Raw genomic sequence first — 144,179 nt, 5'->3', positions numbered from 1 at the left:
TTTTATGCATATCCAGATTTCTTGCCAAACACAAATTTCTTTTACGAAAACCAGTAAGAGAGAAAGTGAAGAGTGAAAGCAAAACATTTCTCACTACTTTGTCTCCAAATTTGTTCAGCAGTTTTCCCTTGGCAACTAGATATTATTGAGTTCTCTTGATGATAAGCAAGAAAAAGTGCTGCGATCAATTTGAAAGCAATTAAAAGAGTAAAATTGTGATACTGTCTCTTTTTTATACCCGTTACTCGTAGAGTAAAAGGGTATACTAGATTCGTCGGAAAGTATGTAACAGGCAGAAGGAAGCGTTTCCGACCCCATAAAGTACATATATTCTTGTCCGTCTGTCTGTCCGGATAAACGCTGAGATCTCGGAAACTATGAGAGCTAGACTATTGAGATTTGGCGTGCAGATTCCTGAGCTTCTTACGCAGCGCAAGTTTGTCAGTAGAGTGCCACGCCCACTCTAACGCCCACAAACCGCCCAAAACTGTGGCTCCTACAGTTTTGATGCTAGAGTAAAAATTTAAACTGAAATGAATTTTTCTTATCAATACGTATCGATTGACATAAAAAAAAGGAAGAAGGTAGAACGCTATGGTCGAGTGCCTCGACTATCAGATACCCGTTACTCAGCTAAAGGGACCAAAGGGAAATGGAGATATGCAAGCAGCAAAGCGAGATTGAAATGCGCCACCTACCGGCGGTAGACAGATTGAAGCGTTATGGGCGTTAGAGTGGGCGTAGCAATTTTTTTTTAAGTCAATCGATAGGTATTGACGAGACCAATACATTTCAGTTAACATTTTTTATCTAGCATGCAAATTGTGGGTGCCACAGGTTTGGGCGGATTGTGGGCGTTAGAGTGGGCGTGGCATATTCGCGTGACAAATTTGCGCTACGTACAAGGATACGAAACCTAAATCTGAGATCCTAATTCTCTATATTTGATAGTTTCCAAGATATTCACGTTCATACTTACGATTTTTTGAAGTTTGTGGGCGGTTTGTGGGCGTTAAAGTGGGCGTGGCAAATTTTTTGTTGGGTCAATCGATAGGTATTAATGAGAACAATACATTTCAGTTAAAAGCCACAGTTTTGGGTGGTTTGTGGGCGTTAGAGTATGCAGACTCCTGAAACAAACTTGCGCTGCGCACGAATCTTAGGAATCTGTATGCCTAATCCCAGTACTGTAGCTCTTATAGTTTCCGAGACCTCAGCGTTCATACGGACAGACGGACATGGCTAGATCGAATCGGCTAGTGATCCTGATCAAAAATACATATACTTTATGGGGTCGGAAACCCTTCCTTCTGCCTGTTACATACTTTCCGACGAATCTAGTACTCTACGAGTAACGGGTATAATTAAGTTTATATTTGGTTAGTAGATGGAAAAGACGACCTCTGGGACAATTTGCATATTAATGGCCCCCCTTACAAATTAGCATATCAATGGCCCCGCCCCTCACTAATTTGCCATTAATACCCCCGCCTCCTCATTAATGTATGCGGGTTCTAGGACAATGAATTTAATCTATAATTTAACGGATTTTAATGGGCTTAGATGTCATAAAAGTGTCCTATCATGGCCATAAAAAGTATACTTAATTGCCCCCATCGCCCCCACAACCCCATAAAACAAAATTGATCAATTAATATTCAACAGGTGTTGTTGTGTAAGTGAGAAAGGTCGCACAATTTCCCCACATCCCCATGTGACAATACTTCTCACGTGCTAATTTCCTCATTACGAGCAATTAAAAGTCAACAGGTGTTGGTGTGCACGTTAGAAAGGTCGCACACTTTCCCCAAATTCCCATGTGACAATACTGATCACGTGATCTTTTCCTCATTACGGGCAATTAACATTCAACAGGTTTTGTTATGTGAAAAACTCTTTTTTTCCTAAAGTGAGTCATAAACATGTCACCAATAATATAGACGCGCAGTGGAACTACCCTCGTTAACTTCACTTACCAAAACCCGACTTGCCGTGACCTATCATTACCTGACCGTCATAAAAGCCACATACCCAAGACCCAAGCCTCAGGAACACTAATAAGAGCATACATCTCTCTCAAGTAGCCGACATACCTTAATCAAGAAAACCAATCAAAAACAAAACAAAGTTTAGCAAGCCGGCCCGGCCACACAGACCGGATTAGATCGCTACATCCATATCAAGCGTAAGCTTAGCTTAGGAAGAGCTACGTAAACTGCTAAGAAAACCACACGACAAACTACAGGGGCTGTCCGATCTACAAGGGGATGAAGACACAAACTTGAAGTAACACAGTTTCTGAATGAAAATCATATCGACATTATGCTACTGGTAGAGACGCACCTCACAAGTAAATACAACTTCCAAATAAGAGGCTACACTTTCTACCACACAGATCATCCAGATGGTAAAGCCCACTGCCGAACCGGTATTTTAATCAGGGAACGCACGAAGCACCACGTTCACCAAAGGTTTGCAACTAATTACTTGCAGGCCACGTCTATCAAAGTGCAGTCAGGTAACGGAAACCTCTCCATAGCCGTAGTCTACTGTCTAAAAGACAATTCATGTACTTTTACAACTTACTTTGAGATCGCTTTATAGCTGCAAGGGACTATAATGCCAAACACACGCACTGGGGTCACGGATCGTGACTCCCAAAAGAAGGCAATTTTATAATGCAATCATAAAGCCGAGCAACAAATTAGACTATGTTTCCCCTGGTAGCCCCACATACTGGCCAACAGACACCAGGAAAGTTCCAGACTTAATAGACTGTGCGGTAACAAAAAAACATTCCACGCAATATAAAAAGCGCCAAGGCGCATTCGGACCCTTCATCAGACCATTCACCCGTGCTAATAACTTTTCTTTAAATCCCAAAAACTTCAGATCACCCCCACAGGCTGACGCCGCACAGAACCAACTGGTTGAAACATGAACAGTATGTAAGTTTACACGTCAATTAACCTCTCTGTTCAACATCGAAGCGGACATCGACTGCTCTACCGAGTCTCTTAAAGATGTACTCGTGGAGGCAGCCACTATCTCAACACTACAAGGAAGGGACGTGCAAGCCAACCACTTCTGAACTAATCTGAAAATTGAACAGCTTGTCGCCGTCATCTAAACAACAATGTCTTAAGGAAGCCACTCGCACACTAAACCGAGCTCTAAAGCATGAAGCAGAAATGCACAACAGCGGTACATTGAAAAACTTTCGTCAACCAGTACAAAACATCCTCTGTGGAGGGCTCACACAAATCTGAGCTCTCCAATAGAACCAGTCACTCCGATAAGAAATTCATCAGGCAGCTGGGTTCGCAGCGACGAAGATAAAGCCATAACTTTTGCTTCACATCTCCGAAGCGTCATCCAGCCTAACCCCGGCACTGGGTTTTTTTCCTACCACAAATCGAGTCTGAAACTATTTCCCTACCAACATTGTTTCAGCCAAAGGAGATTGCGAGTGTCATCGGGAAACTGAAACCGCAAAAGGCCCCGGGCGATGACCTAATAACCCCAAAAATGATAATTGAACTTCCAAACTCTGCCATTGAGGTTATTTGTAAGCTCTACAATGGGATCATTAGTCTTGGCTACTATCCGAGAAATTAAAAAAAAATGATACCGATACCCGGAAAAGACCATACAATTCCGTCATCTTACAGACTAATTTGTTTATTTTCGTGTCTGTCTAAGTTGTTCGAAAAATGCCTTCTAATTCGCATAATACCATATCTAGGAGCACACAATGTTATCCCTGCTCATCAATTTGGCTTCCGTCAAATCCATGGAACAATCGAACAAGTTAACAGAATAACATCAGATATACGCACAGCCTTTGAGCATCGGGAAAAGTGCAGCGCAATAATCCTCGATGTATCTCAAGCCTTCGATCGAGTATGGCCTTATGCCCAAAATCAAAACACACTTGCCTGATTACACTCACAAGCTACTTGAGTCGTATCTCTACAACAGAGTCTTCACAGTACGGTGCGACTACATTATTGAAGCTAGAGTCCCGCAAGAAAGCGCACTAGGGCATACTCTGTTCCTCCTAAACACAGCGGAAATCCTTACGAACGAGCAGCTAACAACATCTACGATCGCTGACGACACTGCAATCCTAAGTCTCTCGAGGTGCCCAGGCCGAGCACCAACACAGCTAGCCAATCTCCTCCTCGTTGTAGAGAGGTGGCTATCTAACTGGTGTATTAAAATAAATGAACAAAAATGTAAACTCATAACGTTTACATACATAATGTCCCAACAGGTCTACATAGTCCCCCAAGTCAACGAAGTAACGTATCTCGGCGTCCACCTTGACAGACGACTAACCTGGAGAAGACACATCGAACTAAAAGCAAGCAGCTTCTACTGAAATACTCTCTGTGCACCCAAATCGTCTCGCAAGAAGCTTGACTTGAGTTTCCAGCAGATCCCGCCTACAACGCAAAGACCTCCCAACCCAGCAATAACTTTCGGGCCCTTACCTCAATATCAGTCATATCACTGTTAGTTAGGTTAATAGTATACGATTTTATACACTTATTGTTAGTATCCAAAGGGAAAAGATTCAATAAATAAATAGCGAAACTGTTATTAACAGTTATGAGCTGTTATAGTCTTTTGTTAAGAATGATCTAAAATTCTTGTCCTCTAGACGGTGTGAAGTTAAAATTTACACTCTGTATTTCAACGTGAGTAGTATGAAAATACAGATTCTGACACAATTAGCATATTAATGGCCCCGCCCCTTACTAATTAGCATATGAATGGCCCCCGCCCCTCACAAATTAGCATATTAATGGCCCCCGCCACCCTCATTATCGTAAGCGGGTTCTAGGACAATTAGCATACTCCATAAGTTAACTGATTTTAAAAGGCTTTGATGTCATAAAAATGTCACAATCATGTCCATAAAGATTATACTTAATTGTCCCACACCCACATGTGACAATACTAATCATAGACGAGATATTGAGGAGACTAATACATATCCGTTAACATTTTTTTCTAACATGAAAATTGTGGGCGCCACAGGGTTAGACGGCTTGTGGGGGCTAGCGTGGGCGTGGCATATTCGCGTAACAAACTTGCGCTGCGTACAAGACTAAGGAGTCTAAATCTAAAATCCAAAATCTCTATATTTGATAGTTTCCGAGATACACACGTTCATACTTACGATTTTTTGAAGTTTGTGGACGGCTTGTGGGCGTTGAACTGGGCGTGGCAAGCTTAGTTTTGGGTCAATCGATAGGTATTGATGAGAACAATACATTTCAGTTAAAATATTTATTCTAGCATCAAAACTGTAGGAGCTCGGAGTTAGAGTGGGCGTGGCACCCTGCTGAAACAAACTTGCGCTGCGCAAGAAGCTCTGGAATCTGCATTCCAAGTCCCAATAGCCCAGCTCTTATAGTTTCCGTAATCTCAGCGTTCATACGGACAGACGGACAGGCGGTCATGGCTAGATCGACTCGGCTAGTGATCCTGATCAAGAACATATGGGGTCGGAAACGCTTCCTTCTGCCTGTAAAATACTATCCGACGAATCTAGTATACCCTTTTACTCTACGAGTAACGGGTATAAAAAAACCTAATCTGGCACAATAAGTAAAGGATAGGTGTTAGTACTTAAGAATTTAAAGCATATTCTTCAAAAGGGGCTAATGGGTTAGGCATCCTTATCTAAGATAGCCGCGCATTTTGAATAAGCTTATAAACTCTTTAATAACGATACTCATCTGCTTTTCCTGATTCATGATGGGGGTTGAACTGCATGGACTATGGTTACAAGCTGTTATTAACTGTTATGAGCACTTACAAGATGGTTACTATCTGCTCAGTAGCTGTTTACTAGTTTTTTACTAATTAGATGGGTACTATCTGTTTAGTAGATATTTACTAGTTGTTTGCTGGTTACTACCTGTTATAAACTGTTATGATTTGTTGGTTATTATACTACTATAATACAATTAGGGTATTCAATTGCGTTGCAAAAGTGTAAACTTTGTAAGTTTGCCAGACGAGAATTGTGAACGCCCTCTATTTTAAAACATCGTTGCAGGAAATTGACGTACAAAAGAAAGATAACTATTAAATTTTTGTATTGCTCCAACATATAATCTAGGACTTTATTAACTTCGCTCTCAGACCATCGCTTAGTTTTTCTTCCATTGAAATTGTTATTCAATGATTTTGTTTTATAGAAGACAAATTTTTTTTTTTTGCATTTAAAATTCAAATTTGTTTCTTTCCTTTCACTGTCATTACCATGGATTTAAACCCAACTTTTCAGTATATTTTTAGTATTTTAGATAAAATTCGTACCCATTATTAACCCCCTATTTCTACACAAGTACAACAGATTTGTATACATAGGCTGGGGTGTTGTAGGCCTTGAAAACTATTTTGTATGGAAATTGTTGTTGGAACTGCTTACACTTTTACACTTTTCAAACGTTTGCAACGCAATTGAATACCCTAAATATGTTTAGTAGCTGTTTACTAGCTGTGTACTTCAACGAGCTATTATAGACTTCTGTTAAGTGTTTACGTCAAAAGGGCGTTTAATTCCAGGAGGCAGTGTCGAGCGGCAGTTTTATCCAGATGTCTACATCTCGCGCGCTCGCTCTGCCTTCCGCTCTACCTCTCCATCTCTCCCCTAAGTCTCCGCTCCGCTCTGGAGCGCTTAAGTTAAGTTAGGCTTAACTAGTTCTTTTTTCCATGTGTACCAATAAACATCTATGCACGTCGCGTAAAAAACCCCAAATTACCCCCGTGTTTTTTGCGTTCCCTTCGTTCTTGGGACTTCAGCTATTTCAGCGATCAAGCCACCCCGCCCCAAAATTTTGGTCCAGTCGAAGCCGGATTTCAAAATCTTTGGATTTTCCTCTCCTGTAGTTTTCTTTGATTTTTCCCAGCAGGCTTGAACCAGATAAATCCAGATATATTCCACTTACTATAATTTGCCGGTCATGCAGTCAGTTTTTCGAACCCTATCTCGACTTACTTTCTGTATGATATATTGTGTAAATCCAAAAGTGAATAGTCCGACGAAACGGCAATGAATATATGCATTTTAGTTCTGTTATTGTGCCCGACAATATTCCAGTTTCCTTTGCCCACAATTGTACACTTAAAACAAAATTCAGTAAATATTTCCGTGCTACTATTCAGCTAAAATATTTCTCAAATATATTTTCAAATCCAATTGTGTGTAAAATATAACTCAGCCACAATAAAATATTCAAGACCATAAAATTTTTCCTTGAGACTTGCACTTTTTATTATACCCGTTACTCGTAGAGTAAAAGGGTAAACTGTGGCTCCTACAGTTTTGATGCTAGAATGAAAATTTTAACTGAAATGTATTGTTCTCATCAATACCTATCGATTGACTCAAAAAAACTTTGCCACGCCCACTGTAACGCCCACAAACCGCCCACAAACTTCAAAAAATCGTAAATATGAAAAATATATCTCGGAAAATATCAAAGATAGAGAAATAGGATTTCAGATTTAGATTCCGTAGGCTTGAGCGCAGCGCAAATTTGTTACGCAAATATGCCACGCCCACTCTAACGCCCACAAACCGTCCAAGCCTGTGGCGCTCACAATTTTCATGCTAGATAAAAAATTTTAACTGAAATGTATTGGTCTTGTCAATACCTATCGATTGATCATTTCGACTGCATTGCGGCTGCAGGCGAGAGCGCCGCAGACAGGAAATCCATACTAAAATCCAAGTATTACCAAACGTACTCCGCTTATGAAATGTTTGCCGAGCAGCTCATGGAACAAATCAAAAAAAAACTCCTCCCAAATACCGCAAGCTCCAGTAACTCCGACCCAAAAATCCACGTCTTATGTCTGTCGGCTCCCTCCTATCGACAAAGAGGTTTTCTCTGGCGATTACCTTCGCTGGCCGACTTTCCGGGACCTTTTTACGGCAATATACCAAGACAATCCGAGTGTAACGCCCGTTGAAAAATTATTCCACTTAAGTTCAAAAACAAGTGGCGAAGCTCATTCCATAGTTCCCATTGATCCCCACTCGCCATTGATGGCTTTGGCTCAGCCTGGAAAAACCTAACTGAGCATTTCGAAAATAAGCGATTGCAGGTGAACAGTCACCTGGAAACACTTTTCAATGTGCAGTCCATAGCACAGGAATCAGGCGCAGCCTTAAAGGAACATCAACGCACTTTTCAAGGTTGCTTAAATTGTTAAAATTTTCTGGTGTTAATATTGAGAATTGGGACCCTGTCCGGGTTTATATGTGCTCGACAAAACTACCAAAGCTCACGGTCTCATTATGGGAGCAATCCATCCAAAATAAAGCCGAAATTCCAAAGTGGCTTGAGCTTGATTCCTATTTGACCAAGCACCATCGAACTCTTAAGGCCGTCGATAGCTTCCGATCTGCCAACTTAGTCCACCTCCAGTCCAAAGACACAAATCGAGTGGCAGAGTTTCCAAAAATAAATTCCTTCAACACAAAGGTAGTTCCGATACCCATAGGCTGCGATCTGTGTTTGAAGAAGAACCACCCCGTGCGTATATGTCCACGCAAAAAGTCCCTCCTAGAATACTCCATCTGAATATTGGGTTCCATACCCCGCCTTGGATGGCGGAGGTACTCGAGGTATTAAATCCTACCAATGCCGTCTGCCAAAATATCCATCCTCTTCGGAAGTGCCACGACTTTCTACGGCTAAGCCCCCAGAATCGGCTCCAGGAAGTAGATATCCAGAAGTACTGCTCCAATTGCTTGGCTTACAATCATTCCAAGGACTCCTGCCGCAGTGGTCACCACTGCCACAAATGTGGAAAGGGCCACCACACTCTCCTACATAAGGACGACCGATCTTCACTTCCAACATATTTCTGAGCCTACTATCCTGAGGTTCTTGCTACGGGTGTCCTCGCAAGTGGGGGAGAATCTTTACGTCAAAAGGGCGTTTAATTTCAGGAGGCAGTGTCGAGCGGCAGTTTTATCCAGATGTTTACATCTCGCACGCTCGCACTGCCGTCCGCTCTTCCTCTTCATCTCTCTCCTAAGTCTCCGCTCTGCTCTGGAGCGCTTAAGTTAAGTTAGGCTTAACTAGTTCTTATTTCCAAGTGTACCAATAAACATCTATGCACGTCGCGTAAAAAACCCCAAATTACCCCGTGTGTTTTTTGCGTACCCTTCGTTCTTACTACTTCACCTATTTCAGCGATCAAGCCACCCCGCCCCAACATCTTGTCCCCTAGACGACTTTCGATGTAAAGTAAGAACTTACACTCTGACTTTCAATGTATTTGCTGTTAAAAAGATTGCACACTCAAAATATCTGAAGATTAATATCTTAGAGGAACATGTCCGATTATTATATAAAACTAATTAAGAAATCAAAAAAACCATTAGTTGTTCACGAGCTTTCTTAAAGCTGTCTAAAAGCTGGTTTGATAAACAATTTCGATTTATTTGAAAGATCTTAAGAACATAGAATAATTTCATCCACTTAAACTAGTATAGGTATATAGTAGGTATCGATTGTTTCTAGGGTCCTCTAATAAATTTATCCTTAACTTCGATAGCTAGCCTTACATCCCATAACTATAGTTATTAGCTACAATAAAACGACTAGAAAGAAACAAAAATATGATTGTCAAAAAGAAACGATTTGGAACTTCCTATATTGGGGAAAGTAGTTCATATCGCTACGACGTAAAAAGCACTGTGATTATACTAAATTCTATTACCAAAACATATGTATGTACCCATACATTCCCTTGTCAAACAATGTCTGCGAGTTTTAGTTATAATTTTATCACCCATAATTTAAGTCTCATTAAACAAGTAACTTATTGCTAATCATACCATAATCCCAGAGTCAAGTTTGTTACCTATAAAACACAAGGTGGATGTGTAAAGAATTGCTAAAATGCCTCGACGCAGGCGTAAAGGTCAAGGCAATGTAAAAAATTTATGGAATATTACCCCTTCATAAAAAAAAACATAAAAAAACTATAATGGGGGACGCATTTTATAATCTTTCCGGCGTATAAGATAAAAAAAAGTAAAAACAATAAGCTTATCCAGAAATCTATCACCAAAACAGCTGTGTGTAGCCACACTTTAATGATCCATTCTATCCTTTGTAAGGATGCTCTCTGCCCGGGATACAACTCTTAGTCGGATACAGATCACTGAGACAATGGGCTAGAGAGTAATGTCCGCGGGCTGGACATTCTGGCGAGGCCGCAGCCGGATCTTCTCGTGGATGGTCGAGATGCAAGGCGAGCGTCGTCGGGTCTGAAAATCCTGCGGGCTGGACCTTCGGGCGAGGCCGCAGCCAAGAAATTAAAAATGGCAAAACCCAAATCGCTTGCAGGTGGTCAGTGCAGATGAGAAAGGACGTCTAATCCAAACCTTATTCAAGTTGCCCATTATTGTGGGACTTGACCCACAGGAAGAAATAAGGAGTATGTACGCAGTTACGAGTTACGGCCTAATGCCAAGATCAAGGGTGCCAACTTGCTCGCGGCAAATTCATAAAACCCCTTAACACCCAGAAGAGGTGCTATAGAATTTCGTAAGCTACCTGTGTCGATGTTAGCTACGAACAGCTGGTGATTCCGATTGAAGATCTTCACATTCCTCGTAAGGATTCTTTTCCCAACTATCTTTCTCGGTCTGGAAATCCGTTAAAGCTGGCTCCTCTGGATCGTTCGGCTCGGGGTTGTCTTCGTCTTCGGTAGACTGCTTTGATTGTGGTAAACGACTATGAAGTTGATCCTGATGCCTTCTGATAACGCGATTAACTTCCAATCGCACGGTATACGAGATCTGTCCTGTTTGGACTCCAATTTGACTGGTGATCCACTTCGGCCCCGTGGCGTAGTTTCGTACCCAAACCGAATAGTCTGCAATGAAATGTTTGGAATTCGTGGAACTATTATCCATACCAAACCGTTTCTCTTGTTGTTGCAGTCTGTCGAATTAAGTCTTAAGGTGCCGGTTCATTAGCAATTCTGCAGGAGTGCGATTAGTAATAGAATGTGGTATGGTGTGCTGATTAATAAGTATCTGGCCAAAGTCAAGTCGATGTTTCTGTTCTGGCCAGCCTTCCGTGAATAGTTTTTTGTGAACTGCACCATTAGAAGCCGGATGGAACGTGGCCGAGCGAATGTGTCTGATGAGATTATTGTCCGCGAATTCTTTAAATTCGGCGGATGTGAACACTGTACCGTTATCCGAAACAATATCGTCGGGTAACCCATGGGTGGCTGATAGTTGCCTGAAGAACTTGACAGCCGGTCCCGCCGCTGTTGAAGGAACCACTGCGACCTCTAGACATTTAGAAAATGAGTCGACGACTAAGAAATATGTTCTCCCTTGAAATGGACCGGCATGATCTATATGCAGGCGAGGCCATGGTCCTGTTGCTGGTTTCCAGTGGTGACTTTCGGTTTTTGTTCTTCATTACGGGTTTGCTAGCAAACTCCGCATTTTTTAGCAACGACTTCGATTTCGTCATCCATGTTGGGCCACCATACGTAGCTGCGCGCTATTGACTTCATCTTTACAATGCCGGGATGAGGGGCATGAAGTCCTTGCAGAATGGTTTCCCGAAGTTTGGGTGGGATCACAGCTCTATTCCCCCATACCAGAACTCCTCTTATGCCAGAGAGTTCATTCCGTCGAATGTAGAACTGATGCAATTGTTTTCCTTTATCCGATTGTTGGCCTGACCATCCCTTTAACACCCAGTTCAAAACTTTGGATAGTAAGGGGTCCTTGGCCGTTTAGGATTCGATTTGTTGTGCGCTGACCAACGGTTTTGCCGAAATTTCCAACATCAAAATGTCCTAGGTTCCTTTTTGCCGAAAATGGTTCTTCTACCGAACAACGGCTTAAGAAGTCTGCATTGCCCTTTTTCTTTCCTTATCTTCCGTTCGATCAATGGTACCACCTGATAGATCGATGTCCGCGGATGATGGTACCTTTCCGTCGGAACAAAACTTGAGTTCTCTACTGGAGATTATGATCCAGCTGATCGGCGTCACGCTCGCACTATGTGTCCCTTGCGGCCACAACCGTGACAAACTGCATCTCTGTATGGACACTGCGCGCGGCTGTGCTGAGCCCCACAGCCGCCACATTTAGGTCAGTTTCCCGGGCCTGGGTTCGTGAAGCCTACGGGCACTGCTTCTGAAGTTGGACGACGGCAATGACTTAATGGGTTGGACAGCCCCGTTGGGGTGTCGGCTTCACTGGTCGTAGCGCGGTCCGCAACACACTGTACGGAAAGTTCCGTCTCCACAGGGAAAGCTCGCTGCAGTCCCTCGACTTTCATGCCGCACACGAATCGGTCCCTTAGCATGCGATCCAATTCCGCTCCGATTTGACAGTCTACGGCTAACGCGCGTAGCGCTGCAATGTAACTGCTGACTGTTTCGCCTGGTTGCTGATCTGTCTTGTGAAATTGATAAAATGCGGCAATAACGGAGGGTCTGGGCGACAAATGGCTGGTTAATATACCGTAGATGTCTTTCAGCTTAAGTTCATTTATCTGTTTTGGTGAGGCCAAGAAAGTCAACAGATCGAAAAGTCTGGGGCCAGCCAATGTGAGGGAAGCCGTCTTTTCCCTAGTTTCATATGTTACTCCGTTGGCCAAAACGTAGAGCTTGAAACGTTTCATGTACGTTGTCCATTTTTGTGGTTGCTCCACGTCGATTGGTTCCAAGCTTCCAACGCAATGGCAAGGCGAAATGCAGCGTGTTGATTTGTTCTTTTATAAGAGGGGGTTGGTCGGTGGTGGAGATTTTAGCTTCTTAATCGCCAGATTGATCCATTTACTCGCAGCGCACAGGGCCGTCGGTAGCAGATATAGTCGCGGGTGTGGCACGTGCGGCGTGCCGTATCTGCGGAGTCTACCGTTGGTTCGCGACCACGTAGTGCCAGCGATTGCTACGCAATTTTCTTAGACTTGCGCAAATGCTGTAACTAACGCACGACTGTGTATCCCATCCTCGTCGCCAGTTTAATAAATTTGGGAGCGTGCGTCGATAGATATATATATAGTTTATTAACCACGAGTTAATGAAAAAGTTAATGTTGGGTACTCCTGGAAAGCTTATGGCTTAACGCGAGTAGGAGTATGTACGCAGTTACGAGTTACGGCCTAATGCCAAGATCAGGGCTGCCAACTTGCTCGCGGCAAATACATAACAAAAACCGTGCCCATTCGGCTCCCACTCAGTCGAGGCCCATGTTGGCATATTGCGAATCAGAGCTGGACTGCAGATGGCGCAGAGAAGGAAGCCTTAAACCAGCGGTCGGCAGCGGCCTATTAAGTGAGCATAGGGAATGGTTCTGCCCATCCACTGCTCGCCCACGTATAACGTAGATCAGTGGTCGGCACACACATACCATCACAAGTTTGCCTTGCATTAGTGTGAGGGTAAAAAACACGAAGTTGGCGCGCAGCGCGCTGAAGCCTGACGTTTCTCTGTTTTGCACTGAAATTCCCTGCCGCATCAGCAAAATAGCGCGCCGAAGCTGAGAAAAAAAGACTTGAAGACCTATGCCGTAGTCATACGAACATCTACGTTATACGTGAGCGAGCAGAGGATGGGCAGAAAATATGCTCACTAGATAGGCCGCTGCCGACCGCTGACGTAGATGTTCGTGTGACTTCGGCATGGGTCTTCGGCGCACAGTTCTACTGCTGCGGCAAAGGTTCTCAATGCAAAGCAGAGAAACGTCAAGCTTCAGCACGCTACGCGCCATCTTCGTGTTTTTTACACTTACATTAATGCAAGGCAAACTTGTGATGCTATGTGTGTGCCGACCGCTGCCTTTAACTATTAATAAAAGTAAATATAAAAATCCTCAGCACTGATCTAAGTTAAAAACAAGAAAGGAAGTTAGCTTCGGCAAGCCGAAGCTTATATACCCTTGCAGCTATAATTATTAAATTTAAAAACACAAAAAATGATATTCCCAATAGTATAAGATAATATGTCAAAAAACACCGAAGCTATAATTTGTTTCATATTATTTTCCTACCAATTTTCCGATCGTTCCTATGGCAGCTATATGATATAGTCGTCCGATTTTGATAAAATTAAATTCGAAACTCAGAACTAATTAAAAAATGTTATTTCCAAGCGTAGGAGGTTATATGTTAAAAAACACCGAAGCTATAATTTGTTTCATATTATTTTCCTACCAATTTTGCGATCGTTCCTATGGCAGCTATATGACATAGTCGTCCGATTTTGATAAAATTTAATTCGAAATTCAGAACTAATTAAAAAATGTTATTTCCAAGCGTTGGAGGTTATATGTTGAAAAACACCGAAGCTAAAATTTTTTTCATATTATTTTTCCACAAATTTTCCGATCGTTCCTATGGCAGCTATATGATATAGTCGTCCGATTTCGATAAAATTTAATTCAAAATTCAAAATTATTTAAAAATTGTTATTTCCAAGCTTAGGAGTTTATATGCTAAAAAACACCAAAGATATAATTTTTTTTCATTTTTTTGTCCGATTATTCCTATGGGAGCTATAAGATATAGTTGTCCGATCCGGCTGGTTCCGACTTATATACTACCTGCAAAAGATATAAGACTTTTGGGAAAGTTTCAGCCCGATAGCTTTAAAACTGAGAGACTAGTTTGCGTAGAAACGGACGGACAGACGGACAGACGGACAGACGGACAGACGGACATGGCTAGATCGACTCGTCTAGTCATGCTGATCAAGAATATATATACTTTATGGGGTCGGAAACGTCTCCTTCACTGCGTTGCAAACTTCTGACTGAAATCAATATACCCTCTGCAAGGGTATAAAAACACCGAAGCTATAATTTGTTTCATATTATTTTCCTACAAATTTTGCGATCGTTCCTATGGCAGCTATATGACAAAGTCGTCCGATTTTGATAAAATTTAATTCGAAATTCAGAACTAATTAAAAAATGTTATTTCCAAGCGTTGGAGGTTATATGTTGAAAAACACCGAAGCTAAAATTTTTTTCATATTATTTTTCCACAAATTTTCCGATCGTTCCTATGACAGCTATATGATATAGTCGTCCGATTTCGATAAAATTTAATTCAAAATTCAAAATTATTTAAAAATTGTTATTTCCAAGCTTAGGAGTTTATATGCTAAAAAACACCAAAGATATAATTTTTTTTCATTTTTTTGTCCGATTATTCCTATGGGAGCTATAAGATATAGTTGTCCGATCCGGCTGGTTCCGACTTATATACTACCTGCAAAAGATATAAGACTTTTGGGAAAGTTTCAGCCCGATAGCTTTAAAACTGAGAGACTAGTTTGCGTAGAAACGGACGGACAGACGGACAGACGGACAGACGGACATGGCTAGATCGACTCGTCTAGTCATGCTGATCAAGAATATATATACTTTATGGGGTCGGAAACGTCTCCTTCACTGCGTTGCAAACTTCTGACTGAAATCAATATACCCTCTGCAAGGGTATAAAAACACCGAAGCTATAATTTGTTTCATATTATTTTCCTACCAATTTTCCGATCGTTCCTATGGCAGCTATATGATATAGTCGTCCGATTTTGATAAAATTAAATTCGAAACTCAGAACTAATTAAAAAATGTTATTTCCAAGCGTAGGAGGTTATATGTTAAAAAACACCGAAGCTATAATTTGTTTCATATTATTTTCCTACCAATTTTGCGATCGTTCCTATGGCAGCTATATGACATAGTCGTCCGATTTTGATAAAATTTAATTCGAAATTCAGAACTAATTAAAAAATGTTATTTCCAAGCGTTGGAGGTTATATGTTGAAAAACACCGAAGCTAAAATTTTTTTCATATTATTTTTCCACAAATTTTCCGATCGTTCCTATGGCAGCTATATGATATAGTCGTCCGATTTCGATAAAATTTAATTCAAAATTCAAAATTATTTAAAAATTGTTATTTCCAAGCTTAGGAGTTTATATGCTAAAAAACACCAAAGATATAATTTTTTTTCATTTTTTTGTCCGATTATTCCTATGGGAGCTATAAGATATAGTTGTCCGATCCGGCTGGTTCCGACTTATATACTACCTGCAAAAGATATAAGACTTTTGGGAAAGTTTCAGCCCGATAGCTTTAAAACTGAGAGACTAGTTTGCGTAGAAACGGACGGACAGACGGACAGACGGACAGACGGACATGGCTAGATCGACTCGTCTAGTCATGCTGATCAAGAATATATATACTTTATGGGGTCGGAAACGTCTCCTTCACTGCGTTGCAAACTTCTGACTGAAATCAATATACCCTCTGCAAGGGTATAATAAGAAAGTCTTTGGCAAGGATATTTACCCAGTAGCCTTTCGAAAGGCCATGTCAAGTGCTAAGTATAAGTTTTAATACCCTTGCAGAGGGTATAATGATTTCAGTCAGAAGTCTACAACGCAGTGAAGGAGACGTTTCCGACCCCATAAAGTAAATACATTCTTGATCAGCATCAATAGACGACTCGATCTAGCCATGTCCGTCTGTCCGTCCGTTTCTACGCAAACTAGTCTATTAAGTTTTAAAGCTATCAGGCTGAAACTTTCACAAAAGTCGGAACCAGCCGGACCGCAAAACACTTTTCTTATAGCTCCCATGGGAATAATCGGAAAACAAAATTTACAAAAATTATTTCTTTGGTGTTTTTTAACATCCTCCTACGCTTGGAAATAACATTTTTTAATTATATCTGAATTTCTAATTTAATTTTATCAAAATCGGACGACTATATCATGGCAAATTTTACTTGTGACTCGTTCCATTTATTTGTATACCCTTGCAGATGGTATTATGATTTCAGTCAGAAGTTTGCAACGCAGTGTAGGAGACGTTTCCGACCCCATAAAGTACAGGGTTGCCCATATTCGACGGACCCATGTTTATACCCGTTACTCGTAGAGTAAAAGGGTATACTAGATTCGTCGGAAAGTATGTAACAGGCAGAAGGAAGCGTTTCCGACCCCATAAAGTATATATATTCTTGATCAGGATCACTAGCCGAGTCGATCTAGCCATGTCCGTCTGTCCGTCTGTCCGTCTGTCCGGATGAACGCTGAGATCTCGGAAACTATGAGAGCTAGGCTATTGAGATTTGGCGTGCAGATTCCTGAGCTTCTTACGCAGCGCAAATTTGTTTCAGTAGACTGCCACGCCCACTCTAACGCCCACAAACCGCCCAAAACTGTGGCTCCTACAGTTTTGATGTTAGATAGAAAATTTTAACTGAAATGTATTAGTCTTGTCCATACCTATCGATTGACCCAAAAAAAAATTTTCTACGCCCACTCTAACGCCCACAAACCTCCCAAGAAAAAAAGCTATGACGTCAGAGCCAGACAATGCGAAATAATTTACGCGTGTATGTGTGTGTATGTAAATACCCTTCAGTTCTGCAGTAGGGACGCGGTGACATGGCTCAAGGCAAAAAGCTTTTTTTGTTTTTTTTTTTGTGCCTAAAACGCTGTGCCGCTGTTGACGTCAGCAGAGCAGTCGGCGCAGCGTAGAAGACTGCCCACGAAAACGATCGTGCAACAAAGAGAGGCAGATATTCGGATATTTCCCTCTCTTTCTTGTCTTATAATCTGCCTGGACTCCGCGCTCGCAGAGACAAATTTCGGCTGGTCCGTTATTTTTTTTTTCGTCTCTCCGTTATGTTCGGCTAGCGACTAATATTTCGGCGGAAAAATTTTCGTGGAGAAGCCACATGTGAATGCCCTAATATTTTAGGAGCATTATTGTGTATCGAAAAAAACAACTAATATTGTTTTATAAAAGTAAACTATTTGATTATAGTAAAATTTAGTAAATTGAATTTACTTATAATGTTATATTTACTTATTATACATTTTTATTACAATATAATTTTTTAGTTAAGTTATAGAAATTTAGTCCGTTAAAATTGATTTAAGTATTTAAAACATTTAAAAAAAAATCGTTATGTATTTTTTACTCAAGAAGTAAAAACTATATAGTCGGATATATTTCACTTTAGAAAGGGTATAGGTGCAGTGGCACGCGCCAACAGCGAAGAGAAAACAAAAGAAATCTAGTAAAGGGGTGAGAAGACTTGGTGCATTCTGTTTGAGTGATTGAAAGGGAAGCATCCATTTTAATGGTGCGCAGCAGAGCTACTTTAATCGTTTAGTTAATATAATAAAGTCAGGTAAGTGCTACATTAAGTTTAAGATGTTGTGCATTGATCTTAGTTTAAAGTACGTAAATTTTGAAGGTATTCAATGGGTTCCGTTAGCCGAAAGTGGATGACGAAATGTTTTGTGCCAATAAAAATTCTGCAACAAGCTATAAAAGGTAAATATACAATTAAACAAATAAAACGCATTTTTTAAACATACAAATGTTTTTTCAGGAGCGTTGGCCAAGGATTCAGAGGACCCGGACAAAGGTTTAAGAACGGCGATGTCTAACGTTAAAAATAAGCTTACGAAGCAAAAAAACAGAAACAATAATTGTACAATTTTTGAAAATTTAAATAGTACCATATAATTAAAATGAATTAAAATGAAATGAATTAAATTCTATATTTTTTTTATTGAAAACTCAAGGAAAAATTCTGATTTTCACAAGTGATTCACTTGGGACGTGTCCCTTGCAAGTGATTTCACAAGTGAAAACTCAAGGAAAAATTCTGATTTTCCCAAGTGTTTCACTTGGGACGTGTCCCTTGCAAGTGATTTCACAAGTGAAAACTCAAGGAAAAATTCTGATTTTCCCAAGTGATTCACTTGGGACGAGTCACCGGCACGTGACAGGCCATACGAAAAATGAGTATAAGGAACAAGTGAAATCCCGTAGGACTTCGAAAAATTTTCATTTGAATTTTCACTTGTGAAAATGCGGACATCCCATACAATTTTCTATATGGAGCGTCACTTGTTCTTCACTTGTGCACGAGGACATGTCCCAGGTGATTCCCAAGGTGATTCACAAGTGAAACTTTTTTTTTGGAACTGAAGGGTAGTTGCCGGCCGAACTTAGCGGCAAAGAGAAAAGCACTGCCGGCGCTCAGAGAGAGCAAAGTGCGCGGCTAACTTATTCTATTGAATAATGAATTTGTCACGCCTACCCTAACGCACACAACGCTTAAATCTGTCTTCCGCCGGTAGGTGGCGCATTTAAATCTCGCTTTGCTGCTTGCATATCTCCATTTCCCTTTGGTCCCTTAAGCTGAGTAACGGGTATCTGATAGTCGAGGTACTCGACTATAGCGTTCTCCCTTGTTTTTTTTAAAAAATCAAAGAAAAAAATAAAAATTTGGCGGCTGGCAATCTTAATCATTTAATTTGTTCCAAGTAGACTTGTTTACATCAATTTTTGAATATGATATCTTTCAAATGGCCGCCTCTGGCGTTGATGGCGTATTGTGCCCTTTTTGCAGCATTTTCCATCGTTTTCGCCAACATTTCGGCCGGAATAGCGGCTATTTCTTCACGAATGTTGTCCTTGAGCTCTTCTAGGGTCCTTGGCTTGTTAACGTAAACCTTTGACTTCAAATATCCCCACAAGAAGAAGTCAGGCGGCGTCAAATCGGGCGAACGCGGTGGCCAGTCCAAATCACCACTTTTCGACATCAAACGGCCCGGAAACAATTTCTTCAGAAAATCGATTGTTATGCGACTTGTGTGCGGTGGAGCGCCGTCTTGTTGAAACCAGAACTGCCTCATACGCTTTCGACGAATAATTGGCATCACAAAATTGGTCATCATGTCGCGATAACGCTCCTGGTTGATGGTAACAGCATGGCCATTTTCATTTTGGAAGAAAAACGGCCCAATGACCGTTTTCGAACTAACGCCGCACCAAACTGTGACTTTTTCGTCGTGAAGAGGCACTTCTTGAATCTTCTCAGGATTTTCAGTGGCGTAAATACGGCAATTTTGCTTATTTACGGTCCCATTCAATGTGAAATGGGCTTCATCGGACATGATAATTTTGTTCCAAAATTGATCGTCATCTTCGGCCATTTCGATGACTCTTTGGGCCCATTCCAATCGACGAGGCTTGTCCGTAAGCAACAATCTTTGCGTCAATTGAATTTTGTACGGGAACAAATGCAAATCAACGCGAATAATCCGTTGTAAAGTGGACTTAGCCATGCCCAACTGCTGAGAACGGCGTTTTTGGGATGTTCTTGGGGACATCTCAACACTGGCTCGTACGGCAGCGATATTCTCGTCCGATCGCCTTGGTCGACTTTTATTTGGCCTCTTCGGATTAGAAAGAGCCTCACCAGTCGTAAATTTTTCGTATAAACGCTTAAAGGTGTTCTTAGAAGGCGCACTTTTCACATTTTTTAATTTTTCAAAAGCACGTTGAGTTTTCACAATTGACTTGTTCTGTTGAATGTAAATTTCAACTATTTCAGAGCGCTCGCGTGGCGTGTATTGTTCCATGGTAAAAATCTGCTTGGACTGACGCTTCAAACGCGGTATGTCATTAAGCGATCTGGCATCTCTGTCAAAAGTTATGGCGTCGTCAGATGGGTCCGTCGAATATGGGCAACCCTGTATATATATTCTTTATCAGCATCACTATACGAGTTGATCTAACCATGTCCGTCTGTCCGTCCGTTTCTACGCAAGCTAGTCTCTCTGTTTTAAAGCTATCGGGCTGAAAATTTTCCTAAAGTCTTATTTCTTTTGCAGGTAGTATGTAAGTATATAGCTCCCATAGGAATAATCGGAAAAAAATATTTAAAAAAATTATATCATTGGTGTTTCGTAACATATAACCTTCAAAGCTTGGAAATACCATTTTTAAATTAGTTTTAAATTTCAAATTAAATTTTATCAAAATCGGACGACTATATCATATAGCTGCCATAGGAACGATCGGAAAATTGGTGGGAAAATAATATGAAACAAATTATAGCTTCGGTGTTTTTTACCATATTATCTTATAATATTGGGAATATAATTTTTTGTATTTTTAAATTTAATAATTATATCTGCAAGGGTATACTAACTTCGGCTTGCCGAAGTTAACTTCTTTTCTTGTTTGGAGCTAGAACAAACCAACTGATAATAAAGGTCAATAATATTACCATTTATGGATCGAATAACAGTATCTAAGTATCCGAAATGGCTTCTGGGTCCTTTTAATCTTCTCATGAGACATTATAACCATTTCAAGTGGCTAAAGGATTCGGTAATTTAACCTAAGAAATCAATAGTTTTTTCTAGCTGGAAAAATTTGTACTTAGCACTTGACATGGCCTGATCTGAGGGTTGTCATTATCCTTTTATGTGATCCTTACGCCTCCCTGGCCACTCGAAGCATTGTTTCGCCCTGTGCGCCTTGCATTTAAGCATGGTTAGAGTCCTTTAGAACGCCATAAAAGGCTCCCAACGACAAAAACGGCTTAAGGGCAACCATTCACAAATGTTAGTATACAACTGACCCTGATCCTGAAAATAAAATATTGTTTTTCGATTTATAATGAGTAATTTAAGCATTATTGTTTAGCATTATACCACTTAAGATACAGCGACGGAGCAGATTTGGCAAACAAAAGCAACCAAATCGGTTTAGTTTTAACGAAATAGTTATTAAAAACACAAATGTTCCAGACTTTTGTTGAGCAAAATCTGATTATTTTTTGTTTTTAATTTTAAAAATGTAGTTTTAAGAGATAACTCAATGAAACAAAATTAATTTGATTGTTAAATATTCCCTTTATCAAGAACAACATTGTTGAATTTTTTTGACACATTTATAGAGGTAGCATAGCACACACTCAAAAATGCTTCAAAATGCTAGGTGTGCCAACACTTAAATTCGTCACTGTATGTACAGAACTTTCCGATTTATAGAAAACTAAAAACTAATTATACAAATTTTAAGATAATGTTTTATTTAAATTTACTACCGTGTATGTATTTTCCCTAAAACGAAATATAATGGTCTATGTATTATTTTGACAATAATTATCGGATAGTTCCTATGGGAGCTACATATATGATGTAGTCGTCCGATTTGATTTAAATTTTATTAGAAATTCTGAAATATTATAAGAATGATATTCGAAACTATAATCGGCTCGTGCGGACATATATACTACCTTTTACGCCCACAAACCGTACAAAACTGTGGCTCCTACAGTTTTGATGCTAGAATAAAAATTTTAACATAAATGTATTGTTCTCATCAATACCTATTGATTGACCCAAAAAAAGTTTGCCACGCCCACTTTATCGCCCACAATCCGCCCCCAAACTTCAAAAAATCGTAAATATGAACGTGGATATCTCGGAAAATATCAAAGATACACTGGAAGAAAAAACGCGAAGTGAAATCAAATATATTTTTATTTGATTTTTTTTACTCCCATGCATAGTCATGTTAAATATTAAAACCTTTCATTTAAATAAAAAACATATTTAAGCCGTATGTCAAATACTACTTACGTATTTTACGTATTCAATTCAAAGTGATTTTTATTTAAAAACAAGTTAGTCACATTCAAATCCAATGTGGCCATATTGGTTTTATTTTTTTATTTGTTGAACGTTGATGCACTAAGAGCAGTACAAACAAGTGGCCCAAACGACACCAAGCACGTGCTTGTTACGCGCGGGCCCATTTTTATTTCGGGCAAATACGGTTCGCGAGGAAGGTACATAGAACAAACAAGGACAGGACAAAACATAGATCAACAAGACTAAAGCAAATGAGCTAAGATTTTAGTTTTTAATACAGGGATAGAGGTTGAGGAACAAATTAAATGATATAGGTTGTTATAATTATTACAAAGAACGCGAAAAGGCTCATGCTGACTAAAATTAGATGAACATCGTGGCAAGTTTATAGGATAGTAGTTTCGCATTAGTCTAACAGGAACATTGAAAGTAAGGCGGCTTACCAAATCTACAGAATCAATATCGCCTCTGATAAGATTATTCATAAAAATAGTACCAAGCATAGTTCTACGGCTTACTAGACTAGGCAAATTAATTAAAAGCAATCTACTCGAGTAAGAAGGCAACCTGACGTTTTGATCCCAGTTCAAACCACGTAAGGCAAAAAGAAGAAATTGTTTCTGTACGGACTCTATACGGTCAATGTGCACTTGATACTGAGGACTCCAAACGGAAGAACAGTATTCCAAATTAGGACGGACAAGGGAGGTAAATAATAATTTGGTAGTGTATGGATCATCAAATTCCTTAGACCAACGCTTTATAAACCCAAGAACACTCATAGCTTTATTTACAGTAGAGGTTATGTGGTAGTCAAATTTAAGTTTAGGATCTAGGAGAACACCTAAATCGTTTACTGAGTATATTCGGTCCAGGGACATGTCTGAAGAGAGTAACTTATGAACGTTGGCGTACCCCTATAAAAAGTCATAACGTTGCATTTAAGATAGTTTAAATTCAAAAGGTTGTACTGACACCATTCCTGGAATCTATTAATGCAAGCAGAAACCAGACTCAATATTATTATATGAAAAACAAAGCTTAACATCATCAGCATACATTAGTACACGAGAGTGAGTTACTATAGAGGGAAGATCATTTACAAACAGAGTAAACAGCAAAGGGCCCAAATGACTGCCCTGAGGCACTCCAGATGTCACGTTGATCATCTTGGAAACAGCGTTTTTGAATAAAACCCTCTGAGATCTACCATTCAAATAACTTGAAATCCAAGTTAACAGATTATTCGGAAACCCGAGCTGATCTAATTTGAATAAAAGAAGAGAGTGGTTTACAGAGTCAAAGGCTTTACTAAAATCTGTATATATAACGTCAGTCTGCAATTTTTCGTAAAACCCATCTAATACAAAAGATGTCAATTCGAGCAGGTTAGTGGTGGTCGATCTTCGCTTAACAAAACCATGTTGACACGGCGATAATAAAGAGGAGCACATATGTTGCAACTGAGAGGTAATAATGCGTTCAAATATTTTAGGAATTGCAGACAATTTGGAGATTCCTCTATAGTTCTGAACATTAACCTTCGCACCCTTTTTGTGGAGTGGAATAATAAAAGAATCTTTCCAGATAGTAGGAAAAACAGATGATGAGATAGACAAATTAAAAAGTTTAAGAATGGGTTTACAAATAGTTCGGGCACAAAACTTAAGAACACACCCAGGGAGTCCATCTGGCCCCGGAGAATAGGTTGGCGTTATAGTTTCTAAATCACTTAAGAGAGAACTTTCGGTGATTACAGGAGAAAAAATACAATTTGCCCTGTTTAAGTGATTAGGGTAGCTAGAATTAGACCAAGAAACAGAACTATAAGTAGATTGGAAGAATTCAGCAAATAAATCTGCAATTTCGGGATCCGTAGATGCCTCAATAGAGTTTAATCGTACAGATGATGGCAAGGCTGAAGACTTTCGCTTAGCATTGACAAAGGTATAAAACTGCCTTGGATCCTTTTAAATTTACATCGGTTCAAATACATGGAATAGCAATGACTGTTAAGTACATCAAAAAAGATCGATTTAGCGTCGCTTGTGAACAGATGTGTTTACTTTTGTGCTCTGAGTTTTTGTCCTTTTCGGTGATTTTTTGCGAGTTTCTTGTGTTTGTTTTTTTAACAAAGCTTAGCCTAATAGTTGTGTTAGTGTTTTTGACTTGATTCCCCATTAAACGGGTATGTGGTTATAGATATTTTAACATTTCTATTAGATTTGTTTAATCTCCTAGCTTTGTTAGTGTAATTTTACACTCACTAATCTTGCTAAAACTCTTTTTATCTCCACTCTCTCTCCCGCTCTATGTTACAACTGTAGTTTAAACTCTCTTGGAACCTGCCGATTTTCTGGTAGATTTTTGGAGTGCTTTTCTCTTACTCTCTCTCTCTTGCTTGCTTTACATTGTAACTGTTCGTGCGTAAAGTTGTCAGTGTCCCCACAAGCAACGCTCAGTCGATAGAAGATTTATTCTCTCGTGCTCTCTTACATTTAAACTAAAACGCGATCTCGCGCTCTTATTTTTTTTCGTGTTTTGTGCCTTTGTGGTTTTGGAATTTGATCCCAGTGCCAAATTTACTTAAGGTATTTTTCATATTTTTTTCATATTTTATTTTATTTTTATTTCATCTCCTAAAATGGCTCTTGTCTGCTGTAAGAAAAATTGTACTCTTTCGGCTTCAACTAAAGACCCTTTTATTTTCTGCTGGCTCTGCGAATCGATGATGCACGTTAAATGCGCAGGATTTACTGGCAGAGTCAAAGACTTCATTGATCTGAATTCTGGTCTCAAGTGGTCATGTGGATCCTGAAAGGAAATGGTAGTTGAGATTAGCGGCTTTATGAAGAAGACTCGAGACAGCCTTTTGAATCTCTCAGGTGCTTTTAAACAGCTCAATGAGGGGTTCAATTCCGTTTGTGCCCAATTTAATAATAAAAAATTACTAACTGAGTCGCCTAAACGCAAAAAAGCCAGCTTAGCGGCAGTTAACACGGTCACGGTATCCTCCCCTAATCCGAACTTGGTAGCTGCAGCAGTTTCTGTCGACACTGGGGTAAGCGAACCAACTGCGCCTAGGGATACAGCTGATTCAGGTGGAGTCACTGTTTCTCGAAGTCTGGTGGTAAAAAAATCTTCAGTGCCGGCTACGGTGCCGACCGTACCTATAGGTACAGTAGGAACCGATTCTGGCTCTCAGCTTAGTGTGGTTCAATCTGCTGCTGGGGGACGTAAGAAACTGTCAGTTGTTCCTCATAGGAAGCAATTATTTGTTTCTAGGTTCACCCCAGATACTACATCTGAGGATGTTTTGGAATTTATACGTGAAAAATTCCCATCCGAGAACATTTCAGTTGAACAATTTCGATTTTCATACGCTCGTAGTATATCCTCTTTTAAAATATTTGCACCGCCTGATGTGTTTAAGGTACTACTTTCTGAAAGCTTTTGGCTTAATGATGATTTAGTAATAAAAGAATTTGTTCCCAATAAACCGAGAACAAATAACAGACCCTCCACTGCGCCAAAAAACTAAAAAGTTTATTTTTGGCTTATCAAAATGTTAGGGGACTAAATATGAAGCTACCCAAGCTTTATGCTGACTCCTCTGCATTTACTGCAGATATTTTGGCTTTTACGGAAACTTGGCTGAAACCAGAGATATCTGACTCTGAAGTTCTGTCTAATAACTTTAATGCCTATAGGACCGATCGCTCCTCACGTAGGGGAGGCGGTGTGCTGATTGCCGTTACCACTAGCCTCACATCTGAAAAAATTTACTTTGATACCCATAACGAAATTGAATTTGTTAGTGTGAAAGTTTCCTTGCAATCCATATCTATTTTTGTAACATGTTCCTATATTCCACCTGGCTCTGATTTAATAATTTATGAGCAGCATCTGTCTGCCATAAAATCTGTTCTATCCCTTCTTTCTAACAGAGACCTTTTGATTGTTTTGGGTGACTTTAATCTCCCTGATATCTCTTGGTCTTCTCCTACTGACTCACTTGTCGCTATACCTCTATCCGCCCATGATTTTGTAGATGGTCTTCTAGAATTATCGTTACAGCAAGTAAGCTTTATACGGAATTCATTAAATAGACAACTAGATCTCGTGTTTGTTTCAGACCCGTCTGAAGTCACGGTATCTAGAATTGACGCTCTTGTTGTACCTGAAGACCGATATCATCCAACAATGGAATTGACAATCTGCCTCCCATGCGTTGATACCCTCTCTCCTTTAGTTCCTCAAACTAAAATGAGATGTTTTCGAAAATGTGACTATAAAAAACTTAACGATATGATTTCTCAATATAATTGGACAGACTTGTACAATTGTATGGATATTGAAAGTGCCACTGAACTATTCTATATAGTGTTAAATACTTTTTTTAATGAATGCGTTCCTGATAGGCTTCCTTCAAAGCTAAACAGGCCTCCTTGGTTTACCAATGCGCTTCAAAGACTTAAAAACCTTAAAACAAACACCTATAAAAAGTATAAAAAATCGGGTAAGCCATCTGATTTTTCGAAATATGTGGTGGCTCGATCGGACTTTAATGTTCTCAATAGTCATTGCTATTCTATGTATTTAAGTCGATGTAAATTCGAATTTTCAAATGATCCGAAGCAGTTTTATAACTTTGTTAATGCCAAGCGTAAGTCGTCGGCATTGCCTTTATCTGTACGTTTTAACTCAATGGAGGCATCGACGGATTCTGAAATTGCTGATTTATTTGCCGAGTTTTTCCAAACTACTAATAGTTCGGTTGCTTGGTCAAATTCTAACTACCCTAATCCCTTATATAGGGCAAACTGTATTTTTACCCCTGAAATTACGGAAAGTTCTCTCATAAGAGACTTAGCAACAACAACGCCAACTTATTCTCCCGGTCCAGATGGACTCCCCGGGTGTGTGCTTAAGTTTTGTGCGTCAACCATATGTAAACCGATTCTTAAACTTTTTAATTTGTCTATTTCATCATCAGTTTTTCCTACTATCTGGAAGGACTCTTTTATCATTCCACTTCACAAAAAGGGTGCGAAGGCGGATGCCCAGAATTATAGAGGTATTTCCAAATTGTCGGCAATTCCTAAAGCATTTGAACGTATTATTACTTCTCATTTGCAACATTTATGTTCCTCGCTAATATCACCGTGTCAGCATGGTTTTGTTAAGCGAAGATCGACCACCACCAACCTTCTTGAATTGTCATCTATTGTAATAAATGGATTTAAGAAAAAAATGCAGACTGACGTTATATATACAGATTTTAGTAAGGCCTTTGACTCTGTCAACCATTCTCTTCTATTATTCAAATTAAATCAGCTTGGGTTTCCATGTAAGCTATTAACTTGGATTTCAAGTTATTTGAATGGTAGGACTCAGAGGGTTATATTCAAGAACGCTGTTTCAAAATTGATCTACGTGACATCTGGAGTGCCTCAGGGTAGTCATTTGGGTCCTTTGCTGTTTACTTTGTTTATTAACGATCTTCCCTCTACCATAAAACATTCTCGTGTACTAATGTATGCTGATGATGTTAAGCTTTGTTTATCATATAACGATATAGCGTCGGGGTCCAACTTACAGTCAGATATTGATTGTTTTCAGGGATGGTGTGAGTATAACCTTTTAAATTTGAACTGCCTTAAATGCAACGTTATGACTTTTTATAGGGGTACTCCTACTTTTGTGAGTTACTCTCTTCAAAATACGTCACTCGACCGTATATATTCCGTTAATGACTTAGGCGTTCTTCTGGACCCAAAACTTAAATTTGACTGCCACATAATGTCCACTGTCAACAAGGCCATTAGTGTTCTTGGGTTTATAAAGCGTTGGTCAAAAGAATTCGATGACCCTTATACAACCAAATTATTATTTACCTCCCTTGTCCGCCCTATTTTGGAATATTGTTCTTCGGTTTGGAGTCCACAATATCAAGTGCACATTGACCGTATTGAGTCGGTACAAAAAAAATTTCTTCTTTTTGCCCTTCGTAGTTTGAACTGGGATCAAAACGTAAGGCTACCTTCCTATCAGAGTAGATTACTATTGCTTAATTTACCTACACTTGTAAATCGTAGAACAATGCTTGGTACTATTTTTATGCAAAATCTTATTAGAGGTGATATTGATTCTGTAGAACTTGTAAACCGCCTAACTTTCAATGTCCCTGCTAGACTAACACGAAATTATTATCCCCTAAATTTTCCACGATGTACATCAAATTTTTGTCTGCACGAGCCCTTTCGCGTTCTATGTAATAATTATAACAATCTTTACCATTTAATTTGCACATCATCTTCTATCCCGGTATTAAAAACTAATATTTTAACTCATTTGCTTCATTCTTAGTTGCTTCTTTTATTTTCATTTGTGTCCCGTCTCTATTTGTTTTTTTGTATCTTCCTCGCGAACTCGCATTTTTGCCCAAATTTATAGAAGGGCCCCGCGCGTAACAAGCACGTGCTTGGTGTCGTTGGGCCACTTGTTTGTACTGCTCGTAGTGCATCAACGTCCATCATATAAAATTAGTACGAGCCACCACATATCTTGAAAAATCGGATGGCCTACCCGACTTTTTGTACGTTTTATAGAAGTTTGCTTTTAGGTTTCTAAGTCTTTGCAACTGATTGGTAAACCAAGGAGGCCTGTCTAACTTAGGATCAAAACTATCAGGAACACATTCACAGAAAAAAGAGTTTAAGACACTATAAAATAGTTCCGTAGCACTTTCAATATCCAAGCAATTATATAAATTTGTCCAGTTATATTGTGAAATCAAGGTATTGCGTTTACTAAAGTCACATTTACGAAAGCATCTACTTTTAGTTGGTGAAAGAGAAGGAGAGAGGGTGTCAACGCAGGGAAGACAAATTGTAAGTTCTAATGTGGGATGATACCGGTCTTCTGGCATAACTAGTGGGTCAATTCTAGATACCGTGACTTCAGACGGATCTAAAGCAAATACAAGATCTAATTGTCTGTTTAGAGAATTACGTATAAAGCTAACTTGCTGTAATGATAATTCTAACAGACCGTCAACGAATTCATGGTCAGATAAGGGGGTAGAGACAAGTGAGTCAGTGGAAAGGGACCAAGAAATGTCAGGGAGATTGAAATCACCCAAAACAATCTAAAGATCCCTTTCGAAAAGATGAGATAAAACAGTTTTTATTGCAGACAAATGTTGCTTATAAATTGTTAAGTCGGATCCAGGTGGAATATAAGAACAAGTTACATAAATAGAAACAGATTTCAAAGAAACTTTAACACCAACGAATTCTATTTCATTGGAATTAAGAAAGTATATCCTTTCCGATGTTAAAGTAGAGGTAACGGCAACCAGCACCCCACCCCCCCTACGAGGAGAGCGATCAGTTCTATACGTACTAAAATTTTTGGACAGAACTTCATTGTCTGATATCTCCGGTTTCAGCCAAGTCTCAGTAAAGGCCAGAATGTCTTCCGAAAAGGCAGAGGAGTCAGCATAAAGCTTAGGTAGCTTCATATTAAGTCCACTAACTATTATAAAAAGTAGTTCAATTCATAGTATATTTGATGGTTTTTTATATTTCGAGTAAATACTTTTTCCATTTGTTCGGAATATGAACTCTTTTATTTTGAATATAGAACGTTCTTACAATTTGTATTTGACCAAATAATAGTAAATTAGAAATCAAATTACATATATGTACATATGTTTTTAATTTGTGACCCATATACACAACATAATTTAAATTATGAATAATTTACAAAAGAAGAACAGCTTTAATATTTAAAGAATAGGGTTTTGGTTACGGTTGCCCAACCATCGGCAGCCTCTTTCTATTTCCATGACAATTATCATAAGATTTGGCTTTGTAATTTAAGCCTAGTACTCAGATCGGCTAAGAGTTTCACTAGTCGAAAAATCTTATTCTTTGTAGTGTGACCGAACTTTTCAAAGTTCACCCGCCATGCAGGTGGCATGGTCTTACTGTCAAGCAGCTGGGTTTGTTGACAAACGGAAAACAAATCAATTGGAGCAATTTAAAAAAGAAGAGTCTGCTGGTGCACAAAGAAACTAAAATAAAAATAAATAAAATTTTCAACGAATGTATTTATTTATGTAAATTAGAAGCTTAAGGCTTCCTTCTCGTCCCACGGATGCTTCGCCATCTTTCCCGCGCCATCTGTAGTCCAGCTCCAAGCTGGCCAATAATGGCTGGTAATGGCTCCTCCAGCTGTCCCTTAGGGGGCGACCTTATTTCCTCCTCCCTATAGAAGCCGGCGCATCCTCTATCTCCGCTCCATCACCAGCTGCCAAGTAGCTGGTGAAGGAGGAGTCCTCAATGGAGAGCTCGTCTGAGATCGAGAGATGTCCCATGTTCCTTCCCACTGGGATTCTCTAGTGGATCTCCACCAGCGCTGCAACTATTCTGCGGATTTGCCCCTGTTGTGGTATTGCTTCCTGTCGGTCAAGTCCCACAACAATGGGCAACAGCTTGGATTAGGCGTCCTTTTTCATCTGCACTGACCTTCTTTAGCAGTTTTGGGTGTTTTTCTTTCATTTATAATTTTTAAATTCCCCACCGCTTCTGCACGAACACCGCCTAAGATTAAATTTCTTATTCTTTGGGCCGCGGCTAACGGCGTTCATCGAAAATTCACTCGCGAAATCTGGTATTTTTCTGGTATTTTTTTAGCTCATCTGAGTACCGCGCTGAAAAACAGACCCGACGAAAAGCTTTAGCCGCCTGTCTGCCTCTCGCTCACTCCTATGGTTAGCTCGCGGTTTTCGTCGATGTTAGTACTAGGCTTAACTATTAAAAGTACAAAAACATGCTTAGCCAAAGAAAAAATGTGCGTGCATTGTAAACGCTGGGCCGTAACCAAAAACTAAAACCAACGGCACAATGTGCATACTTATATACCCTTCAGTTCCAAATAAAAAGTTTCACTTGTGAATCACCTTGGGAATCACCTGGGACATGTCCTCGTGCACAAGTGAAGAACAAGTGACGCTCCATATAGAAAATTGTATGGGATGTCCGCATTTTCACAAGTGAAAATTCAAATGAAAATTTTTCGAAGTCCTACGGGATTTCACTTGTTCCTTATACTCATTTTTCGTATGGCCTGTCACGTGCCGGTGACTCGTCCCAAGTGAATCACTTGGGAAAATCAGAATTTTTCATTGAGGTTTCACTTGTGAAATCACTTGCAAGGGACACGTCCCAAGTGAATCACTTGGGAAAATCAGAATTTTTCCTTGAGTTTTCACTTGTGAAATCACTTGCAAGGGACACGTCCCAAGTAAATCACTTGTGAAAATCGGTACCCATTGAATACCTTCAAAATATACGTACTTTAAACTAAGATCAATGCACAGCATCTTAAACTTTATGTAGCACTTACCTGACTTTATAATATTAACTAAACTATTAAAGTAACTCTGCTGCGCACAATTAAAATGCATGCTTCCCTTTCAATCACTCAAACAGAATGCACCAAGTCTTCTCACCCCTTTACTTGATTTCTTTTGTTTTCTTTTCGCTGTTGGCGCGTGCCACTGCTCCTATACCCTTTCTAAAGCGAAATGTATCCGACTATATAATGTGTTTTTCTTAAGTTAAAAATACAATACGAATTTTTTAAAAATGTTAATACTAATACTACTAATGTTGTAAATATTGAAATCAATTTTAACGGACTAATTTTCTTTAATTACACTAAAAAAATATATTGTAATAAAAATGTATAATAAGTAAACATAACATTATAAGTAAATCCAAATTACTTAATTTTACTATAATCAAATAATTTACTTTTATAAAACAATATCAGTTGTATATTTTCGATATAGAATAAGGCTCCTAAAATATTAGGGCATTCACATGTCGCTGCTCCACGAACATTTTTCCGCCGAAATATTAGTCGCTAGCCGAACATAACGGAGAGACGCAAAAAAAAACAAGGAAAAACGCTATAGTCGAGTACCTCGACTATCAGATACCCGTTACTCAGCTAAAGGGACCAAAGGGAAATGGAGATATGCAAGCAGCAAAGCGAGATTAAAATGCGCCACCTACTGGCGGTAGACAGATTTAAGCGTTGAGGGCGTTAGAGTGGGCTTGGCAACATTTTTTTTAGATCAATCGATAGGTATTGACGAGACCAATACATTTCAGTTAAAATTTTTTATCTAGCATAAAAATTGTGGGCGCCAAGGGCTTGGGCGGATTGTGGGCGTTAGAGTGGGCGTGGCATATTCGCATAACAAACTTGCGCTGCGTACAAGGCTACGGAATCTAAATCTGAAATCCCAATACTCTATCTTTGATAGTTTCCGAGATATCCGCGTTCATATTTACGATTTTTTGAAGTTTGTGGGCGGTTTGTGGGCGTTAAAGTGGGCGTGGTAAACTTTTTTTTGGGTCAATCGATAGGTATTGATGAGAACAATTCATTTCAGTTTAAATTTTTACTCTAGCATCAAAATTGTAGAAGCCACAGTTTTGGGCGGTTTGTGGGCGTTAGAGTGGGCGTGGCACTCTACTGAAACAAACTTGCTCTACGTAAGAAGCTCAGGAATCTGCTCGCCAAATCTCAATAGCCTAGCTCTCATAGTTTCAAAGATCTCAGCGTTCATCCGGACAGACAGACAGACGGACAGACGGACAGACGGACATGGATAGATCGACTCGGCTAGTGATCCTGATCAAGAATATATATACTTTATGGAAACGCTTCCTTCTGCCTGTTACATACTTTCCGACGAATCTAGTATACCCTTTTACTCTACGAGTAACGGGTATAATAACGGACCGGCCGAAATTTGTCTTTGCGAGCGCGGAGTGCAGGCAGATTATAAGACAAGAAAGAGAGGGAAATATCCGAATATCTGCCTCTCTTTGTTGCACGATCGTTTTCGTGGGCAGTCTTCTACGGCTGCTCCGACTGCTCTGCTGACGTCAACAGCGGCACAGCGTTTTAGGCACAAAAAAAGCTTTTTGCCTTGAGCCATGTCACCGCGTCCCTACTGCAGAACTGAAGGGTACATTCAGACAATTTAGAGATAAATATGAACAAGCAAAACGGCAAACGCAAGAGCGTCTTCTTATTCCATTCGCTTTTGTACATTGGTGGTCAAGAAAATATGTATGTGCATAAGAACATTAATATTTCTTGTGTACCGATGTTTTGACAATAAGATATGGTCTTATAATATATAAATATATAATATATAAAAATAAAATTAATATTACTAAATTGACATATACAAGTTATTAAACTTAAGGACTTATTTGTACATATTTTCTTATTTTCTTCCCCATTACTTTGACCTCTATTGTAAAGTAACGGCACACGACAGAATTTGTCCGTCCTTTTTGCACACATGCATATGTATGTATGTATACACGAAATATTTTGACACTCCGCTTTGTAGCGAATACCTTGATCACTTCGAAGCAAGCGGTTCTCCTGATCGGATGTAAAAGTGATTAATAGAGTTTGAGTTTTTAGGGAGAGAGTTTGAGAGTTTTAGAGACAAGTGTTCATTTAGGTGAAGTAAAAAAGTGAAAAGTACAGCAAAAAGGTGAGTCAAAAAAAAAAAATAATTACTTAATATTAAGGCATGTTCATGTCCACGTTTTTTTTTGTCGCATTTTTCCATTATGAGTTTCTTCTTTGTTGTGCGCGTTATTATTTCGTGATAATTTAGATAATACATTTGAAGAAATTAAAGCTTAAAAGAGCATTACATTTAAAACAAAAAAAGAAATACGGTTGTGTAATAAACGTGAAGTGGATAAAAAATACGCGAAAGAAATGAAGAATATGGAAGGAAATTAAGTGAAAACCCGCGCAAACTAAATAAAAGGAGTAGAATGCACGAGAAGGAAAACACTAAAAAGGCGCTAAAAAGACGCTTTGCTGCCGTTGCATTCTGCTCTGTGGCGTCGCAGTCGTTTCACCTACATCTTTATTATATTTTTTTGTTCTTTCATGTGATTTTTCTCTTTGAGTTAATTTACTGATCCAACATTCTTTTAAGAGCGAATTCGGTTTATATTCGGAATTCGCAAAAAATAATTTTTCGCATTTTCGATTTTGTTAAAAGTTTTTTTTACGAATACTTCGGAAAGTGGTAAACACGTGTTTCAGTAATTGGCCGATGTTACACTTATCTAATTTTTAATTTTTTAAAAATAAAAACCAATTATATTAACAAAATATTTTGGTCTTATTTAAATCCCTATATATAAAACAATCTACTCGAAACTTAATATAAAACTACTTAACTTTTTCTTTATAGATACAAATTGATTTCAACATATTGTACCCTGAGAAAGAAGCAAGGAAAAGGTTTTTTGGTTTTATGAAGAGCAAATACAAAACAAAGAGTGTCATAAACTATTAAAGACAGCTCAAAAAACTGTATTAATCGGTAATATATAATTTTTTATAAATTTAAACTAAACTTTTTGCAGGTTAAATTTAATCTTCTTATAATAAGCTTGACCTTTTCTAAATTATGCCATTACCAAAAATCTAATAACATATTCTTATTCACAGATTCCAAGGACTACATTTACTCTATATTGTCTGTACTGTCGGCCGTCATTAAGGGAACCAACAAGCGAAAGAATTTCTCACTACTGGACTCGGAAAGTTTTGAACGCACATGCAGGCGTACGAATGTTGCAAACTTTACTAGCTGCCCTATGCATATGTATTATATAAATTCTAAGAGTTACGTTAAGTACAAATGTATTTAAAACAAAAATAATGATAACGTGTTAGCATGGTAAAAAAAAAAATGTATGCAGAACAATTGTTTGGATGATATGTTTAAGTTTATTTTCAATAAAAGCACATTGCATACTTATTTGTGGCTTTTTTACATATAAATCACCATAATAGTATGGCTTAAATACTATATTTAAATAAAAAATAAAGTACAGTTCTTTTAACGGGGATTATATTTAATTTAAAGTAAAGTAAAGTAAATAAAATATTAAAGTTCATCCCAGTCTGTTTTAAATATGAGAATTATTTAATCCAAATAAAAATATGCTTAGTTTTAAGGCGGGCTATTATTATTTTAACTATAAAAACCATTCACATGAAATATTCTATTTACTAGAACTAAATATGAAAATACTTAAAAGAAATATAAAAATATAATACTTTTTACTATGGAACATATTTAATTTAATTATTTTGTACTATTATAACATATTTGATCGAAATTAAAAAATCGTTGGATTTACTACGATATTATTCAAAAAATAATTAACTATTTAACGTTTTCGTTTTTACGATTTTCATGTTAGGTTCTAAACCGCTGGGAAAAATAGTTGAAACGTTGGCGGAATAGTGACATTTACGATGTTTTTTCTACCAGAGCACAGTGGGCCAGAAAGTTTATTTTTTGGCCAAAAATCTGTAATTTCTTTCCTGGGATAGTTAGAAGGATGCAGTTTTTTGCATTTATCTCTTAAAAGATTGAACTTTTCAACGAACTAAAAGTAAAATTTATTGGAATTTTATATGGTATAGATAATCCAAACCAAAATCGGAAAATTATACATACTTTTCGGTTTTTTATTTTTTAAAAAATAACTAGAAGACGCACTCAATCCATTTTCATACACGATTAAGTATGAGAGAAAACAAATTAAAAAAAATTAACACCACTATAAAATATAATGTCGTTTGTGATTTATGAACCGTTAAAAAATTGCTACTTTCGGAGGCTCCCACTTAAACGTCTATTTAATAATCGACCTAACAAAATTTTCTATTTTTTTCTTCTTGTTATCTGTTTAGATTCTTATAATCAAATTATTAGAAAAAAATTGTTTGTAAAATTTTGTTTTTTAATTTGTTTAATGTTAATTTGACATTTTCTGAAGTCATCACAAAAGTATGCTTCATTTATTTATTAATTTGAGATTCTAGTAAAGTTTAAAAAACTAATACTAACATAGGGGGTAGTGCTAGCTACGAGGCCTTCGACTACGTATTTATGTAAGCTACATTTATATTTTTATACCCGTTACTCGTAGAGTAAAAGGGTATACTAGATTCGTCGGAAAGTGTGTAACAGGCAGAAGGAAGCGTTTCCGACCCCATAAAGTATATTTATTCTTGATCAGGATCACTAGCCGAGTCGATCTAGCCATGTCCGTCTGTCCGTCTGTCCGTCTGTCCGTATGAACGCTGAGATCTTGGAAACTATAAGAGCTACAATACTGGGATTAGGCATGCAGATTCCTGAGATTCCTGCGCAGCGCAAGTTTGTTTCAAAAGAGTGCCACGCCCACTCTAACGCCCACAAACCGCCCAAAACTGTGGCTCCTACAGTTTTGATGCTAGAACAAAAATTTTAACTGGAATGTATTGTTCTCATCAATACCTACCGACTGACCTAAAAAAAAGTTTGCCACGCCAACTTTAACGCCCACAAACTTCAAAAAATCGTAAATATGAACGCGGATATCTCGGAAAATATCAAAGATAGAGAAACGAGATTTCAGATTTAGATTCCGTAGGCTTGAGCGCAGCGCAAGCTTATTACGCGAATATGCCACGCCCACTCCAACGCCCACAAACCGCCCAAGTCTGTGGCGCCCACAATTTTCATGGTAGATAAAAAATTTAAACTGAAATGTATTAATCTCGTCAATACCTATCGATTGATTTAAAAAAAAGTTTGCCACGCCCACTCTAACGCCCACAAACCGCCCAAGCCTGTGGCGCCCACAATTTTCGTGCTAGATAAAAAATTTTAACTTAAATGTATTGGTCTCGTCAATACCTATCGATTGATTTAAAAAAAACTTTGCCACGCCCACTCTAATGCCCACAACGCTTAAATCTGTCTACCGCCGGTAGGTGGCGCATTTGCTGCTTGCATATCTCCATTTTCCTTTGGTCCCTTTAGCTGAGTAACGGGTATCTGATAGTCGAGGTACTCGACTATAGCGTTCTTCCTTGTTATAATATATTTTAGTTCTTCCCCGACGAAAGTACAAGAAATGCAGCATACCTTTAGGCCATGGTGTGTTCGCTTCGAGTTTCGAGCACCAAATGACAGAAATTGTGAACATTTTTTTGAGAAGAGCCAACAAAGTTGATATTTCTCTTTTCGATATATCGATATAACATTCGATTGTTGGGTTTCAGAAATAAAAGAAGCGGGAATGAATGAAAAAAGTAGATTTTAGATGTTAGGCAGACTAAAATCAAATTTTGGCGCGCAAAACGTACAAAATGTATTAAAACTAAAAGTACTGAAAACTAAGGCAAAACCGCATCGAGTCGGCGATGAGCGATTTTAGTAAATTAATTAAAGAATTTATTTTTGATGTAATGACTTCATTCGGGGATGGCACTCAAAAGCATTCGAAAAGCAAAGTACTCATTTGCTAAAAAAAGCAGTAAAAATCAACGAAAAAGTTTCTTTTAGGAAACAAGTAAGTCATAAGAGCTATTTAATATTTTTTACTTGTTGAAAATAATAACTTCTAAAAGTTTTGTGAAGAAGTCGAACAGCTACATTAGCATCTTTGACTTCTAGATTTTTTTTAATTTCCATTAATATTTGATAAATTTTTAACTTTAAAAATACGGTAAAAAAAACTACTTGCCCGAATTCTTTGAAACTTTGGCATAAATTAGTTTAATGTATTATAAAAAGGACTCCAACTCGGTCTTGTCATTTTCTTAAAAAAAAAAACGTATTTTTGGCCAAAAATCGGATCGGCTGGCCCAATGTGCAGTGTAGAGAATCGGGATCTCAGATTTAGATTCCGTAGCTTTGTACGCAGCGAAATTTTGTTACGCGAATATGCCACGCCCAATAAAACGCCCACAAACCGCCCAAGCCTGTGGCGCCCACAATTTTCATGCTAGATAAAAATTTTTAACTGAAATATATTGGTCTCGTCAATACCTATCGATTGATCAAAAAAAAAAAAATTGCCACGCCTACCCTAACGCCCACAAATCTTAAATCTGTCTTCCGCCGGTAGGTGGTGTTCGCGTAATTTGTTCGTGAGATATTTATACCCCTTAATCGTAGAGTAAAAGGGAATACTAGATTCGTCGGAAAGTATGTAACAGGGAGAAGGTAAAATGTGTTCTATCGTTTTTCCATTTTCCATAAGTTACTTCTGGACGATAGGCGATAGAACAATCGCCCTTTTGCTTGCAGGGCAATACATTTAGCTGAGTATCGAGTATCTGATAGTCGATGGCCTCGACTACAGCGTTCTCTCTTGCTTTGACCAAAAAGGTGACACACAAGTTAAAAACCCTATTCAATTTATTTGTGTTTCAGAAGTGTCACAAAGATTTTTGGAAAACCAAGGCAGATAAATACATATATACATACAAGTATTAATAAGATCAAACAAAAACACATCTTAACGATGTAAAAAGTAGTGGCGATCGCGCCTTTAACAAAAATTTCTGATATCAACAATTGTGACGAAAAATGATATTACATTCGATAAAATAAATAAACCTTATTAAATGTATGATTTCGGCCCGCAACAGTAAATATTTATTTACCTACACGTAAATTTTCTGTTGTAGCGTGCCGAATACATAAATTTAATTTTTTGTTTGTCATAATTCTAAATCTATTACATTCAGACATTTTTACTATATGAAGAGTATTTAGCAAATTAAATTATCTTTTCAGAAATATATAGCACGTTTCTGTAGCATTAGTTGTTTAGATACTATAAGTATTTTAAATCTCGGTATTTTTTTCCGCTAAACTAGCGGACTAGAAACTAGAACAAACGTTTTCTACTTCAAGCTACTTTATACACCCATAGAGTTTCAAAAACCCTAAAACTAAGATGGGATGCATACAAACCCACAAACATTTTCATTTTGGGAAGGAGAAGAAAATCTTGTTTTTTGAATTACTTTTGAAGGGGACATCGGATTTCGGTGTCATTCGACGCGTAATCTCAGTAAAAATAAAACAAGGAAGAACGCTATAGTCGAGTACCTCGACTATCAGATACCCGTTACTCAGCTAAAGGGACCAAAGGAAAATGGAGATATGCAAGCAGCAAATGCGCCACCTACCGGCGGTAGACAGATTTAAGCGTTGTGGGCATTAGAGTGGGCGTGGCAAAGTTTTTTTTAAATCAATCGATAGGTATTGACGAGACCAATACATTTAAGTTAAAATTTTTTATCTAGCACGAAAATTGTGGGCGCCACAGGCTTTGGCGGTTTGTGGGCGTTAGAGTGGGCGTGGCAAACTTTTTTTTAAATCAATCGATAGGTATTGACGAGACCAATACATTTAAGTTAAAATTTTTTATCTAGCACGAAAATTGTGGGCGCCACAGGCTTGGGCGGTTTGTGGGCGTTGGAGTGGGCGTGGCATATTCGCGTAATAAGCTTGCGCTGCGCTCAAGCCTACGGAATCTAAATCTGAAATCTCGTTTCTCTATCTTTGATATTTTCCGAGATATCCGCGTTCATATTTACGATTTTTTGAAGTTTGTGGGCGGTTTGTGGGCGTTAAAGTTGGCGTGGCAAACTTTTTTTTAGGTCAGTCGGTAGGTATTGATGAGAACAATACATTCCAGTTAAAATTTTTGTTCTAGCATCAAAACTGTAGGAGCCACAGTTTTGGGCGGTTTGTGGGCGTTAGAGTGGGCGTGGCACTCTTTTGAAACAAACTTGCGCTGCGCAGGAATCTCAGGAATCTGCATGCCTAATCCCAGTATTGTAGCTCTTATAGTTTCCAAGATCTCAGCGTTCATACGGACAGACGGACAGACGGACAGACGGACAGACGGACAGACGGACATGGCTAGATCGACTCGGCTAGTGATCCTGATCAAGAATATATATACTTTATGGGGTCGGAAACGCTTCCTTCTGCCTGTTACATACTTTCCGACGAATCTAGTATACCCTTTTACTCTACGAGTAACGGGTATAACTAGCTAAACAGTCGCTGGCTTTTATCCCCACCTTATCCAGCAGCTCCAATTTTCTAAATTTTTACTTTTACACTTTTACCGTTTTTTCTCCCAAACAAATCTATATTTCAAAAGTCTTGGTATGCAATCTTCTTAGTTTTTGCGATACCTTTCGATTGGTGTATCACTTGTTACGATCAGGCCATAATGGAAGATTTTCAATTCTGCGGCTATATATAGTAGTTGTCTTCGCACGCTCTCCTCCGCGCTTCGCCACAACGTGTACTGCCGTCCACAGTGATCTTTAGCAACAGTTCTTAGTGATATTTTTATTTGCGCCTTATGAAAGTGGCACCAACAGTAGTATATGAAGATTTAATTTTTTTTGGTATTTGTTGACATCATATCGTTTATTGTTTTTTTTTACAGAACTAAAATAGATTTTTTTTTTAAATTTTACAGTTTATTTTGTTTTCCACTATTGTACAATTTCAACTTTTCTTGAAGAAAAAATAAATATTTTCACATCTGCATAGAGTTTTAGTGTGTATTTATTAACTTTTAAAAGTGAAAGAAATATTGGTTTACGCCAGTTTTGGAATTGTACCATCGAACTTTTACTGAAAAATTCAACTTTCTACACTTAAACCTTTTTAAAAATTATTTAGTTTTGAAAAAGGGACATTAAAAAAACGAATATTTTGTCTCTGTATCATACCTTTGCCTACCCTTTACTCAGCTAAAAAAAAAATATTTTGAAAATGCCCCAAGAAAGCTCATGAAAGTTCCTGGAAGAGTTGATACCCTAGATCACAAAAATGAAGACACAAATTTTTTTAAGTTTAAGTTTTTGTTAAAGATTTTGGGAGAACTTCCGTTTAGCTCCAACGCCCGATTTCGTCCAAACTTTCAATATCCACGTTATTTGGGGTCCTGATTACGGAAAAAATAGTCAAAGTTGGCGGAAATAACGGGATCATGGGAAATAACGGTAAAAACTGTTTTTTGTAAAAATTTTAATATATATACTTAATCAACAAGATTGCCAGGGAGAAATGAAAGCTATTAAAGAAATGAGTAATTTATGTAAATAATTTTTTCTGTAAAACTAATAGTTTTCGTTAAAAACGTTAAGTAAGAGAACATTTTTACAAGGTTTGAAAATAAACAAGGAAGTACGCTATAGTCGAGTACCTCGACTATCAGATACCCGTTACTCAGCTAAAGGGACCAAAGGAAAATGGAGATATGCCGGTAGACAGATTTAAGCGTTGTGGGCGTTAGAGTGGGCGTGGCAAAGTTTTTTTTTTGATCAATCGATAGGCATTGACAAGACCAATACATTTCAGTTAAAATTTTTTATCTAGCATGAAAATTGTGAGCGCCACAGGCTTGGGCGGTTTGTGGGCGTTAGAGTGGGCGTGGCATATTTGCGTAACAAACTTGCGCTGCGCTCCAGCCTACGGAATTTAAATCTGAAATCCCATTTCTCTATCTTTGATATTTTCCGAGATATCCGCGTTCATATTTACGATTTTTTGAAGTTTGTGGGCGGTTTGTGGGCGTTACAGTGGGCGTGGCAAAGTTTTTTTGGGTCAATCGATAGGTATTGATAAGAACAATACATTTCAGTTAAAATTTTCATTCTAGCATCAAAACTGTAGGAGCCACAGTTTTGGGCGGTTTGTGGGCGTTAGAGTGGGCGTGGCACTCTGCTGAAACAAACTTGCGCTGCTTAAGAAGCTCAGGAATCTGCACGCCAAATCTCGATAGGCTAGCTCTTATAGTTTCCGAGATCTCAGCGTTCATCCGGACGGACAGACGGACGTGGCTAGATCGACTCGGCTAGTGATCCTGATCAAGAATATATAAACTTTATGGGGTCGGAAACGCTTCCTTCTGCCTGGTACATACTTTCCGACGAATCTAGTATACCCTTTTACTCTACGAGTAACGGGTATAAAATCCTTTGATGCACACTTGCGTCATTTTGCCCGATATATCGCACGAAAGCTAGTTGTTATATCGGTGTATCGATACTGATATCGATGTCACTCGAGGCCTTAGTGATGGTACGAAGAAAACACGAGAACGGCATTAAATTAAAATAAAAAAAGTATAACTGAAAAGTACTAAAAAAATATATATGTTGGAAAGAGCACTTCAGTTTTCGTAGTTAAAAAGGAAGGTAAGAACACAAAATAAAATTCAATTTATAAAACGATAATATGTTATTATTAATGTATTAATAAAAATTATATAAAAAGAATTTCTAATGTCGCAAACGAAAATATAATGTATTAACAAAAATTATATAAAAAGAATTTCTAATGTCGCAAACAAACATTTTTTTAACAAAAATCGCCGCGACAAAATAAAATTTAAATTATAAAACGAAAATATAATGTATCAACAAAAATTATATAAAAAGCGTTTCTAATGTCGCAAACAAAATGTTTTTTTAACAAAAATCGCCGCGACAAAATAAAATTCAAATTATAAAACGAAAATGTAATGTATTAACAAAAATAATATAAGATGCATTTCTAATGTTGCATACAAAAATTTCTTTGGCGGTGTTCGTGCAAAGGCGTTATGGAAACTAAAAATTAAAAATGGAAGAAAAACCCCAAAATCGGCTGCAGGAGGTCAGTGCAGATGAAATAGGACGCCTAATCCAAGCTGTTGCCTTTTATTGTGAGATTTCACCGACAGGAAGCAATACCACAACAGGGGCAAATCCGCAGAATAGTTGAAGTGCTGGAGAAGATCCACTAGAGAATCCCAGTGCGAAGGAATATGCCGAGTGGGATTTCGCTCTCTGCATGGACATCCTCCCGGGCGTGTCCTCGTAAATAAAGTAAGACCTGGACAAAGGAATTTGGTTACGTTGTACTAATATAAGTACCTTTTTACCAGAACCACCAGTAATACGATATCCGACGACCTCTTCATTAGGACTCCGGACACCACCGCCACCAGCTACTTGGCCAGCTTAAGCGGAGCTTGAGGACCCACTGGCTTCTATAGGGAGGAGGAAAATAGGGCGCCCGCTAAGGAACAGTTGGAGAAGCCACAGCCAGCGACCGCCAGGATGCTAGGCGACTTCCTGCAGCATCAGCGGATCAACTCCGTTCCCAATCCGGCTCCCACTTCCTCAAGGTCCAATATGCCTTTTGGGACTCGGAGCTGGACTGCGGTGGAGCGGGAAAGATGGCGAAGCATCCGTGGGACGAGAAGGAAGCTTAAAAATACTAATTTACATGAATAAAAACATTCGTTGAACATTCCATTTTTTCTTTTTAATTCTTTGTGTACCAGCAGACTCCTTTTTTTAATTTCTCCAATTGATTTGTTTTCCGTTTGGCAACAAGCCCAGCTGCTTGACAGTAAGACCATGCTCCATGCATTGCGGGTGAACTTTGAAAACTTCGGTCACACTACAAGGAATAAGATTTTTCGACTAGTGAAACTCTTAGCCGATCTGAGTACTAGCCCTGCAGTTCCACAATTGTGTTAGGCGCCGAATCGGCACGAAGCCGACTGCGACGTCGGCAGAGCAGCCAGCGACGCCGGCAGAGCTGAGCGCAACGACGGCAAAGAGACGCGCTCTCAGTCGGCATCCGCAAAGAGAACTCCCTCTCTCCCAATGTCTCAGTTGAAGAAATGCGTGTGAGGGCAAGGAGGCCCAGCAATTAAAATAGCTAGACTTTTGTGCACCCTTGCCTTTTGAATAATGCTACATTTTTTCGTAAATGTTAAAACAACCAAATAAAATAATATGTTTGGGTTTTAAATTATTTGTATTTCTTAAAACAATTTATATGTTTATTAATATTATTTATTAATATGTGAAGTTTTAAAAATATATTTTTTTATAACGATTTGCATAGTCGGATATGTCTATAAATACTCTGCTTCTAAGTGCAAGATGCATAGACCAAACGGGACATGCCAAAAAAACAGAACAACAACGGATTAGCGGAACCGTTGTTGTTGTTGCTTGTTGTTTTTGTGGAAGGCACGCGCCTTTTTTCGTCTTTTTCACTTGCGTTTACTTAAGTGAAGGAGTTAGAAGTAAAAGAAAACTACGAGCAAACAACTTTGTTAAATTCAATTAATAGTGGCTTAAAAGTGAAATAGAATCAATTCCCAGGTAAGTCGTTCGCAGACCAATAATTTTGAAAACAGTGAGAGTAAAAAACAAGATAATCTATATTTAAAATAAGGGAAATACAAGATTCCCAAAAAAACACGTGGCGGAAAAAAAATAACTGTGAAAAATATTAATTTTTGATGTGAAAAGCAACAAATGGTGCATATAATAAACAAATCTGTGAAAGCATTAAAGCCTAGGCTTTAGTACAGGGGTCGGCAGCGGCCTATCTAGTGAGCATAGGAAAGTGTTCTGCCCATCCTCTGCTCGCTCACGTATAACGTAGATGTTCGTATGACTTCGGCATGGGTCTTCGGGTCCTTTTTTTCTCAGCTTCGGCGCACTTTTTTGCTGCTGCGGCAGAGAATTTCAGTGCAAAACAGAGAAACGTCAGGCGTCAGAGCGCTGCACGCCAACTTCGTGTTTTTTACACTCACACTAATGCAAGGCAAACTTGTGATGGTATGTGTGTGCCGACCACTGCTTTAGTACTATCTTCAGAATGTATGTTTGCAAGGTGCATCAACTAAAATGCTGTTATCAATTAATCGAAACTATCTGACGGCATTTTAATGGCGGGATATCGAAATATTTTAAAATTTTCACGAATGTGTTGTTTCGATGATCCCGTTACTTGTGCCAGCCTTGACTATTTTTCCCGTAATTAGGACCCAAAAACACGTTGATATGGAAAGTTTGAACAAAATCGAACGTTGGAGCTAAACGGAAATTTATCCAAGAACGCTATAGTCGAGTACCTCGACTAACAGATACCCGTTACTCAGCTTAAGGGACCAAAGGGAAATGGAGATATGCAAGCAGAAAAGCGAGATTGAAATGCGCCACCTACCCGCGATCTCAATATATGATTGCCCACATAACAGATAGATTTATGCGTTATGGGCGTTAGAGTCGATAGGTAATGACGAGACTAATACATTTCAGTTAAACTTTTTATTTTAGCATTAAAGTTTTGGGCGGTTTGTGGGCGAGGCACCCATCTGAAAAAAAACTTGCGCTGCGCAAGGAGCTCAGGAATCTACATACATACCAAATCCCAACTTTCTAGCTTTTGTAGTTTCCGAGATCTCAGCGTTAATCCGGACGGACGGACAGACGGACAGGGCAAGATCGACTCGGCTAGTGATCATGATCAAGAATATATAAACTTTATGGGTTCGGAATCGCTTCCTTCTTTATGTTACATTCTTTGCGACGAATCTAGTATACCTTTTTACTCTACGAATAACGGGTACAAAAATTGTATATAACGGAGTAGAAGATAATACGTTTAAAAATAAAGCGCCACCCACCGGCGGTAGACAGATTTAAGCGTTGTGGGCGTTAGAGTGGGCGTGGCAAAGTTTTTTTTAAATCAATCGATAGGTATTGACGAGACTAATACATTTCAGTTATAATTTTGTATCTAGCACGAAAATTGTGGGCGCCACAGGCTTGGGCGGTTTGTGGGCGTTAGAGTGGGCGTGGCAAACTTTTTTTAGATCAATCGATAGTTATTGACGAGAACAAAACATTTCCGATAAAAATTTTGTATCTAGCATGACGATTGTGGGCGCCACAGATTTGGGCGGCTTGTGGGCGTTAGAGAGGGCGTGGCATATTCGCGTAACAAACTTGCGCTGCGCTCAAGCCTACGGAATCTAAATCTAATATCCCGTTTCTCTATCTTTGATATTTTCCGAGATATCTGCGTTCATATTTACGATATTTTGAAGTTTGTGGGCGTTAAAGTGGGCGTGGCAAACTTTTTTTTTTAAGTCAATCGGTAGGTATTGATAAGAACAATACATTTCAGTTAAAATTTTTGTTCTAGCATCCAAACTGTAGGAGCCACAGTTTTGGGCGGTTTGTGGGCGTTAGAGTGGGCGTGGCACTCTTCTGAAACAAACTTGCGCTGCGCAGGAATCTAAGGAATCTGCATGCCTAATCGCAGTATTGTAGCTCTTATAGTTTCCGAGATCACAGCGTTCATACGGACAGACGGACATGGCTAGATCGACTCGGCTTGTGATCCTGATCAAGAATATATATACTTTATGGGGCCGGAAACGCTTCCTTCTTCCTGTTACATACTTTCCGACGAATCTAGTAAACCCTTTTACTCTACGAGTAACGGGTATACAAATATTGTTTACTTATTTTTCCAATTATTCCTATGGGAGCTATAGTTATAGATGTATATGTAGATATAGTTGTCCGTCCCGGTTCGTTTCGACTTATTCATTACATGCAATAGAAACAAGACTCATAGGAAGATTTAAGCCCTATACCCTTAAAACTTTAGATACTACTGCATAGCACTGTACAGTGTGTAAATGTAAGTTTGAATAGATTCATGCAGTAAGTACAGACTTTATCGCACACTGGAAATCGTTTGCGAATGAACTTAATTTCCAAAACCCAACTATTTGAAAGAATATACAACTATGCAGACAGGAATCAATTTCTAGAAACGGCCTGCATAGAGTAAGAATCTATATATACACACCATTTGTTCTGCCTGAACCTCTGCTGAGCCAATGCAACTTCAAGTTCGAAGCTAACTTCGATTTCTCAACTCACTCAACATGTGCGAAGCAACAGCAATAGTGGTCATACAAAAACAAACAGTGAGTGAGAGCGATGTACATTATCTACATTATCTACAAAATCACCGCGGGCATTAATGACAAGGTTAAGTAGTAAATGTAGTAAGGTTTCTTGCTTTAACTTATTATAATGAAACAGAATTACATAGCTCTGTCGCCGAAGTCACTTCTGAAAGTGTCGTTGAAGTGCCACATTTTTTCCCAATATTATACTCAAAAATAACATATTTGAATTCGTAAATTTTATATCACTTTATCTTTTACCTAACCAGCTGAAAACCCAGAAGCGAGGGGTAGAACAGTGTTATCGGTTCATTTGAAGTCAGATTAGACTTTGTACGTACGTCTATTCAAATTCCAACTATCTTTGATCAACTGAGATTTCTTTAACACCTCTTGAAAGGTAAAATTATTATGGTCAAAATTCTTACGTAGAATGGCAACATGATAGAGTGCCACAATATCCGGTGGAGACAAATCATAAAATTTTTAAATTTTTAAGTACGCGTTTTCTTTTTTTGAAAAGCCAAACTAAATATAAATAACCGTACGTAATTGCTTAGTGGTAATTTAACTATTTCAACCTAAAAATAACAATCAATTTTATGAATCGCCTAAAACTAAAATACATCATCTTAATACGGAAAGGAATTAATTTCCAAGGTGAAATGCGTGACGCTATTGAACCAAAACCGTGTCGTGCTCCTGTACAGAATAGAAGTCCAGCGTTTTTGCATTGTTATCCAGCGGAACAACCAGATCAGGGTGCTGTGCATCAACGTAGCACAGCTGGGGAACGTTACCGCCTAGTTGAAATCGCTTCATAACCAATCCTTGCAGAGTTTGCACAGTAATCATTCGCGGAACTTTTTTGTCCCAAGTTTCGCCCGTCAGCTGATGCTGTATGCAAACATTAATTAAGTTCGATCGTTTCGCTTGGCTGGGTGGTAAAAAGTCTATCGGAGAACCATACTCTGTAAAAAAACGCTTTAGTTTTGAATCACCTGGCTCAGAAGAACTTACTTTTAACAAGCAAATGATAAGTGCGATGCCTCCGGTTAAACTCACGCAACGAATCCGATCCTTGATGCGTCGCTTGCATCCAGTCCGGGGCATACTTCTTCCAAATATCGTACTCGGCACCACGTCTTTCCTCCGCTGTCACCAGGGCCTTGTTGATAAATTGTAGGCCGCTAATGCTAGCAACGGCCTTGGAGACCATTTCATCAAAATTGGACTTCAGATGCGGAGTCTTGTTCAGGCGCCTCAACTGAGGAAGCTTGTCAAGCTCGTTAAAAGCATCAGCCTGGGAAGAAAATATTATATTATTATTATATATTATAATTCGTTGTATCAAAATGTAAAGCCGGCCTACTTCGTTCCAAATGGGATTGTAAAGAAGGTTTAACTGTTCCAAAGAGGCGAACATATTAAGCTTTTCTTGGGGATCACAGTCAGGAAGTTTTATCTCTTCGATGCCGTTCTCCATGAGATTCAACAAGCGCAACGTCGTCAAGTTGCCCAACTTCGCCACTTGGTCAAAATCTATTATATTCGTGCGGTGCAAGTCGAGCTCCTGGAGCTGCCTGAAGATTTTCTTTCGATCGACCTCGGCAAGCTGACCGAAACAGTTCTCCTGCAGGCCCAGTGACACAATATTAGGCCAAAGCAGCGCCGTCTGCATCACGTCCTTCCATTCGGTGAAGCCGCAGTTGCGCAGATTGATGCGCTTTAGCTGCCGGAAGGCAGGCTCCAGATCAGAGATTTGGGAAGACGTGGGCAAAACCAGTCGATTGGAGCTGAAAGATAAGTTACATGACAGTGGTAGTCAACAGGGCTTTAATAGTCCCTGACTCACCTCAGGTTCAGGCTAGTCAAGGAGGGTAACTGCTGCGCGATGCTGGCCACAATCTCCCAGTTCCAGATCAAGGTGTGGCTTACGTTCAGCGTTGTCAACTGTGTCAGCTCCTTTAAGTACCCGGCAGCATTCACTGGCGTCTGATCTACGCTTATCTCCGCCAGCTGCTCGAACTTGCTCTGCTTCCGAGCGATTTTGTCCATGCCCACGACCTCAAAGAGGGACGCCTGCAGACTAGCTTGTGTCTCCCGAATGAGGGACTCGTCGACGTTGCTTGAGTCGTAGTTCAGGTACCGCTCCCGGGCGGCGTCCTCCAGGGTGGCGCACGGCCCCAACTTGCCCGGCCGGATAAAACTGCCCGCCATAGGCTTCTGTGTCTGGAAATAGCGCTTGCCGTCTACGATTCCGTTGTGCTTGCCCCGCATCCCGTCGTCCCACTCAATTCCCAGCCAGGTGCCCATGTGGCCGCTAACCTGAAACAATAGCCACAGCTCGGTATTAGGCACAGCGATAAACAAATTCTTCAGCTTCTATACCTCTCCCACATAACGCACTGTGCCATAGTTTTCGGCTATTTTGATGCGTGTACCCAGCGGATAAAATAGATGTGCCTCGTCAATAATTCCCACCATCGCTGTAGCTGTTGTTGTTCCGTTCACACAAGTATAGACGGGTTACACACTCGCACTCGCCTTTGTGTCTGTTGCTCGCAGCTGCTCCCAAATTGTGCTCGGTTTTAATTCCAGTTGATTTGTCCCAGGATTAGATCGACATCACAGGCAGAAAGATGAACAATTAGCACAATGTTTATATCCGCAGACTAAATTATGACTCAGAAACTATTCGTTTTATGTAGTTAATACCCTATTCACACATAGGGGTTTTTGCTTCAGCGCCCATATTCCGCTTCCAAATAGCGTCTTCCCACAGAGATCCATCCACCATCTACCATCCGTTGAACGGATGGTCCACAAGGTTTTGCCGTTCTAAAAATTTCCCAGTTAGTTCCCCATCCAAATTTGACGGATTTTTTTATGTGATAGTAAGGCGATGTTTGTTTGGTGCAACTGTGAGCTCTACTTCTTGACAGTGGAAATTAAAACATTCACTGCGAAAACGTAAACAATGATGACAGGGAAAATCGAAAATGGAAGGAGCAGAAGCAACAGACTTGGTTCGATTAGCCAGATCAGCTGTTACCGGATGGTAGGTGGTTGATGTGCTCTGTGGGAATCGTAGTTTAACATCTGTCAAAAATCCCAGCCGTTTCGAACAGATGGACTCTATGGGAAGGGGGTACTAGCGACCTCTTCCTCCATCAGAAACACACGCATAGGAAAGAGACTGTAAAAGGTCGCTACAACTCGCTGCAGCGGATGTTGGGACCGCACACACATATTGATTCAGTATTCTAGTGTTTTATTCAGTATTTTTTATGAGCTTATAGAATATGTTTTGCATTTTTTTCGGAGCAACTAAGTTTGCACGTCCTCCCCTTCGTATATGGTTCGCTTATACCGAACAGGAATCCACTTAAAATGCAACAGCGATTTTTGGCGGCTGTGTGAAGAGGGTAATTGTCGAAGGTAACGAAATACAGTAGAGCGGCCAAACTATCGATGGCATCGATCGATAATATCAATGATTACTATATACCTATTCACACAGAGAGGGTTTCTGCTACAACGACCAAATTCCGCTTTAGCGACTTTTTCTTCAATAGGAAATACACGTGCTAGAAAGGGACGCGAAAACGTCGCTACATCTCTCTTTGGCGGAAAAATGGACAGCGCACGCAAATCGATTCAGCATATCTGCTGTATTTATAATTTTATTTTAGTTCAGGAAAATGCATATGCACCGCGTTGTGCCGTTACAGGTAAGTTGTTGTTGGTGCTGGCCCACGGAGCCTTCCAACAGCTCGGAACCCAGCAATTGAGTATATATTTAGTAAAAATTCTTGTGGCGCCCACTATAGTCCCTATTCAATTTTCACTACGCTTGCCTGAATCTCATCCTTGATTAACTTGCTAATAGCACTGAAATAATCATTTGGCGCTGAAAACATTTCACATGCTAGCGTTTAAATTTTATATAGATTTGCATAGTTTTGCATTTTTTCGGGGCAACTGAATTTGGACGTCCTGTTCGCTTTAGCGAGTCTCTATGTGAACAAGAATCCGCTTAAAATTCCAACAACGGTTTTAAGCGTATTCCTGTTGACATAGAGAATTGCTGAAGCGAACAGTTGATCGGCAAAATGAACCTGTTACCAAATTCTTTTGGCCAGAACTTACTTTCTTTCCGTGGACACACCTGTCAGGATGTCCATGTAGGGAGCGAAGACCCACTCGTCGTGCTCCTTCCCAAAGAGATTCTCCATTGGATTATCCCCAGCACTTCCAATATTCTGCGGATTGCCGTGTTTTGGTTTTGCTTCCTGTGGGTCAAGTCCCACAATAACGGGCAACTTGGATAAGGTTTCGATTAGACGTCCTTTTTCATCTGCACTCACCTCCTGTAGGCAATTTAGGTTTCGCCTTCCATTTCCAAAAGATAACATTTTCTTATTCTTTGCGCGGCGGTTACCGGCGTTCCTCAAAATTCACTCTGGAAATCTGGTATTTTTTCTGATATTTTCATAGCTCATTTAAGTGCCAAGCTGAAAAACAGAACCGACGAAAATCGTTATCCGCCTACTTGCCTCTCGCTTACTCCTATGGTTAGCTTGCGGTTTTCGTCGATATGAGTACTAGGCCTAAAGCCTAAAGCCTAGTACTCAGATCGGCTAAGAGTTTTACTAGTCGAAAAATCTTGTTCTTTGAGTGTGACCGAAGTTTTTAAGGTTCACCCGCAATACATGTCTAGCATGGTCTTACTGTCAAGCAGCTGGGTTTGTTGCCAAAATAAAAATAAGTAAATTGAAGCAATTTAAACAAGAAGAGTCTGCTGGTGCACAAAGAAATTAAAATAAATTGAATGTTTAACGAATTTTTTTAATTTATATTAATTAGTAGTTCAAAGTTTCCCTCTCGTACCACGGATGCATCGCCATCAGTTCCGTGCCAGATGTCGCTGATGCCGCTGATGCCCAGCATCCTGGCAATGGCTCCTCCAGCTGTACCAGACGGACATGGCTAGATCGACTCGGCTAGTGATCCTGATCAAGAATATATACACTTTATGGGATCGGAAACGCATCATTCTGCCTGTTACATACTTTCCGACGAATCTAGCATACCCTTTTACTCTACGAGTAACGGGTATAACAAGGAAGAACGCTATAGTCGAGTACCTCGACTATCAGATACCCGTTACTCAGCTAAAGGGACCAAAGGGAAATAAAGATATGGAAGGTAGGTATTGACGAGACCAATACATTTCAGCTAAAAATGTTTATCTAACATTAAAATTGTGGGCGCCACAGGCTTGGGCGGCTTGTTGGCGTTTGAGTGGGCGTGGCATATTCGCGTAACAAATTTGCGCTGCGTACAAGGCTACAGAATTTAAATCTTGTGGGGGTGGCAAACTTTTTTTGAGTCAATGAATAGGTAGGTATTGATGAGAACAATACATTTCAGTTAAAATTTTTATTCTAGCATCAAAACTGTAGGAGCCACAGTTTTGGGCGGTTTGTGGGCGTTAGAGTGGGCGTGACACCCTGTTGAAACAAACTAGGGCTGCGCAAGAAGCTCAGGGATCTACATAAGAAATTCCAACTTTCTAGCTTTTGTAGTTTCCGAGATTCAGCGTTAATACGGACAGACGGAAATGGCTAGATCGACTCGGCTAGTTATCCTGATCAAGAATATATATATAAAACTTCCTTCTGCCTGTTACATACTTTCCGACTTTCATATTTTTCTCCGGTAACAACTGGAACTTTGATCGCCTTCCGAAAGTTGAGCCATCATCGTCTTTACGGTGCGGTTGGTCCTTTCGGTAGGATTCTCCTGAGGGCAGTACGGAGCAGTGTATTGAATTTCAACCCCAAGTGTGGCAAAGTATTCTCTTAAAGCTCGACTAGTAAATTAGGTCCCGTTATCACACACGAATTTTCGGGGGAAGCCGACCCGTCCTAGCACGCGTTCTCGAAAAGCCTTCTGAACTTGCGCTGTAGTAGCTTTACGCAACAGGAGCATGGTGTTCCCTTGCTTCGGTCGAGGCAATGGCCCCACAAAATCGAAGGGCTCACTCGTCACACTGGTTAACATCTTACCTGCCGCTTTGGTCTGGGTAGTTTTAAACTTTTTTAGTGACTAAACATAAAGACTAAACATTAAAGACCAAAAGTATCTTTGAGTTAGCCGATTAACTGTCTTTCGAACGCCCAGATGCCCAGCTGAAAGGGCGTCGTGGCGTTCTTGGAAGACCCGGGATTTATTTGTACTTGGTACACAGAGCTTCCACGGGAAGTTATCCTCGTCGTTGACTCTGTTGCCCAAGTTTCTGTAGAATTGGCCATTTTCCATTACGAAGTCTGGAAACTTTTCGGGATACTCTCGTATCTTGGTTTCCAAACTCCGAATCCATTTACCCCGATTTTCCACCTCGGTCATTTGTTGCTGGACTTCGCGTGGCTGTCGCGATAAGGCATCTGCCACCATATTGAATCTAACTGGAACTGCTGCAACTCTAATGTCCACCGTGCTATTCGACCGGACGGACTTTTCTGTCGTCGTATAGTTGCTTTCTGTGGCGGTGAGGCGCCGACTAGCATAGGCTTTTTCCTGATCTTCTTATCTCCTCCAGGGCGTTTTGTTGTTCAGAGCCCAAGGCGGTCGTAGGTTGTGCTACGGTTGCGAAATTGGGAACAAACTGGCTATACCACGAAGCCGTACCAATCCATTATCGTAGTTCTTTTAAGTTGGTCGGAGATTTTAAAGTGGTGATAGCCGTCACCTTTTCAGGATCTTTTTGGACTCCGTTCCCGCTAATCACGTGGCCTAGATAGACCAACTTCCGTTTGAAGAACGAGCACTTTTTGGGGTTCACTTTTAAATTCGGCTGACGTAACCTACGAAAGACTTCCGTCAGGTTAGCGAGATGTTGCTCCTTCGTAGCACCAATGACGATAATGTCGTCCTCCATGTCTGCCCCGATCACACTATCCAAGGCACGTTGGAAAGTCGCGCTGGCTGAGTGAAGCCCGAAGGTCAAATCCTCTACACGGTACAGTAAAGGCTGTGAGTGGGTGGCTATCCTATCCTATCCTATCTGCCAATAACCATGTTTCAGATTCAAGGTCGAGATATATTGAGCTTGCCGTTGTCTATTCAGTATATGATTTATCCTAGGATCGGGGTATGCATCGGGTACTAAGTGGGCATTCAATTGCCGATAATCGACACAAATGCGCCAGTCACCAGAATTCTTTTTAATTAACACAATGGGAGCACTATGTCGACTGTGCGATGGTTTAATGGCGTCTTCGCGAAGTATCTCGTCTACCTGAGTGTCGATCACCTTTGTTTCAGGGGCAGACTATCTCGCATAATTATCCGATGTTCCGCCACGAGAGATACCCCGCGAAGTTTATCAAAGAGGGCCAATTCCCTCGCGATGAATTCCCGTTTATCGGGCCTCAAGTCTACCTCTACCGTCCGGTCCTCTGGGTTATTCTCCGTCTCGCAATTCCTGTCTGGTCGTTAGTCCTCCAGGGTCGACCTTTCCCCCTCCATCCTGATTCCTGTTCCGGGGATGACCTTCATTTCCCCTGAGATGGCCATCCGGTGCGTAATCCTGGGGTTCTCGTCGATCGATCTGGTCCTGTTCTATCCGTAGCCGGCGTATTCCCTCTCTCGAATATCTCCGATCTCGTAACAGGCAACGGCATCACACAGAGTTGGCTGGGTCGCAGTTGGAGATCTTCCGCCGAAGGACTTGAAGTTACCGTTAAGTTAAGGGATCGCCTCTCCGCACTGTATCCGTGTTCCCATCGCCGCCAAGAAATCCATACCCAATATGACACGGTCTAGCATGGTGGGCACGACTAGCAATGGCATCGCACTATAGGCTGGCTGACCACTTTTTGTGGCCAAAAATCCATTTTTCTATGTCGTTAATAATAAAATCGAATGACGTCATAGTGTTGGAAAACTCCAAACTTCTATGCTACGTAACAGAAATTTTAGCAGAGTCACGATCTGTTAAAATATCGGCTGATAAAACAGCTGTTTGGTGTCACTGACGCACGAAAGCTAAAAGAGTCGGTTTAAAATTCTTAAAAATAAGGCACCAAACAAATGAACAATAAGAACTAACATTTAAACATTCAGTTTTTGATTGGCATTCGTTGTAGTCAGACGTGTTTTCTTTTCGCTATGAATTCTTATTCGTGCTCCGAGTGCAATGCTGAAGTTACAGCAGCGCAGCTTCGCGGTTTTGAGGCGGTTCGTTGCTCAACGCTTTGTCGTCGTACTTTTCACACTGCATGTGTTGATCTCCCGGAGGATGCTATTAGATTATTAATAAATATGCCGAATCTACTTTGGCAGTGTGATCGCTGTGTTGTGAGTAATGATTCACACTCCAAAATCGATGGCCCAATCCAATCAAGGTCAGTCGATTCATCCACAGGAATAGGCCTATTGTTGATGGAAACGTTCTGGATTTGCACAATCATCATACATCGGACTCAAAAAACCCCCAATAATCGGCGCCTCTGGTGTCGATTTGACTATGGCAAATTTGTATGATCCTCTTCCTCATCTTCATGCTACTTATTCGCAATGTCAACGTCCGCTGGTTTCGATATCGCTAGCTGCTACCATTACTCTCTCATACGCCGCTCCCAGTGCACTCTTAAGTGTTGGGCGCCCGTCACTCCCAAATCAAAAACATCATCAAACGCTCACTGGAGAGGTGTTGTCACCAGATTCCATTAAGATTCCCGCTCTAAGCGCGCTCTTCGGAAATGTGCACTCATCACATTCAAAACAACATCGGCATTAGCTGGATTTGTCGGATTCGGATACTATTGAGCTTAGCGCGCCTTTTGGGATAGCGCTCTTTTTTATGAGTAGTCGGATACACTCTTCACTGTGCTCTTCATCGCCTCCCTCCATTGATGCGATTTCTTCTACGCTCTTTGGATGGCCTTCACAGAACAGGCATGCGTCCGTAAGAAAATCATTTACATATTCTCAATTTGACTGCACTATTATTCCATGGAACGACGATCTCAACCTGCCTAAAAAATACGTACGGATACGTTGCGCAAGGTACTTAATAGTACTTATGATCATGCGAGGCCGACATCTAATTTGGATGTTGAGAATTCCTCTTCAACAATATGCGCTGACTGGCAACCTGCTAGGGGCTTACCTGCAGTAAACTCAAACAGCCATCATTCAGGAAATAATGGCCTGAAAATATACTTTCAAAATATATCCGGCATGAGAACTAAAACGCAGTCTGTCTTTATGAATACTTCCAACAGTGACTATGACATTATCATACTGGTTGAGACTTGGCTAAATCCTAACTTTAGTTCGAATTAATTCTTCGATGCTAAATTATTCCAAGTTTTTCGTAAAGATAGAGACTTCGACAGAATGCAGCGCGAGAGATGAGGTGGTGTCATCGTGGCTGTTAGCCGTAAATTCTGTTGCACTGTAATTCGACTCCTTAATGATGACTCCCTTCTGGACCAATTAGCGGTGGCTGTGTCTGGCTCATCCGGGAAGATATCGATTGTGGCTTCCTATGTTCCACCTGGCAGTGATTCTGGGCTTTACCAGGCTCACTTAGACAACATCTCTAACATACATGCCAGCTTGGAGGACTCTGATGGCATATGTGTGGCTGGAGACTTCAACCTCAGCTCTGTTTTCTGGACGTGGGACCCACAAGCATCTGCTATGGTGCCCGGAAATGTTCATTATTCACATGAAATAATTGTCATTGATGACTGTTTTAGTATGGGCCTCACCCAAATTAATAATGTTTTCAATGATTTGCATAAGCTGCTTAATTTAATCTTCATTAATTCTATTGTTCACTCTAACGTAACTCTGGCTTTATTTACGATTTCAAATTGTGTTGTACATCACAAACCCTTGTGCTTAAACATCGAATTTTACAGCTTTCTGCCATTCAATGATTCTAATCCTAAAAATATATTTGATCCCTCTTGTTTGAGTTCCCTAAGGGATTGCCTGCTATCCTTAAATTGGGGTGCCTTCCTATCGAACCCTTGCATAGAAACTAATTATAAAACCTTTCTTTCTACGATTAGAAATACTCTTGACAGCATAGTCCGTTCCAAGATACGGGGTTCCTAAAGGCTTCCTTGGTATACTAAGGGACTGCAAAAAATCAAAAACCTTAGAAACAAATACTACAAAAAATTTTCTAAAACACATAACCTGGCCGATGGTGAAAGATATAGGCAGCACAAGCGGAAGTTTGAGTTTCTTAATAAATTTCTATATAGCCAATACATTTGTGAAGTTGAGCATAGTTTGAAGGCCAACCCTAAGGCGTTTTGGCGCTTTGTCAACTCAAAAAAATCACATTCGTCTATACCTTCAACCATGTTGTATGGTGATGTTGTTGCTTTCACTGAGGCCGATATCGCAAATTTGTTTGCTGCCTTTTTTTCCTCGAACATGGAACCTTCCGATGATTGGTATGACCTGAAAACTTTAAATTCAATTGCAGAAATTTGCAACATTGGAAGCCTGGACATATCGTATGATGACATTTCTGAAGCAATTAGTTATTTTGATGATTCCCCAAGACTAGACTTTGATGGAATTTCTTCATTCTTCCTTAAGAACTGTATTGCCAGTCCTAACCTACCCCTGCCAATTCTGTTCTCTTCTTCCGTGTCTCAAGGAAGATTCCCAGTTAGATGAAAAATTTCTAGAGTCACGCCGGTCCATAAGGTAAATTTGATATTTCTAACTATAGGCAAATTGCTAAGATCAGCAACAGAATAATTTTCAAAAAATTATCTTTCTTAATAAAGTCTTACATCGAACCTAATCAACATGGCTTCATGCCCGGTCGATCTACGACGACCAACTTGGCTGTCTTTACCAATCACTGTATAAATGCATTTGAGGATCATTTGCAGATGGACACGATTTACACAGATTTTGCCAAAGCTTTTGACAAGGTTTGTCACTCTGCCCTAAAGGCTAAACTTTCCAAACTTGGCTTTCACTCCTCTTTTCTTAACTGGATAGCATCGTATTTGGATAACCGACGCTATCATGTTGAAGTAGGTGGTGCATTATCCCATCCTTATAAAGCGACATCTGGACTTCCTCAGGGTAGCTCCCATGGCCCTTTACTTTTTATTATTTTTATAAATGACATTTGTGCCTGTATCCATTTTTCTAGCTTCCTTTTATATGCGGATGACCTAAAGATTTATAGGACTGTCAGTAACGTAAATGATTCGATATTGCATCAATCTGACCTAGATAGTATCGGCAGTTGGTGTTCCAAGAATAGTTTGCCTTTAAACCTTAACAAATGCCACATCGTTTGTTATGCGAAACGTTCTGTAACCATTCCATCCACTTATCACATCAATAACTACCCTCTCTCTGTTTTGAATGAAATAGTTGATCTGGGGGTATTACTTGATGACAAATTTCTGTTTAATGAGCACCTGAATTTTATATTACCAAGGGCTTATGCAACGTTCGGTTTTGTTAAGAGAAACACTTTATTATTCAAAGATCCGTATTCCAGATTGTCTGTATACTCTGCTTTTGTCCTTCCTAGGGTTGAATATGCTTCCTTCCTTTGGAATCCCTCGGGAAGTGTCCAGATCAATAGGATTGAGAGGTTGCAGAAAAAGTTTTTGAAGTTTGCATTGCAATCCTTGCATTTTACTGAACCGGCACCTCCCTATGATAGTCAGTGTTCCCTGCTTCACACTTGTTCCTTGAAGGATCGCCGTGCTACTGCTGGCCTTCTCTTTCTGAACGATCTGCTAGTAGGAAATATTGATTGTTCTTGCCTGTTGGGATGAATCAATTTTAATGTTCCTGCCAAGAATCTCCGTACCATGGTTCCATTCCTGGACCGTACTAAGGGCTCTTAGATTATTTAATTCTTTGCCTTCTAGCATTAGATTCAGCTGGGGGGCCAATAAAGATATACTAAGGTAAACCCTTAGGGAATATTTTTTAAGTAATTTTCAATAATAGACTTAAGGTAATCGTATGTAGCCAGATAAGGATTCATCCATTGGCGATAAGTAAATAAATAAATATACTTAAATAGTGATATAAGGAGAGTTTTACCTAGTTTCACCTTAATATTTACACTGTGTTGTCGGTAGTTTAGTTCTTGTTCATATGAATGCATTCCTAAAGTGCACTACCGCGCACTTTCGTCGCAATTTACCTTTTTAGGTCACAACCTCAGATTGGCCAATACAGAATTGTTTGGGATTTGGAGTTCTGGAGAGACAAAGCAGACAATATATGACAGATTTAGATCTTCGATAGCTGGTTCAGATGCTTATGAGGATGTTTAGAAAAACAAAGAGAAGCTTTTTGTTATAGATTGTCCCGCAAATGGACATCTTGCAAAAGAAATTTGAATCATTTCAAAGGAAAGTACTCAACTTGGATTACATCCCACACTGAGGTTTGCATAAATAGGCGGAGATCGACAATCAGGCCAAAATTGCCTTATTTGTTGTCGGGAGCAAGGGCTCAGAGAAGAGCAGCTTCAAATTTAATCAAATCCATGGCTGGAAATATGAAATTATTTATAAATTCAGCTAGTGCGGTTGCGCGTAAGGGCGGTAACATGTAAAAAATAGGCGGTGGAACACCTTTTTTCTAAATATATGTTCATTATATCAATATAAAACTAAATCAATAGTATACACCTTTATATTAACTTTTGTTTTTAGGGTAAGTATTTTCTTATCTATTTTTATATTATTTTTAATGATATAACAAGAAATTTCTGCCAAAAAGGGGCGGTGCCACGCCTTTTTTCTGTTAATTTGCTTATTATAAACCCAAATAATAAAATGTCATCAAATATTTGGTTTTGTTTTGAAGTTATTAATTTTTGCCACAAAAAGTGGTCAGCCAGCCTTAGTGATGTAAATTTGGATCGAAACATCGATGTCGATCTTCATCGTTGTTTGCAAAATGATACATCGATATTTTGTGAAACATCGGCTAGAAACATCGATGCATCGATGTTTTCAACCCATTCCGTTATTTTTCGTTAATTCAATTTGTAGAAGCCTATTAATTTTTTATTGAAATTTTTTTATATTTAAATAAGAAGGAATTAAGACTACAAAAATAAAAGCTTTCTTAGTTTTTTCTTTTTTATTTCTTCATTGAGTGGTTTTGTTAACAATTTTATAAACGAACTTAAAACTATATCAATTCATGAGCATTCAGCAGTCTTTTTCATTACATTGAGAATCAAAAATAATAAAATAACAATATAAAAACAAGGAAGAACGCTATAGTCGAGTACCTCGACTATCAGATACCCGTTACTCAGCTAAAGGGACCAAAGGGAAATGGAGATATGCAAGCAGCAAAGCGAGATTTAATGCGCCACCTACCGGCGGAAGACAGATTTAAGCATTGTGGGCGTTAGGGTAGGCGTGGCAAAATTCAATCGATAGGCATTTACGAGTCCAATACATTTCAGTTAAAATTTTTAATCTAGCATAAAAATTGTGGGCGCCACAGGCTTGGGCGGTTTGTGGGCGTTAGAGTGGGCGTGGCATATTCGCATAACAAATTTGCGCTGCGTACAAGGCTACGGAATCTAAATCTGAAATCCCAATACTCTATCTTTGATAGTTTCCGAGATATCCGCGTTCATATTTACGATTTTTTGAAGTTTGTGGGCGGTTTGTGGGCGTTAAAGTGGGCGTGGCAAACTTTTTTTTGGGTCAATCGATAGGTATTGATGAGAACAATACATTTCAGTTTACATTTTTACTCTAGCGTCAAAACTGTAGAAGCCACAGCTTTGGGCGGTTTGTGGGCGTTAGAGTGGGCGTGGAACTCTACTGAAACAAACTTGCGCTGCGTAAGAAGCTCAGGAATCTGCTCGCCAAATCCCAATAGCCTAGCTCTCATAGTTTCCGAGATCTCAGCGTTCATCCGGACAGACGGACAGACGGACAGACGGACATGGCTAGATCGACTCGGCTAGTGATCCTGATCAAGAATATATATACTTTATGGGGTCGGAAACGCTTCCTTCTGCCTGTTACATACTTTCCGACGAATCTAGTATACCCTTTTACTCTACGAGTAACGGGTATAATAAATGCTTCCTTAGCACTATTTTTCATTACATTCAGAATCAAAAATAATAATTTCCGTCAACTTTTGTAAAGTGCCTCCAGCAAAAGCTTGTCTTTGTTGTTATTCTAGAATGAATACATTTGTAATTGCAAATAACTATATTTATATACATATATATTTCACATAATACTTACTTTGGCATTGCAAACATGGTAAACTAAAACAAAAACCGCGAATTTGTCTGTGCGGCACTGAAACCATATGTTCTGCAATGTTATGCAACTCGACGCCCGATGTTTTGGTTAAACATCGATGCATCGATAAACATCGGCATAACATAAAACATCGAAAAACATCGCCGAAAAATCATCGATGCTCGATGCATCGATGTTTTTTTACATCACTAGCCAGCCTATAGTGCATCGTTACATGAGTGCTTTCTAACTTCACACAAGTACGTCGTAACTGCCTTACCTCCAAACTCGACCGGTCGGCTAATGCAATCGTGGTGGTGATAGCGTGAACCTCCTCCGGTTTTGCAACCACGTGGACGAAGCCTTCACTCGCTAAACTCCTTTAAGCTCCTGTGTCAACGGTGGCGACTTCCTGCAGCAACAACCCCGTTCCCAATCCGGCTGCCACTTCCTCAAGGTCCAATATGCCTATTGGGATTCGGAGCTGAACAACAGATGGCGCTGGAAAGATGTTTTCAAAGTTCACCCGCGATGCATGTGGCATGGTCTTACTGTCAAGCGGCTGGGCTTGTTGCCAAAAGGAAAACAAATCAATTGGAGCAATTTAAAAAAGAAGAGTCTGCTGGTGTACAAGGAAACTTAAATAAAAATAAAAGAAATTTTCAACGAATGTTTTTATTTATGTAAATTAGAAGTTTAAGGCTTCCTTTTCGTCCCACGGATGTTTCGCCATCTTTCCCGCGCTATCTGTAGTCCTGCTCCTAGCTGGCCAATAATGGCTGGTGATGGCTCCTCCAGCTGTCCCTTAGCGGGCGACCTTATTTTCTCCTCCCTATAGAAGCCGGCGCGACCTCCATCTCCGCTTTAGCTGTCAATAGCTGGTGGAGGTGGAGTCCTTAATGGAGAGCTCGTCGGAGATCGAGCGATGTCCCATGTTCCTTCTCTAGTGGATCTCCAACTCCAATTACCAAAGTTATGGAACTTAGAAGTCTAGTTTTGGGTTCCCATTCTAGGAGCCATTGGAAATACGGAAAAATCGGACATGAAAATAATGGGTTAAAAGTTTTATCCTCGTATAAAAGAAATATTTGAATGTAGATTATTAGAGAATTCAACCAAAAACTCATAGAGGTATGCCACTTCGAAATCGGAATCCAATTACCAAAGTTATGGTAACTCCCTCATCTATTCTGCGGATTTGTCCCGTTGTGGTATTGCTTCCTGTCGGTCAAGTCCCACAATAATGGATAATGGGCAACAGCTTGGATTAGGCTTCCTTTTTGATCTTCACTGACCACCTTTACCCGTTTTTGGTATTTTTCTTCCATTCTTAAGCCTAGTACTCACATCGACGAAAACCGCGAGCTAACCATAGGAGTGAGCGAGAGGCAAACAGGCGGCTAAAGGTTTTCGTCGGGTCTGTTTTTCAGCGCGGTACTCAGATGAGCTAAGGAAATACCAGAAAAAATACCAGATTTCGAGAGTGAATTTTCGATGAACGCCGTTAGCCGCGGCCCAAAGAATAAGAAATTTAATCTTTGGCGGTGTTCGTGCAGAAGCGGTGGGAATTTACAAATTTTAAATGGAAGAAAAGCACCAAAAACGGTTAAAGGAGGCCTAATCCAAGCTGTTGCCCATTATTGTGGGATTTGACCGACATTCAGCAATACCACAACAGGGGCAAATCCGCATAATAGTTGAAGTGCTGGAGGAGATCCAGTAGAGAATCCCAGAATCCTCTCTACATGGACATCCTGCCGGGCGTGTCCTGGCAGAGAAAGTAAGATCTAGCCAAAATAATTTGGTTGCGTTTTACTAATAGAAGTATCTTTTCAGCAGAACCACCAGTAATATGATCTCCGAAGACCTCTCCATTAGGACTCCGTACACCATAACCACCAGCTACTTGGCAGCTTAAGCGGAGCTGGAGGACGCGCTGGCTTCTACAGGGAGGAGGAAAATAGGGCGCCCGCTAGGGAACAGTTGGAGAAGTTATGTCCAGCCACTGCCAGGATGTTGGGAGACTTCCTGCAGCATCAGCGGATCAACCCTGTTCCCAATCCGGCTCCCACTTCCTCAAGGTCCAATATGTCTATTGGGACTCGGAGCTGGACTGCGGTGGCGCGGGAAAGATGGCGAAGCATCCGTGGAACGAAAAGGATGCTTTAAACAACTAATTTACATAAATAAAAACATTCGTTGAACATTCCATCTATTTTTAATTGAATTTCTTTGTGTACCAGCAGACTGCTCCTTTTTAAATTTCTTCAATTGTTTTGCTTTTCGTTTGGCAACAAACCCAGCTGCTTGTCAGTAAGACCATGCTACATGCATTGCGGGTGAACTTTGAAAACTTCGGTCACACTACAAAGAATAAGATTTTTCGACTAGTGAAACTCTTAGCCGATCTGAGTACTAGGCTTTAATTTTTAAATTCCGCACGAACACCGCCAAAGATTAAATTTCTTATCATTTGGGCCGCGGCTAACGGCGTTCATCGAAAATTCACTCGCGAAATCTGGTATTTTTCTGGTATTTCCTTAGCTCATCTGAGTACCGCGCTGAAAAACAGACCCGACGAAAAGCTTTAGCCGCCTGTCTGCCTCTCGCTCACTCCTATGGATAGCTCGCGGTTTTCGTCGATGTGAGTACTAGGCTTTAACATCAAAAAGTTTTAGAAAACAAGTATGACAGTGCCTTAGTATTTTTTGTGTATTTTTGGTATTTACTATGGTATTAAAGATATTTATTGACAGAATTGCTGCGGTCACTCTGACTTTCGACGAAAAGTTTTCATTTAATAGCAGAATAATTTGCGATATTTATGTGATTTTGAAAAGGTTTGTATCTCAAATTCAATTCTATTTACTTGATGTTTGTCTAGCTGTCATTTATTTACTTCTTGGATACTGAACGTGCTTTTCGGTGGCTGGACTACACCCACTGCACTATAACGAAGTCAAATGGCTAGCCAGGATGCCGAGCTGGTCAAGTTAGCGTCCACCACTTCGCTGGAAGTTATCTATCGAGGACACGAAAGGACTGCCTGGCGCTGTTGTAAACTTACATGAGTGGTCCGAATTCAAAGTGACCGACCATACATTGCTAAGTCCTCGAAATATGTTTGTAACGGTCCCGACATATATTGAAATTAAATAATTTAAGCAAATTATAGGGGTTTCAATATTCATTTTAATTCAAGAAACTACAAAGTATAACCAAAACTGAATATTATTATGTCAGACATATCAATATGTTATGAAAAATTATCAGTTTGATGTTAAAAATTGTCAGTTTGACATGAAAGCTTTGTGTTTGATATTGGAAAGTACCACAATTTTGTCACAAATTTGATATGTGATTAATACCAAATTGATATGCTTAAAAATATTAATTGGCTACACAAGGGTCCAAAATTAATGTGGACCGCCCCAATATTCCTATTAGGCTATTATCTTTTCTTGGGTGCTCGCGCCCTCAACAATTGCCATTCTCCATAATCCAATTTGCGACTGTCCGCGGTCCCAGCTACATATACTTACATACTTATGTATGTATGTACACATTTGGCGTATGGTTGAATATCATATGGTGCACCCCCCGGCCGAAAACAGCCGGTACAATATTTTGGCGCCTAATTAAGCGAGAGTATAAAAGTGGAAAAGCTCGGAAACGCATGCGCCGAGAGGAAGAAAGTAAAAGCTCGCCCCAAGGACAACAAGGGGCAACGAAACTCAAAGCCTCAGTAGCTTGCAGCCAGCCGCCAAGCAAAAACCCCTAATTTGCATGCTTTATGCAGATATACAGCAGAAATGTGATTAAAAAAGGAATACGAATTAACAGCAAATGTCTTTTAGCCGTAGTTTTTGCTCAACAGTGTCAAAAGCGCGTCAGCAATTCGTCGCAGAAAATAAGCGTGGTGTGCACTAGACCACGTGGCATTGGCAGCCAAAGGAACTATAGGTAACTGATGTGAAGTCGAATCGGATGTCGCAGACGAACTTTTCTTTTTTATTTTTGCGCAAATGTCCAGTAACTATGGAAACAAATATGTTGTAAATTGATTAAAAAACTTTATTTATCGTTATGGGCTCCTTGCAAGCTGGTTGTCAGATGACTCAACAAAGATAACCGGGAAATCGAATTTTATACCTATAATACTTTAAGGAATAGCCGAACCCGAAGAGCGATTACAATATGTTCCCCAAAATCAATGGAAATATTCCCATACCCATCAGCATAGGAAATACATACATTAGTACATGTGTACAATGTACAATGTACATACATAAATATGAACATGGGCGTCGGGCATTTAAACTGATTTCCTAAATACAATTTTTATCTATTATTTTCTCTTGCAAATGGTAAAATTAAATCAATATGCTCCGGCATTTTTTGGAACTCCACACTCAAAGAAATTTTACGGTAAAACGCCCTAAAACGGGGGTTAATGCGGTTGAGTAACAAAATAAGGCAATTTTTTCTAAAAATACGCATGCATTTGCCTTACGTTTGGGTCGATTATTTCTTAAATCTTGGGCGATTTTTCTGTTATTAAAGGCAATTGCCCTTCAAATAAGAAATGATTGCTGAAATAACATACATTTTTCTAGAATTGTTGCTCTACGTTGGAATCAGTGGTGCCCACACAAAAACAATGAAATGTAAGACTTCCTTTCAGTTCAAAAAAATCAGTTTTCACCCGTTAATCACCGGTGACACTTCGGCTGTCACGCGTGACTCACGCATGACACTCCATATTGACATTTAAATGGAATATGTCGATTTAGCGTCGCTTGTGAACAGATGTGTTTACTTTTGTGCTCTGAGTTTTTGTCTTTTTCGGTGATTTTTTGCGAGTTTCTTGTGTTTGTTTTTTAACAAAGCGTAGCCTAATAGTTGTGTTAGTGTTTTTGACTTGATCCCCCATTAAACGGGTATGTGGTTATAGATATTTTAACATTTCTATTAGATTTGTTTAATCTCCTAGCTTTGTTAGTGTAATTTTACACTCACTAATCTTGCTAAAACTCTTTTTATCTCCACTCTCTCTCCCGCTCTATGTTACAACTGTAGTTTAAACTCTCTTGGAACCTGCCGATTTTCTGGTAGATTTTTGGAGTGCTTTTCTCTTACTCTCTCTCTCTTGCTTGCTTTACATTGTAACTGTTCGTGCGTAAAGTTGTCAGTGTCCCACAAGCAACGCTCAGTCGATAGAAGATTTATTCTCTCGTGCTCTCTTACATTTAAACTAAAACGCGATCTCGCGCTCTTATTTTTTTTCGTGTTTTGTGCCTTTGTGGTTTTGGAATTTGATCCCAGTGCCAAATTTACTTAAGGTATTTTTCATATTTTATTTTATTTTTATTTCATCTCCTAAAAAGGCTCTTGTCTGCTGTAAGAAAAATTGTACTCTTTCGGCTTCGACTAAAGACCCTTTTATTTTCTGCTGGCTCTGCGAATCGATGATGCACGTTAAATGCGCAGGATTTACTGGCAGAGTCAAAGACTTCATTGATCTGAATTCTGGTCTCATGTGGTCATGTGGATCCTGCAAGGAAATGGTTGTTGAGATGAGCGGCTTTATGAAGCAGACTCGAGACAGCCTTTTGAATCTCTCAGGTGCTTTTAAACAGCTCAATGAGGGGTTCAATTCCGTTTGTGCCCAATTTAATAATAAAAAATTACTAACTGAGTCGCCTAAACGCAAAAAAGCCAGCTTAGCGGCAGTTAACACGGTCACGGTATCCTCCCCTAATCCGAACTTGGTAGCTGCAGCAGTTTCTGTCGACACTGGGGTAAGCGAACCAACTGCGCCTAGGGATACAGCTGATTCAGGTGGAGTCACTGTTTCTCGAAGTCTGGTGGTAAAAAAATCTTCAGTGCCGGCTACGGTGCACCTATAGGTACAGTAGGAACCGATTCTGGCTCTCAGCTTAGTGTGGTTCAATCTGCTGCTGGGGGACGTAAGAAACTGTCAGTTGTTCCTCATAGGAAGCAATTATTTGTTTCTAGGTTCACCCCAGATACTACATCTGAGGATGTTTTGGAATTTATACGTGAAAAATTCCCATCCGAGAATATTTCAGTTGAACAATTTCGATTTTCATACGCTCGTAGTATATCCTCTTTTAAAATATTTGCACCGCCTGATGTGTTTAAGGTACTACTTTCTGAAAGCTTTTGGCTTAATGATGATTTAGTAATAAAGAATTTGTACCCAATAAACCGAGAACAAATAACAGACCCTCCACTGCGCCAAAAAACTAAAAAGTTTATTTTTGGCTTATCAAAATGTTAGGGGACTAAATATGAAGCTACCCAAGCTTTATGTTGACTCCTCTGCATTTACTGCAGATATTTTGGCTTTTACGGAAACTTGGCTGAAACCAGAGATATTTGACTCTGAAGTTCTGTCAAATAACTTTAATGCCTATAGGACCGATCGCTCCTCACGTAGGGGAGGCGGTGTGCTGATTGCCGTTACCACTAGCCTCACATCTGAAAAAATTTACTTTGATACCCATAACGAAATTGAATTTGTTAGTGTGAAAGTTTCCTTGCAATCCATATCTATTTTTGTAACATGTTCCTATATTCCACCTGGCTCTGATTTAATAATTTATGAGCACCATCTGTCTGCCATAAAATCTGTTCTATCCCTTCTTTCTAACAGAGACCTTAGTGTCCTTAGTGATTTCATGTTTGACAAAATATAAAATGTCTTTATTAAAAATGGTAAAAGAAGCTTTTTACATTTTTTAGAATTCTGGTTGCGGAATTTACTTCTTTTTTTTTCTTTTTTTTACATTAAATATGTTGAGTTTATTGTTTCGCCTTGCGAAAACATATGTTAGGGTCGTTCAGGCAGTCACTTAATAATAGTGAAAATAAATATAAGATTTTAATATATAGTAATATAATAAAACGCTTGTTTTCCATCGGTTATCGCCGAAAAAATGAACGAAGTCATGACTTTTTCCTTTACGCGCTTTTGTTTTGTTTCGCTTTTCTAAGGCATATTAGCAAGAAGAGAGATTAACGAAAACACAGAGTACCGACTCTGCGAGCAAGGGTAAATAACACTAGATAATAAGACAAAGAAAAAAAGGGGAAGTCTCCAAAAATCAGACTCTCTTTCTTGCCCTACCCTAAAAAGGGTCGGGATCGCAAAGAAGTATCCCCTCTGAGACACTTCTGGGCGATAAAAAGACGATAGAACACATTTTACAAAAAGAAAGTTATTGGGAAAAAAAACTGTTTTTCAAATGACATTAAGAAGTTGAAAATAAAACTAACAGGAAATCAAAAAACAACGCTGACGCAATAAAGGGTCACGATAATTTGCCGTTACTTTATTTCTGAAAATTCGTCGGGTCTCCCTATTGACCCACGGTACTATTTTTCGCCCGAGCGTCATTTCGTTTCACGATTTGTCTGTGTTCAGTGCGGTTTTGTATCAAATTTTTTTTGATTATTGCTTTGATGCTCTATTTGTTTTTAATTGTATATAGATTTGATTAAATAGATAAGATTAGATAGTATAGATCTCGAAAACTACAAAAGCTAGAAAGTTGGGATTTGGTATGCAGATTCCTGAGCTTCTTGCGCAGCGCAAGTTTGTTTCAGCAGGGTGCCATGCCCACTCTAACGCCCACACACCGCGCAAAACTGTGGTGCCTACAGTTTTTATGCTAGAAAAAATGTTTAACTGAAATGTATTGGAATCGTCAATACCTATCGATTGGCCGTAAATAAAGTTTGCCACGCCCACTTGAACGCCAATAACGCTTTAATATGTCTGCCGCCCACATATTGTTAAATTGGGATAGCGGGTAGGTGGCGAACTACAATCTCGCTTTGCGGCTTGCATATCTCCATATCCCTTTGGTCTCTTTAGCTGAGGAACGGGTATCTGATAGTCGAGGTACTCGACTATAGCGTTCTTCATAGTTTATAACGTTTTGTTGTATGTAATATGGCGATTTTCCCCCTAAAGTGTTGATAGCATCTGCTCGGGAAAAATCTTCATAAATAAGATACAAATTTGACATTTTAGAAAAACCAACCAAAACAAAATTTTTTTAAGCAGATTTTTTTTAACACTCAGAGCTTTCCTTTCTTGAAGTAGGAATCATTTTCTTAATTTAAGGGCGGTCTCATTCTTAGGACGATGGCAAATTGGTTGACAGTATGGGACAAATGCTTATAAACAGGGTCCTTATAAGCCCGTTACCTTTTTCTGAATTTCACTGTTTACTGAAAGCTTTCGGCCTTGCATGTTTTAAGCAAACCTATACTCAAAATAAAATTAGCCCTAAAGTCAATCAAGTCAATGTAAAAGAAACTTTTTGCATCAAAAAATTTAAGTTTTCATGACGAGAAAAAAGTTGAAAAAGTAGATTTTCACACAAATTCGTCCTTTTCAATAAGTACTGAATGGGCTAAGAAATGTATTGTATCATTCTAACGGCATTTAAATTACCTTTCCATTGATGCCAAAGTTAACAAGAAGTAAGTTCAAATTATTAGTATATTTAACTTTTGTTTTGTGAAAGTACTTTTGACCACCCCTATAGAAGAGCTTTTCTAAAAGGTAGAAATATTTTCTAAAAGAAAAGAACATGTTCATTCCTTATACATTTGTATATATACACATGCAGGAATCTTAGTCTTGTATGTATATTATGATGTTAAAGTTTCTTAAATGTTGGTAAAATTACATGTATTGGCGCGCATGTGCCTGCGGTTACAGAAGTAAGAGCTGCGGGGGAGGCGGACGGGAAATGTAACAAAACTTTAATTATTTAATAATTTATCTTTCTGAAAAAACTTACATTACATTTGTATATGTCCGCCAGCGGGATCGATACCGGGTCTTCCGCGCGAGGACCGAACAAACTACTACTTTTTGAGCACCCCTTTTGAGCGTTTTTTTGAGCAGCACAAAAAGCACACGTTCAGCACCTTTTGAGCGCTTAGCAGCAAATAAAATTTCAGTTATATTTAATTATACCCGTTACACGTAGAGTTAAAGGGTATACTAGATTCGTCGGAAAGTATGTAACAGGCAGAAGGAAGCGTTTCCGACCCCTTAAAGTATATATATTCTTGATCAGGATCACTGCTGAGTCGATCTAGCCATGTCCGTCTGTCTGTCCGTCCGAATGAACGCTGAGATCTCGGAAACTATAAAAGCTAGGCCATTGAGATTTTGAATGCAGATTCCTGAGCTTCTTACGCAGCGCAAGTTTGTTTCAGCAGAGTGCCACGCCCACTCTAACGCCCACAAACCGCCCAAAACTGTGGCTCCTACAGTTTTGATGCTAAAATGAAAATTTAAACTGAAATGAACTTTTCTCATCAATACCTATCAATTGACCCAAAAAAAAGTTTGCCACGCCCACTTTAACGCCTACTTTAACGCCGACAAACTTCAAAAAATCGTAAGTATGAACGTGGATATCTCGGAAACTATCAAGGATAGAGAACTGGGATCTCAGATTTAGCCTTGTACGCAGTGCAAGTTTGTTACGCGAATATGCCACGCCCACTCTAACGTCCACAAACCGCACAAACCTGTGGCGCCCACAATTTTCATGCTAGATAAAAAATTTTAACTGAAAAGTATTGGTCTCGTCAATACCTATCGATTGATCCAAAAAAAAATTTGCCACGCCCACTCTAACGCCCATAACGCTTAAATCTGTATACCGCCGGTAGATGGCGCATTTCAATCTCGCTTTGCTGCTTGGGCACGAGGGTTCCCGGTGTTATCGGGGTCGTTGGCACCTCCTCGCCAGCATCTGGGATCTGAGTTGCCTTCTTTTTTGAGCAGTTCAGTTTTTTTACGCAACGCATCGCCTCTTCCGGAGGCTCCGAGGTCTCCACGTGAGCGATTTCATCTTTTTGTTTTGTTTTCCAAAACAAAATTCGTCGATATTTTGGTAGACCTTCAGCTTCTTTTGGTTCTGTCCCCCCTCCACGTTTTGGCACAGAACAAGTTCCTCGGATGATATGCTTAAAATGGAACGAATTAGCCTTAGCCATTTTTTAATAAATTTACCATTAGATTTTCTAAAAATATAAGAAAATTAAAAAAATATCGAGAAGAAATTCGCTTTTACTTTTGTTTTCGGTCACTTGATTTATTTTATTTTAAATTATTAAGAAAAATATACCACACATTATTTATGTATTTTCTTATTATTTATTAAAACATTTATTTATTTAGCAGATGCGGAGAAAAGATAACACTTTTCCAGGGAAAATTTAAAACTAGAGATGTTCGAGATTTTTATTTGTTTACGTACACAAAAATAAAAATTGTGATTTAATTAACAATTAATTAATACAAACAAACATAAGTTATAAAAACAAGCATCTCTTATTTTTGCTGCCTAGGAACTGCACTCAATGAGATTTTTAAATTTTTTCACAGATTCATTCATTTGCTATTTATTTGTTTTTTTCACGTCAAAAAGTAATATTTTTCACAGCTATTTTTTCCACCACGTGTTTTTTTGGGAATCTTGTATTTTCCTTTTTTTTAATATACATTAACTTGTTTTTACTCTCACTGTTTAAATAAATATTGGTCTGCGACAGACTTACCTCGGAATCGTAAAGGTATCACTTTTAAACCACTGGTTTCTGCCTTCGACGGTTCTGCTAATCCGTTGTTGCTCTGTTTTTTTTGGCATGTCCCGTTTGGTCTATGCACCTTGCACATAAAAGCAGGGTATTTATAGACATATCCGACTATGCAAAACGTTATAAATATATAATATTAATAAACATATACATTTTTTTAAGAAATACAAATATTTTAAAACCCAAACCTATTATTTTAATTAATTGCTTTAACATTTACGAAAAAATGTCGCATTATTTAAAAGGCAAGGGTGCACAAAAGTCTATATATTTTAATTGCTGAGCCTCCTTGCCTTCACCCGCATTTTTCAAGGTGAGACATGGCGAGAGAGGGAGAGCCCAAAAGTACTTTTTGTTCGTTCTCTTTGCGGACCCCGACTGAGAGCGCGTCTCTTTGCCGCAGTTGCGGTCAGCTCTGCCGGCGACGACTTCGTGATGATTGGGCGCTTATACTCAATTGTGGAACTGCAGGGTACCTACTGGGCCAATGTCGCACTTAAATTAAGATCGGCAAACCGAGCACGGTATATACATATGTAAGTGTTGAAAGCAGCGAAGACATGTGAATTCAACTTGTAGAACGTACAGAACATTCGCGTTTTAGGTATCTATTAATGCATTTTAATGCAAATTATATTAAGTGTAGCCATATAATTCAAGAAGATCTTGAACACTACGACTTTATAAATGGTTAAATTTCTATATGTATAACTTATAAAATGAATTTGAACGTTTAACAAGGTGATACGAACATTTTTCATTAAAACAAGGAAGTACCTCGACTATCAGATAACCGTTACGCAGCTAAGGGGACCAAAGGGAGATGGAGATATGCAGGCAGCAAAGCGAGATTGAAATGCGCCACCTACCCGCTGTCTCAATATAGCATACAGACAGATTTAAGAGTGACGGGCGTTAGTGAGGCAAATTTTTCTGCGGGTCAATCGATAGGTATTGACGAGACTAATACATGGTAGATACAATTTTTTTTCTAGCATGAAAATTGTGGGCCATACAGATTTGAGCGATTTGTGGGCGTTAAAGTGTGCGTGGCAAACTTTTTTTGGGTTAATCGATAGGTATTGACGAGACTAATATTGGGTGGGCAAGAAAGTCATGTCGTTTTTTTTAGTAATCGTTTTTAATCTAATTTATTTACGACTAATCGAGCACCAGGGTCACACTTTTTAGTATCGTTTTAAAGCTTATTGTCTTAGGTACTATCGACGAAAATTTGGTAATTATTCGATAACATTTGTGGAAGCTATAGCAAATTAAACATGGAGGACCAAAGTGAGCATTTTCGGCATATTTTGCTTTTTTACTTCCGAAAAGGAAAAAAAGCGGTCGAAGCTCGCGAAAAATTGTGCGAAGTGTATGGTAAAGATGCCATGAGTGATCGCCAATGTCAGCGCTGGTTTGCCAAATTCAGGCTTGGAGATTTTGGAGTTAAAGACGCCCCACGTTCTGGTCGACCATCGGCCGTTTTTGACGAACAAATTCAGGCTTTGCTGGATGAAAACCGGCGCTATTCAACGCGGGAGATGTCAGAGAAGCTCAGTGTGTCGCATACAACGGTTGAAAACCATTTGAAGAAACTTGGCTACGTAAGCAAGCTCGATGTTTGGGTTCCGCATAACTTAAAGGAAATTCACCTAACTAAGCGTATCAACATCTGCTATTCTCTGCTGCAACGGATTAAAAACGATCCTTTTTTGAAGCGGATCATTACTGGCGACGAAAAGTGGGTTGTTTACAATAATGTCCAACGAAAAAGATCATGGAGCAAGAAAGATGAGCCAGCCCAAGCCACATCAAAGGCCGATATCCATCAGAGGAAAGTTATGCTGTCTGTTTGGTGGAATTGGAAGGGTGTAGTGCACTTTGAGCTGCTGGGACGGAATGAAACCATCAATTCAGATGTGTACTGTCGCCAGCTATCCAATTTGGCGGAAAAAATTAAAGAAAAGGAGCCGGCACTAGCTAATCGCAAGGGTATAGTCTTTCACCATGACAACGCTAGGCCCCACACATCTTTGGTCACTCGGCAAAAATTAACGGAGCTGAATTGGGAAGTGCTACCACATCCACCTTATAGTCCGGACTTAGCACCTTCAGATTACCATTTGTTTCGCTCTCTTCAAAACTCTTTGAATGGTAAAAACTTTGATTCAGATGAGGCTGTCGAAAACCACTTGTCTCGATTCTTTGCTGGAAAAGACCAAAAGTTCTTCGAGCGCGGAATTATGCAGCTGCCCGAGAGATGGTCATTAGTGGTCGAACAAAACGGCCAATACATAATTGATTAATTATAAGTCCTGATATAAATAAATCATCTTTGAAAATATTGAAAAAAAACGACATGACTTTCTTGCCAACCCAATACATTACAGTTAAAATTTCTTTTCTAGTATGAAAATTGTGGGCGCCACTGGTCTGGGCGGCTTGTGGGCGTTAGAGTGGGCGTGGTAGCCTGCTGAAACAAACTTGAACTGCGCAAGAAGCTCAGGAATCTGCATACCAAATCCCAACATACTAGCTTTTGTAGTTTCCGAAATCTCATCGGTTATCCGACGAATCTAGTATAGTTTATACGGGTATAAACATCAATAAAGACAAACAGAAAGAAGGCTAGTTTCAGTAAGCCGAAGTTTTATTTACCCTTGCAGGTGAGAGAGCACTGTATGTATAGAGCTGTCCGATTTTAGAAAACTAAAAACTAATTACAGAAATTTTAAGATAATGTTCCATTTTAATTTACTACAGTATACGTTTACCGAAAACGAAATATAACGGTCTTTGTATTACTTTGACATTTATTATCCGATCTTTCCTATGGCAGCAGTTTAATAAAGTCGTCATATGTTTTTAAACTTTTATTCGAAGCTCTGTAGTATTAAAATAATGATATTCCGAAAAGTAGAACTTAATATGTCAAAATTGTATTTGTTTTTACATTTTGTAAAAACATTTTTTTTTTTCATTCCTCTTGGAGCTATAGGATATAGTGGTCCGTCCGGCTCGTTGCGACTTGAATACTACCTGCAATAGAAATACGACTTATGGGAAAGAATCATCCTATAAGCTCTTAAACTGAGAGAATAGTTTGCGTATAAACGGACAGACGGACATGGCTAGATTAACTCGTTTAGTGGCAGGAAAAGTCTCCTTTACTGCGTTGCAAACTTCTTTTGAAATCATTATGCCCTCTGCAATGTATAAAAAATAATGAAAAAACATATAAAAAAGTTTGACATTGGGACTCAAACCGGCGTCATATCGATTTCTACCCAAACGCTGTAACCGTCTGCGCTACGGATGGAGCAGCCCGGCCGCTGACAAGTTCTGAAATTGAGTCATTTGGTTAGACAGGTCTTGAAAATCAAATATTTCTATTTTTCAAAAATATTTATAATTTTATACCGGTTACTCGTACAGTGAAATGGTAAATTGTCTTCGGGGAAAAGAAAATAACACGTAGAAGGAAGCGTCTCCGACCACATAAAGAATATATATTCTTGATCCGCATCACTAGCCGAATCGATCTAGACATGGCCGTCTGTCCGTGTGAACGCTTTGATCTCGGACTCTATAAGAACTAGAGAGTTGAGATTTCAGATTTAGATTCCCTATTTTCGTACTCATCGTAAGTTTGTAAAATTAAAACATTTTTTCCATTTATTAAGTATAGTTACAGTTTATTTCAGTTAAAACCTCTTAGGGCGGTTCCTGGCTTATAATGACTTATAGACTGAATTAAGACTATGAAAATAGTAATTTAAGAAATTAACTGATTTGAATATTTGTATACCCGTAACTCGTAGAGTAAAAGTCTGTCCGTCTGTCCGTATGAACGCTAAGATCTCGGAAACTATAAGAGCTACAATACTGGGATTAGGCATGCAGATTCCTGAGACTCCTGCGCAGCGCAAGTTTTCAGCAGAGTGCCACGCCCACTCTAACGCCCACAAACCGCCCAAAACTGTGGCTCCTACAGTTTGATGCTAGAATAAAAATTTAAGCTGAAATGGATTGTTCTCATCAATACCTATCGATTGACCCAAAAAAAAGTTTGCCACGCCAACAAGCCGCCCACAAACTTCAAAAAATCGTAAGTATGAACGTGGATATCTCGGAAACTATCATAGATAGAGAATCGGGATCTCAGATTTAGATTCCGTAGCTTTGTACGCAGCGCAATTTTGTTACGCGAATATGCCACGCCCACTATAACACCCACAAACCGCACAAACCTGTGGCGCACACAATTTTTATGCTAGGTACAAAATTTTAACTGAAATGTATTGGCCTCGTCAACACCTATCGATTGATCTAAAAAAAAATTTGCCACGCCCTCTCTAACGCCCATAACGCTTAAATCTGTCTGCCGCCGGTAGGTGGCGCACTTAAATATCTCTTTGCTGCTTGCATATCTCCATTTCCCTTTGGTCCCTTAAGCTGAGTAACGGGTATCTGATATTTGAGGTACTCGACTATAGCGTTCTCCCTTGTTTTATTTTGTTTATATCAATATCTCGTTTTTCTAGTTAAATAAAAAAAAGGTTTATGTTAAGGCTCAGAAAAGACAAGTTTTAATACTGTTTAAAATAATTTATAAAAAATTTTATATAATTAAAAATGTTTTTTTTTTAAATTTTTTTAGTTAAATATGCCCCCACGTAACCATATATTAAAATCGCGAGTAGGTGGCGCTTTACAATCTCGCATTGCTGCTTCTATATCTACATATCCCTTTTGCTTCCTTTAGCTGAGTAACGGGTATCTGATCGACTCTGGCTTAGGGTTAGAATCATTTAGGGTTATGGTAAATAATTTTAGAAAAGGTATTCCAAAACAATTTAGTATTTTCAAAAGCTTTCTATTTTTCAGTAAATAAATTCTAGACATAATGACATTTTTTATTGTTTTTAGGGCGATTCTAGTTTTTGGTAACGCTTTCTTGATTAAGAGTATATTTCCTTGACTTTAAAAATACATTTATAGAATTTATAAAAATCAATTTTATTGATTTCCAAAACAGTAGGGTAAATTTCATTTTGAGTTTACCCCTCGTGTTCATAACAATAAAAGGCAAATGTCAGCGGTTGTTAGCCGACCACCTTGCTTGTTCTATTTATAGCCCTCCCTCCACTTGCACTTTGTAGGCCCTGATTTTGTGCCCTGATTATTTATAGCCTGTTTGCGGTCACGCGCTCAAAAGTGTACTTCAAATTACATAGCCCAAAATGCAGTTACCCCGATCTGGATGCACACCGTTGCTAAATGCCTCAGCCTTTGGGTTTTGACCCTTGGCAAATGGCCAATAGACAGCTGCGGAAACTGTGAACGCTGGCATTATTATAAGTTAATTTTTTTCTCTTTGCCGGCAGACCAGTGCCTGCTCAGTTTGATTGTATATTTAGCACTCAAGAACCCGTGGCAGCACTCTTTGTTGCTGCAACATTTTGATGACAACGAGTTGCACTTGGCACAGAATACCCACCTACACCACATCCTATACTAGAATCGTCGGAAAGTATGTAACAAGTAGAAGGAAGCGTTTCCGAACCCATAAAATATATATATTCTTGATCAGGATCACTAGCCAAGTCGATATGCCCATGTCCGTCCATCAGGAAACTATAAGAGCTAGCATGTTGAGATTTCCCAGTCGGACCTTCACGCATGTGGTTCTTGATTCCGCAATAATTTCAATAGGAACAAGGAAGAACGCTATAGTCGAGTACCTCGACTATCAGATACCCGTTACTCAGCTAAAGGGACCAAAGGGAAATGGAGATATGCAAGCAGCAAAGGGAGATTGAAATGCGCCACCTACCGGCGGTAGACAGATTTAAGCGTTATGGGCGTTAGAGTGGTATTGATAGGTATTGGAGAGACCAATAATTTTCTGTTCAAATTTTGTATCTAGCATGAAAATTGTGGGCGCCACAGGCTTTGGCGGTTTGTGGGCGTTAGACTGGGCGTGGCATATTCGCGTAACAAACTTGCGCTGCGTACAAGGCTACGGAATCTAAATCTGAGATCCCAATTTTCTATCTTTGATAGTTTTCGAGATATCCACGTTCATATTTACGACTTTTTGAAGTTTGTGAGCGGCTTGTGGGCGTTAAAGTGGGCGTGGCAAACTTTTTTTTTATCAATCGATAGGTATTAATGAGAACAATACATTTCAGCCAGCTGTAGGAGCCACAGTTTTGGGCGGTTTGTGGGCGTTAGAGTGGGCGTGGCACTCTACTGAAACAAACTTGCGCTGCGTAAGAAGCTCAGGCACGCCAAGTCTCAATAGCCTAGCTCACATAGTTTCCAAAATCTCAGCGTTCATCCGGACAGAGAGACGGACAGACGGACTTGGCTAGATCGACTCGGCTAGTGATCCTGAGCAAGAATATATATACTTTTTGGGGTCGGAAACACTTCCTTCTGCCTGTTGCACACTTTCCGACGAATCTAGTATACCCTTTTACTCTACGAGTAACGGGTATAAAAAATATATCTTTGGTGTTTTCTAACACATAACCTCCTACGCAAAGTTCTGAGTTTCGAATATAATTTTATCAAAATCGGACGACTATATCATATAGCTGCTTATATGAAACAAATTATTGTTTCGGTGTTTTTAACATATAACCTCCTACGCTTGGAAATAAAATTTTTTAATTAGTTCTGAATTTCGAATTTAATATTATAAAAATGGGACGACTGTATCATATAACTGCCATAGGAACGATCGAAAAATTGGTGGAAAAATAATATGAAACAAATTATAGCATCGGTGTTTTTTGACATATTATCTTTTACTATTGGGAATATCATTTTTTGTGTTTTTCGGAATTTCGAATTAAATTTAATAATTATAACTGCATGGGTATACAAACTTCGGCTACGGCTTGCCGAAGTTAACTTTCTTTCTTGTTTTAAGATGACTGCTGGCAGCACTGATTTATACGATCTTTATCCCGAAGATATCTAAAAGCAAATAAAAAACTTTACAATTACCATCCGATAGGATTGGAAACTATGTATGCATATATGAAAATATTTTTAAGAGTAAGAGTTTACAAAATTTAAAGACGCCTTTTTTAAAAAGAATCATACAAGCATGAGTTAAATTGTAAGTAAATTCCAGGATTTTAATTGTCAGGAAAACGAAATCGCAGATAATACCGCCATAAAATGGGATGGGACTGGGCAGTTGCAGGCATATCCGATGACATTCCGAGGACTACAGGGCCAGAATGTATCAATTACATGACAGACAGACGGCGTTGGGTGGAGACGATACTGTTGTCCACCCTTTTCATCTTTATAATGCACCGCTCTTGGCAACGTCTGCCGCCAATTAAACTGCCACCACTTTCCGAGATTCAGAAGCCACACAGTCCGACGAGGCTTTTCTTCCTCATCGCTTTGTCCATGATTTTCGGCATTGAGATGGGCTTTAAACTCTCCGGGCAGTCAATGATTTTCGCCCTAAACCCATGCCACGTGCAATCGTGTCTGCAGGTTAAAAATGTTTCATGTGGTCTGCATACTGAAATTAATGTTTTATATAATTCTTACAGATCTTTCTCCTGGCTGCCAAGCCCACGAAGACGACGACAGCGCTCTTTCGGATTCAGATGAGCAACCTCAACGGCCCTTTTCTGGCCTTTCTTTTTCCCGAGGTTGAGGGTCGCACATATCCCTTCGAGCAGGCCACGTATTGGATCCAGCACGCACTCCTCTATATTATCCCAATTTATATTATTCGGAGCGGTAATTATAAGACACTTGGAGCTTGGTTTGAAACTTAGTCATATATTTTTTTTCTCAGGAGCGTACACTGTGGAGGACCTCAGGGAATTTCATTGGTCTCACATTGGTACAGCCTTCATGCTATTTTACCACTTCGTCCTTCTCTCCCCGCTCTCTATTGTAAGTGGTCATGAACAGAACATTTTCACATCAAAAACAAGAAAGGAAGATAAATTCGGCAAGCCGAAGTTTGTATACCCTTGCAGATATAATTTTTAAATTTAAAAATACAAAAAATGATATTCCCAATAGTATAAGATAATATGTCAAAAAACACCGAAGCTATAATTTGTTTCATATTATTTTTCCACCAATTTTCCGATCGTTCTTATGGCAGCTCTATGATATAGTCGTCCGATTTTGATAAAATTAAATTCCAAATTCAGAACTAAATAAAAAATGTTATTTCCAAGCGTAGAAGGTTATATGTTAAAAAACACCGAAGCTATAATTTGTTTCATATTATTTTCCCACCAATTTCACGATCTTTCCTATGGCAGCTATATGATATATAAATAAAATACCCTTACAGAGGGTATAATGATTACAGTCAAAAGTTGGCAACGCAGTGAAGGAGACGTTCCGACCCCGTAAAGCTTACATATTCTTAATCAGTACCCCGAGACGACTCGATATAGCCATGTACGACTGTCCTTCTCTCCGTCCGTCTGTCGGTTACTACGCAAACTAGTCTCTCAGTTCTAAAGCTATCGTTTTGGACAACTATAAACTAGTGACGATTGCAAGAATCTTTCGAAAAGTCAAGTACTGTATAGGCAAAAATTTAGAAAGTGTGTTTTATAAGTGTACTAACGAACAAATACTTACATTTCTCGATTTTTAACGCCCTAGATCAGCGGTCGGCACCGCCCTATTAAGTAAGCATAGGGAATTGTTCTGCCCAGCCGCTGCTCGCTCACGAATGACGTAGATGTTCGTGTGACTTCAGCGCGGGTATTCGGGTCTTTTTTTCTCAGCGCTTTTTTGCTGATGCGGCAGAGGTTCGGCGTCGCAGACCGACAGAAATCTTGTGCAAAGCTAAAAAACGTCATGCTTCAGCGAGCTGCGCGCTAATGCATGGCAAATTTGTGATGGTATGTGCCGACCGCTGTTTTGTCATTTTAGTTCCTTTTGTCCATACCTACAATAACTTGAAAGTGAAATCGGTTGAAGAGATATCGCAAATATTAATCTAATTGTCTTCTAACTTTAAGGCACTGTAATAATACCCAATCGTGATCTAAGCCAGAGAATCCTAAATGAGCTTTGGCTTATTTTGATTTATAGTTACATTTTAAAGCCCCAAAAAATTTTCACAGTGTTATTTATTGTTACCTTAATTCTAAACTTTTTTATCTTGTACAAGAAAGTTATTATCTTCCACAATTCGGGGATGCATAGTTTTTGGCACATTTAAATAAATCCGAAGAATATTTTTCTCTGAACTGAGTTCTAGTTTTTGCCGCTCAATAACTTCTAAACGACAATTTTTTGATCATGTGTAAAACGTCAAGAATTGAGGAATCTCAAATGCTTACAAGTTCTGGAAGTATTTATACCCGTTACTCGTATAGTAAAAGGGTATACTAGATTCGTCTGAAAGTATGTAACAGGCAGAAGGAAGCGTTTTTGACCCCATAAAGTATATATATTCTTGATCAGGGTCACTAGCCGAGTCGATCTAGCATGCCAAATTGTGGGCGCCACAGGCTTGGGCGGTTTGTGGGCGTTAGAGTGGGCGTGGCATATTCGCGTGACAAACTTGCGCTGCACCCAAAGTTACGGAATCTGAATCTGAAATCTCAATTCTCTATCTTTAATAGATATCCACGTTCATATTTACGATTTTTTGAAGTTTGTGTGCGTTTTGTGGGCGATAAAGTGGGCGTGGCAAACTTTTTTTGGGTCAATCGATGGGTATTGATGAGAACAGTTAAAATTTTTAAAAGCTTCCTTCTGCCAGTTACATACTTTCCGACGAATCTAGTATACCCTTTCACTCTACGAGTAACGGGTATAACACTTACGCCCATAACACTTAAGTCTGTCTACCGCCGGTAGGTGGCGACTCTCGACTATCCAGTTTTGGAAAAAATTCAGTGCCATTTAAACATGTCTTAAGCATAAGGCGCTTAGCTTTTTTTTCCGCTAAACTAGTGGGTTTTTCAAAAAGTTGTGGAAACAATGTAATGCGCCACCTACAGGGTGGCTGATGAATTTTGCTACATTAAGAAACACAAATCATTTTTTTTTCAGTGTATGGAATTCATTTTTCTTTTATTCATGTTAAAGCTCATTCAATTTTATTAAACATAGCCTAATTAGTTTTAAAAATAATGGAAATTTTATGCCCCCCCTGCTCGTTGATGCATGTGCGGCATCTTACCAAAAAGTTGTTCATTACTGCTTGGTGAGTTGAGACAGTAATAGCCGCAATTGTTTCTCGAATGGATTGCCTTCGTTCATTCAATTTTGTTGGTTTTGCTTTGTAGACTTCCTGTTTGCAATAACCCCACAAGAAAAAGTCAGGTGCAGTAAGGTCAGGCGACCTGGGTGGCCAACGGAATGTGCAGTTTCTGGATATCAGCTTATTGGGAAATTTTCGTCGCAATTCTGTCATAACAGGTTGGGCTATGTGAGGAGTTGCACCATCTTGCTAAAACCACACAGAGTTGAAAGAAATTCTCATTCGGCGTAATTCTGGATAGAAAAACTCTCTCAACATGCTCAAGTAACACTCTCCAGTAACCGTAACGCTGTGACCGTTTTCTTCGAAGAAGTAGGGCCCGACAATGCAGCGTGATCAAACGGCACACCACACCGTGACACGAAGTGGATGCAATTCCGTCTCATGGAGTATCTGTGGGTTGGAAGCACTTCTTATTCGACAATTTTGTTTGTTTATGTTGCCGTTTAAATCGAAATGGGCCTCGTCAGACATGAAAAGACAGTTCAACATGTTTCCATCCTCTTCCACCATTTGAAGCATCTTCTGGCAAAATTCCAAACGAATCGGCAAGTCTGCAGCGTTCAGTTTGTTGGCCATTTGAATTTTATATGGGAATAAGTCCAAATCTTTGTGCATAATTGACTGTAATGACTGTCTGCTAACACCCATTTGAGCAGATAAGCTTCTTGTCGAAACACGTGGATTGTTTTGTATGGCAGCAGCTACAGCAGCGATTGTTTCCTCCGTTCGAACTGAAGGGTTTCGATGGTAAGGTCTTCTGTTGACTGTCCCATGCTCGGACAAATTGTTTACAAGCGGCGGACAATCCCAATTCTTGTTTCAGTGTCCCAGTTATCAATTTTTGTTAAATGTAAAAGTCAATCTGCAAAATAAAAAAAAAATTAACCAGATTCGTTAAATAGAAAAAAAGTTATTTAATTTTTTTTTGGTAGCGGCTTTCATCAGCCACCCTGTACAATATATCTCAATATATGGTTATGTGGGCGGCAGATAGATTTAGGCATTATGACATTACATGTCAGTTACAATTTTTTTTTAGCACTAAAACTGTTGGAGCCACAATTTTGGGCGGCTTGTGGTTGTCACAGTGGGCGTTGCATGTTCGCTTAACAAAATTGCGCTGCGTATACGCATATATATGTATATACTTTATGGGGGCGGACGCTTCCTTCTACTTGTTACATACTTTTCCCTGAAACAATATACCTTTCTACTCTACGAGTAACGGGTATAATAAGGCAAGCCGACAAACATACGTTCAGGTTTCAATTTGAAAATGGCCTATAACTCATTTAAATTGCATAACAATCGACGCATATTTCGGTAAATAGTATGAACAATTAAAAGGTACATTTTGCTACTTCGGTTTCCTTAGCTTAAATCTTTTAAACTTAACTCTTTCCACTTTCACCCCAATTTCTCCTGAACCAATCGACTTATTAAAAGACTTAGTAATTAAAATTTAAGAATATCAGAATACATTTCGATCGGTGTATAACTCGTTATGATCCATCCGTCACAGTAGATTTTCAATTCTGCGGCTTCGCCTTTGCACAGTCTCCTGGCGCACTTCGTCACTACGGTTACTGTCGTCCACAGTGATGTACAATAAGTATAATTATACTTAAAAAATTAAGAACCAAAAAAACCGAGATCGCTTCTTGTCAGTTTGACTTTTCACTTTTTAATCTCGATATCGAGACGAAAGCGATTTCGATTTTAGTATTCCGAGTCAAAAGCAATCTGAGCTTTGAGGTTGTTAAATAAGGAAATTATCGGTAAGTTATCGAAGTGAGCTCCGAAATTTTTATCATTCGGCACGCTGCAATTCAATATGCCTGCGAGCTGTACGAGAACTGTACGATTTTGCTGATGCGTACCGAATGAGAAAAATTAAGAGAGTGTATTTACTTAGTAAATCGTAATGTGATCGTCTCTTGTTTTATACATCATTAAGAGGTGTTTTTGTTTAATATCAGAGGTTTTTGAAAAGTCAGTTAATATCACAGTGCTAGAAGTTGTCCAAGAATTCGTCCAAATATAACTTTGATTACATGTACACGGTCATTTTTTTGTAGCGATATTAATGAATAAATTTTAGATATCGTAATTGTTTGTCGAATTAAAAAACAATTTTCGTTACAAAAGTTGATACCAGAACTTTTGTACGCTGAAGGCGCGACTGTCCCCGTTTGAAGTTTTTTGGTTTGATGTATCAAAAGCTAAGGAATCTTAAGAGCTATACTGCTCCAAAAGTGGAAGGAAATCTCGACAATAGTCCGGAGTCCAGACCCATAAAACCATACCGTGTTTTCCGCTTACTTGAAAAAATCTAATAAGGAATTTTGTCCGAAAATTTGATATAGATAGTTTTTTGTGTATTCAAATAATCATTAAAAGTTAATTATACTAAACAGGGTTGCCCCTTTTGTCGTTCAATATCTTCCAAACGTTTATTTTTTGACAAAGAGTGAAATAGATTATATATTGCCTCGAATTTAAAAAGAAATCGAGAGGAGAAAATAATAAAAGGCAAAAAAAACGAACTATAGTTTTAAAACTATTGTACATTGTATATAAGCAAAGGCAGCATAATAAGCACATTGAATTACCTCTTCAGCGACATATATTCGTAGCATTAATCGATTAGAAACTATAAGCCTTTAAAATCTTGCGTTTTTTTAATTATCAGCGTATTAGAGCAAAAGTTTTCCCCGAAACCATTATGGCATGTTTCACGGTTACAAAGGGTAACAAATTTTCATTTTGAAAAGAGCCCATAAATATTTTTTTGGAATATCTTTTGAACAAAGCATAGGATTTATCTGGCATTTCTAAATTTTCACATTTGCACTTTCACTGCGCTTTACCCAAACCAATTTTTTTCGATACCGTTCGATTGGTGTATCACTCGCTAAGTTCGGGCCAAAGTCCAATACTACTGTGGGCAAAAAGTAAGGTGAATTTGTTTTTCGATTTTCGTGGTGTTGTGCACTATGAATTCCTTCCAACCGCCCAATTGGTTTGTTCGTGAATGGTTGCAGTCTTTAATAAACTCTCATCTTTATGCCATCTTAATATACTTAATATACAACATCCATATATACTTAACCGATGTAAAAGAAAACCAACATGTATATATTTTTTCGCTTCTGGCAACGCTGATACGACGGCGTCTTTCTGTGAAATTCAACTCAGTATGAAATAGGCTTTGCAACTGGTAAGAAAAAAATTAAGTACAGTGCACACAACTGAATCGTATATATTTCTGATCATGTTGCTGGTCCATCGAACAGTTTTGAAGTGCTTTGATTCTCAGGATAATTGATTGCATTGGAACAATTAAAATCATTAGTGAAAAGCCGTGCCAGACTCAAGTGCAACATCACTCGTGCTTTGGCATGGCACAGAGATCGTCACACGAATAGAGCTCCTAAACGAGGAGGTGGAAGGTTATGTCGATCCGGAGATCGACAATGCGGTCTAGGAAGCAAAATACCTAAGGGCAAAAGCTATACTTAAGGAAAGAAGTAATGACCTACAACCGGGGACATATACAAGCTGTGCGAATGGCAGCAACGGGCTTTATTCAAAAAACGATGCAGCCCTAAACTTTCTGCAGTAAAACCAACAACAAACGCGCCTGATCATGTTGATGGTGACGTCACATTAGCGATTTCTAACTCCTTACTCACGGCGAATTCAAATCTGAGCGAATTGCCGAAAATTTAATTGGATTGGATTAGATGCGGTTGATGGCTGTCAGCAGTTTCTGGATATGTCTGGGGTGCAGAGCCGATCACTTGTGAAGGAGAAATCACTATGCTACAACTGATCATGGGGTCATGGGGTCAACAGGTGCTAGTTTACATACCAGTGCAGGCAATGCAAAGGAAATCATCACTATATGCTTAATTTCAAACCGAATCTACTGGCTACTGGGAATCTTGCCCAGATAGCAGAGGAGGAGGAGCGAAACTTAAGCGCGTCTAACAACAACTCAGTGACACTCAGTCATTTGGCCCAAGGAGAGGGCACCCAAAAGGCTGTACGTGCACACGGCTCTGCAAAATCTACACACATAACGGAATTTAAACGAAGCAAATTACCAACATGCGGTCTCCTATTGTACACAGGATCAGAGCTGTCTTATGTATCTGAGCGTTGCATCCAAGCTCTCGGACTGACACGGTCGGCATCACGCATCTTAGTTACGGGATATCTTCAGTAAAAGTAGATACGACAAGGGGATGCAGCACCCTGAATATCTCGTCTATTGTCTATGCCCACGAGCTAGGCAGAAGCACCTCTTCTCTGGAACGGTCATCCATTTCCAATTGTGCACTGTAACGTAAGGATCGTCATGTGCACCATTCCTCGCGATCCGGGGACTGGAACAACTCGCTCAAAAGGAATACCCGAATGCTTCAAAACAGTGAGGATAAGCTACTTTGAAACCGAGTCGAGTTAATTAAGCTGATGTACAATTATCGCCAGTTAAAGCTCTTGACTTATACTGGTATCCTGGGAAAAACATTCTGTCATACAACGTAGGCCCAGCAACAAATCCTGATTGCACAAAGAGACAAGTCTTGTTGACGTCTCGTGGATATTTGATCCTTTCGGACTCCTGACACCTATTTTAATCCAGCTTAAGATTATTTTCAAAAATCTTCGGTGTCCCCTGTGACTGCGAAAACAAGGGTGGCTTCTCTAAAACGGGACAAGGATCAATACTTGGTAAAGTTAACCGACCTACGATTCGGCTTATCTTCGAATCGAAGAAGTCAAGTCTATCTGTTTGGATACAGTGGCTGTTGCAACTCAGGTTCATCCACTCGGATCACACAAGTTTTTTCTTGGCTCAGGTTCGTTCACATTGTGAAGCGATTTAGTCAACGGACACAAAGTCTATCATACGATAAGGCGTCGCGAGATCTTACATTTGGAGAAATTAAGCCAGCAGAATAACATACGATTGTTTATCCTGCATTTGTTAACGCCACCACACATCCCAACAACTAATGGCTCATCTACCCATCGTACGTGTCACTCAAGGCCTTCCATTTGTTGATACTGGTTGCGATTATGTAGGTACAATCCTTCTAAGGAATGCATGAATGCACCAATGAATGTTTGTCTCCAAGGTCACCTCGGCCATACACCTGGAACTTGCCACAGACCTGACAACAAAAACCTTCTTGGCTGCCTTGCGGCGCTTCATATCCCTACGTAGCAAGCGTAGCAAGATCTACAGTGACAACGGAAAAAACTTCATTGGAGCTAGGCGATCCCTCGACGAAATGCATCACAAAAACATAAGTATATCGACACATCCAACCTGGCGGATGATGGAATTTCATTCCTCCGAGAGCTCCTCATTGGGGAGGGAAACGCAAGGATTCTGGAAAAAAGGCATAAGGAATATCTGACTACTCTGCAACAACTTCCGAAATGGGTTATGGAAACCTGACCAGATAACCTCGTTTAAGCAGTCAAATTGAAGACATCAACAAGAGAGATGAGTCACAGAGGTTGCTATATTGTCAAATTTAAACACTGTGTTTCAGGACGGGCCGGGATGTTCGTAAACGGTTGTAGTCTTTAACAAGTTCTCATATTTAGGTGCATAATGCCATCTCTATCCTACAAGTATATACTTAAACAATGTAAGAGAAAACCGACACATACTTTTTTTTCGCTTTAACTCAGTATCAAATAGGCTTCGCAACTGGCAAGAATAAAATTAAATACAGTCCGCACAACTCAATCTTGTATATTTCCGACCACTGTTAATAAGGAATATTATTTGAGCGTTATGGGTCGTTTGCATAAAGCAATTCGTCCGAGAACACACAAGCTAACATTTCACTCGTTCTTTGTGACCATTTCTCAAAAATTCGACGCATATCGTTCCGCAATCACCGTTTTCGCCTGATTTGGATCCGAGTGACTTCTGGATATTTCCAAAACTCAAGAGACCACTCCTTTCCACGTTTCGAGACGATTGAGAATATAAAAAAATCAAAGTAGTCTGTGATTGCCATACCGGAAAGAGACTATTTGGAATGTCCCTGGAAGAGGTCCCTAAAAAAATAAAATAAAAAATTAGCTCCTGACATAAAAATCTAAAAAAAAAAAACAGAAATTTGAAAATAATTCGAGGACGCTGCTTAGTAAAAATTGGTCCAATAGGTCCCCGAAATTTCATTTGTTTTTTTTTTAATCTTTCTTTTGCCATTTCTCTACATTTTCCCAAAGTGGTTTTAAAATTTGCTGATTATAATTTTAAGGCATACCCGCAAGTAACTGCATAACATTTTTTGGAAATTAAGCGTCATGGTTAATGTCCTCCAATTTCTTCCAATTCCGCTTTGTCCAGTGTGACGTCATGGCCTCCACATCTTGCTGTCTAGCTTTCTAGCATATGGGAACCGCATACTAACTAAATACTACGTGTACTATTAAAAGGCTATAACTTTGTTTAACCATTTTACAATACTAATAATGGTTGGTTTTTTTTTTAAGTACATGAATTTAACGAAAAATTTAAAAAGGCGGATAAACTTCCGTTAAGCTTCAACGCCCGATTTGGTTCAAACTTTCCATATCGACGTGTTTTTGGGTCCTGATTACGGGAAAAATAGTTAAAGTTGGCGCAAATAACGGGATCTTGGAAAATAACGGTAAATACCATAAAATTTTTGGTTTTTTGCTTTTTTTCTGAAAATATAAGAAAAATCACAAAATGTTTCAGACAAAAACAAAAGATATTTACAAAACTGACATTTTTTGTTTTAATCATTTTTTCCGAAAACTTTATGGTTTTCAAAAAGAAACTCAGAAATATTTTAAATAGGAGGTCAACCTTTAAAAATATTGCAATATCCCGCCATCAAAATGGCGTCAGATAGTTTCGATTAATCGATAACAGCATTATAGGTGATGAACCTTTTTCGACTTTTTTTACGATATATCGTGCTTATGTTCCTTTTTCCCATTTAGCGAAATGTACAAGTAAAAAAAAGTACACACATACATGTCGGAGATAGTACTCAGACCCGAGAATATTTTTTCTTGCGACATTAGAAATGCTTTTTATATAATTTTTGTTAATACATTTTATTTCCGTTTTATAATTTGAATTATATTTTTTGTTTTCTTCCCTTTATTTTTAACTACGACAATTGAAAAGCTTTTTCCAACATTTATATTTTGCTTATACTTTTCATTTAGACTTTATTATTTTAAATTCGTGTTCTTAAAAATTTTAATGCCGTTCTCGTGTTTTGGTCGTACCGTCACTAAAACAACGAGTGACATCGATATCGACACGCCGATATAACAAGAAGCTTTCGTGCGATATATCGGGCAAAATGACGCAAGTGTGCTTCAACGGTTTATTATTTTCAAACCTTGCGAAAATGTAGTTTAAATTAGCTTTTTTAACGAAAACAAGAAAGAACGCTATAGTCGAGTACCTCGACTATCAGATACCCGTTACTCAGCTAAAGGGACCTAAGGGAAATGGACATATGCATGCAGCAAAGCGAGATTGAATTGCGCCACCTACCGGTGGTAGACAGATTTAAGCGTTATGGGCGTTAGAGTGGGCGTGGCTATTTTTTGGATCAATCGGTAGGTATTGACGAGACCAATACATTTCAGTTACAATTTTTTATCTAGCATGAAAATTGTGGGCTCCAAAGGCTTGGGCGGCTTGTGGGCGTTAGAGTGGGCGTAGCATATTCGCGTAGCAAACTTGCGCTGCGTACAAGGCTACGGCATCTAAATTTGAGATCCCAATTCTCTATCTTTGATAGTTTCCGAGATATCCACGTTCATACTTACGATTTTTTGAAGTTTGTGGGCAGTTTGTGGGCGTTAAAGTGGGCGTGGTCAATCGTTTTTGGGTCAATCGATAGGTATTGATGAGAACAATACATTTCAGTTAAAATTTTTATTCTAGCATCAAAACTGTAGGAGCCACAGTTTTGGGCAATTTGTGGGCGTTAGAGTGCGCGTGGCACTCTGCTAAAACAAACTTGCGCTGCGCAGGAATCTCAGGAATCTGCATGCCTAATCCCAGTATTGTAGGTCTTATAGTTTCCGAGATCTCAGCGTTCATACGGACAGACGGTCAGACGGACAGACGGGAAGACGGACATGGCTAGATCGACTCGGCTAGTGATCCTGATCAAGAATATATACACTTTATTACTTACTGCCTGTTACATACTTTCCGACGAATCTAGTATACCCTTTTACTCTACGAGTAACGAGTATAAAAAGGAAAGAAAACCCATAAAAACGACTGCAGGAGGTCAGTGCAGATGAAAAAAGACGGCTATTCCAAACTGGGGCATATTATTTTGGGACTTCACCGGCAGGAAGCAATACCACAACTGGGCAATCAGGGAAACATGCCAAGTTAGACTGTGCTCCCTACAAGTTGAAAATGATTAAAAATTAATTAAGAAAATATATTATAATTGTTAAAGATGCATTATTTAGTTTGGAAGTTGAAGATTTTTCATGGATATCTTGTAAATTTTGTCCCAGGGTGCATTGGTTTCTATGGGGCAAAGGAAGGCGTGGCTCGATCGGCCTATATAGTGTGCCAAGTTTCAAGTCTGTAGCTTCATTTTTCTAGTTTATGCAAGAATATTGGGCATTGGGACCAGTGTGCATCCCATACAAAGGTCTATATGTAGTGTCACGCGTGCATCACGCTTGTAATTCACCAGTTGATTCACGCGTTAAAATTGATTTTTGTAACTGAAGGGTATTATCTTTGGTGATATGTACATATGTATATTTTATGACAATAATGTTTCCGTCACTAACACCCCCTCCTTCTCTACAGTTCACTGGCATCAACCTGGACCACATGCTCTGTGCAGCGATGTCGGATCCGTTCCAGGGCCCCAACTACCGTCTGTTCGCCTGTTGCCACCAGACTTTGTTGTGCCCGCTGCTGAGCAAGGGCACTGTGCTGCTGTTTGGCCGCCGGTGCAGCCTGAAGGGATTGGGTGACTTACAGGAGGCGAGGAGCGGGGTGGGTCAGTACACGCTGACTCCGACCGAATACGCATCGCATGGGGACGTGACCATGCGGCATCGCTTTAGCAACCAGGAGTCGGCAGACGAAGGTAATCCGCATAACGCGGGCGACTTGGCGTCTCTAGCGGAGTACACTATGCCGACGACCAAGATCGACTAGTAACCAGTAAAGGCGATAGGACCGAGAATTGTCTACTGCGTCTATCGTGCCCGTCAATTCACGAACCGCGTAGGGCCCCTTTGGCCCACGTTTTGAAGCTAGCTGCGTAACCCAATCGTACTGAGACACGAAGGATTTCTTGTGAGAACTGTGAGCGGAATGTGTTGAACAAAGTCGTGTAGATAATAACAATTAAGGCTAATTTTCATGCTCATCGAGGTTATACTTCTAAAAAAAAAACAAAAATTATATATGTACTTGTTCAAAAAAAATCGATTCTAACTTTTATGAAAAATCAAAAGGTAAAGCACTGCAAGGACTAACAATAGTGTAGTTTTCTAAAGTTGTAAGTGTATGGCGAACAACAAATAAATTAAAAATTCAAATCTGCCGCCAGAAGTTAGGCAACTCTGAGATACGCGGTCGATCTGACAACATACACCAAGTGAACTGTGAGTCGGTGAACCAGTCAACGCTTATAGCCTCTGCACTAGTGTTGGGTAAATAATGCTCATTTGGGTGAACATGTTCACATGCTCTTTTTTTTTAAGAGATAACTCACTCATTTTGCTCACTTGATCAGTTTTTTACTTGCTACCTTGCTCACTTGCTCTCTTGCTCACTTCCTCAGTTGCTCACCTGCTCACTTGCTCCCTTGCTCACCTGCTCACTTGCTTGTTCACTTCATACAAAAATTCAGAAAAATCATATTTGAGCCAAATTAAACAACTAAACAAAAAAGAGCAAAACAAAACAAGTGAACAATAAAGAGCAAGAGAGCAAAACTGTGCAAGTAAGCAAAACAGAACAGGTGAACAAACAATAGCAAGAGAATCTAACTGAGCAAGAGAACAAAAAAAGCCAGTGAGCAAAAATGAACAAGTGACCAAAAAAGAACAAATAGGAATAGGAAAATCGCTGTTGCAATTTTAAGTGAATTCTTGTTCACATAAAGAATCACTGAAGCAAAACAAATGCGAAGGGAGAGGACGTGCAAATTCAGTTGCCCCAAAAAAATTGAAAGCAACGCAAAACTAAACACTGTTTTGAACGCAAGTATGTGTAATATTTTCAGCGCCAAACGATTATTGCATTGCTATTAGTAAATTGATCAAGGATCCATTCTGACAAACGTAGTGAAAGTTGAAAAGGGACTGTTGTAGACCGACAGTGACGCCACGAGTACTTTCACAAGTTAGAACCGTTGGACCCTTTTAAGTATTTATAACACCTTCCTCGCATACGATTCTTAGACCATATCCATTATGTAAGTCACAATTTCGATAGGTGGATACGCCTTCAAACGTCATTTTCTTTAAGCCCAGTACTCAGATCGGCTTAAAATTTTACAAGTAGAAAAATTTTATTCTTTTTAGTGCGACTGAAGATCTCAAAGTTCAACCGCAATACATGAAGCAGGTCTTACTTGTTGACAATAGGAGCAATTTAAAAAAGACTAGTCTGGTGGTGCACAAAGAAATTGAATTAAAAATAAATTGAGTGTTTAAAGCTTCCTTGTCGTCTCACGGATGCTTCGCCATCTCCGCACTATCTGCAGTCCAGCTCCGATTCCCAATATGAAAACATGGGTCTTGAGGGAGTGGGAGCCGAACACGGAACACGGGCTTGTTTCGCTGGTACTACAAGAAGTCGCCCAGCATCCTGGTAATGGCTCCTCCTTTTTTCCTCCGCCCTATAAAAGCCAGCGAGTCCTTCATCGCTGCCAAGTAGCTGGTGGTGGTGCAACCTTAGGGTCAAGTCCCACAGTACTGGGCAACATCATGGATTAGGGGTCCGTTTATGTCTTCAGTAGTCGTTTTTGGGTATTTCCTTCCATTTTCATTTTTTTGTTTTCACACTGCTACTGCGTGAACACACCGAAAGTTTAAATATCTTGTTCTTTGCCGGCGGCTAACGGTGTTCATCGGAACTCATTATCGAAATCTAGTATTGTTATGGTATATCCTCAGCTCATTTGAGTACCGCAGTGAAAAAGGACCCGAACAAAAGCGTTAGCCGCCTATTTGCATCTCGCTTTTTCCTATGGTTAGTTCGCGGTTTTCGTCGGTGCAACAGCTGCCAGGTCTTGCCAAGCGGGACATAAGCTAAAGCTTGTTCTTTTCCTCAAAAAAAAGCACAGCAATATTTATTTTCAAGATGAGATCAATTGCTGGGTTCCGAGCAGTTGGAAGGCTCCTTGGGCCTGCACCAACAACAATTTCTTTATAACGGTCCCATTGTAGGTAAAATGAATTCCCTTCACAAAAAAATAAGGAAACGCCAAGTGCAAAAGTAACCTAAGCTCATAATAAAACGGAATTTAAACCCTGAAATACTGAATGCATTTGCGTGTGCGGTCTCATATATCGCTGAAGGAAGTTGTAGCGACTATTTTCCCATCTCTTCCTAGCACACGTATTTTTTTATGGGAGAAAAAGTCAATGACGCGGAAACCTCCTCTGTGTGAATAGGCTGTTATTCAAAGCTGCTGCCAAGTCAATGGAAATAGTTGATAACGCGTTCGATAGATCTTCCCATAGAAATCTGAGCAGTTTCCTGTCTAAATTGGAACTCAGCTGTTCAATGTTTTGGTTTGGCCGCGAACTAGTTCGCTCACGCTGACTCACGGCGAGCTAGCATTTGGTGAGTGACGAAGCGCCGCGAATCGAAATCTGCTGTTTGCTAAAGAAAAACGTGCTTAATGTTAAAGTTGCTATTTGCCAATCGACTGACTCGTATGGTCGCTTTTATGATGTACCTGTGCCGCTGAAGTGCGTTCAGCAACACAACGATCGGGTTGCGTGTGCCCTGCAACGTTGATCGACACATGCGCTCTATAAAAGAGCCCATTTTCGCAAATGATATTTTGACAACAATAAGAGGCGGCAGTGCCTTAAAATCCTTCACATTGCCTTAAAAATCGCGGAGAAGACGTTTACATTGCAGATTTTTAAAAGTATAACCCGTATGTTTGACTTCGAGTGTTGAGTGAACGCCGAAGATGCGCAAAAACGTCAATTAATGTGTGCAACAACGGCACGGCGCAAATAACGTGGGGCCTGTAGGTGCGATTGAAGCGCAAGAAAAAGAAAAATCAATAGGTATAAAAAGGCAGTTCGCTGGTGACCATGTATCGATATACGGTCCAAGCCCAGATCCAAAGCAAAATCACCGCCAGCAGGAGCCAGCCAATAGTCGGCGCTATTAATAAACACAACTTATACCGCTATATCGGGGCGGCTGCTGCGTCGCCTACGCAGATGATGCGTTGCAAACGCCAAGTTGCGTAATATCCGCAAGCAAGTGTGCAAATCCGAATTCGCGAAAAAAACAAGCTGACTCGTAATTCGCCGCTAAAGCGTTAGAACAAAGTTCGTGGTTGGAGTCTCCTCTCTAGCGTTCGTGTGTGTGACGGTGTCCGAGTGCCTGTGTGTGCGCTTACCCCGGTGTAAGTGTAAGTTCTGTGCAACAACAACAATATGGCCGCCGCAACAGATGGCTCTGGGTCCGCCAGGGCGGCCGCAGCAGCGGCGACGACGTCGCCGCGAACAGCATCCAACGGCTGCGGTCTGACCGGCAAACCGCCCGGATCCCCTGGCTCGTCGGCGGCTGCGGCGGAACCGGGCTCTGCGGCAACCTCCTCCGCCGGACTGCCCGCCTCCGTCTCGCACTTCTACTACAAGCATGGCCTCTTCCTGTCCAGCTACCCCACGTGCGCCTCCAGCATCGCCTTCATGGCGATTCTGCTTTCGTGGTGAGTGCCGAATGTGCGGACTTGGAAAGATTGTATTGCCCCATGGGCGGCTGTAATTTTAGATAGATGTTTTAAAAGTTAACTCATTTGCGAGATCTATGCAGTGTCCTAAAAAATGTATGCAGGCCTGTCCCAGTTTTCACTCGGAAGTCAATTCGTTAGGATTGACACAATAAAATGTCCCGTGGGTTGTGGAATTTTCGCAGGGAAATTCCCTTGTGGTGTGAGATAAAACAGCTGCCTCCAGCGATAGACTTCCAACCTTTCGATACTGCAATCGCATTCCCTTGCAACTATTTTCCCAGTTTGAATTCAGTTGATGCCGTTACGTACAGTATATGCCAGTGGTTTGCAGGAGAGAGGTGCGGCCCTATCCCATGGAAAGTGATTTGATACACAGTGCAAGACCAGAAATGTAACCGAATTTTGTACTCCACGTACGGAAAGTAATCATCGAAGTTAACTAAAACACTTTTGTATTTCTCTGGCTTAGCTCGCGTTCTGATCAAGAAATCACTTTTCATTCGCGAATCACCAGTGACAGGTCATTAGTCACGCGTGAAGCACGCGTAACAGTCCTCTTCAGTTCTGGAGTCGTCTCCGGGTGACATGTCAGAAGGCAAAAGGCCGCTGTCGACGTCAGCAGAAAAGCCGGCGCAACGTAGAAACTGTCGACGAAAACGGTCGAGCAAGAAGGAGAGGCAGATATTCGTAGATTCGCCTTTCTTTGTCTTATAATCTGCCTGCACTTGGCGTTCGCACAGACAATTTTCGGCCGGTCCGTTATTTTTTTTGGGTCCATCAGGTTATGTTCAGCTAGCAACCAAAATTTGGATGGAAAATTTTTTGTTAGTTATAGAAATGTAGTCCATTAATATTTATGTAAATACTAAAAATAATTTTATATTGACATCTTTATAAAATCTGTATTGAGTTTTTAATCAAGGATTATAAATTGTATAGGCGGATATGTTTCGCCTAAGAAAGGGTATAGGTGCAGTGGCACTCGCCAACAGCAAAGATAAAACAACAGAAATCAAGTAAAGTGGTGAGGACTTGACGCATTCTTTTTGAGTTTTCGCAAGGGGAGTAGGCAAATTAATTTATGCGTAGCGAAATCAAATAGTTATACCCGTTACTCGTGGAGTAAGCGGGTATACTAGATTCGTCGGAAAGTATGTAACAGGCAGAAGGAAGCGTTTCCGACCCCATAAAGTATATATATTCTTGATCAGGATCACTAGCCGAGTCGATCTAGCCATGTCCGTCTGTCCGTATGAACGCTGAGATCTCGGAAACTATAAAAGCTACAATACTGGGATTAGGCATGCAGATTCCTGAGATTCTTGCGCAGCCCAATGGTGTCGTAAATGTGGTATTTCCTACGTCGTATACTAAAGTCATACTATACGGCGAAATGAAAAAAAGTAGAACCCTCTGCACACAGCCGCTTAAAATCGCGCTTGCATTTTAAGCGGATTCCTGTTCACATAGAGAATCGCTGAAGCAAACAGCTGATCGGGATAACCAACCCGTATCCGCAGGGGGAGAAAGTACAAATTTAAGTATTTACAACACCTTCCTCGAATACTGTTCTTTGACCATATCCATTTTAAGCAAATATTTTGGGAGGTGGGTGTGCCTTCAAATGGCTTTTTCTTTAGATAAATAGTGTACGTTTTGGTGCATCCTATGCCAGGACTGGCCAAGGAAAAAAACTGTAGGTTGGTCCTTGGGTACATATATAATCCTTAAAAATACATTGTTATTATTAAGAGGATACTTGTGAAATGGTAAGGAATACATATTATCGAAGGTTTTAATACTAATGTAATCCTTTGCAATCCAACTTCAAACGCCTAAAAATGGTCATCAAATCGTTATACATTAATTTCATTACTTGGTATATATACTGGACTATCCTGAATTATAACATATTTTATTCTATATAATTATATTATTTTATTTAAATTATAAGCTAAGTGGTAATTACACTTATAACGCATTCCTTTAAAAACTATATCATCCGACATTTTACAGTTGAAGAAATAAATATAATAGACAGTTATGATATTTTTAAAATATGTCTCTTGCGTTATGTCTAAAGATTTGGAAAACTCATTGTGAAATGAAACCATTTTCGTGAAGCTACTGAAAGGGTTTTGTGTTTTCTCTCAAAGCGCATACACCATAAATTGCGAAGAGAACACATTTCCTAATCGCTGTCGCGTAATGCACCAATAAATTAAGCTTATTGTACTGTACAGTTTTGTATACATTGTTTGATGTTTCTTAATTAATAATTGTAATTGACTTAAATCTCCTTCAGAAAATTTATAATTGCAATAACGATGTAAAAACTAACCAATGCTTGTTGTTTACAGGTATAAAATCTCCCAAAATAAAACTTAAAAATTTACAAAACACATTGATTCACTGGCGGCAATGCTCAAGTTAAAATCAAGCCTATGATATTCCCATTCACCACAAATATTTCCAATTCCTATTTCTCCAATATGGAAAAGAGATTTTCCACTATTTATGATACTTAAAGAAATAACATCATCTTTAATTAACGATTGTAGTACCTTGCATAATACGTATTGGCAAACGCTATCAAATACATCATGCATCGAGAGCCATATTATCGGTAACATTGAAGCCAGGTAAACCTTCAAATACGCAACTATACTTAATTCTTGTTCCTTAAAATAATTCAATTGTAAATCGGATTTATAATTTTCTTGGTTTCTTAAGGCTTTGGTTGATTGTTCTGCATCAAATTGCATATCAGAATGATATCTAGTTCAAGCTCTACAGTATTTAAAGGCATTGAATGACTGCATGTAGCCTAAAACGCTATTGAGACCTAAATTGTCACCTACAATCAAGCCTAACACAAAATGGACCATGCGTTTTTTACCTCTAGTATCTATTGCTATAGCTTCTTGTAACTCTTTAAACATTTCTAGTAATGAAAAAATGAATTCATAGCCAAGATATTTAATAAATTTGGCTGCTTGAAGGCATTAAGGTTAAATATATTTTAATTTGGATAGTAAGTATTGTGAAAAACTAGTATAAACACTATATACGGAAGTTTTTTGGCTTCCTAGAGGATTGTTGATTTAAAAATCATCTAGATAAACGGTATAATCAATTTGGACCAAAGCTCTTAAACATTATTTTTAAACAACTCTCCACTAGCAAAGTAATTTCTGGTTTTCGTTTTGAAGTGTTTTTCGAATTTTTTCAAAGTTGGGTTTAAAAGTTTAGAGACTTCAAATGTCAATTTAAAAATAAATAAAATATTGGCCCGTACTCCCTTTGTCAGCAATTATTGTTAGAAAAAATTTTGAATAAAATTTAAATCTTTATTAATTTTATTTTTGTTTTATGTTTTTTTAATTGCAGTGGATGCTTGTTTTTTATTAAATTTGGATAGTATTGGAAATATTTATGGTTATTAAATCAAGATCAGGCATTTTATTTTGATTTATGTGGTCAGAGGTATCTTGTTCTAACATACACACCTGATCATATTAATAGGTACACACATCAACTCTGACTTAAAGGTAACAAAATAAAGATTTATTCATTGTTTCAAACTTAATATTTGTTCTCATTGGTTCTTAAACTATTTGTTTTTAATAAAATAAACTTAACTTTAACATAGGATAATAATATAACATAAAAGAGATCATTTTGTGTTTCAGATACGTTTTCAGAGTGATCATAATAATAGGTACATTTCATGTATTGGTAAGAAAAAAAATTTTAATTTCCATTTTGTATTATTTTTTTAGGTAAATTAGTATTTCCTTACTTAGTATCCAGTGTATCCACCTCTATTTTTGGCCACTACTGCTATTCTTTTTGGCATACTTTTAAAAAGAGCCTGGCAGGTCTCTACTGGTGTCTCATACCACACTTTTTGGACACCTTCCCATAATTTTGGTTTATTTGAAAATGAATGCTTCGCCAATTTTTTTTTTAAGTCTCCCCACAAGTTTTCAATGGGGTTAAGGTCGGGGGATTGGCTTGGCCACTTCAGAACGTCAACTTTTTGGTCCTCGAAAAATTTAGATAACAGCCTTGATGTGTGTTTTGGATCATTATCTTGCTGAAATACCCAACGTAATGGCATATTTTCCTCAGCATACGGTACCATAACTGTTTCCAATATGGATTTGTACTCTTCAGCATTCATTTTGTTCGTAGTCTGATAAATTGGACCTACGCCGTACCATTATATTGCCACCTCCATGTTTGACTGTTTTTTTGTAAACCGTGGAAGGAATTCCTTTCCGTTAGGGCGTCGAACATTCCTTCCACATTCATTTCCAAACAAATTAATCTTGGTTTCATCGCTCAATAATATGTTTCTCCATTTTTTCTCCCCGGTGCATCCTACCCAGTCTTTGTGGTCCCTTGCAAAAGTTTGCCTCATGGTGATATTTTTTTTGCGCATAAGTGGGACTTTTCTGGCAATTCTTCCTGGTAGGTTGGCATCTTGTAGTCGTCTTCGGATAGTTGAAGCACTAACTGAATTCCCAATTTCGGCTGCAATAGCCTTCGATGACTTAAATGGGTCCTTTTTGTTCAAAGTTACTATGTAGTGGTCAAGGGTTTTTGTTGTTTTTAGTGGCCTTCCACGGGTTTCCTGTCTTGGTTTTCTTTCTAATGCATTTTTCACAAAATTATTAGTCGTTTAGTGCTGGCAAACATAAAACCAGACTTTTTTGAGCTTCGAGTATGGTAGGAAATATTTCTGTCAAAGGCCACTTATCGATAAAGAGCGGCGTTGAGGGCAATAGGTTTGTTTTGGATCTATTTTAACAAGAAAATCCCAATCAGCAAAGCAGAGCGTTGAAGGACTCGATGGAGACAATGAAGCCTGGAGCCCACGTTTTTTGTAGCACTTCCTTTTGTACCGGAAAACCACTTCCCAGCAGCGTTATTTCTATTCTTCATTGGAATGTAATAAAAGTCCTCTGAAGTAAACAGTAAAAATATCTTATATTTCCTTTTCAAGTTATTGTTATAAGTAACGTTAAGAATTACCTTCAGTTGACTTTCAGATGAATATGAAATAATTGGTTAATTTGCAAATCTTTAAGTACTTTCTGGGAGAAAAGTACTTCTTTTATAATATTGTCAGTCGAGCCATATCTATGAAAGTCTGCTAATTTCTTATTTTAACTATAGTGCTCAATAATTGAATTCGTTTTTGAAGTTTCTTGTAATAATAAGACTTTGTCCTAAAGCCGATTAAAATTAATTACATACTCCGTAAAAATGATTAGCATTTTACCTTATTCTAGGGACGTATTTTAAGTTGAATTATACTCTGGATCTGTTTTAGCGGTGCTAGACGGGTTTTAGCGTTATGGGCGTTAGAGTGGGCGTGGCACCCTGCTGAAGTGGCACAAAAATGCGCTGCGCAAAAAGCTCAAGAATCTACATGCCAAATACCAACTTTCTAGCTTTTATAGTTTTCGATATCTCAGTGTTCATACGGACGGACAGACAGGCGGACATGGCTAGATCGACTCGGTTAGTGATCCTGATCAAGAATACATATTTTTTATAAGGTCGGAAACGCTTCCTTATACTTGTTGCATACTTTCCGACGAATCTAGTATACCCTTATGAACCCTTATACTCTACGAGTAACGAGTATAAAAATGGAGAACGGATTGTTAGTAAATCATGAACAATTTTCTTGACTTTTTTAGTTCATTGTTTTCTGGGTGTAACATTACATTATAAGTAAATTCAAATGACGTATTTGGCGTATGGGAGGTCACCTCATGAAATCGCCCTGATGATTTCAGGTGGGATAAAAACTAATATTAATATTTTATTTGTATACATTTATTTTATAATTTATGTTGCGGTACTTTATTTTGTTGGTTTTTTAAACTTATTTTTAATGTATTAGATCACTACTTTACGCGCATTCTGTTTCGTTTTGCTTTTCTAAGGCCTAGTATTCAACCTAACATAAAGTCGTCCAAAAACCAAAAAATTCATATAAAAAAAAGTTACATTTTTGTGACGTTTTATTCATATACAATTTTTGGTTTTGGACGACTTTTTGTTAAATTGAATACTAGGCCTAATCAAGAAAGGGGATATTGGAAACACCGAGTTCCGACTCTGCGAGCGTCAATTAATGGCAAAGAATACTAAATTATATTGGGTTGGCAAGAAAGTCATGTCGTTTTTTTTCAATATTTTCAAAGATGATTTATTTATATCAGGACTTATAATTAATCAATTATGTATTGGCCGTTTTGTTCGACCACTAATGACCATCTCTCGGGCAGCTGCATAATTCCGCGCTCGAAGAACTTTTGGTCTTTTCCAGCAAAGAATCGAGACAAGTGGTTTTCGACAGCCTCATCTGAATCAAAGTTTTTACCATTCAAAGAGTTTTGAAGAGAGCGAAACAAATGGTAATCTGAAGGTGCTAAGTCCGGACTATAAGGTGGATGTGGTAGCACTTCCCAATTCAGCTCCGTTAATTTTTGCCGAGTGACCAAAGATGTGTGGGGCCTAGCGTTGTCATGGTGAAAGACTATACCCTTGCGATTAGCTAGTGCCGGCTCCTTTTCTTTAATTTTTTCCGCCAAATTGGATAGCTGGCGACAGTACACATCTGAATTGATGGTTTCATTCCGTCCCAGCAGCTCAAAGTGCACTACACCCTTCCAATTCCACCAAACAGACAGCATAACTTTCCTCTGATGGATATCGGCCTTTGATGTGGCTTGGGCTGGCTCATCTTTCTTGCTCCATGATCTTTTTCGTTGGACATTATTGTAAACAACCCACTTTTCGTCGCCAGTAATGATCCGCTTCAAAAAAGGATCGTTTTTAATCCGTTGCAGCAGAGAATAGCAGATGTTGATACGCTTAGTTAGGTGAATTTCCTTTAAGTTATGCGGAACCCAAACATCGAGCTTGCTTACGTAGCCAAGTTTCTTCAAATGGTTTTCAACCGTTGTATGCGACACACTGAGCTTCTCTGACATCTCCCGCGTTGAATAGCGCCGGTTTTCATCCAGCAAAGCCTGAATTTGTTCGTCAAAAACGGCCGATGGTCGACCAGAACGTGGGGCGTCTTTAACTCCAAAATCTCCAAGCCTGAATTTGGCAAACCAGCGCTGACATTGGCGATCACTCATGGCATCTTTACCATACACTTCGCACAATTTTTCGCGAGCTTCGACCGCTTTTTTTCCTTTTCGGAAGTAAAAAAGCAAAATATGCCGAAAATGCTCACTTTGGTCCTCCATGTTTAATTTGCTATAGCTTCCACAAATGTTATCGAATAATTACCAAATTTTCGTCGATAGTACCTAAGACAATAAGCTTTAAAACGATACTAAAAAGTGTGACCCTGGTGCTCGATTAGTCGTAAATAAATTAGATTAAAAACGATTACTAAAAAAAACGACATGACTTTCTTGCCCACCCAATATAATAAAATATAGAGGGAGATCTACGAATATCTGCTTCTCTTTCTAGCTTTTGTCGGTAGTCTTCGACGCTGCGCCGACTTCTCTGCTGACGTCGACAGCGGCAGAGTGGTTTACCCTGCTGAAATGTCACCCAGAGCTAACTTCAGAAATAAAGGTATAATACCGAGTTAAAATTTGAACACCAATTTTATTTACAATGGCCATATCTTGTACCTGTGACATGTCCATTTATCACTAGTGACGCAAATAAAGTTACAAAATTTATTTATTTATTTAGCAAAATAATCCGCGAATTTTTCAGGGGAATGGTTAAACGTCTCCTTAATCCCAAGAGTCTAACATTGTCATTACTGATGTTAAATTTACTATCCATAAAAACCTGAAAATACTTTTTCACTAAGACCAACGTTTTCTTTCGCGGATTGAGGTTAATTTAATTTTGGGATAAAGCTTTCGAACTTTCGCAACTTAATCGAGAGTTAACAAGGAAGAACGCTATAGTCGAGTACCTCGACTATCAGATACCCGTTACTCAGCTAAAGGGACCAATGGGAAATGGAGATATGCAAGCAGCAAAGCGAGATTGAAATGCGCCACCTACCGGCGGTAGACAGATTTAGTGTGGCAAATTTTTTTTTGGATCAATCGATAGGTATTGACAGGCCCAATACTTTTCAGTTAAAATTTTGCATCTAGCATGAAAATTGTGGGCGCCACAGGCTTAGACGGTTTGTGGGCGTTAGAGTGGGCGTGGCATATTTGCGTAACAAACTTGCGCTGCGTACAAGGCTACGGAATCTAAATTTGAGATCCCAATTCTCTATCTTTGATAGTTTCCGAGATATCCACGTTCAGACTTACGATTTTTTGAAGTTTGTGTGCTTTCAAGTGGGCGTGGCAAACTTTTTTTTGGGTCAATCGATAGGTACTGATGAGAACAATACATTTCAGTTAAAATTTTTATTCTAGCATCAAAACTGTAAGAGCCACAGTCTGCTGAAACAAAAACACCTAAATAATTGCCTTTTTCTTACCTTTTATCAATTTTTAAAACAGCTTGAGTTTTTTCTTATAAATTTTAATGTTTGACTTTAGAACCAGACATCAGAAAATTAATGAAGAGCCACAGATTCACAAACGTTTTGTCAGATAGGCCCTAGGTAAAAATAGGGTTAATCCAGAAAAATCTTAATTGAAAATACTTTTTTTTTTAATCGACTGCCTGTTGTATGCTTTAATTTCGGTTTAAAGCGATTAATAAAGATTTTTTTGGATAGCAACAATCCAAATTTTATACCCGTTACTCGTAGAGTAAAAGGGTATACTAGATTCGTCGGAAAGTATGTAAGTATATATATTCTTGATCAGGATCTCTAGCCGAGTCGATCTAGCCATGTCCGTCTGTCCGTATGAACGCTGAGATCTCGGAAACTATAAGAGCTACAATACTGGGATTATAAAAAAAAAATTAAAAAAATTTTCTTGCATCTACATTATCTGTATGCCCACAAGTAGGCTTGGCACATTAGCGTAACAAACTTTCGCTGCGTACGAAGCTAATGAATCTTAATCTTATATCCCAACTCCCTAGCTTATATTTATATATAAGCTTATTTTTACAAAGGTTATGCTGCATATTTCGGTAGCTTTCGTATGAGAAAGACAAACAATAAACAAATTCAACAAACGTTTATGTTCAGAAATGAAAAAAAAATAGTTTAGCTTGCAGAGCACTAACTTAAAACAGCGATTTCCGAAAACAAAAACCGAACCGATGACCAATTTTACTAAATTTATAATAGAATTTATTTTTGAAGGAATGAATTCATTTGGGCATAGCACTCGCAATGCAAAGATCCCATTCGCTCTAATATGTAAGATGAGAAAAAAGGAACGATTTACTTGATTTACTTAATGTTACTAAAAAACCGTATTTTTGGCTAAAAATAGGATCGGTTGGCTCAGTGTGCAGCGGCTGTAAGTGGAATCAGACGAACCTATATACGACCAGTGCTTTGCATCTATTAGTGCCCTTATCACAGGAGAACGTCGTGGTCAGCGCCGTTCACTGGCTGGTCGCTGTTGTGAACTTTGTTGCCTTGGGCCCAGGCAGAACTCTTGAGGGTCCGATGACCTAGAATACGCTAAACGCAAATTGCTGATAGATCTAAGGAAACAAAATGAGAATTTTATTCAGTTTGTCAAATTGTTTGCTTGTCCCAAAACGTTGTTTTATGGCCCTGTAAATTTTAGATAGTGTTAAACAGCTTCATGTAAGAAACTTAAGTTCTAACACTTTTTGAAAACTCCGCTAGCGGGAAAACGGCTAAGTTTGAGAACAAAGTTGTGAACTGCTAAAGCTACAGACCTATGTATATATATATATGACGTTGAAAAGATATTCGTAAATACTATGTACGCCTTCCGAACGTAGTTAGTTTATAACAAGGGAAAACGCTATAGTCGATGGACTCGACTATTTGATACCCGTTACTCAGCTAAAGGAAAATACTTACTTAAATATACTTAACGCAACTCTGATTTTTTCACAAACACACCTATCCTATAGCGCTACCTATATCTGTGTTTGATAGCGCCTCTTGGCCTACAGCGCCAACTACCCTATAGCGCCCCTAGCGGCTTGGTGGCGTATTAGTGAAAACAGCTTATTTGCTGCATGTGGTGGTGTGTGGTGCAATCTCTTTTGAACTGCAAAATTTTGATTATTATTTGGTTATAACTTTTTAATGGCTGGTCCGATTTCCATATATATTTTAATTTTTGACATACATATATATACTTTATGGGGTCGGAAACGCTTCCTTCTACCTATTACATACTTTCCGACGAATCTAGTATACACTTTTATTCTACGAGTAACGGGTATAAAATTGAGGTTGGGCGCTGTACTTTATAAAGAAGTCTTAGATAATAGCATACTCCATTTGGATGTATGGTATATACTCGACCTAAATCATCATTATTTTTAAAATCAGAAAAACCCAGACTTACAACCATTCTTTCTTGGTATTTTTTATTGTTTCACGTGAACTAGGAAGGTACTTTAACATAGAAAAAGGTACTTGCAAATGGATGAATTTTACAAAGTTGATTTTGATAATTGGGATCAAAATAAATTCGTGGATCATTCACCAAGTGCACAGTCAAATTAATAATAGCCGGAAACCTTTCATGTATAGGAAAATATAAATTCTCTACAGTTTTGTGACCATTTTGATATAATTGAACCTCGTTTTTTTGGCTTTCCAGAGTAACTGTACCTTGATCACTGCCCTTATTGATGTACTTGCAAACATACTTTTTTGATTTTATTGAGCTACAGATCTCTACATTATTGTGAGTCTCAAGAGTCCGCATAAAAACACAATTATAAGGCACAACCCCCTATTGTCAATTGTGTTTACATAAAAATCTACCATCGTCAGGTGCTCTAATCCTATATTTAGGGTATCTGTCCTTGCGGTAAAAGTTTAACGGCCACATGGTCCGTGAACCATAATAGCCTTAACAATCTCATGTAGAAGAGGATCCTTTTCGGAATCTTAAATTTCTGCAGATATAGCAGAATCAATTTGGTGAGATGTAATTCTAGTCTTTAACCAAATCAGTATATGTGTATGCGGAAGAAGATCAGGACGACCATAATAATGAACATACGTCATGCCATCTTAAGCTTTTCGTGCATGTAACAAGTGCTGAGACGTCAGTTTTCTTAACGGTTTTTTTGAGGTATATCTATAGTATAACCATCTTCCATCTTGAATATTGTACAGCATCTTAACATCGGTGAAGTTCACTGATTCTGATTGATTAATCTCTAACTGATTATTAAATCCCCCAATAATTATGTTTTTTTTCAAAATGTTGGTCAACTAATACCAAAGCAACCTCTTTGGCTTGGGGTGCGGTTTATGGACCTTTATTAGACCCAACAGGCATTTTATCGGCGTGAATGATTATTTTAAAATGGCTAAAGTTCTTCGGAACTGTTTTAAGAGCGGTTTCAAAATCCTTAGCATATGGATTATTTCCATGCAGCATCAACTGTGGTGATTTAACTAATTGATTTTTAACTCCAGGATGGTCTTTAGACCATAAATCGACTTCGGCATTATCGTAACCAATAAAAAAATTTAGAGATAAGGAGCTTTTATTTCAAAAGGTGGCAAAATGCTACCAACCAAGTGGTAAACTTGCACCTGCTCACTAGCCGAGTCGATCTAGCCATGTCCGTCTGTCCGTCTGTCTGTCTGTCCGGATGAACGCTGAGATCTCAGAAACTATAAGAGCTAGGCTATTGAGATTTGGCATGAAGATTCATGAGCTTCTTACGCAGCGCAAGCAACAGAGTGCCACGCCCACTCTAACGCCCACAAACCGCCCAAAACTGTAGTTCCTACAGTTTTAATGCTAGAATAAAAATTTTAACTGAATACACAATTCAGTTCTCATCAGTACCTATCGATTGACCAAAAAAAAGTTTGCCACGCCCACAAACCGCCCACAAACTTCAAAAAATCGTAAGTATAAACATGGATATCTCGAAAACTATCAAAGATAGAGAATTGGGATCTCAGTTTTAGATTCCGTAGCCTTGTACACAGAGAAAATTATGACGTTCTCAAATTGAGTATTTGTATTCTCAATTTAAGGATGTGCTCAATTTAAGTTCAAAATTTGTGGAAAAAACTCATGTTGAGAAAAGCTGGACTCATTTTAAGAAAAAGGACTTGAATTGATCCCAAAATTCTAAGTTTGAGGAAATATGTTCTTCAATTTCCAACTTGAGAATTAATATTCTCATTATGAGTAACCGATAAACTCAAAAATGAGTTGCGAATTCTCATAAGGAGTTCTAGAGAATTGCGTTCTGTGAACGAGACGAGAGATGAGCGGCCTTTAGTTCGTTGCGTATATGGTTGTCTCTCTCTCACTAATGGGTGTGTAAAGTGGTGCGCGCCGCATTTGTGTGACTATCATTTGCCGTGTGATTTAGCAAAGTCAAGATGTGCGCGTAACACAAAGCTAAAAAACTATTTTAGTCAATTGGACATTCGTGCGACCCTTCCGTACCTCGAGGGTAAGTTTTTAATTTAAACTGTGTTTATAATGTGCTAAATAATGATAGAATAAACAAACACTACAAAAATATTGCCAAAGCGTGTACATCAATATGTATGTACATATGTGTGGCGTGAAGCACGTGTCTAGTTTTGTTAGTTTCTACGTACATTGTACATACATACATACACATATAATTTTAAAATTTCTTTTTAAATGTACATTTAATAAAAGTCTATTTTTATTGTTTCATGCTTATATATGCATATACATATATTTACAATGTTTGCTAGCAATAACGTTTTCTTTTTCAGCCTTTTTGCTCTTCGCTAGACGACCAGACAGCTAAGGGAAAAAATATTACAACATAGAACATGAAACACAAACTTAAATAAAAAATAATATGTATATATAACTGTATTACAAAATAAAATGAAAACAAATATTTTACCTTTTTTTCTGGGAATGGGTGGAGCTGTTTACAGTACAAAAGTTCTTCATTTGAGAATTTAGAAGTTCACTATCAAGAACTTGTTTCTCATTTTGAGCGCTTGAAATTTCTCAGTATGAGAAAAGGGGATACTCGTTTCTAAAATGCAAGCTAAACTATTTCTTAAAATGAGTGCTGTTTGTACTCATATTGAGGAAAAATGTTCAAAAAAGAGCACAAATGTACTCAATGTAAGTACAAATTTTTAGAGAAATTTGTACTGAAAGTGAGTATTTTGCACTCAATGTGAGAATTTTTGTTCATGCTTAATTTTTGAGTACAAAAATAGTCAATTTGAGTGCAAATTACTTGAATAATTCTCTCTGTGTACGCAGCGCAAGTTTGTTACGCGCCCACTCTTACGCCCAAAAACCGCCCAAACCTATGAGGCCCACAATTTTCATGCTAGATAAAAAACTAACTGAAATGTATTGGTCTCGTCAATACCTATCGATTGATCCAAAAAAAAGTTTGCCACGCCCACTCTAACGCCCATAACGCTTAAATCTGTCTACCGCCGGTAGGTGACGCATTTTAAGCTCGCTTTGCTGCTAGCATATCTCCATTTCCCTTTGGTCCCTTTAGCTGAGTAACGGGTATCTAATAGTCGAGGTACTCGTTCTTCCTCGTACTCGTTAGCGTTCTTCCTTGTTTTTACTTAAATGTATTGTTATTATCAATACCTATCGATTGATCCAAAAAAGTGTTTGCCATGCCCACTTTAACGCCCATCAACCGCACACAAACTTCAAAAACCGTTAATATGAACGCGGATATCTCGGAAACTATCATAGATAGAGAATTGGGATTTCATATTTAGATTCTTTAGCCTTGTGCTGCGTACAAGTTTGTTACGCGGATATGCAATGTCCACTTTAATGCCCACAAGCCGCCCAAACCTGTGGCGCCCACAATTTTCATGCTATATAAAAAATTTCTTCTAAAATGTATTAGTCTCGTCAATACCCATCGATTGACCCAAAAAAAGTCACGCCAACTGTAACGCCCATAACGCTTAAATCCGTCTACCGCTATCTCGCTTTGCTACTTGCATATCTCCATTTCCCTTTGGTCCCTTTAGCTGAGTAACGGGTATCTGATAGTCGAGGCACTCGACTATAGCGTTCTTCCTTGTTTTTAGCTGTATTTTTCTTGCTATTACGAAAGTTCTAATTTTGAATCTTTCTCTGCCTCTTTTCCGAGAAAAATCTGAATATTGCACTCTTTTTTGAATGGTTTTATTTTTTATAAAAGGCTTTTGAAATTCATTTGGAGTGGGAGAAATTCTATTGAAGTTTTCAATAGGTACATATGTATGTAGACATCATATTGGCCACTGGATAAGTTTCCACTGAAACAAAGTCTTTTTAAAGTACTTCCCCCTGTGCCAAACTTTGCTATAGGATTTTTGTTTTGGAAACTTTTAAACTAATGGGGTGCAATGCAACAGCAGCTTTCAGCTCAGCATTCGAACCAAACATGTACTGTTGAATCATGTGGTTTTCATTCATAGAAGTATAAACAGAAAAATTATTCCATCGGCCAGCTAATTACTGATTTTCGAATCATCGAAACATCAGCATAATTTTCATTGTCAAACAAAACGTAATACAGGGCCCGAAACAAGAAACCTCCATCACCTCCCTTCAGTTCTGCAGTAGGGACAGGGTGACATGTCAGAGGGCCAAAAGCTTTTTGTTTTTTTTTTTGTGCCTCAAATGCTGTGCCACTGTTGACGTCAGCTAAGAAGTCGGCGCAGCGTAGAACACTGGCGACGAAAACGGTCGTGCAACAAAAAGAGGCAGATTTTCGGATATTCTCTCTCTTTCCTTGTCTTAAATTCTGCACTCAGATAATCTCAGAGACAAATTTGGCCGGTCCGTTATTTTTTTGCGGCTCTCCGTTATGTTTGGCTAGCGATTAACATTTGGGCGGAACAATTTTCGTGGAGCAGGGACATGTGAATGCCCAAATATTTTACGATTATTGTAAATTATTTGATTATAGTAAAATTAAGAAAATTGAATTTACTTATAATGTTATGTTTACGTATTATACATTTTTATTAAAATATAACTTTTTAGTTTAGTTATAGAAATTTAGTCCGTTAAATTGATTTAAGTATTTAAAACATTTTAATATTAAAATTTTTTAAAACTCATATTGTACTTTTTTTTCAAGGAGTACAAATTATATAGTCGGATATTTAAATTGTGCGCAGCAGATTTACTGTTTTCGTTTCAAAAAGTGAAAATAATGAAGTCTGGTAAATGTTACATTAAGTTTAAGATTTTATGCATTGATCTTAGTTTAATGCACTTAATGCATTTAATGATGAAATGTTTTGTGCCAATTAAAATCCCTTTAAGGGTTTTACACAGCTCAAAAAGGTAAATATACAAATAAACAAATAAAACGAATTTTTTAAACATATACCCGTATATTTTTTTTAGAAGCGTTGGCCAAGGACTCCGAGGACCTGGACAAATGTTTAAGGAAGGCGATGACCAACGTCAAAAACCAATTAACAAAACATAAAAATAGGCTAACTTATAATAATTGTCCCTTAACGGAAAACCTTAATAACACAATTTAATTAAAATGAATTTAAAAGTAAATAAAAATGTATGTATTTTAAATTCTATATTTTCATAAGTGAAAACTTATTGAAAATATTCTACATTTCACGTGGGACGTGTCACCTGCAGGTGACAGGCCATACGACAAATGAGTACAAGGAAGAAATTAAATTCCGAGTGACTTCGAAAAATTTTCATTTGAATTTTCACTTGTGAAAAAGCGGACATCCATACAATTGACTATATGGAGTGTCACTTGTTCTTCATTAAAATATACACTTCACAACAAAGTTTTGCACATATAATAATTTAGTTAGTTAAGGTTGTAAGATAACATGCGATTTAAATGTTAATAAAAGAAATTACATGTAATCTGAATGTATTATTATTTTGAAATGGTAAGATATTTCTAAAATTAAAGTATTGTGCCGATTGCAGAAAAGGTTAATTAAAGAAACTGTCCTAAAAATGATATATCTCAAAATGTATAACGCTTAGTTTCACAACCCGACAACCATAAGTTTGTTATTTTGACCTTCATAGCTGTAGATAAAACTAAAAAGAGTTATTTTCCAAACTTTAGGCCTAATGGGTTTAACGTAACTTATTGTTGTATGGTTTCAATAAAATGTTTAATAGACGTTACTTTAATTCTTTTGAGACTACTGAGCTTTTAATACAAACTCTGCCTTAGCATCTTAAAACTTAAAAAATATGAAAATTTAAAGTTTTAAAAATTCTGCCGATTTAAGATGGATTTATTAAATCAACAGTTTTGTAAATGATATGTTTCAAAATGTATAACGCCTAGTTTCACAGCTCGACAATAAAAGTCAGTTTATTTTGACCAAGCTATAGAGTCAGCTATAGAGTTATTTTCTAACTCAAAGTCTAATCGGTTTTAAAGAACCAATTGTTGTATAGCCTTTATAATAGGTTAAATAGCGTACAGAGTAATACCGCCTTGGCAACCAAATATCAACTTAATTTTAATTAAAAACAATTCTGTCTCACTACAAAATGGGTAAGGGAAATTTGTGTAAAAAAGAGACGTAATCACAATTTAACTCTTTTTATTTCTTTTAAATTGATCGCAGCTCTTTTTTTGGTTATCATCAAGAGTACTCAATGATAAGTAGTTGCCCAGGGAAAACTGATGAACAAATTTGGAGGCGAGGTAGTGAAAAACGTTTTGCTAAGCAAAACAATACACTTAAATTTCACTTTCGTAAAAAAAATTTTGTTTGCCAAGGAATCTAAAATAAAACAAGGAAGAACGCTATAGTCGAGTACCTCGACTATCAGATACCCGTTACTCAGATAAAGGGACCAATGGGAAATGGAGATATGCAAGCAGCAAAGCGAGATTGAAATGCGCCACCTACCGGCGGTAGACAGATTTAAGCGTTATGGGCGTTAGAGTGGGCGTGGCCAATTTTTTTTTAGATTAATCGATAGGTATTGACGAGACCATACAGTTCAGTTAAAATTTTGTATCTAGCATGAAAATTGTGGGCGCCACAGGCTTGGGCGGTTTTTGGGCGTGGCATATTCGCGTAACAAACTTGCGCTGCGTACAAGGCTACGGAATCTAAATCTGAGATCCCAATTCTCTATCTTTGATAGTTTCCGAGATATCCACGTTCATATTTACGACTTTGGGCGTTTGTAAGTTTGTGGGCGTTGCAAACTTTTTTTTTATCAATCGATAGGCTTTGATAAGAACAATACATTTCAGTTAAAATTTTTATTCTAGCATCAAAAATGTAGAAGGCACAGTTTTTGCTAGACGCATTTGCACTCTGGTCCACCAAGCTCGTTAAAAATTGGTAGATCAAAGTAGCAGAAGTAGATTCAATCCTCCCATAATCGATGCTGAGCAAATATGGGAAGAGAAAAAATGTTATTGAACGCTTTCCTGTAGAAAACTGAACAAGTACATCTCTTAAGGATACCAAGCAAAAAAAAAATTCTGTTACTTTAATATTTCGCTCTTCTAATATAATATTAGCAAGTACTCGTGTGGGCTTGAACTCACGGCCCTACCCAGTCGTAAGTTGCGGAACGTGTTTTAAAAAAACATAGTTCTGGGTCGTATCTTTTTTACGCAAAACAGCACGCATGCAAATTTTTCAAGGCAAATGTGTGTGCTGGGTGCATTCTATTGCGGTGCCTTCTAGATGTGTTTCAGAATAATGCATCCAGAAGCATGCCCAAACACCCGTTTCGGGAACGTATTCCGAAAAAAATAGTTCTGGGTCGTATCTTTTCTACGCAAAACAGCACGTATGCAAATTTTCCAAGGCAAATGTGCGTGCTGGGGGCAGTCTTTTGGGTGCCATCTGGGTGTATTTCAATATAGTGCATCCAGGTGTATTTTAGAGGGAATGTAAAAAAACCAAACTCAAACCCGAAGGTTGCCGATGCCCATTTTTTTACAATCGTCTTTTTTCGGTACTGTTCTCTTGACAAACAAATAATAAAGACAAAAGGGAATATGCAAGGAAGCACGCGGTTTTTCTTGTCTCTTGCATTTCTCGTCAGTTGCATTTTTAGTTCTGAAAAGTGAAGTTCGTGCCTCGTGTTTTGAAAAAGTTTGTTGCTTTCTGCCACCAATTTTACATCAATATTTTCACAGGTAAGCAAAGTGTAGATAATTTAGTTCAATATGAGCACAACACAGTTCAATATGAACATAACAGAGTACATGTACATTGAACATTCAAACTAAAAACAAATTAAATTAATAAAATAATAATTATTTGAATGTAAATCGTACATACAACAGTGTTAATGTGACAAAATAAATATATTGTATAATTGTTATATATATACACATGTTTCAAAATATATAATATTAAATTTCCTTTATATCTTTCAGAATCGCATGAAATGAATGGGCACACCAAGGACTGAACTGCGTAAATGATAAAAGTACATCAACAAGAAGGAAGCAGCAAAGCCCCGTACAGAAGGAGAGTGACTCCGATGAAAAATTAGTTGAGTTCTTGAATATTGAAATAAAAAATAAATATGAAATTGAAATCCAGTCTTATGTATTCCTGGGGAAAACTTCCAGATATTTGATTTTTGAATGCTTCTAGGTGCATTCCTGGGTACATGTTACAGGTGCATTAAAAAAGAGTACACCCAGAAGGAGTTTAGTATGTTGCTTCCAGGTGCATTAAAAAAGAATACACCCAGAAGGTGTTAAGTATGTTGCTTCCAGGTGCATTAAAAAAGAGTACACCCAGAATGTGTTTAGTTTGTTACTTCCAAGTGCATTCCAGATATATGCTTCCAGAAGCATGCAACGGGTGCATTCTTTTTTGTCCCGCACCCGTGTAAAAAGAATGGACAGACTCATCACTTCCGGAACACCTTTTTGATGCCATTTCATAATGAAAGAACGCATGCTGGAATGCTGTGCAAGTATACTTGCTACGGGTGGTTACGTTGGATGTAAAAGCAACATGTTGTATACCCAGTCGTAAATGACAGCATTCCAGCATGCGTTCTTTCATTATGAAATGGCATCAAAAAGGTGTTCCGGAAGTGATGAGTCTGTCCATTCTTTTTACACGGGTGCGGGACAAAAAAGAATGCACCCGTTGCATGCTTCTGGAAGCATATATCTGGAATGCACCTGGAAGTAACAAACTAAACACATTCTGGGTGTACTCTTTTTTAATGCACCTGGAAGCAACATACTTAACACCTTCTGGGTGTATTCTTTTTTAATGCACCTGGAAGCAACATACTAAACTCCTTCTGGGTGTACTCTTTTTTAATGCACCTGTAACATGTACCCAGGAATGCACCTAGAAGCATTCAAAAATCAAATATCTGGAAGTTTTCCCCAGGAATACATAAGACTGGATTTCAATTTCATATTTATTTTTTATTTCAATATTCAAGAACTCAACTAATTTTTCATCGGAGTCACTCTCCTTCTGTACGGGGCTTTGCTGCTTCCTTCTTGTTGATGTACTTTTATCATTTACGCAGTTCAGTCCTTGGTGTGCCCATTCATTTCATGCGATTCTGAAAGATATAAAGGAAATTTAATATTATATATTTTGAAACATGTGTATATATATAACAATTATACAATATATTTATTTTGTCACATTAACACTGTTGTATGTACGATTTACATTCAAATAATTATTATTTTATTAATTTAATTTGTTTTTAGTTTGAATGTTCAATGTACATGTACTCTGTTATGTTCATATTGAACTGTGTTGTGCTCATATTGAACTAAATTATCTACACTTTGCTTACCTGTGAAAATATTGATGTAAAATTGGTGGCAGAAAGCAACAAACTTTTTCAAAACACGAGGCACGAACTTCACTTTTCAGAACTAAAAATGCAACTGACGAGAAATGCAAGAGACAAGAAAAACCGCGTGCTTCCTTGCATATTCCCTTTTGTCTTTATTATTTGTTTGTCAAGAGAACAGTACCGAAAAAAGACGATTGTAAAAAAATGGGCATCGGCAACCTTCGGGTTTGAGTTTGGTTTTTTTACATTCCCTCTAAAATACACCTGGATGCACTATATTGAAATACACCCAGATGGCACCCAAAAGACTGCCCCCAGCACGCACATTTGCCTTGGAAAATTTGCATACGTGCTGTTTTGCGTAGAAAAGATACGACCCAGAACTATTTTTTTCGGAATACGTTCCCGAAACGGGTGTTTGGGCATGCTTCTGGATGCATTATTCTGAAACACATCTAGAAGGCACCGCAATAGAATGCACCCAGCACACACATTTGCCTTGAAAAATTTGCATGCGTGCTGTTTTGCGTAAAAAAGATACGACCCAGAACTATGTTTTTTTAAAACACGTTCCGCAACTTACGACTGGGTAGTCATGCAAACACACACACATTAGTAACCCTAAGTGCGTTTATACATACAGAGTTAAGTTAAGTTAGGTCACACTATTATTGTACACAACATATATACATCTCTGTTAGTTTAAGAAGCACTGTGCTTGTCTCACTCCCTCATACTGTATACCCTAACTCTTGTGAAATAGTTGAAGCGTGCACAAATTGTGAAAAAAATATAACTGTTGATGCGACCGCCGAACGAGATAGACCTTAAAGAGCCGTCTACATTTTCAAAAGTCGAATTTTCTCGCATTCCTAACCCTGCGTACGTGAAAATAATCATGGAATTCATCGTTGAAGACATTAAGGCATTAAGGCAACATACGGTTGAATGGAGTGCCTCCCGAAGCCCGTGGAGTTTGCCCAGATCTGGTTTCGAAGGACATGCCCGATAATGAAGCTGAATCCGAGGAAATGTCAAATACAGCCGCAGATGGTACCGAAAAAATGGCACAAATTTCTTTTCAATTGGAATGTCTGAAGTGTCAGTTGGAACTGGTCCAGTTGGAAAATCGGAAGGGATACCGGGTAATATACTTACGGCAACAGGTACACATGCAGTGCTTTAATTCGTCTGCACAGCTTTTGCAGGCATACGCCAAAGTTGCTGCCGGAAACCAGCCCGGACCCGTTAAAAGATGCTTCAACTGCAACTCCATTGGACACTTCGAGGCCGACTGCCGCAAGCCTAAGCGCGCGTACGCCGCTTGTTACGGGTTTGGTAGTTTGAAGCACCTGATATCCCATTGCAACGAAAAAAAGAACGCAAACAACAATGAATATGTGAGACCGTTTAAAATTAACTTTAATTCACAGTTTTATCGGTGCCTATTCGCAGAATTCTGGGAGTCCAATTAGTTTGACGAAGTTATCCTGCGTTGAAAGCATATTGAAAAGTAATACTATTAATTTAAGTGAAAATAACCTTGAACCATAGTCCTTTAGATATATATGGAAAAATATTAATTTTCGATATTACGAATAAAGTGAAATTTAACTTTAAATTTTCGAGTCAGAAAATATGTAAACTAAATATCCCGATCCAACCGAATGCAGCCTGTTAAGCATAAGCGATAAACGTGAATTTAAGTTGAAGTTTTATACAAAACCGAAACGACCGATGATCCCTTTAGTAAAATGGGAAATTAAATTTTGATAATACTAAACCGTTCTATTACCCTGCAAGGCGGTTATCATACGCAGTAAAAAGTCAGGCCAAAATTATATGCCTACATAATAATCAATAAATCAACTCCCAAGCCATGTTTTACCCGGAGTGTCTCAGAAGGGAAAAGTTATATATAGCTTAAAAGAAAAAATAAGAAGAGTTGAACAAAGACAGGGAAAATTGAAATTTTGATATAATTAGAGAGAAAGCCAGTAAGAGCATTGAGAAGCTGCAGGAGTACAATAAGTAGTCTGGGCAGTAGCGAATATACGACCATGGATTAATAGCGCAAATAGTTAAGAGATTAGGAGCTCTCTGGTCGGGATGGCCGAATTGTAGCAAGCAGTCATACAAACATATACACAAACATATCTCTGTTTGAGCCCACGACCCTGCACATAAAATCTAGTTACGTTCACATCGAACGTAACCACCTAAACAAATGGCCGTTAAATGAGAAGCAAAAGTGCATGCATCAATCACATACGAAACAAACAAATTTTAGTGAATAAATTGATTATGTGGAAACTATGATTGTGTAATGTATGGATAGACCCTTTGCGAGACCCTTGCTTTTTTGAACCGCAGCTACAGGTGAACGTATTATTAGTTTGTTAGTTCGTCACACAACCCCACTCCAGCACTGATCCCCTTGACAACGCTTAGAAGGGAAACAAATATTTATGTGAAGCATCGTTTATGTTTCGTGTTTTTGCTTATTAAATGAAAACATTATGAAAATCATTTCGACATTTGATCGAATTTGTGTATTGGTATCTTGCTTTCAATTTTCTTTTTATTATTCATTTTCCACTTCAATTATCACATTTTTTTTTAAATGCCTTTTCAATTTTTTTTATTATATTTATTAATTTATTAGTTATAATTAATATTGTAGGCGAATGGTGCAAGGGAAAGCCGTGAAATTTTTTTTATACATTTGTTTTTGCTTAAACATAGGAATGCAATTTTAGTTTAAAAATAACAACACTAGTTTGTAATACGATATTAGTTATGCTCTTTAAATGAAACGTAATAAATTTGTTAAAGGATATTAGTGGGTATTATAAATAATTTGTATTTAAATGAAATTTCATTTCCCCCGTCAGCTGCAAAAGTATATATGTATACCCTGCAGTATCATTCAGCGCTTATTGAGCATTCAATCACAAAAAGTTTATAAATAAATGAGCGCTCAATGAGAGATCAGTTTGTATGAAAATGGGTGCTTATATTCTTTGAATCATCAGTGCTCAAAACCTAGCACACATTGAGCGCATATATAAACACCCTTTTGAGCGCTTTTTTGAGCAGCAAAAAATTACATTTTATGCACTTGCTTAATCAGCAAAAAAGCACATTTTCAGCACCTTTTGAGCGCTTAGCAGCAACAAATATGTTGTAATTGTGCGAACTCTTTTTCTTCAGAATTGTGCAGCACTATTAGGAAAATTATTCAATACTATTACGAAACAAACAGCTGCCTGTATGCATAATTCAAACTTTCTAGCTGTTATAGTTTTCGAGATCTTAGCGTTCATACGGACAGAGAAACGGACAGGCGGTCGGAAATGGCTAGATCGGGACTCGGCTGGTGATCTTGATCAAGAATATATATAATACTGCGTGCAAAAAGTAAAGTAAATTTGTTTGTGAAATAAAAATCTATATTTATTCTTCTAAACCAATTTCATCCCCTTCAAAGTAATTCCCTCCCGATGAAATACACTTAAGCCAGAGTTTTTTCAAATTTTTGAAACATGCCAAATAGTCCTTTTCCGGTATAGCCGGCATCACCTTCTTCGTTTTTTGTTTAATTTCCTCAATCGACTCGAATCGCGTTAACCGAAATGGTCTCTTGAGTTTTGGGAATAGTCACACGAAGCCAAATCAGGCGAATACGATGGTTGAGTAACTACAGTGGTCGGCATAAGTATTTTGACAAAATAAAAGTTAAGTATACTCATAACTTGAATTTACTTCTTGTAAACTATAGGCATCAATGGAAAGGTAATTTCAATGCCTTTTGAATGATACAATACATTTCTTTACCCATTCAGTACTTATTGAAAAGGACGAATTTGTGTAAATCAACTTTGAAATTTAAAAAAAAAACTTTTTTCCTCGTCTTGAAAACTTAAATTTTTTGATGCAAAAAGTTTCTTCAAACAAAAATAATAGTAACTGCAAAAAGAATTTTTCAAATATCATTTTGCTTATATTTTTTATGATTTTTTGAAAGTGACAATGTCGGAAAAAATTTGTATGAAAAAGACAAAAATATGGCTCAAATGCCTGTTTTTAAGCATTTTCAAAAATTCATAAAAAATATAAGAAAAATGATTTTTGAAAAATTCTTTTTGCAGTTACTATTGTTTTTGTTTGAAGAAACTTTTTGCATCAAAAAATTTAAGTTTTCAAGACGAGGAAAAAAGTTTTTTTTTTAAATTTCAAAGTTGATTTACACAAATTCGTCCTTTTCAATAAGTACTGAATGGGTAAAGAAATGTATTGTATCATTCAAACGGCATTGAAATTACCTTTCCATTGATGCCTATAGTTTACAAGAAGTAAATTCAAGTTATGAGTATACTTAACTTTTATTTTGTCAAAATACTTATGCCGACCACTGTATGTGCGTCAAATTTTTGGAGAAATGGTCACGAAGAACGAGTGCAGTGTGAGACGATGCATTATTGTGATGCAAAAACCAAGAGTTGCTGGTTCAAAATGTTGATCTTTTTTGACGAATTGCTTAACGCAAACGACGCATAAAGCTCAAATAATATTTCTTATTAACAGTTTGACCGTGTGGAAGAAATTTAGTGCACCACTTCTCGAAAATCGAAAAAAACGGACAATATGTAATCTTTTCAGTCTGATCTCGCCTTTAGCACGATATTCGCTTGATTGTTTGGTTGTTTCAAGGTTGTAATCATAAATACAAATCTCATCTTCCGTATTCATGTAGAGAAAAAAAACCGGAACAATTTCCGTTTGATTTGTCTCCTTAATTTTCACAAACCTCTTTTTGCCTATCAAATTGATACGAATTCATATCAGTATGATGCAAAATCATATAAAGTAAAAATATTCATATGAATCCGTATCATATTGAAATGAAATGAATTGAAATGTTTTTCATATTAAACGTAACATCGAAAAGTCTTCAAAAAAAGGTATGACTGACTTTTTGTGTATTTATGGTATTTAGTATGGTACTAAAGATATTTTTTGAGTGAATTGACTCCAACATTCATCAAAAAGTTTTTATATAAAAGTAGACAATTTTGCGCTGTTTTTATACCCTTGCAGAGGGTATATTGATTTCAGTCAGAAGTTTGCAACGCAGTGAAGGAGACGTTTCCGACCCCATAAAGTATATTTATTCTTGATCAGCATGACTAGACGAGTCGTCTGTCCGTCAGTTTCTACGCAAACTAGTCTCTCAGTTTTAAAGCTATCGGGCTGAAACTTTTCCAAAAGTCTTATATCTTTTGCAGGTAGTATATAAGTCGGAACCAGCCGGATCGGACAACTATATCTTATAGCTCCCATAGGAATAATCGGAACAAAAAATTTTTTAAAATTATATCTTTGGTGTTTTTTAGAATATAACCTTCTAAGCTTGGAAATAACATTTTTTAATTAGTTTTGAATTTCGAATTAAATTTTATCGAAATCGGACGACTATATCATATAGCTGCCATAGGAACGATAGGAAAATTGGTAGAAAAATAATTTGAAACAAATCATAGCTTCGGTGTTTTTCAACATTTAACCTCCTACGCTTGGAAATAACATTTTTTTATTAGTTCTGAATTTCAAATTTAATTGTATCAAAATCGGACGACTATATCATATATCTGCCATAGGAACGATCAAAAAATTGGAAGGAAAATAATATGAAACAAATTATAGCTTCGGTGTTTTTTGACATATTATCTTATACTATTGGGAATATCATTTTTTGTGTTTTTAAATTTAATAATTATAGCTGCAAGGGTATACAAGCTTCGGCTTGCGGAAGCTAACTTCCTTTCTTGTTTGAATTTGCAAATGGTGAGTATCTTAAATAAAAGTGTATTTACTTGATGTTTGTCTAATTCTCATTTATTTACTATGTGGACACTGTAACGTGCTTCTCGGTGGCTGGGTGTAGTCCCACTGCACTACAACATAGTCGAATGGCTGGCCAGGTTGCCGACCTGGGCAAGTGGCGTCCGCTGCTTCGAAAATATAAACAAATTTCCGTTTGTCCTATTGCATGTAGTATGTAACTCGGAACGAGTAAAAACTCAAAAACTTAACGAAATATTATGGCTATTCGCAAAATATGGGGTTTTTTTTGCTAATAAATGTGGTAGAGTTGCTATTTTTTCCCGTTATTTTTTGGGCTTTTTAATAAAACACTTAAAAATCAATATACAGTGGTCGGCATAAGTATTTTGACAAAATAAAAGTTAAGTATACTCATAACTTGAATATACTTCTTGTAAACTATAGGCATCAATGGAAAGGTAATTTCAATGCCGTTTGAATGATACAATACATTTCTTTACCCATTCAGTACTTATTGAAAAGGACGAATTTGTGTGAAAATGTCCTTTTTGAACTTTTTTCCTCGACTTGAAAACTTAAATTTTTTGATGCAAAAAGTTTCTTCAAACAAAAATAATAGTAACTGCAAAAAGAATTTTTCAAAAATCATTTTCCTTATATTTTTTATGATTTTTTAAAGGTGACACTGTCGGAAAAAATTTGTATGAAAAAGAGAAAAATATGGCTAAAATGCATGTTTCTAAGCATTTTCAAAAAATCATAAAAAATATAAGCAAAATGATTTTTGAAAAATTCTTTTTGCAGTTACTATTATTTTTGTTTGAAGAAACTTTTTGCATCAAAAAATTTAAGTTTTCAAGTCGAGGAAAAAAGTTCAAAAAGGACATTTTCACACAAATTCGTCCTTTTCAATAAGTACTGAATGTGTTAAGAAATGTATTGTATCATTCAAACGGCATTTAAATTACCTTTCCATTGATGCCAAAGTTAACAAGATGTAAGTTCAAATTATGAATATATTTAACTTTTTTTTTGTGAAAATACTTTTGACCACCCTTGTATAGGCAGGATTTAAAAATAAGGTAACACATTTTTTGGTTAGAAAGAAAACTAATGATAGAAAGAATACTAAAACAATAGCATCAATATTAATTTTTCACGATTATCAAATATAGCAATTGAGGTTAGGTGAGGTTGGAATATAAATTATTTAATATTTCACAATTTCGAATTAAATTTAAAACAAGAAAGGGAGCAAATGGGAGATGGAGATATACAAGTAGCAAATATAGATAGTAGAGCGCCACCCAAATGCGATTTCAATATGTGGTATTGTGGGCGGCAGACAAATTTAAATGTTATGGGCGTTGCAAACTTTTTTTTTAGGTCAATCGAAGGGTATCGACGAAACCAATATAATTCATTTAACATTTTTTTCTAGCACTATTCTTGCACTTTTTTAACCAAACTAAATTCTATTTAAGCCTGTGCATTTGTTATTGTAGTGCGTACTCTGTTAAAATTCGTTTAGTGTTGTTAATTAAAGCTGTAGTCTCTCTACCGTTTCTTTTCATTTAAAACTGTTGTCGTGTATATCTTGTTTGTGTTTCGCAAGCCACGCTCAGTCGATAAAAAAGTTACTCCTACGCGCTCTTACTTTTGAGTTTTTGTGAGTCTACATTTTTTTTTTGATCCCAGTGTCAAATTAAGTGAGGTATTTATAATACTTTTGCTTTTCCTTTTATTAATACCTTTTTAAATTTATAAATTTAAAATATTTAAATAAAATGCCTCCCTTCTGCTCAAAAAAAGTTTGCACTTTGGAGCATCACCTATTTTGTTATACTGTCGGCTCTGCAATACAGTCATATATCCTTATTGTACTGGACTTGTTGGCAGAGTTAAGACTTACGCGTTGGATTTTTGAGGACTTGTGCCATTTGCCTGGAAAAAGAGCGTAATTTGGATGGATATGTGGCGCTGACCAATGATCCCCTTAAGAAACTTTTTGGTAAGCTTATGAACGTAGTTGCTGAATTCAAAGAGTTTTAGGTTGACCTTGATAGTAAATTATTCAGTCAGTTATGTGACCTATACGCAAGTGAAGTAATCAGTCCGCAATCCCAATGTAATATCCAGCTTTTTTAATCAGTATCAATAGCCGAGTCGATCTATCCATGTCCGTCTGTCCGTATGAACGCTGTGATCTCGGAAACTATAAAAGCTATACAGTTTGCTTGGTCAGGGTGCCACTCCCAATCTAGCACCCACAAACCGCCTAAAGCTGTAACTCCTATAGTTTTAATGCTAGAATAGCAATTGAACTAAAATGTATTGCTCACATCAATACCTATCGATTGACCTAAGAAACGTGCCGTCCACATAACCATATATTAAGATCGCGGGTAGGTGACGCATTTCAAACTCGCTTTGCTGCGTGCAAATCTCCATCTCCCTTTGGTCTCTTTAGCTGAGTAACGGGTATCTAATAGTCGAAGTACTCGACTATACCGTGTTTACTTGTTCTAAACTTAATTGAGGCACCTAAGGATTCCGAAGTTGCTGATTTATATGCTGAGTACTTCCAAACTAATTATAGTTCGGTTTCTTGGTCTATTTCTAACTATCCTAATCACTTAAATAGGCCAAATTGTATGTTTCCTCATATAATTGCCGAAAGTTCTCTCTTAAGTGATTTAAAAACTACAATGCCAACCTATTCCCATGTACCGATTTAAGTAAAGCCTTTGACTCTGTGTTTCCCAATAATCTGTTAACTTGGATAAAAAAAAACAATCTGAATAGGCAGGATTCGAACACACGACCCAGAGTCTATGGACAGACACTCTAATTCCGGTAAAATGGATAATCTAAAATTTAGAATTCTATTTTTAAACAAAAAAATATCTGTAGGAAAAGAAAATGTTTGGTACCATTTTATTTGTGGTGTTACTATTTCCGTTCCAAAAAAGGAAAAAACAAAAAAAGAAATAGTTGGGCTACGATTGTAATTGAAGTGTTACTATTCAAACGCGAAAACAAAAAATATAAATAATAAATAATCAAATAAAAAAAAAATTTGTTAATTTTGTCCCATTTTTAAGTTGATTGTGGACTTAATTTAAAAACATTTTGGTATCAATATGATAACATTTTGTGAATATTTTTTTTAAATTTGGGATCAAAAGAATAAATTAAACTTATTTTAAAAGGAAAAATGATTTCAAATTGAATACCCAAGAAAACGCATAAATAAGAATATTTAGTTTAATAGTTTCATATTTTTATTAAATTGGTGACAGGTATTTAATTTTTGATTACTTAAAGGCTTATAATATAACATGGTATATATACATGCTTATAACTATTTAAACCTAAAGTAATGTAATAAAGTAAGGGTGCTCTGGAAATAAAAGAACAAATGTGAAAGTGATTATTACTTTTTTAAAGTAATTTTCTGACAATTATAAGTGTTTTTGTTGTTATATGTTGATATTTACATACATGCACATATATACACACTCATATATACATACATATGTAGTTGTATATGCCACAACGGAATTTGGGTGGAATTTGTAATGATGTAATAGTAGGTTCCACTTAAACTTCGCCCGAAGAAATCTTTGTCTCGCCACCGATAAACACGATTAAGAAGGTTCAACTACATGCATATATATAAATTAATAGATATGTATATAAGTATGTAGAACACATAAACACACGTGAAGTCGAACGAATTTGTCCTTACCAAATTATTGAGAAAATCACTTACACCTCAATGCAGCCAATCTTTAAAATCAATTCATATGTGTGTAGAAAGCAAACACTTACGTTTGTATGTATATTCCATACATATGTACGTACATAGATTTTCCCTGCAAGCATTTTCTATCGCGGAAGGCACTATTAAGTGACTTCTAGAAGATGAAAACGATCGTCCGCGATATCGCATTCGGATCGCGGAAGTGACTCCCGTCGGGAAGAAATGTGCCACTTCGGCGACACTTCTCGAAGTCACTTCTGCGTTACTTCTGGAAGTGTCGCCGAAGTGACTCCTAGAAGTGTCGCCGAAGTGGCACATTTCTTCCCGACGGGAGTCACTTCCGCGATCCGAATGCGATATCGCCGAAGTCACTTCTGGAAGTGTCGCCGAAGTGACTCCTAGAAGTGTCGCCGAAGTGGCACATTTCTTCCCGAAGGGAGTCACTTCCGCGATCCGAATGCGATATCGCCAAAGTCACTTCTGGAAGTGTCGCCGTAGTCACTTATGGAAGTCACTCAAAAGTGACTATTCATATGCTTGCAGAAGATACCTAGAAGAGTCTTTTCCAATTGGAAAATCTTGAATACAAACATATTTTTTTTTACTTTTAATATTTTGCATTTATTTTTTGTATACGTGCTTTGTCCGCTTGTATACGCGGTGCCTGGCATGTAGGAAATTTTGCTGAACAATGTTATTTAGGTCCAGCTCCGTCGACATAAGAAATTTATTAATAACCATTTCTAAAAGAAACAGAAACAAAAATTGTTTTTTGTTCAAAGTAAAAATAAAGTAGAATACATTACCTTTTACAACGAAATATGTTGAGAATCGTTGGATGCCTGGGTTTCTCCGCAGTTACACGTTGAGTAATGTCCACAGCTAGCTTGTCCGTAAAAAGATTTAAATAATCGTACAGCTCACGATAAGCACGTAATTTCGCACGCTTTGTTGGGGGTACATTTAAATATGTTAAGCAATTAAAAACATTTAGAAAAAAACAAAGCTATATTTATAAAACGCACAAATTTGATACAAAACCGCACTGTCCACAGACAAATCACGCAACGAAATGACGCTCGGGCGAAAAATAACGGCGTGGGTCAAAAGGAAGACCCAAAAAATTTTCAGAAAAAAGGGGTAAAGGAAAATTACCGCGACCTCTTTTTATCGCGTGTTTTACTCACTACTATCGTCTTTCTATCGCGCAGAAGTGACTCAGAAGTTACTTCTTCGCGATACATGTATATTTTGTTTTTGGAAAATCTGTACTATCGCCTTTCTATCGCGCAGAAGTGTCTCAGAAGTTACTTCTTCGCGATCCCGACCCTTTTTGTTTTTGTAAAATGTGTACTATCGCCTTTCTATCGTCCAGAAGTGACTCAGAAGTGACTTCTACGCGATATATGTATATTTTGTTTTTGTAAAATTTGTTCTATCGCCTTTCTATCGCGCAGAAGTTACTAAAAAGTGACTTCTGGACGACAGGCGATAGAAATATCGCCCTTTTGCTTGCAGGGTTACTGCAAAGAAAAGAAAAAAAAGAGCTGTAAAAGTGTATTTTATTTTAAGTTTATAAGTACTAAGGAACTTATACTAATGTTCAAGGTATTTCCATACGGACTCCATTTAAATTTCCTTCAGGAACACTACCAACTTCTGGGCACTTTCACTCTCCGTCATACTTCACTTTTAACTTAATCTAAACGCGGATGAAATGTGCCAACCGGATGGTTCATAAGAAGAAGAGCAAAGAAGAAGGGTCTACTAACGCGTTCTAAAAAACGCACAAAAAACCATTTCAAGTCGAAATGCAACTCACTTTTTTTTCTAGTCCTTTCCATTTTGAGATTAATTGGTTTTTAAGAACAAATTTAATTTGATTTAAGAACCACGTGCTTAATGTAAATCTTAAACTCAAAAAATGTCGTTCTTTTTTTAAGAACATTGCGTGACCTTTTTTTTAACAACTCATGCAGCAATAATAAAACATTTTTATACCCGTTACTCGTAGAGTAAAAGGGTATACTAGATTCGTCGGAAAGTATGTAACAGGCAGAAGGAAGCGTTTCCGACCCCATAAAGTATATATATTCTTGATCAGGATCACTAGCCGAGTCGATCTAGCCATGTCCGTCTGTCCGTCTGTCTGTCCGTCCGGATGAACGCTGAGATCTCGGAAACTATTAGAGCTAGGCTATTGAGATTTGGCGTGCAGATTCCTGAGCTTCTTACGCAGCGCAAGTTTGTTTTAGTAGACTGCCACGCCCACTCTAACGCCCACAAACCGCCCAAAACTGTGGCTCCTACAGTTTTGATGCTAGATAGAAAATTTTAACTGAAATGTATTAGTCTTGTCAATACCTACCGATTAACCCAAAAAAATTTTGCTACGCCCACTCTAACGCCCACAAACCTCCCAAGAAAAAAAGCTATGACGTCAGAGCCAGACAATGCGAAATGTTTTTACGCGTGTATGTGTGTGTATGTAAATAGTTGCCGGCAGAACTTAGCGGCAAAGAAAAAAAGTGCGCGGCTAACTTATTCTATTGAATAATGTATTGCAAAACACAACGCTTAAATCAGTCTTCCGCCGGTAGGTGGCGCATTTAAATCTCGCTTTGCTGCTTGCATATCTCCATTTCCCTTTGGTCCCTTAAGCTGAGTAACGGGTATCTGATAGTCGAGGTACTCGACTATACCGTTCTCCCTTGTTGTAGTTACTATGGCTGCTACGTAATAATATTTTCGAACCCTGCTAAATACATGAACTCTTATTTTGAAAATAGTAAACCAAATTTTTTTTTGTTGATTTTTCATAGTTTTTATACCCGTTACTCGTACAGTAAAAGGGAATACTAGATTCGTCGGAAAGTATGTAACAGGCAGAAGGAAGCGTTTCCGACACCATGAAGTATATATATTCTTGATCAGGATCACTTGCCGAGTCGATCTAGCCATGCCCGTCTGTCCGTATGAACGCTGAGATCTCGGAAACTATAAAAGCTACAATACTAGGATACCACTCTAACGCCCACAAACCGCCCAAACCTGTGGCGCCCACAATTTTCATGCTAGATACAAAATTTTAACTGAAATGTATTTGTCTCGTCAATACCTATCGATTGATCTAAAAAATTTGCCACGCCCACCTAACGGCCATATCGCCTAAGTCTGTCTACCGCTGGTAGGTTGCGCATTTCAATCTCGCTTTGCTGCTTGCATATCTCCATTTCCCTTTGGTCCCTTTAGCTGAGTAACAGGTATCTGATAGTCGAGGTATTCGACAATAGACGTTTTTCCTTGTTTGTTGTGTATTTTCTTCTATTCTTCTTTCTTTTATTTTTGCCGCAAGGCTTTTAATTGTTTCCATAAGCAAGCGTTTAGACCATCTGACTCTCAAACCTAATAAATTGTTAATTTATTATCATAAATTACCTAATTATTAGGTAATGTACGGCCCAAATGTTCAAAATTTGACTAAAATAATTTGGTTCTGGCTTACCTAAATTTTAGGTAATGTATTGGTTTTTGGCCACATGATTATTTAGGTCATGTTTCCAAAATTTGAGCTCATGTTTTTAGCTAATTTTGTTTTCTGGGTGCTACAATTCTCTTGTTATGACGATCGGTTAAGCCACTCGTGAGATGACAAACTGCTGGGAGAAAGCACGGGCCGGCGATAAAATAGAAAATTGAGCAATATAGCCATTAATGACCATCTCTTTCTCTTTTGCAGCTATCCGTTAATCAACATACCGTTGCCCGGGACAATACCCACCAAGATTGTAGTACCTTACGAGGCTGGGTATGGATCTCCCACGGCCTACAACCACAGTGGCTCCACGTTTGCACCACCCGCTCCCGGCGAACCCTTGCCCGTCGGACCCGCTAGTCTTTACAATGGAAGTGCCACGAACCGCAGTGTGCCTCCCCTGCTACCGTGGGCGCAAAGCAGACCCCCTTTTTTTTTTGTCCAGCAGATTACGCTGCGAGCAAGTGTTCTCCCGTGGACAGAGGGAATGCAGCTGATGGATGCGTTCCGTGCGCCGCTTTACGAAGTTTTTAAGTTGCTCGAAATTGTGCGCAATCACCAAAGCAACGAAAAGTGAGTAAATAAAACGAGACTTCCAGTATCTGAAAACACTAATAGACTCGATTATTCCGCCGCAGCCAGCGAACCCTGGAGCACAACTGCTTGCATGTAGAGAACGTAAAGCGCGGGACCCACGGGCAGCAGATCTTTCCCGAGTACGGCTGCCTGCTTCTCTCGCCCGCCAACATGTGGACACAGAACGCCCAGAATTTCACCCGAGACACAAACATTCTTAACACGATATTTCAGTACCATGTAAGTAGACACCAATATGGCGTTTGCTTCCAAGTAAGCCAATCCGTTTTTCCACACCCCGGTTTTCATGTTTTAAAGAAAAAACAAGGAACAACGCTATAGTCGAGTACCTCGACTATCAGATACCCGTTACTCAGCTAAAGGGACCAAAGGGAAATGGAGATATGCAAGCAGCAAAGCGTGATTGAAATGCGCCTTTTGGATCAATCGATAGGTATTGACGAGACCAATACATTTCAGTTAAAATTTTATCTAGCATGAAAATTGTGGGCGCCACAAGTTTAGGCGGTTTGTGGGCGTTAGGCTGCGGAATCTAAATCTGAGATCCCAATTCTCTATCTTTAATAGTTTCCGAGATATCCACGTTCATATTTACCATTATTTGATGTTTGGGAGCGGTTTGTGGGCGATAAAGTAGACGTGGCAAACTTTTTTTTGGGTCAATCGATAGGTATTGATAAGAACAATACATTTCAGTTAAAATCTCTATTTTAGCATCAAAACTGTAGGAGCCACAGTTTTGGGCGGTTAGTGGGCGTTAGAGTGGGCGTGGCGCACTGCTGAAACAAACTTGCGCTGCGTAAGAAGATCAGGAATCTGCACGCCTAGCGTGGTCTTATAGTTTCCGAGATCTCAGCGTTTATCCGGATGGACGGACAGACGGACATGGCTAGATCGACTCGGCTAGTGATCCTGATCAAGAATATATATACTTTATGGGGTCGGAAACGCTTCCTTCTGCCTGTTACATACTTTCCGACGAATCTAGTATACCCTTCTTACGCAGCGCAAGTTTGTTTCAGTAGAGTGCCACGCCCACTCTAACGCCCACAAACTGCCCAAAACTGTGGCTCCTACAGTTTTGATGCTAGAGTAAAAATTTTAGCTGAAATGAATTGTTCTCATCAATACCTATCGATTGACCCAAAAAAAGTTTGCCACGCCCACTTTAACGCCCACAAACTTAAAAAAATCGTAAGTATGAACGCGGATATCTCGGAAACTATCAAAGATAGAGAATTGGGATTTCAGATTCAGATTCCGTAGCATTGTACGCAGCGCGAGTTTGTTATTTGAATATACCACGCCCACTCTAACGCCCACAAACCGCCGAAACCTGTGGCGTGCACAATTTTCATGCTAGATAAAAAATTTTAACTGAAGTGTATTGGTCTCGTCAATACCTATCGATTGATCCAAAAATAATGTTGCCACGCCACGTTGAACGCCCATAACGCTTAAGTCTGTCAACCGCCGGTAGGTGGCGCATTTCATCTCGCTTTGCTGCTTGCATATCTCCATTTCCCTTTGGTCCCTTTATCTGAGTAACGGGTATCTGATAGTCGAGGTACTCGACTTTAGCGTTCTTCCTTGTTTCATTTTAAGAAGTCCCCCGAAATCTTTTTTTTTCGTATTGGAGCATCCGATTTTGACAGTTGAGGTGTCATTCAACGCGTATTTTAAGTGAGAATACAATTAGGTTGATAGCGGGGGTATTTGTTCCAACAGGGCCCAACAGATCTAATTTTCTAAATTTTCACTTTTACACTTTAACCGCTCTTTTTCTCAAACCAATTGTTTTTTAAAGTATGTAACAGGTAGAAGGCGGCTTTTCCGACCCTTTAAAGTATATATGTTCTTGATCAGTCGATCTAGCCATGTCCGTCTGACTATCTTAAGTATCCTCACCTTAGCTAAGTAACGGGTATATGATATTCGATTATATTTTATAATAAGTGTCCCTTATGATATTGTTCAGTATTAAAGTTATTTGAAAAAAGTCGAACGGATATCAAAACAAGGAAGAACGCTATAGTCGAGTACCTCGACTATCAGATACCCGTTACTCAGCTTAAGGGACCAAAGGGAAATGGAGATATGCAAGCAGCAAAGCGAGATTTAAATACGCCACCTACCGGCGGTAGACAGATTTAGGCGTTCTGGGCGTTAGAGTGGGCGTGGCAAATTTGTTTTTGGATCAATCGATAGGTATTGACGAGATCAATACATTTCAGTTAAAATTTTTCATCTAGCATAACAATTGTGGGCGCCACAGGCTTGGGCGGTTTGTGGGCGTTATAGTGGGCGTGGCATATTCGCGTGACAAAATTGCGCTGCGTAAAAAGCTACAGAATCTAAATCTGAGATCCCGATTCTCTATCTTTAATAGTTTCCGAGATATCCACGTTCATACTTACGATTTTTTGAAGTTTGTGGGCGTTAAAGTGGGCGTGGCAAACTTTGGGTCAATCGATAGGTATAGATAAGAACAACACATTTCAGTTAAAATTTTTATTCTAGCATCAAAACTGTAGGAGCCACAGTTTTGGGCGGTTTGTGGGCGTTAGAGTGGGCGTGGCACTCTACTGAAACAAACTTGCGCTGCGTAAGGAGATCAGGAATCTGCACGTCAAATCTCAATAGCCTAGCTCTCATAGTTTCCGAGATCTCAGCGTTCATCCGGACTGACAGACAGACGGACATTGCTGGATCGACTCGGCTAGTGATCCTGATCAAGAATATATATACTTTATGGGGTCGGAAACGCTTCCTTTTGCCTGTTACATACTTTCCGACGAATCTAGTATACCCTTTTACTCTACGAGTAACGGGTATAATTATTGTCATTACATAATTTTTTACAACTTTAAGGAGAAATGTCAAAAGAGACCGAAAAAATAATACGACGACTTGCGTTTTCTTTAAAAAAAACAATATATATGGAAAAATTTCCAAGTTTAAAAAGAAAAAAAAGAAAAAAATATATTGGATGGAAATCGGTCGGTTAGATTGGTTTGGTTTGGGATTAACGTCATTAAAAATTACATAAACTTTGAGGGGCAATACAGAAAAGCCTAGTGCTGACCCATTTTTCCATCAGAAAATTTTAGATCACGAAGCATAAAGGATCTAATGTGGTTCAAAACTAAACTAAAAAATGCGCCTATCAAAAGAGTTAATACTAAGAGCATTATGTAATATTTTAGAGAACAAATTTTAAAAACACGCACTGAAAAAAATTCTTTTCTAAATGCGGAAGATACAAGCGGATTAGGATCCTCAAGACACGAGTAATTTGTACAACTTAAACGAATTGGAATTAAGTAAGACAAAGTTAAAAGGAAAACTGTTGATAGTTACAGGTTATTCCTTGCCCAAGCTGAATATAAAATACGTTTTAAATTATCCTTAGAGCAAGAAAATCCGGTCAGGATCACCGTCAGGATAGCAAAGACTTAGTTCGAAAGTGTTTTTGAAGCAACGTAAAGTTAATTGTGTACTAACTTGATCATAACTCAACCAAAATTGCTGTCAGTCCTAAACGCCTCAAATCGTTTTGGGATTAGTTTGGAAATAGTTAATTAGTTTCGATTAATAAATTAGTCGATCTTGTCATGTTCGTATGAACGCTCTGATATCGGAAACGATAAAAGCTTCAATACTGGGATTAGGCATGTAGATTCTAGAGATTCCGGCGCAGCGCAAGTTTTTTTCGTCAGGGTGCCACTCCCACTCTGGCGCCCACATTTTTCATGCTAGAAAAAATGTTAACTGAAATGTATTGGTTTAGTCAATACCTATCGATTGGTATAAAAAAGTTTGCCACGCCCATTCTAACGCCCACAAACCTCGCAAGAACCTCAGAGCCAGACAATGAAACATGTATTTAAATAAATAGTTGCAAGCCGAACTGCGCGGCAAAGCAAACTTTTAAACAAAGCTGTTAGACCAAATATTTTATTGAACAACTAATGCAAATATTTAGATTTAAGTTTATGCTCATAATAAACATTAATATAATGTTTTGGCCTATTTTCTGCATTTCCCTCTCTTTCTTGGCGCTGCCAGAAACATAAGCATGTGCGAAGAAATGAGATCGAAAAGCGCTGCTGGCGCAAGAGAGCGGAGTGCGCGGCTAAATTTTTCTATTGAATAATTAAGAATTTAAACAATTTGTCCCTTTGTCTCCCCAATCTTAAAAAAATAAACTCGAAACCAATTGTAACTATCGAATTTCGATCAGGTAAATGTAAAATTTAAATGGCCGAACAACAGTTGATAAATGTCTATGTACTACTTGGAACACGGAAGTTTAATGTAATGGCTGAGACTGAACCGCACACTGACCCGCCAACGCGGTCATCAAAAATTCCCTGATCTACTCTAGAAAATATCTAATTTGACTTCATTACACTAAACTTCCGTGGTGAACTAGTGTGACATATAATATGGTGATCAGCCATTTTTATCTGCATGGGATGCTACTGAGCGCTTGGCACTGTTCATGTGTGCTGGCCATGTTGAGCACCCTTGGGTACGAGCAACTAAAGTGCTTTATTTCGAGCTACTTTGACTTTTGTCAAAACTTATAGAGAAACCTAAAACAGCGATTTGATTCATACAAACCCGCAAAACAAAGGGACATAAACTTTAATTTTGAAAAGTCTTACAGTGGGGCGAAAAAGCCAAAAGCCTGTCCTAAAGCCTTTATTGGACATTGTTAAAGGCAATAAAAGCTGTATAAGATGAATTTTTTTAGAAAGGTTTTTTAATACAGGAAAGAAAAATCAGTTACATACAGATTTCTGGGTTTCAAAATTTTTTTTAATTTAAATGGATTTTTGAAAAAAGTTTTTAAAATAGGTAAAATTTAATTTATAGCTACCATATATTGGACATTGTTAATTTAAAGGGGTAAAACTCGGGTCTTTTTATATATTTGTTTTATAAAATTGTTGGTATTTAACAATTTAACTGTAATTTTAGAATTTTTTTAAATCAGTCAATTTTTTTAAACTGTTTTGAAAACAAACGTAGGAATATTGCATATTTTCAACAAAAAACGGGTACGAATCGATAACTTGATATCATTTTCAGGTTATACCTACACAGAGAAAATAAAACACCAAAACGTTTTATTAATCGGGTATGTTTTTGCCACGCCCTCTTTAACGCCCACAAACTTAAAAAAATCGTAAATATGAACGCGAATAATTCGGAAATTATCAAATGTAGAGAATTGGGATTTCAGATTTAGATTCCGTACCCTTGAGCGCAGCGCAAGTTTGTCACGCGAATATGCCACGCCCACTCCTGTGGCGCCCACAATTTTCATGCTAGATAAAAAATTTGGTAATACTCTAGCTTACGGTCCTCACCACCAAAATTCGCCAAAAAATTATCATCGACGGACCGTGAATTCTTAAGAATTTACATGAATAAATAAAGACGCGGTCTGCCATGGTTCTCTTGTAATCGAATTTCAAAGTTACGTGTTTTGCTATAAAAATAAAGAAGCCTTTTCTACGATTTTAAGTGTTTTGCTATAAAAACATAAGGGCTTTTTACCCCTTGTCAAAAGAATCAAATATCCTCGATGGACCGCGATTCCTTAAGAATGCCCGTGACCATCGATGACCAACTTTTTAAAGCGAGAACTGACTCTATGCTTATTGTGCCATTGGCGAAGCTTGTCATTTAACAAACAACTATTTTGCAAAACTGGGGGTACGTGAATAGTTTCTACACCTAATTCCTCTGTTTCTAAAACTTCTATATGATTATTAAAATCTGCTGTATTGAATGCCCAACTATCAGACACTTTTTGGCTTTTTTTTTGGCATTTCTCCTTCTCTTTAACTAATTGACATATGTGCCTGTTGCTGCTCATGGGTGAAAATCACATATTATTAGGTATTTTACTTGCACAACATATGTGGTGGTACTTACCTGTTGACGATGCACAATAAGAAAATTAATTATGGTAGCGACTTTGGGTAGTAATGGCAATCCGTTACGACTAACATTGCGCCAACCGATATCGAATAATCGATTGCAATAAAAACATTTCGCTAATATTATTTTTGTTTATTTATATTTATATATAATTGGGTACTTACATATTTATTTTAAATATTTAAGCACCAATAAAATCCGCTGTTATGGAATGGAAAAAAACTTTTTGCTGCTGAACCACCGCTGTTGTAAATATTGCTGCAGCTAAATTGCCCATTATTAAGTATAAATAAAATAAATAAATTTCTATCTTTTATTATTTTATTTTATCTTATTATTAATTTTTGTATTTATTTTTTATTTTATTAATTCAACTTGTTTTTATATGAACAAAATTTGTTTTTTGTATAAACAAAATTAAGATGTATTCGTTACTCTCCTATAACTCTTTTTCACTTGTAAAAAATACACAAGCCACTTATTGACCCTTAAGGGACCACTCAGTGGTTTTCAAAGAACAAACTAATTTCAAAGTACAAACTTATTTTGTTATTCTCAAATTGAAATTTCATTCCTTTTAGAAAATAGATTCCAAATAGATTCACGGCTTTCCCTCACTCCTTTCCACTACATTATTTTTAATAAAATTAATATAATTATTAACTAGCACCAGTTTAAAAACCAAAAATATCTTTAACAGCAAGTCTTGCAGAAATTGTAAGATTTTGAATTTAAAAGATAAGAGTTCAATAAAATATTTGCATTGAGGAACAGGTCCTTGGGGAAACCACAAAGAAACGCTCCAAAACCTCTACCTCTCTGATAGTGTGGAAACGAGGAATGTTTTAAATTTAGTTTAAGTAGTAAGACAAAAGCAAGTCAAAAGTAAAGGATTATATATTGATTTATTTACGAAATTTTCGCAGACGAATCTGCGGGCATTCTTTCTTATAAAGTAAATCAATATGTTTTTTTTTCCAGAACCTGCAGAAGTCAAAGGTTTCCGCCGCAGAAATGTTGTTCGGCCTACCCATGCAGGACACTGGCTTCAAGCGCTATCCGTTGCGCGCTCGGTCACGGATCATACAGTATGCATTGACCTTGATCCTCAAGAACAACGACATGGAATACCTTGAGACTCTTAAGGAGAAGCTGCAGCGACACTACCCGCCGCTGCCACTGAGACCGTCGGCGAGTAGGTCGCTGAAAGAACCATCGACAATTACTTACATATTTTACCCGGGAGAGTACCGAATGTGGGAACTGGTGCCCTACACGGTGGCCTTCATGCTAGTGTTCGCGTACGTCTACTTCTCTGTCCGTAAAATTGACGTTTTTCGCTCTCGGCTTTTGCTGGCTCTATGCAGCGTAATCACAACGGCTGGAAGCTTGGCCATGTCCCTTGGCTTGTGCTTCTTTTTCGGACTGACCATCTCACTGCAGTCAAAAGACATATTTCCCTATCTGGTAATCCTGGTGGGACTGGAAAACAGTTTGGTGATTACAAAGAGCGTGGTGTCAATCGACGAAACGTTCGACGTGAAGATCCGCGTAGCACAGGCCCTAAGCAAGGAGGGCTGGCATATTTCCAAGACGCTGCTAACGGAGATTACAATTTTGACTATTGGCCTCGCCACTTTCGTTCCAGTCATCCAGGAGTTCTGTATCTTCGCCATAGTCGGCTTGCTTTCAGACTTCATGCTACAAATGCTCCTCTTTTCCACCATCTTGGCAATGAACATTAAGCGGGCCGAATATACAACAGAGGCGAAGCACCTCCCTAAGATGCTGCTGAGCTGCACTCAGGGGGCGGGTCGACAGGATTTCCGCTTCTTTGGTGCCACCCCATCGATGCCGCCCTTTGTCCCCGGCACATTCCAACGATCACAGTCGCATCCAAAGCTCTGCTTTGCAGATGCGTCATCTGTCAATGATCGGACAAGCTTGGTCAACGCCCACTCCCCGCAAGAACAGCGAATCCCCAAGCGCATCAAAATTGTAAACTTTTGGGCTCGCACCCGCTTTTTTCAGCGGGCTTTCATGATCTGGATGATTGTGTGGATATGCTCTATAGTGTATAACTCGGGATGCCTGGAACAGTTGTTCAGTATGGAGAGTAACGGCACGATGACTGCAACCTTTGAACTCCATCGACGCCTACAGGCAGGGCGTGGAGCCGTCAGCAGCTTTTTCGAGGGATGGCAGGCGGATCAGCAGCGGCCTACAAGTGCTCCCGGCGGCAGTGGCATTTCCACTACTTTACAAGGTACACTCGCAAAAGATATTAATGAGACGGCCGAGGATGTGCAACGACTACGCTACCCAAACTTTGACCTAAACTACTTCCTCTCGAACTTCCACTGGTCTACGATCATGAAACAGTACAACATATCACTCAGTGGGCACTACGTAACCTTACTGCCAACCATTCGGCTTAGCCATGCCATTGCGCCCGAGCTAGCGACATTGTTACGCAACCCGCAGGAGCAACTGCAACAGAATTTCCAGTGGAAGGCCTTGGCCGCTGCGCTCGATCCCCTCGACTTTAACGACGATGACGAGCGCCGCGATTCCCCAATGGTAATGGGTGGCGGAATGCCGTTGGTTCCTAAGAGCCCCATGGAAATATTCTTCGCCATCCTTCTCTGCTGCATTAGCATCTTCGTGCTGTGCTACACAATGGTGGTCTTCTACCGCTGCATCTGTACCAGGAACTACGCCGAGTGGCGTTCTAGCTGGCATGAATCCGAAGCGCCTTATAAGCAGACTGAGCAAATTCTCGAGGGTGTGCCAACTCAAATAGCTGGACACAAGCATCGCATTGAGTGTCTCGTCTCCGACGGTGCCTACATCATAAGCTGCTGCCTTAAAGGCCAAATCCGTGTGTGGGATGCACGCAGTGGTGAGCAGCTAACCAGCATCGCCCGCTCCGACATCCAGATCTCTCATCTACGACCGGATGGACAGACGCTGGTGCGGAAACTGGCCGTGTCACCTGTATGGTGTCTGGACTACTTCGACAATCTCATTGCAGTAGGCTGCGCTAATGGACGCGTAGAGTTGTGGGAATCCCCTGCCGGTTTACTTAAGTGTGCATACCAGGAAGACGCCAAGAGAAACCAAGGAATAACGCATATCCACTTGAATGGCGACCGAGTGATTGTGGCTCGTCTGAGTGGTCGGCTGGATTTCTATCGCTTGGAGACGTATTATAAAGGGAAGCAGATAGACTGGGGTTTTACCTCGGCCTACAGGCGCAGTACGTCAACATTGATCTTCTTTTAAAATATTCTTTTACATTAAAACTTTTTCTCTTTCAGCTCACGTAAGAACAGGATCTACTGGAAGCCTGGGACTGATGATGCATCAGCAGCGGTGCCAGCAGGATACCGCTCAGAAGACAACTAAGGAGGAAATGAAAATCACATTGGAGGGCGTGCGACTGGCCCATCAGCAACCTATCACCTGCATGCAGGTCGTTAACGACATGGTCTTTACCGGCAGCCAGGACCACACTCTTAAGGTGGTTCCGAAAAATGTATATTGAAATAACTTTGCTCACTTTAACTTGTCTTCAAAGGTTTATTGTCTAAACAAGTCGGATGCGGAGTATACGCTTCACGGACATTGTGGGCCCGTGACCTGCCTCTTCTTGGACCGCTGGCAACCATGCACCGGCGGCTCCGGTTCCCAGGACGGTCTGCTCTGTGTTTGGGATCTGTTTACTGGTGCCTGCATGTATAACATCCAAGCCCACGACGGTGCCGTTAGCTGCCTGGCCTGCGCCCCTAGCTATGTGATATCGCTCGGCACGGACGAGCGAATCTGCGTGTGGGAACGATTTCAGGGAAATTTGCTGACTACTATAAACATCTCCAACGCGTACTCCAGTCTGCTGATGCTAACACCGTCACTGTTGGTGACCAGCAAAATGGGTAAGCTTTACTCATGGGTTGCTTCTTGACTAGGCGTGTAATTGATTCTGTGAATAATATTGCAGGATCTCTTATTGTTTGGGATGTGCGCACTGGGCAGCCGGCTCGCGAGGTCAAGCTGGACTTTGCCAATTTGCAGCTGTGCCCCAAAATTATGATGCTTGCCTGCGATTCGGTAGTTTGCGACTACGGAAATGAGATCCGCGTCGTCCGCTTCCCTATCGTGGCTGACAAGTGCCACTAAAGTGCAAAAAATGAATTTAACGTCGCCTACTAGCACCTATGATTAAGTTGACTCTCGGCTCTCCACAGCCTTGAAGCTATTGACGCATTCACTAAGTTATACATACATACACTGATATGTCTCGCAGAAAATACTATTTAAGCAATTAAGCCCAATTAACACTAATGATTTTGTATACTCATATGAGTTATAAAGAAATGTCTATGCGACCTGGAAACTTAAAAACCTATAGAAATTGGACAAGAACTTGTAATCTTAAAAATATTTTTTAAGTCGGCTTTATTGACTCTTGTATATAAATTAAATTATTAATATTCTCAAATTGATTGCGTTTGTATCATATTTATGTATTTTTTTAAGTTTCTAGATCCAATTTGTTTAAAACTCCGAAAAGTTGTGCATTACTCTTTGCTAGGAACTATCTTTTGAAATTTGACCCTAAGTTAACAGCTAAGCGCTGAAGCTTTGAAATGTTAAGGATATACTCCAGCGACAGAATGACATTTTGTCTTTCATTTGTGTGAGTAGATTCCACAGTTGATCCAAATTATTTTTGTGGTAGCAGAGACCGAGCATAGCTATTCTCTATGTCCGCTTAATGGGAAGCTACCGACCTCTAATATATTCCCTATGCCCGCTTAATGGAAAGCTGCCGACTGCTGATAGATGTAAACTAAACAAATATGATACACACATATATATTTTCGCGTAATTATATTATCTACAGTGTCTTAAAACGCCTAAGCATAACATAAAATGACTAAATAACTTAGATACTATATTTAATCACTAACGTTTAATTTTCTATACGAAAAGTAAAACTTACAAATATATATTGATTGCACACATGTTAGAAGGTACCATTTTTATACCCTTTACTCGTGGAGTAAAAGGGTATACTAGATTGGAAAGTATGTAACAGGTAGAAGGATGCGGGTTCGAGTAAGGTGACGATAGGGTGAGGTGACGAACTCGACAAAATCCCATGTGTGACGTCACGAAAAAAAATTCCAGATAATTGTTGTCGATTTCTCCTATCGTGCCGACAATGTACTAACTATGTTATTAATAATTCGCTTAATTTTTTTTTGAGATAATTTTGACTAAAAAGGCGGAGCAAAAAGTAAAAAACCATATTCAATTTCAGCAGCGCCTGAGCAAAGACATGTGGAAATCCAGTCAGATAAATATATGCAAGTATTAACAAGATCTTCAGCAACAGTTCTTGGTACTTTGTGTTTTTTTTCCTTTTGCGCCTTATGAAAGTGACATTATCATATTTCCAACAATACCTTGTTGGATATCGTGACAAACATTGTTAGTATTTTTCACAAATAATAATAATTTTCACATCTGCATAGAGTTTTAGTGTGTATTTATCAGTTAGAATCAGTTTAAATATTGGCTTACGCCAAGCGCTGTAGTATTTTACTTCGCTCGAATACAGGAATGTGCTCAATAGAAGTCACCAACTTTCTGCTTTTAAACATTTGAAAAATATTACATTTTGGAAAAGTGACATTCAAGAAACGAATCGTTCGTCACTATACCCTACACTCCCTTACTGAAAACAAGATATGCGTGTGATGATGTTTTTGATTCGGACGGGATAAATGAGGTTCCGTTAAACACAAATTCTTTATAATACCCACTGATATCCTTTAACAGACTTAACACATTTCATACAAAGGGCATAACTAATATCGTATTACACACTAGAAAGGTCGCCCGCAGCTTCGCCTGTTGAAATTTCGGAAATAGATCATTATATATCCTGTCCTTTGAAACATTCATCATTTTCACACCACTATAGAGCTACAGTGAGTCACAAAAGTATTCGTTGCGAGGTACCCTACGAATAAATACATGTTTTTTTTTAAATGAATATGTAAGAAATTGATATTTTTATTTATTGTTTAGCGAAACGCACTTATTAAACATACAAAAAATAACAACAAAAAAAAAAATCATTAGGGGTACAAAATATCGTCCCTCAAAAGTATTCGTTTTTTTCGGCATTAAATACTTTATGTTTCTTTTTTAATTTAGTATTTTATGTGCAAGCCGTTATTTTCTTTAATAGCATGTAAGCGTCTCGGCATTGACTCAACTAGTTTTCGGCACCTCACTTCGGGTATATTCGACCATTCCTACAGCAATATCTCCTTCAGCTCATTCTTGGAGGAAATCTTATGTTCCTGGACTTTTAGCTTAAGATGGGCCCAAAGATTTGCAATAGGGTTGACGTCTGGGCTCTGTGGAGGAGTGTGAATCTGCTTGGTGTTGTACAACAGCCACGTCTTGACTTTCCAAGCCGTATGTTTGGAAAATGAACTTGTCGCGACCCATTTTGGTGGCACTGGAGTGTAAATTTTCCTTTAATATGTTCAGGTATCCTTCAGCATTTATAATTCCATCTATAAAAACCAACTTTTCAACTCCTCGAGCGGACATGCAGCCCCAAACTAGTACGGAACCGTTGGCTTGACATTTTTTCAATTTAAGTTCTTCACAGGGCTTTCGTCACACTTTTCCTTCTCCATCAGATCCGAATATATTGAATTTGCTTTCGTCACTAAATATTACTTGCTCCCAGTACTCCAAGTTCCGGTCTAAATACGTTTGAGCAAAAGAATGCCGTTTTGATATATTGATGGATGAAAGCATGGGTTTCTTTCTAGGGCATCTCCCATGCAAATCTTGGCTTCTGAGCACTCTTCGGACGGTTTCAGTGGATACGTGTGTTCCCAGGGATGTGGATATGACGGTATTATTTTTCCAAGCCGAAACTTGGGGGTTTTTCCTGTTTTCTTCGAGGATTTTCCTCTCTTCTCTGCAAGTTAATGATTACGGACGGCCAGAATGGGGTAGATTTTCCAGGGAATTTCTGGATTTCAGTCCTTATGGTTGAAGGACTTCTATCGAACATCCCACAAAATGTTTAACTCCGTTCCCTTCGGCATTTTGTTAGAGATTTGCACCAAGAATGACACCAAAAGTTTGTGTTTTTCCCCGAATTCAGTCTTTAAAATAGAAACGCAACCAAAATGTTAAAAAAAAAATACTAAAAAATAAAAAATTTGTATGTGCAACGAATACTTGATTGAGCATACAAAACGGCTCATATTTATATTTTTGTCCATAACTTTGTATGGAAAGCGTTTTCTGTTTAGTTTTTTTCGTCATATACTTCACAAAATAAGTATCTTTTACTGTGTTTATGCTATGCCTATTTCATGAAATCAATTCATGAAATGAGCAAATTCGTGTGTGCATAAATACCGTTTCATGAATTGGATAACACACGAAAGTTGACTATGAATTCAGTCCCAATTTACGAAATGCTGAGGCACAGCCTACTTCGCAGCCTACTTCTAAATAGAGCTCTATATCAAATTCTAAAAATTTGACAGCTTTACTAATATTATTTCATGAATTTGTCTGTGTTGTATAAACAGGGACTATTATAATTTCATGTGCTGGAGAATGCATGAAATTTATAGCATAAACATAGTATTTAAAAACAGAAACCATTTTTTAACATTTTTAAATGGTTACTTATTTAAAATTGGCCTTTTTGTCTTAACTCTCTTTGCAATGAATACTTTTGTGACTCACTGTAGATGTTTTGGGGCGTTTTTGTGGTTTCCACAATGACCTATTCCACAATGAAAATATTTTATTGAACTCTTATCTCTTATTTTCAAAACTGTACAATTTCTGCAAGTCTTCCTGTAATCTATATTTTTGGAGCTTCCAATTCGTGCTAGTTAATATTTACATTTATTATTTTATTAATAATAATGTAGCGGAAAGATGTGAGAGAAAGCCGTGAATCTATTTGTTTAAGCATTTATATAATTAATCGATTTAGCGTCGCTTGTGACCGGTTGTGTTTATCTTGTGCTCTGTGATTTTTGTCAATTTGTCATTAATATCTGTGATACTGGTGCCTTGTTTTGTGACTTAGTCCTTCATAGCCAGCCGTGCTTGTGTTTTAAATCGTCTGTTTATGTTTAATTTTGTATTTTATTGTAGAAATTTTAACAAAACCTAACTCTGTGTTTAGCCCGTGCATTTTGTTATTGTAACTTCTGTACGCTGTGGTGCTTTGGTTTCAATAGCTTTTGTTGTTGTTTCCCATAACCTTCTTGTAATCTCTCTCCCGTTTATTGTCGTCTAAACTGTTGTCGTGTATATTTTGTTTGTGTTTCGCAAGCCACGCTCAGTCGACAGCCACTCTGTTGCGCTCTCTCGCTCTCGAAGTCTCTACGCGCTCTTATACTTTTGTGTTCTTGTGTGTCTACATTTTTATTTGTTTGATCCCAGTGTCAAATTAAGTGAGGTATTTATAACTCTTTTGATTCTTTGGTTTTATTAATACCTTTTTTTCTTAAATTAAAAATGGCTCTTTTTTGTTGCAAAAAAGATTGTCAGTTTGGATCGTCACCTAATGACGTTTTTATTTACTGTCGTCTCTGCAACATTGTCATACACCCAAAATGTACTGGACTTGTTGGCAGAGTAAAAGATTATATTGATCTGCGTGTTGGTTTTTCGTGGACTTGTGCCTCATGCGTGGAAATAGATCGTGATTTGGATGGCTATGTTGCGCTGACCAATGATCGTTTTATGAAACTGTTTGATAAACTCATGAGCGTAGTTGCTGATTTTAAAGAGTTTAAGGCGGACCTTGATAATAAAAAAATGTCAGTAGGGTCACCTAAACGCAAGAAGACTGCTCCTTCAAAATCTCTTCAAGTAAAGGCATCAGTTCCAAATCCCAACTTAGCTTCTAATATTTTTACCCGATCGGTAACGGCAGCAATGTCGGCATCCACTGGGGCTGGTGGGCCTAAAGCTTCTCTGACAGCAGTACCCATAGGTACCAAAAGCTCTGGAGT

General features: G+C 38.6%; 3 protein-coding genes and 1 long non-coding RNA gene across 6 annotated transcripts; 3 read left to right on the top strand and 1 right to left on the bottom strand.

Annotated features, from left to right (window-relative positions):
* Window positions 1-33,973: 33,973 nt before the first annotated feature.
* On the top strand, window positions 33,974-35,359 carry LOC119559439. The gene is made up of 3 exons (XR_005220774.1): window positions 33,974-34,100; window positions 34,821-34,952; window positions 35,081-35,359. It is a non-coding gene; the product is annotated as an uncharacterized LOC119559439 (long non-coding RNA).
* A 12,336-nt stretch (window positions 35,360-47,695) lies between these two features.
* On the bottom strand, window positions 47,696-49,941 carry LOC119559443 (tubulin-specific chaperone E). Its single transcript, XM_037872542.1, has 5 exons — window positions 49,627-49,941; window positions 49,091-49,563; window positions 48,608-49,031; window positions 48,256-48,538; window positions 47,696-48,206 (listed from the first exon to the last, which is right to left on the bottom strand). Exons 1-5 carry the CDS (start codon window positions 49,720-49,722, stop codon window positions 47,911-47,913), a joined length of 1,572 nt encoding a protein of 523 aa, XP_037728470.1. The 5' UTR covers window positions 49,723-49,941; the 3' UTR covers window positions 47,696-47,910.
* Window positions 49,942-65,283: 15,342 nt separating this feature from the next.
* Window positions 65,284-91,951, top strand: LOC119559438 (transmembrane protein 164). Of its 3 annotated transcripts, none has more exons than XM_037872537.1 (5): window positions 65,284-65,507; window positions 79,351-79,727; window positions 79,787-79,979; window positions 80,038-80,138; window positions 91,355-91,711. In XM_037872537.1, exons 2-5 carry the CDS (start codon window positions 79,398-79,400, stop codon window positions 91,709-91,711), a joined length of 981 nt encoding a protein of 326 aa, XP_037728465.1. In that variant the 5' UTR covers window positions 65,284-65,507; window positions 79,351-79,397. The 3 variants fall into 3 exon arrangements, with proteins under 3 accessions (XP_037728465.1, XP_037728466.1, XP_037728467.1); XM_037872538.1 differs by having other exon boundaries at window positions 65,285-65,507; window positions 79,366-79,727; window positions 91,355-91,951; XM_037872539.1 differs by lacking the exon at window positions 79,351-79,727 and having other exon boundaries at window positions 65,285-65,507; window positions 91,355-91,951.
* Window positions 91,952-94,324: 2,373 nt separating this feature from the next.
* On the top strand, window positions 94,325-140,123 carry LOC119559437 (sterol regulatory element-binding protein cleavage-activating protein). Its single transcript, XM_037872536.1, has 7 exons — window positions 94,325-95,465; window positions 128,749-129,117; window positions 129,183-129,360; window positions 136,078-138,355; window positions 138,417-138,619; window positions 138,677-139,031; window positions 139,097-140,123. The coding sequence occupies exons 1-7, from the start codon at window positions 95,191-95,193 to the stop codon at window positions 139,273-139,275; spliced, it is 3,837 nt and encodes a 1,278-aa protein (XP_037728464.1). The 5' UTR covers window positions 94,325-95,190; the 3' UTR covers window positions 139,276-140,123.
* The last annotated feature ends 4,056 nt before the right edge of the window (window positions 140,124-144,179 follow it).

This window comes from Drosophila subpulchrella, unplaced genomic scaffold, assembly GCF_014743375.2.
Source record: "Drosophila subpulchrella strain 33 F10 #4 breed RU33 unplaced genomic scaffold, RU_Dsub_v1.1 Primary Assembly Seq24, whole genome shotgun sequence".
Classification (NCBI taxonomy): domain Eukaryota; kingdom Metazoa; phylum Arthropoda; class Insecta; order Diptera; family Drosophilidae; genus Drosophila; species Drosophila subpulchrella.
The sequence above is the reverse complement of the archived record's forward strand: the minus strand, read 5'-3'. Positions and strand labels throughout refer to the sequence as shown.

Excerpts from the sequence above, each read along its gene's own strand:
- LOC119559443 (XM_037872542.1), bottom strand. The coding sequence starts at position 49,722 with ATGGTGGGAATTATTGACGAGGCACATCTATTTTATCCGCTGGGTACA. Across the intron at positions 49,564-49,626 it reads CAGTGCGTTATGTGGGAGAG|GTTAGCGGCCACATGGGCAC; the intron begins GTATAGAAGCTG and ends CTATTGTTTCAG. Across the intron at positions 48,539-48,607 it reads ACAATCCCATTTGGAACGAA|GCTGATGCTTTTAACGAGCT; the intron begins GTAGGCCGGCTT and ends TTTTCTTCCCAG.
- LOC119559438 (XM_037872538.1), top strand. The coding sequence starts at position 79,398 with ATGGGATGGGACTGGGCAGTTGCAGGCATATCCGATGACATTCCGAGG. Across the intron at positions 79,980-80,037 it reads AATTTATATTATTCGGAGCG|GAGCGTACACTGTGGAGGAC; the intron begins GTAATTATAAGA and ends TTTTTTTCTCAG. Across the intron at positions 80,139-91,354 it reads TTCTCTCCCCGCTCTCTATT|TTCACTGGCATCAACCTGGA; the intron begins GTAAGTGGTCAT and ends CCTTCTCTACAG.
- LOC119559437 (XM_037872536.1), top strand. The coding sequence starts at position 95,191 with ATGGCCGCCGCAACAGATGGCTCTGGGTCCGCCAGGGCGGCCGCAGCA. Across the intron at positions 129,118-129,182 it reads AATCACCAAAGCAACGAAAA|CCAGCGAACCCTGGAGCACA; the intron begins GTGAGTAAATAA and ends ATTCCGCCGCAG. Across the intron at positions 139,032-139,096 it reads GTTGGTGACCAGCAAAATGG|GATCTCTTATTGTTTGGGAT; the intron begins GTAAGCTTTACT and ends ATAATATTGCAG.